A 144,179-nucleotide genomic window follows, 5' to 3' on the forward strand; every position below is an offset into this window, starting at 1 on the left:
TTGAGGATTGACCACAAGTTCTCAATGGGATTAAGGTCTGGGGAGTTTCCTGGCCATGGACCCAAAATATCGATGTTTTCTTCCCTGAGCCACTTAGTTATCACTTTTGCCTTATGGCAAGGTGCTCCATCATGCTGGAAAAGGCATTGTTCGTCACCAAACTGTTCCTGGATGGTTGGGAGAAGTTGCTCTCGGAGGATGTGTTGGTACCATTCTTTATTCATGGCTGTGTTCTTAGGCAAAATTGTGAGTGAGCCCACTCCCTTGGCTGAGAAGCAACCCCACAGATGAACGGTCTCAGGATGCTTTACTGTTGGCATGACACAGGACTGATGGTAGCGTTCACCTTGTCTTCTCTAGACCATCTTTTTTCCAGATGCCCCAAACAATCGGAAAGGGGATTCATCAGAGAAAATGACTTTACCCCAATCCTCAGCAGTCCAATCCCTGTACCTTTTGCAGAATATCAGTCTGTCACTGATGTTTTTCCTGGAGAGAAGTGGTTTCTCAGCTGCCCTTCTTGACACCAGGCCATACTCCAAAAGTCTTTGCCTCACTGAGGTACTTTGCAATTCAGTGCAATTCATCTGATCACTCTTCATAACATTCTGGAGTATATGCATATTGCCATCATACAAACTGAGGCAGCAGACTTTGTGAAAATTAATATTTGTGTCATTCTCAAATCCTTTGGCCACGACTGTACAGTTGAAGTCGGAAGTTTACATACACTTAGGTTGGAGTCATTAAAACTCGTTTTTCACTCCACAAATGTCTTGTTAACAAACTATAGTTTTTTCAAGGTGGTTAGGACATCTACTTTGTGCATGACACAAGTAATTATTCCAACTGACAGATTATTTCACATATAATTCACTGTATCACAATTCCAGTGGGTAAGAAGTTTACATACACTAATTTGACTGTGCCTTTAAACAGCTTGAATAATTCCAGAAAATGATGTCATGGCTTTAGAAGCTTCTGATAGGCCAATTGACATCATTTGAGACAATTGGAGGTGCACCTGTGGATGTATTTCAAGGCCTACCTTCAAACTCAGTGCCTCTTTGCTTGGGGAAATCAAAAGAAATCAGCCAAGACCTCAGAAAAAAATGTGTAGATCTCCACAAGTCTGGTTCATCCTTGGGAGAAATGTCCAAATGCCTGAAGGTACCACGTTGACCTGTACAAATAATAGTACTCAAGTATAAACACCATGGGACCACGCAGCCGTCATACTACTCAGGAAAGAGATGCGTTCTGTCTCCTAGAGATGAACATACTTTGGTGCGAAAAGTGCAAATCAAACCCAGAACAACAGCAAAGGACCCTGTGAAGATGCTGGAGTCCTGCATCGACATAACCTGAAAGGCCGCTCAGCAAGGAAGAAGCCACTGCTCCAAAACAGCCATAAAAAAGCCAGACTACGGTTTGCAACTGCACATGGGGACAAAGATCGTACTTTTTGGAGAAATGTCCTCTGGTCTGATGAAACAAAAATAGAACTGTTTGGCCATAATGGCCATTGTTATGTTTGGGGGGAAAATGGGGTCGCTTGCAAGCCGAAGAACACCATCCCAACTGTGAAGCACGGGGATGGCAGCATCATGTTGTGGGGGTGATTTGCTGCAGGAGGGACTGGTGCACTTCACAAAATAGATGGCGTCATGAGGAAAGAAAATTATGTGGATATATTGAAGCAACATCTAAAGACATCAGTCAGGAAGTTAAAGCTTGGTTGCAAATGGGTCTTCCAAATGGACAATGACCCCAAGCATACTTCCAAAGTTGTGACAAAATGGCTTAAGGACAACATAGTCAAGGTATTGGAGTGGCCATCAGAAAGCTCTGACCTCACCCCTATAGAAATGTGTGGGCAGAACTGAAAAAGCATGTGCAAGCAAGGAGGCCTACAAACCTAGCTCAGTTACACCACCTCTGTCAGGAGGAATGGGCCAAAATTCACCCAACTTATTGTGGGAAGCTTGTGGAAAACTACCATAATTGTTTGACCCAAGTTAAACAATTTAAAGACAATGCTACCAAATACTAATTGAGTGTATGTAAACTTCTGACCCACTGGGAATGTGATGAAAGAAATAAAAGCTGAAATAAATCATTCTCTCTACTATTATTCTGACATTTCACATTTTTTTAATAAAGTGGTGATCCTAACTGACCTAAGACAGGGAATATTTACTAGGATTAAATGTCAAGAATTGTGAAAAACTGAGTTTAAATGTATTTGGCTAAGGTGTATGTAAACTTCCGACTTCAACTGTATTAATATACAGTATAATGAAAAATATAAACACACACGCAACAATTTATTGAGTTACAATTCATATAAGGAAATCAGTCAATTGAAATAAATTCATTAGGCCCTAATCTATGGATTTCAGATGACTGGAAATACAGATACACATCCGGTCACAGATACCTTAACAAAAAGGTAACGCCATGAATCAGAAAACCAGTCAGTATCTGGTGTGACCACCAATTGCCTCATGCAGCGCGACACATCTCTTCTCATTGAGTTGATCAGGCTGTGGATTGTGGCCTGTGGAATGTTGTCCCACTTCTCTTCAATGGCTGTTCGAAGTTGCTGGATATTGGTGGGAACTGGAACACGCTGTTGTACACGTTGATCCAGAGCTCAGTGGGTGACATGTCTGGTGAGTATGCAGGCCACAAAGAACTGGGACTATTTCAGCTTCCAGGAATTGTGTACAGGTCCTTGCGACATGGGGCCATGCATTATCATCCTGAAATATGAGGTTATGGCGGCGGATGAATGGCACGACAATGGGACTCAGGATTTCGTCACTGTATCTCTATGCATTCAAATTGCCATCGATAAAATGCAATTGTGTTCGTTGTCCGTAGCTTATGCCTCCCCACACCATAACCCCACTGTCAACGTTTGACACTCTGTTCACAGCGTTGACATCAGAAAACTGCTCGCCCACACAACGCCCTACACGTGGTCTGAGGATGTGAGGCCAGTTGGACGTGCTGACAAATTCTCCTCGACGATGTTGGAGACGGCTTATGGTAGAGAAATTAAAATTCAATTATCTGGCAACAGCTCTGGTGGACATTCCTGCCGTCAGCATGCCAATTGTACACAGCCTCAAAATTTGAGACATCTGTGGCATAGTGTTGTGTGACACAACTTCACATTTTAGAGTGGCCTTGTATTGTCCCCAGCACAAGGTGCACCTGTGTAATGATTATGCTTTTTAATCAGCTTCTTGATATGCCACACCTGTCAGGTGGATGAATTATCTTGGCAATGGAGAAGTGCTCACTACCAGGGATGTAAACAAATTTGTTCTGTATTTTATCATGTTTAATGTTTTGTGTGGACCCCAGGAAGAGTAGCTTCCTGGGGTCCACTTTGTTACGTTACAGCCTTATTCTAAAGTGGATTCAATCCCAGAGAATCTTGTTTCTCATGGTCTGAGAGTCTTTAGGTGACTTTTGGCAAACTCCATGCGGGCTGTCTTGTGCCTTTTACTGAGGAGTGGCTTCCGTCTGGCCACTCTACCATAAAGGCCTGATTGGTGGAATGTTGCAAAGATGGTTGTCCTTCTGGAAGGTTCTCCCATCTCCACAGAGGAACACCGGAGCTCTGTCAGAGTGACCATCAGGTTCTTGGTCACCTCCCTGACCAGGCCCTTCTCCCCCGATTGCTCAGTTTGTGTCACAAGAATTTTCAATCCCAATGATAATATCTAACAATCAATAAGCTTTGACTAATCTCCAAGGTTTGTAAGACACTGGGTTAATAATTAGTCAAAGACTCAGTTTATGCAAAAGGTCTGTACAGTTTATTCAGAGAACGTTCTGAAGTCCATTATACAAAGACATTCATTTTATAACTCGCTTCTTCCTTACGCACATACATCCACACAAACAGGAGGTGGGTTGTATTCCTCCCCAGAGTTCTTACCACTGTTAATCACTACCCAGCGCTGTCCGTTCCATTCCCCAGAGATTAGAGGAACCTTGAGAAGTACTCCCTGTCCTATCATAAGTTTCTCAGTTCTAGCCAGGTCGAGCCAAACACAGACTTCATTGTTCTCAGTATTCTCTTAGGCACACACATATACACACACATCTCTCTCCCTTACAGGTCTTTTTCTGAGCCTAGTTGGACTTACGTTTAATACTTTAATTATTCCTTATACATGCTACATAAACTGTAATGGTTAAATTTCAGGGTAGAATTATTGAATCATTATCCTGGCGGCCAAACTGATAAAGGAAGAGGAAGAGTCTCGGTGTTTCCAAACTTCTTTCATTTAAGAATGATGGAGGCCACTGTGTTCTTGGGGACCTTCAATGTTGCAGAAATGTTTTGGTACCCTTCCCCAGATCTGTGCCTTGACACAATCCTGTCTCGGAGCTGTACGGACAATTCCTTCGACCTCATGGCTTTGTTTTTGCTCTGACATGCACTGTCAACTGTGGGACCTTATATAGACAGGTGTATGCCTTTCCAAATAATGTCAAATCAATTGACTTTACCACAGGTGTGCTCCAATCAATTTGTAGAAACATCTCAAGGATGATCAATGGAAACAGGATGCACCTGAGCTCAATTTCGAGTCTCAGAGCAAAGAGTCTGAATACTTTTTTTTTTAATGGCAACATTAAGGGGTATTTAATCAATTTTAGAATAAGGCTGTAGCATAACAAAATGTGGAAAAAGTCAAGGGTTCTGAATACTTTCTGAATGCACTGTATACATGGACTGTGACCAACATTACTGGAAGTTGTTCATGAGGAAAACAGCACCTCTTCAACCTCAGGAGGCTGAAGAAATGTGGCTTGTCACCTAAAATCCTCTCAAACCTTTACAGATGCACAATTGAGAGCATCCTCTCGGGCTGTATCACCGCCTGGTACGGCAACTGCACCGCCCACAAGCGCAAGGCTCTCCAGAGGGTGGTACGGTCTGCACAATGCATCACCGGTGGCAAACTACCTGTCCTCCAGGACACCGAGAGCACCCGATGTCACAGGAAGGCCAAAAAGATCATCAAGGACAACAACCACCCGAGCCACAGCCTGTTCACCCCGCTACCATCCAGATGGCGAGTTCAGTACAGGTGCATCAAAGCTGGGACCGAGAGACTGAAAAACAGCTTCAATCTCAAGGCCATCAGACTGTCAAACAGCCATCACTAACACAGAGAGGCTGCTGCCTACATACAGACTTGAAATCATTGGCCAGTTTAATAAATGGATCACTAGTCACTTTAATAATACCACTTAAATAAGGTTTACATATCTTGTGTTACTCATCTCATATGTATATACTGTATTTTATACCATCTATTGCATCTTGCCTATGCCACTCTGTCATTGCTCATCCATATCTTTATGTGTATATATTCTTATTCCATTCCTTTACTTAGATTTGTGTGTATTAGGAAGTTGTGGAATTGTTAGATGACATGTTAGACATTGCTGCACTGTCAGAACTAGAAGCACAAGCATTTCGCTACACTCGCAATAACATCTGCTAACCATGTGTATTTGACCAATAAAATTTCATTTGATTTGATGAAAAGTCCCCATTCGCCATGCTACTGGGTTCTTAACTTGTCCTTCTTTCATTCCTGAAATGTCGACGAGTCTCTTCATGTTTGTTAATCATTTCTGAAGGAGCTCAATGATAACAACACATTGCTATGATATTTGGAAGCTGCACTTTTTCTCAACGGAATATTCTAAATCTTTTTCATAAGGTAAGGTTAACTTCAGTGGGAATCTTTACACCAACAGCATGTGTTTGTCAATGTCCTGTAAAATGCAACCATTTTCTGGTGTGTTCCTTTTAACTCTTATCTTTCTCATAAGGTATTAGCCACACAGACATTAGAACCATTGCTATTGCCACTCTTAAGCTACAAACAACTTGTTTAATGGAATAGCTTTTTAGTTAGTATAACATTTTCTTAAACTCATTGTTTGGTTCTAGGTTATGAATTTAGTAGGTGAGGTTAAATTGATGTACAGTGCCTTCAGAAAGTATTCACACCCCTTGACTTTTCCCAAATGTTGTTGTGTTACAAGGTGGGATTCAAATGGATTTAATTGTAATTTTGAGGGGGAAATGATCTTCACAAAATACTCTGTAATGTCAAAGTGGAAGAAAAATTCAAACATAAGTCCCAAAAAATATATACAACTAAAACACTAATATATATTGATTAGAGAAGTACTCAGCCCCTTGGTACTCAGTTAATTTCTTTGCCATATTTTTTGCAGTATTTCTTTAGTGCCTTATTGCAAACAGGATGCATGTTTTGGAGTCATTTTATTCTCTACAGACATCCTTCTTTTCACTCTGAGGATGGATCAACAACAACAATGTTGTTGATCCATCTTCAGTTTTCTCCTATCACAGCCATTAAACTCTATAACTGTTTTAAAGTCACCATGGGCCTCATGGTGAAATCCCTGAGCAGTTTTCTTCCTCTCCGGCAACTGAGTTAGGAAGGACACCTGTATATTTCTAGTGACTGGGTGTATTGATGCACCATCCAAAGTGTAATTAATAACTTCACCATGCTCAAAGGGATATTCAATGTCAATTTTTTATTTTTTTTACCCATCTACCATTAGGTGACCTTTATTGCGAGTCAGTGGAAAACCTGCCTGGTCTTTAATGGTTGAATATGTGTTTGAAATTCACTGCTCAACTGAGGGACCTTACAGATAATTGTATGTGTGGGGTCCAGCACAGTGGTGGCACCTTCATTGGGGAGGACGGGCTCGTGATAATGGCTGGAGCGGAATAAGTGGAATGGTATCAAATACATCAAACACATAGTTTCCATGTGTTTGATGCCATTCCATTTGCGCCGTTCCAGCCATTATTATGAGCCGTCCTCCCCTCAGCAGCCTCCACTGGGGTACAGATATGAGGTAGTCCTATATTTGTTTTAATGTTAAACACTATTATTGCACACAGGGTGAGTCCATGCAACTTATGTGACTTGTTAAGCACATTTTTACTCCTGAACTTATTTAGGCTTGCCATAACAAAGTGGTTGAATACTTATTGACTCAAGATATTTCAGCTTTTCATTTGCAATTAATCTGTAAAAATTTCCATAAACATAATTCCACTTTGACATAATGGGGTATTGTCTGTAGGTGACACAAAATCTACATTTATTCAATTTTAAATTCAGGCTGTAACACAACAAAATGTGCCCGACCACCTCGATTCAGTCTTATGTTGCAAAATTTGGAATGGTGTTTTTTACATTGGATAAAAGTATAAACTCAGAGCTGCAAAACAATGGGAATGTAATTCTGCTTTGAAAGCTGATAAACTGGTAAACCTACGTTGAGAAAGTGGCCCTTTAATTTTTTGGCACACCTACTGGAGAGCTCTTTGTTGTCTACACCTATTTAGCATCGTTCACAACCTCTTAAGCTTGTGCCCCACCGATCTCTTTAAGGATTCACATGAGGCCATGTGCTAAACAGAGTGAGTAAGGTAGTGTATTTTAAACAACCAAAGAATACTAAAAGGGGTGAAAGTATTAATCTACAATAGGAAAAATTCCAGGTAAAAATACACTTTATCTAGTCCTTGGTCTATATCCTGATCTGACTTTAGTGCAGGTCATGTTTTTCTTCACATTACCGTCTCTGGTAAACACACACTATATCAAATCAAAATTTATTTGTCACATGCACAGGATACAGAAGGTGTAAACGGTACAGTGAAATGGTTACTTGCATATTTGCATAGTAGCAATATCAAAAACAGAAAGTGTCCAAATAAAAATATTTTATAAATATTATATGATTATTAGATTATGCTTACCCAGACACACTTGCCTAAATTGATGGGTCATGTGAAAGAAATGCCATAACTATCCCCCAGCCACATCTGGGGGATAGCGGATGGGTCACTATTGTCTTGACATGTACACATGCTCATGAAATACAATAGATGGCCATAATCACCCCCAGACACACCTGGCTAACTTGAGGGGTCATGTAATCATCTGTAAAAGAGGACTGTTGTTTAAACATGTAGCTAGCTAGCTAAACAATTAGCCATAATCCCAACCCATACTACTAGCAATACAAACAGACTGTCATAGCTAGCCACCATCCCTGAAATGCTGTAGTATGCATCTGCAGATAGCTAAAGCTAACCAACTAGGTTCAATGTTAGCTAGCTAGCTAACGTTAGGCTATAACTAGCAATACAAATGGTTTTCTGAGATATGAATAATATTACTACACATATCATACACGTAAGGTTATCTAGCGAGTCAGCAAGCTAATGTTCGCTAGCTAGCTAACAGTACACTTTAATTTGCAATGAAAAAACTTTCTGACTAAATTAAAAATGTATACTATCTGAAAATGTACCTAGACTCTTACCTGTATACATGGATGAATACTTCACGGCAGACTGTAACTCCTTTAACTCCTTTTTGTTTGTACAACTTGTTTGGCCCGCGTTGTGTCAAGTAATTCTTCACACTGATCTTTGTCCATAGCATTGCTGCCCTGCTAAATTCAGGGCAGCAATGTTGTTGAGAGTAGTAGCAACACTTTTGCAGTTCTCCATGGCAAATATCTTTCTAAAACGCCGTGGTAGCAAGGATTATCTACACATACTGAGCAGCTCATGTTATGAACAGAAACGTGCTACATGGCAGACCAATCCAAACTAATCTCTTGGCGTGTCCAGCCCATCCATTATCTCAGCCAATCATGGCTAGCAGGAAGGTTCCTGTCTTTTCCATGGCTAAACCATTTAGGCTTGTCATTTAACAATAGTATTTGTATTTACAGATGGCATACACATTTATTATTAAGGCACATGAAATTTCACATGTTCCAGAAGGCATTTCAGCCAAAAAAAACTTATTTTGAAAATATTCATGTTTTTACGTTCAAATGCCTCTCCTGTGAAGTAGTGACATCCAACATATGCCTAGCGCATACACCTAGCTTCCTGAAACGGGTCGCAAATGTGGAAAAAGTCAAGGGGTGTGAATACTTTTTGAAGGCACTGTATGTGTTGCCGCATTGAATACATCCAGTCTTAAGAAAAGGTTGTAGTGGTCAAGTACAACTTGAACAAGTTGTAGTATGGGCCTACCTACAGTGCAAGATGCATGTTTTTATTTGATTAAAAATGATTTACTGGATAACTGGAAGGACATAGCATGTCATGTTCTTTTAGTTAGCATGCAGATGCAGTCATTACAGACAGGACCTGTTCTGACTGAATCATTGCATTCCTTTTTTTAGGGTAAAAACAGAAATCATGGCTGACTCACTCAACACATCAGGCTATGATGACTATGATGATTCAGTGGCAATACCTTCCCAGTCCCCAGTCATCTTTGAGATGTATCAGATGAAGGCTGGCTTTAGATACATGTATGTGTCAGTGTACTCAGCCAACATTCTGCTGGGTCTACTGCTCAACTCTGCTGTCATCTTCATGACTGTAAAATGCAGGTCCAAGAAGAAACTGAGTCAACAGATGTTAATCCTTGGCTTGGCTGTCACCCACCTCGTCTTCTGCCTCTTCGCCCCACTTTACCTGATCACTGCCTGGAACTACTTCTCCTGGACATTTGGGAAGGTTGTCTGCAAGCTGGGGTCCTACGTGATGTTTATGAACATGTTTTCTGTCTCACTGATGATCACCTTCTGGAATTTGTGCTGGAGTGTCCCTGGATGCTTTGAACACCGCATGTCCACCAACATGGTCCTGCTGTCCTGGTTCACTGGGGCCATACTAAGTACCCCATCTCTACTGTCCAGGGAGGTTCAGTACACTGTCGATGGACACGTCTGCCTTGACAACTATGGCTATACTGGAAGCTCCCAGATGTCTAAAGAAGGAAGGGAGAGATTGATGGCAGTGTTGATCAGTCGCTTCATTTTCGGGCTGCTGCTCCCTTTGGGTGTGAGATGTGTCAGCTGTTGCTGCATGAACAGCATGGGAAACAACCAACTAAGGTCATGGGTTATTCGACCTGTGACTATTGCCCATTTCCTATGCTGGACTCCTGTCATTAGTCTCTCTGTGCTGCAAGTCACAATGGGGACAGGCAGCAGGTTGTTCACATACGCATTGCCCCCGGCCACTGCCCTGTCAGTCTTAAACAGCTGCATCTCTCCTATCATCTGCATATGGCAGGAGAAGAAGGAACAGAGCCTGAGAGGACCATCTCAGATGGAGGACAACAGAGAGGAGGATGAGGAGATGACATCCCTGACACGCTAACCATAAGGAGGATAATATCCTTGAGCAGTAATGGGAAAACAACATACTGTAAACACAATTTGCAATTTATGAACAGCTTGAAATGTAGTTATAAATAGTGATATTATGCAAAATCTAAAATATTTTTTATTAATTGTAATAAATACTTTATAAAATTGTCTTGTTAACAACTCACTGTATGTATAATTAATTACACATTGTATATAAAGACCTCTTGAGGTCTTACATTACTTCTTGTTTTTAACCTGTGTTTATTTTCAATTCAAATGCTTGTCGAATAAAGATTTGACGAAACACATAACCATTAACATTTCTGAAAATATCTCTTTTCAATAAAATTTGACAATTTTCCATAGTAAAAATGTGACACCAACAGTGTGGCATAGTGTGACACAATACTTAGAACAAGGGGCTACCAAGCCAAATAGAGTACTGAAAGTAGTGGAGTGGAATGGACATGCTTGGGAAACTGCACAGTCAGCCAGTGCTGTTGTATTGGTCAAAAACGGAGAGGAGTGGTAGGATTTCACAAGTGACAGTCAATTGACAAGCACCACTGGACATTGACATGTCAGCACCATCAATTGGTCTGTAAGGTAGGCTATTGTCTTTTCCTTCATTTCGGGACCATTGTTTCAAGATCATCTAATGTTATGTTTGTGCTATAGATTACATATTAAGTTAATTGATTGGATAATTGTCAAGTACTGATTTAATGAATATAGGCAATAGCTAATACATCTATAATTGAGGATGTTTTCAACACTTGCAAAACAAGTATCTTACATTTTCACATAGGCCTATAGACATCAGTATTTTATTGAAGAGAGGGAGAAATTGATGAAGGCCATTGACGAAAGCCAAAATGTGAAGCTTTTAACTTTGCTAAAAATACATTAAAACTTCTTCAGGATCGGTGTCCCGTCCGTGGAACGGTTGAGCTAATGTAGGCTAATATGATTAGCATGAGGTTGTAAGAAACAAAAACATACTGTATCTGATATGGGCAGAAAGCTTAAATTCTTGTTAATCTAACTGCACTGTCCAATTTACAGTAGCTATTAGAGTGAAAGAATACCATGCTATTGTTTGAGGAGAGTGCACAATTATGAACTTGAAAATGTATGAATAAACCAATTAGGCACATTTGGGCAGTCTTGATACAACATTTTGAATAGACATGCAAGATTTCACTGGATCACTCTACAACTTTGCACATACAGTGCTGCTATCTAGTGGCCAAAGTCTTAATTGCGCTTGGGCAAGAATAATTAATTGTGCCCTTTCTCTTGCACTTCAAAAATGATGGTACAAAAAAAACTCTTTGTATTATCTCTTACCAGATCTAATATATTATATTCTCCTGCATTCCTTTCACATTTACACAAACTTCAAAGTATTTCCTTTCAAATGGTATCAAGAATATGCATATCCCTGCTTCAGGGACTGAGCTACAGGCAGTTAAAATTTGGGTATGTTGTTTTAGGCAAACATTTTAAAAAAGCGGCAGATCCTTAAGAGACGTTTTTAATGGTGAGCGTTGAGCCTTTTCCTTTTCAATTTTCATTGAAGAGAGGGAGGACACGGTAGTAGGAGAACAGTGAGGAGAGAGTTTGTGACAAAGTAGCGATGGGCCTGGAACTCCAACCCACGTGATCACGAGCACATACAGTCAGGTCCAAAATTATTGGCACCCTTGATAAAGATAAAGATAGGCAAAATTATGCAAAAACTGAGCTATTTTGTATGCTACATTTTTTGTAGAAATTACATTATTTTACACTTATACATTTGCTCATTTTACATTTAGATTTGACATTTTAGTCATTTAGTAGACACTCGTAACCAGAGTGACTTATACAATTAATGTATTAATCTTAAGATAGCTAGGTGAGACAACAAAATACCACAATCATAGCAAGCACATTTGCCCTCAAAGTATTTATCAAAAAGTCAGTGGTAGTAGGAAAAGACAAGTAAAAAAATACCAAATAATAAAAAGAGGAACAGTGAAAACTAAATTACCCCATAACATCAAAGATCCACCACCATATTTGGTCAGATGCCATGAAGATAGAGCTCTTTGGCGTCAAAAAATGGAAGTGTACCAGGACATTTTAGCCAAAAAATTGGTTGCCTCTACCAGGCCACAAGAAATCGTTAATTAACCACAAAATCAACATTTTGCAATGGCCATCTCAATCTCCGGACTTGAACCCCTTTGAAAACCTTTGTCTGCACTTATGGACTGCCCTCTTCAATTTAAACCAAAGGATATCAAGGATCTAAAAATATTCTGTATGGAGGAATGGTCTAAGATCCCTCCCAATGTGTTCTCCAATCTCATAAAAGACTTTAGAAAATGGCTCAGTGTCATTATCCTTGCAAGGGAAGGGTGCTGGAGTAATGAAAACAAGGGGGCCAATAATTTTGTCCCCTACCATATTTAAATTATTTTTTTTACTTCTAAACAAAATCCTCCTTCTCTGAGAAATTGTATTGAGCATGCAATATAGCTCAGTATTTGTATTATTTATTTTATACAGTCTTTTTTTCTCATCTTTATCCAGGGTGCCAATCATTTTGGACCTAACAGTTGGTATAAGGCGGTGCTCTTTACCAAATAGACCACCTCAGATTTGTTTGAAGTGGACATGTTCAGAAACAGACATGTAAATTACCCATGGCTAGAAGACTCTGAAGTAAAGGGTTGAGAACAACAGTTTCCTAACGACAATATCTTATCTTCCCAGGGATTGCAAGCCACATAACTGCAACACAATGGAGGATTATACAGATTATAATGATTTTAGCAATTACACCTATGACAATGTTACTCCTTCCGAGGATGTAGATTTCAAAACCCACAAGACATGCTTCACAGAAGTTTCATGCGCCTCCCTCCTGGTGGTCAATGTAATTATCTTCCTGCTGGGGGTTTGTGGGAATGGGGTGGTCATCTGGATCGCTGGTCTCAAGATGAAGAAGACAGTCAACACCACCTGGTACCTCAGCCTGGCCGTCTCCGACTTCATATTCTGTGCCTGTCTCCCCTTCAACATCATCAACACGGTGACAAAGGACTGGATCTTTGGGCTCTTCATGTGCAAGTTCACCTCTTTCGTGATGTTCCTCAACATGTTCTGCAGCATCTTCCTCCTGGTCGTCATCAGTGTTGACCGCTGTGTGTCAGTGATGTTTCCAGTGTGGGCTCAGAACCACCGCACCATGGGCAAGGCCTCTGTAGTGGTGGTTCTGGCCTGGGTTGCCTCTGTCGCCCTCAGCATCCCCTCCATGGTGTTCAGAGACGTCAAAACCCATTTAGGGATGAGAAAGTGTTTCAATAACTACAGAGACCAACACAGCCACAAGATGATCGCAGTGAGTCGGTTCATTGGTGGGTTTGTGCTGCCATTCTTAATCATCATCTTTTGTTACTCTGTCATCATCCTGCGACTGAGAACCAACCGAATGATGAGCAAGTCCTCCAAGCCCTTCAAAGTTATGACTGCCCTGATAGCCACATTCTTCATCTGCTGGCTGCCCTACCATGTCTTTGTACTGCTTGAGCTGAACCACCAAATCTACGACCTGGAGGTTATAAGAGCTGGGCTTATGGTGGGCACTACTGTAGCCATAGCTAACAGCTTCCTCAACCCAGTGCTGTATGTTTTCATGGGCAATGACTTCCTGCAGAAATTCAAGAGCTCCATACTGTCTAAGATGGCGAATGCCATCGGAGAGGAGGGCCGCACCACCAGCCGCTACCTCTCCAGGTCCAGCTCCATGGAGGGCAGCCGCAGAACCTCCACACACATCTAAATCTCTATGATGATGGTAAGGCCTCAGTGGCTGCAGAGACTAAGAACACAATTTTGTTCAGCAACGCTTTGTCTTGTAGAAATGTCATGTAAGGTGTATTTTCACTTTATGGTCTAATGGACTAGTTATATTTGTCATATATTTGTATAATCACATGTAGTGCTCTTTGTCTCATGTTAAAACGTCTATCTGTTTGATTTGTTTCTCCCATGAGCTCCAATATATTTTCCTACCGTAACTTTTTCCAACCAATTTGAATGTCATTATCTCACATACAGGATGCGATGGAGGCCTTGCTGTGGAGTGATCTTTGTAGTGACGTGACCTAACATAGGCTTATAACCTATTTACTAGACATATTGAAATAACAACCTAATAACTTAATAATAATAACCTCTGTATAATGTGTGTCATTGTAGATCGTAAAATTGTAATCTTATAAGCAGAAGTCCATTTGTTTCAGTGAGTGACCAAGCTCATAGTTCAACCACAGTGAAAACAGGAAATCCTCCTTTTTGACAGCCATGTCTCTTGAGGGGAAATGTTTTTTGAGGGGAAATCATTGTGACCTCTTTGTGGTAATTTGTGTAAATTAAGCTGAAACATATCTCTACCGCTGATAAAAAAGCTACCTTCTAAAAGGAAATGAACATCACACTGCTTACAGTACGAAGAGCAGAAAGACTATTCACACACTTTGAAGTGTACACTGGGTGTACATAACAATAAGAACACCTTCCTAATATTTGCCCTCAGAACATCCTCCATTCATCTGGGCATGGACTCCAGAAGGTGTCGAAAGCATTCCACGTGGATGCTGGCCTATGTTGACTCCAATGCTTCCCACAGTTGTGTCAAGTTGGCTGGATGTCCTTTGGGTTGTGGACCATTCTTGATACACATGGGAAACTGTTGAGCGTGAAAAACCCAGCAGCATTGCAGTTCTTGACACAAACCAGTGCACCTGGCTCCTACTACCATACCCTGTTCAAAGGCACTTAAATATTTTGTCTTGCCCATTCACTCTTGACTGGCACGCACACACAATCCATGTCTTAATTGTCTCAAGGCTTAAAAATACTTCTTTAACCTTTTATTTACACTGATTGAAGTGGATTTAACAAGTGACATCAATAAGGGATCATAGCTTTCAACTGGATTCACCTGGTCAGTCTATGTCATGGAAAGAGCAGGTGTTCATAATGTTTTGTGCACTCAGTGTATATGCAGTGCATTCAGAAAGGTATTCAGACCCCTTGACTTTTTCCACATGTTGTTACGTTACAGGCTTATTCTAAAATGTATTGCATACATTTTGGGGAACATTGGAGCATCGCTGCACAACTATTTTCAGGTCTCTCCAGAGATGTTTGATCGGGTTCATGTCCGGGCTCTGGCTGTGCTACTCAAGGACATTCAGAGACTTGTTCCGAAGTCACTACTGCGTTGTCTTGGCTGTGTGCCTAGGGTTGTTGTCCTGTTGGAAGGTTAACCTTCACACCAGTCTGAGGTCCCGAGTGCTCTGGAGCAGGTCTTCATAAAGGATCTATCTGTGCTTTGCTCCGTTCATCTTTCTCTCGATCCTGACTTGTCTCCCAGTCCCTGCCGCTGAAAAACATCCCCACAGCATGATGCTGCCACCACCATGCTTCACCATAGGGATGGTGCCAGGTTTCCTACAGCCGTGACGCTTGGCATTCAGGCCAAGGAGTTCAATCTTGATTTCATCAGACCAGAGAATCTTGTTTCTCATGGTCTGAGAGTCTTTTAGGTCCCTTTTGGCAAACTCCAAGCGAGCTGTCATGTGCCTTTTAGTGAGGAGTAGCTTCCGTCTGGCCACTCTACCATAAAGACCTGATTGGTGGAGTACTGCAGAAATGATTGTCCTTCTGGAAGGTTCTCCCATCTCCACAGAGGAACTTTGTGACCATCGGGTTCTTGGGCACCTCCCTGACCAAGACCCTTCTTCCCCAATTGCTCATTTGGCCGGGCGACCAGCTCTAGGAAGAGTCTTGGTGGTTCCAAACTTCCTCCATTTAAGAATGATGGTGGCCACTGTGTTCTTGGGGACCTTCAATGCAGCAGAAATGTTTTGCTACCCTTCCCCAGATCTGTGCCTTGACACAATCCTGTCTCGGAGCTCTACGGACAATTCCTTCGACCTCACGGCTTGGTTTTTGCTCTGACATGCACTGTCAACTGTGGGACCTTATATAGACAAGTGTGTGCCTTTCCAAATCATGTCCAATCCATTGAATTGACCATAGGTGGACTCCAATCATGTTGTAGAAACATCTCAAGGATGATCAATGGAAACAGGATGCGCCTGAGCTCAATTTCGTGTCTCATAGCAAAGGGTCTGAATACTTATGTAAATAAGTTTAACTTAAAAAAATGTTAGTGTAATGCTGTAACGTAACAAAATGTGGAAAAAGTCAAGGGGTCTGAATACTTTCAGTCAAGGGGTCTGAATACTTTCCGAATGCACTGTATACATCTGCCTCAGCTATTGCAAACATCCATACACAACATATCGTCCAGCCCTATCCAAAACAAATCATTTGTGGTCGTCTGGATCGCTGCATATTGCGTTTTGGAACAAAACTCTTCATTTATATTTCCTGCCATACATCACCCATCTTGTTGTGGACAGGTTTCTATGTAATCAGATTTGTACCATGCCATGTAATTCAGCCCACCTCACCAACTGTCAGATCACTGGAAGTTGGAATTGTTAATGCATTTGTAAAAAAACAACCATTGTTCTGTTCAATCTACCTCTTTAATTTGTTTATCTGATGAATAAGATGAATAGGCTAGAATCTTGTATTGCAGAGGAAGGCAACCCTGGTCCTGGAGTGCTGCAGGCACTTCATGTGTTTGATTTAACCGACCTGGAAGACCAGTGTGTTGAATTTATGCAATCACTGAACTTATCAATTAGCTCGGTTGATCAGGTGTGGCGCCTAGTTGTAACAAAATCCTGTTATATGTGTGGCACTCCAGGAACAGGGATGCCTACCCCTGTTGTTTGTATATTGGACCATGTTTGTAATTATTTATGGTAAACCACAGAAAGAGAAGCTGCTTATTAAAATGAACTTAACTGGGAAGCAGAAAGAGCATTGTCACATTCTAACTGAATTGCATTTGTAATTCTGCAGCAGACTATTTCTGCCTTTTTCTGATTAAATCCAATATTTTGAGAAATAGAAAGTTAATTGATGTACACTTATTAGGCTTTAGGTTAGCTTACAGTCACAATACTGTTTTTGTTTAATGCACATTGTTTTAATGTATTTAATAATTAAAAGTCATGTGACAGAAACAAACTGCTGTGTCCAACCATCTTTATGTGTATGCCATGAACAGTTTATTGAAAAAGGCATGTCATTACATTAGTTACCCAGCAGTTGCAAAACAGCATGCATCATATATGAGCCTGCTGCCTCTGTAATGTCCAAAGGGCCAAAGTTAATGTTTTGTATTGGATGCTGTACCTGACCAGGTTTAGGTGTAGGTTTATTTTCCCTTCATTATACATTTTAAATTGAATGTCAATGTCAGTTCATGAATTTACTCCTCCCAAGTACATAGGTTTCAAAACCCACAAGACATGCTTCACAGAGGTTTCATGCGCCTCCCTCCTGGTAGTTATCTTCCTGCTGGGGGTTTGTGGGAATTGGGTGGTATTCTCGATTGCTGGTCTCAAGATGAAGAAGACCGTCAACACCAACTGTTACCTCAGCCTGCCCATCTCCGACTTCATATTCTGTGCCTGTCTCCCCTTCAACATCATCTACATGGTAGCAAAAGACTGTATCTTTGGGCTGTTCATGTGCATGTTCACCTCTTTCACGATGTTCCTTAACATGTTCAGCAGCATCTTCCTCCTGGTCATCATGAGTGTTGACCGTTATGTACTGGTCGTATATCCAGTTTGGGCCCAAAACCAGTGTACCGTGAGGATGGCCTCTGCAGTTTTGGTCCTTGCCTGGGTCATCTCTGTTGCACTCAGCATTGCCTCCATAATGTTTTGTCAGGTCACCACAGACTACACAACAACATACTTTAACAACTACCCATCCCAAAATAGCCACCTAATCAGCAGCTTTGTGCTCCCGCTTCTCCTAATCATCTTCTGCTTCTCTGTCATCCCCCTGCAACTGAGGACCAACAGGACGACCATGTCCTCCAAGTCCTTTAGAGTCATGACTGCCCTGATAGCCATGTTCCTCATCGGCTGGCTGCCCTACCATGTCTTCATTATACTGCAATCCGGAGCCAGGGATCAAGCTTATCTAACTGTTATTCATGAAGGTCTGAAGATATGATGGACTAAATACATACTAACCAACGTCTGGTGTACTTTTACTACCATACAACATTTATTTCAGATTGCATGTTTATTTGGAATCGCAGTCCTTTACTTCCATTCTATTACCTTATTTATTGGGTATAATCACATTACATTCATTCCATACAAAATACATTCAAATGTGACACCCCTTTTGAGATAGTGCTAGCCTGTCAATGAAAGCAAAAAACACTCAAAGTTAAAGTCCTATGTCAAAAATAGAAGAAATAGCTCCCATTTACTTGTTGCATTATAAATATATTCATTTTGTTGCACATACTATAAAAATATATGTGTATATTTTGGAAGGAATTTTTTCTTTCATTGCACTCTTTCTACATGTGACCAATAGAGACACGCGCACATTATACATCAGTCAACATAAAGTGCTGGGTGTACAAAATCAAATGCTTCACTTGCAGATTATTTTGATGTATTTTAGCTTTCTATTCTCTGTTGCGCAGTACCTATGGCTGGGACTATTATATAGCTCGTTTTGCGATACCAAAGCAATCTAGAAAATGGGGTGTGTCACTTTCAGCATTACTCACCTTCAACAAAAATGATCAGGGATTGTATGTCAAGAAAAAAAAGCATTGAGGGGAAAACTCTAATTTCAAATCATCTATAACTTGAATAAATGCCTTTTGGGCCTTTAGGGTAGTAAGCGTTCAGCTACAGTACATGGTACAGCTGTATTAACCTTACAGTGAAACACTTTTTGGATCATATTCAAGTTAAATAAGTGAAGACAAATATTTAAATAATGAACCTTCATTATCTCTTAGTTATGAAGTCCCTCAGCGACACAATATTCATTTTGATTGATTTTGGTGCGTTTGAGTAATTATTGGCAGGCAAATTTGACTGCCCCCCCATAAAAAGGTATACTTTGAAGTGTTAAACTCTCTGGGTATGCTTGATAACTCCACAGTCTTGATCTAATGTGCCTCAACCACACAGTGAGGTGGCATACTATTATTGATTGTTAACCCTGCCTCTTCCCAGCCTGTATTGAAATCTATGAGCCAAATGGAAATCTGTGTGTCCTCAAACGTTCGATCAGTGCATTGCACTGACACAATATTTGTAATAATTGCATAACAACATCCTTGGTATTTTGTTCCATAAGCTAGAACACTCTTGACACTAGTGTGTCTGATGATGCATTAAGCGGACTGTTTAATATCAAATATCATCAATAATATATTCACATTACCAATAATATTTGATATTAGTAATCATTTTATTTTCCCTACATTTCAACTTAAAGCCAACAGTCAGCTGACAGAAAAGGCACCACATTATAATTTTGCTTCAAACCACCATTATAAGGAAAGCAGCAAGTTCTGCAGAGTCATTTAGCAGAAGTGGTAGTTTCAAAATAGCACTGTTTGCAGAAAACTACGTTCAATAAATCCACAATAAATGTATCATGCGCAATGTGTCTGGCTGACCACATCTGAGGAGACCAAGGATGAGCAAGCTGTCGATGAGTCGAGGCTAGTTATTGAAAGGGCTGTCTTGACAAGAGTCCGGAGTGTTCCATAGAGCCTGATGGTCAAAATAAACTATGGAGGGTTAATTATTTAGTGTTCCAGAGCTGTTGCCAGTAACCAAAAGGACAGCTGTAATGCACAGTAGGACTGATACAGCACAGTTTTAAGTGAGGCCACTGCTTCAGAGAAGCAGAGCAGCTGTTTGATAGTGCTGTATTACCTCTTCTCGTTAGAATACTGCTGAAGTATGAGAAGAGTGAAGATCTAGCCTCATGGTGGGTTCACAGGGGTAGATGGAGAGATGAGTGTTCAGTCCCATTCATTACCTCTTTTAGATGGACACGGGGGTTTTCGCCAACCAAATCCAAGTCCAATAGTACGGTTTTGACCACCTCCTAATTTTAAATCTAGTTGCTCTCAAACATACTGTATTCAGCAAGTGGAGGTATAGATTTTTCATCTCTAACAAAACAAAACATTTAGTTGAAAATGACAGATCATTAAAAGGTTTTGTGACATTTCAAACCATTTCATGAAAGAGTATTTGTTCTCCTAATCTGTGATAGCAGCAGATCCTATTCGTAATGCACATTATGCATATAAATAGACTTCTTACAGTGCTTTTTCATCACTTTCCGATGAACAGGAATTTTATTTTGTGGTCAGTAATCCAGCCAGTATTTGCTTGGATGTGCTTCCAACACAGCTACTGTACCGTCATGTTAAGTCATAACGCACACACGTGCATAGAGGGAGAAGTGCTTTTCATTGGTCTGTATTTGAGTTTCCTAATGTCAAAGGTCAAATCAAAATCAATGTGCAGAGTGCTGTGCTGAATGTATGTTCATCAGCCAAGTAGCTAAATGTCCTTTTTAAAGCAGTATACAGTATGATGCTGTTGTCCTAATCAATACGGTTGTGTGCCTGTCAGTCAAACAAATAAAGGAAAGGGATGTGAGAAAGAAGGAGACAGAGAAGTGGAGGGGAACAGAGAAGTATATTAAATAAAAACGTATTTCCTACACACAGATTTTCAGTTCATGTGACTTTTATATTTGATGCCATTTGGACAGGGATGCCATTAATTAATCCTAGAATGAAGGGATGGGATAGAAGAACAGAGTGAGAAATGGCGAGAGAGAGAGAGGGAAAGGAGAGGAGATATTATCTCGGAGTTGGTCGGTACTCCTTCGGAACCCCGGCCATGTTCCTCTTCTTTAGGGAAGCGTCTACAGTCATGACCAGTTCGTCAATGCTAGTGCGCATCTCAGGTGTGTACGGGTCATAATCCAGTTTACGCAGGCCGGAGCGCTTGAATTTACCGTCCTTCTGTCCCTCTACACAGAGCAGGCGGTTCTCGGCCACCTCCAGGCCCAGAAACAGGACCATGTCCTTGAGCTTGGAGAACAGGTCCCTCTTCAGCTCCTCAAAGTGGACCACATGGACGTTCCTCCCATAACGCAGCCAATCCAGTGTGTGGGACGCCCACCAAGGAGCATAGTTCTTCACAAACTCAGGCCACTCTGCAAAACAACACAGAACACCAGAAGCAGATGAAAAATGATCGAGTTGTGTGAGAAGGCCTAAAATCTTACTTAAGGGTACACAATTGATCTCTAGCATATATCAGTTATATCCAATGTAAATTATTCTAATCCAAAATTTGAAGAAAACACCTATAAATGGGGCACTATTGGCTGTATGAGCAGCTCAGCGAACAGCAGGAAAATTTTTGATTTTGAATATCATTTTAGAATACAATCTCTGCAGCTCTCTACATCCCCAGGGAACCCTAGGTAGTGGATCCATTCTCCCTGTAGAAGAATCATCAAACACTGATATTATTTTATTTAAGAGGTCTGGTGTAATTCCCAAAGTGTAATCACAGCACATGCCTTCTCTGAGACCCGGGCTTCCTTGGGGGGATTAAATTAATCAAGTTTTTGTCCTTTTAACAGACAGACCTGCTGCAGTCTGGGAGGCTCAGGATTTGCCACCAGGGTCAATGGAGAGCTGCAGGGGCGGGACATACTGTAGAGCAGGTGACAGCTAGGATAGGGATCTACTGTTGTGGCACCAGTAGGTCTACCAGCACCCTACAGTATACACTGTCCTTCAGTTGACTGCTAAGACAGTTCAGTGCACCGTACCCTTTTGGTATACTTTACTGCAGAAACCTTTACATTTTTTACAAGCCACAGTCCATAAAGGAGTTGGCAGGCAAAACTAGGGCTGCATTAGCATGTATCTTTACTAGGAGGAGAGGGATGGTTGTTAAAGTGTAAGTCTGCTGAGTTAGCAGTGCAGGCTTGGGGATTCAGATGATATGAGAGTGGAAGTTATACTGCCATAGTGAACTGCAGAAGAACATTGCATGTTAAAGTGCAGCAGTGAAGCAGAGAAACAGTCTGCCACAGTTCTCTTATCAGATAGCGAAACCAAAACTGGAGAGCCAAAACACTACAGCTGTTGAATCCCTCTTGACAAACCTCATGCATTGTATGCCAGGAAGCATAGGTAAATACAGTAGGCAGTCCTAATCCGAGTAGGATAGTACAATTCAACTATTTTAATGTAGTATGTGAATGGATAGAGGTTTGTTTGTTTGTCAGTCAGTTGGAGTTCAGTTTCAGTGGCCATGGACCAAGGTTGTTGACATCAGGATGTACAGAATGTTAGCCTGTAAGGGGGGCAAAAAGCTAATACAGTACACTGAAAGGAGCTGTGTGAATAACTTAATTATGTAGCAAAGGGACAATTGTTGGTTTAGGGATTGTAAGATAATCTTTTTGACAAATTCAATCATTTGACGTAATCATCCAGAGACCACTTCCGAATATGACACATAGCCTACCGATACTTATGCATGTGTAACATTCAAACACTATCGCCAAAATAATTTGTTTTGCATTCAAGGTAATTGTGAGGCTGCAGTGCATTAAAAGGCGTCAGTAACTCTAACAGTAACTCTAACGTCATCATAACACCCTACAGTACAGCCCCCCTCTAAGGCCTGGGTCCGGTGATCACACAGCTAGGGCCGGCTCTTACACAATGTCCTGCTGAGTCAGAGGTTCCATCTCGAATGGCACCATATTCCCTATTTTGTGCAATATACAGTATAGGGAATATGGCAGGGTTCCCCAATAGACAGCTAATGGGCCAAATTTGTCCCGTGGGTAATTTTATTTGGGCCCCCAAGTTGTTGGACATAAAAGACTGTAAAATCACCAGGAAATCAGCTCAAAGTAATTTTTATTTAGAAAATATGTTCTCAAACTTACAAGGGATTTCAGATAGGAGCTGGTTGCCATGGCTACTGACACACGCTGAAATGTGCGAAGGGAAACATTTATAATATGACAACATACCAAAAACAATTCTGTTGGAGGAGCTGAAATTGAGAAAATCTTACAACATGAGGCCAAAACCCCATTATATCATTCAGATATTGAAAGCCTCTGTGGTTAACCACATTGTTTTTACACACATTTAACCCCTTATTTTGGTTGGCACACAACTACTTCCATTCATTTGTATGGGTCATGTGACACATGTGTCTCCTTTTTATAGAATGGTCTTATTAGTTTGTAGGCCAAACCGTTTGGATGCTACAGACGTTTTTTTGAGAAGATTTTCGGGATGTCTCCTGGTCTGACAAACAGTGCAGTAGCTTTGCCACTTTCCACCGCAGATGCGACATAGGTTGTTGTGTTGAATTGAGACGCAGCCCATGCAGAAAAAAACAGATATCTCTAGTTTGATCTGCTGGGTTTTGATGGGGAATTTTTTATTATGTTACTTAGATTAAAGCACTGGTGCATCAGTAAACTCTAGGGGGTTTTAATAAAGAGAGAGCCACTGAAAATGGGCATGCAGTAGCATGATGGGGAAAAGGCATATCCACAGTATGCCAAGCCTGTTCATATCTGTTGATTTCACCTAGTCATGACTCATCAATAATTTACATCACATACCCTTATTACTGTGTAATTATACTAATGTAATTACTGTTACAAGTATTGTAATTACTAATGATTGTACTTGCACTGTACTTACAGCAGTAACCCTAGTAATCTTAGCTCTAACCCAAACTCTAGCTTCATGTCCACACCTCGGCTGAACCCCAACACTAACCCTAAGTACAGTATAAGTACAGTGTATTAAAGAGCACTGTAATATAAAGTGTAACTGACAGTTGATTAGATGAATCATTTTCATTGCAAGACAGTGGAAGGACACAATGCACAAATACAGTAGATCGAAAAAAGTAAAAAAATAAGCATTGGCATTCGCTGAGGACGAGAGACTGAATTGTGGACACAGTGACAACATGTTGTCTAAAGTCTCACCTTTCCCTCTCCAGTGGGCCTGCGAGGCGAATCCAATATGGCCGCCGTACTTGCGGTTGAACTCAGCCATGAGGGCTTTGTAAGGGTTGCGGATCATGACGATGCTGGCGTCAAAGGCTTCAATCTCCTTCTTGCCACTCTCATGTGTTTTAATGCAGATGGTCCTACCACTCCGCCAATGGTCTCGTTCACCTTTGAAGCCTTAGAAAAAAGTATATATATACAGTACCAGTCAAAAGTTTGGACACACCTACTCATTCAAGGGTTTTTCTTTATTTTTACTATTTTCTACATTGTAGAATAATAGTGAAGACATCAACACTATGAAATAACACATATGGAATCATGTAGTAACAAAAAAAGTGTTTAACAAATCAAAATATATTTTATATTTGAGATTCTTCAAAGTAGCCACCCTTTGCCTTAATGACAGCTTTGCACACTCTTGGCATTCTCTCAACCAGCTTCATTAGGTAGTCACCTGGAATTCATTTCAATTAACAGCTGTGCCTTGTTAAAAGTTCAAATAATTTATTTCTTTCTTAATGCGTTTGCGCCAATCAGTTGTGTTGTGACAAGGTAGTGGTGGTATACAGAAGATAGCCCTATTTGGTAAAAGTCCAAGTCCATATTATGGCAAGAAAAGCTCAAATAAGCAAAGTGAAACGACAGTCCATCGTTACTATAGGACATGAAGGTCAGTCAATGCAGAACATTTCAAGAACTTTGAAAGTTTCTTCATGTTCAGTCGCAAAAACCATCAAGCGCTCTGATGAAACTGGCTCTCATGAGGACCGCCACAGGAAAGGAAGACCTAGAGTTACCTCTGTTGCAGAGGATAAGTTCATTAGAGTTACCAGCCTCAGAAATTGCAACCCAAATAAATGCTTCACAGAGTTCAAGTAACAGACACATCTCAACTGTTCAGAGAAGACTTGAATCAGGCCTTCATGGTTGAATTGCTGCAAAGAAACCACTACTAAAGGACAACAATAATAAGAAGAGACTTGCTTGGGCCAAGGAATGAGCAATGGACATTAGACCTGTGGAAATCTGTCCTTTGGTCTGATGAGTCCATATCGGTTTCAACCGGCGTGTCTTTGTGAGACGCAGAGTAGGTGAACAGATGATCTCCGCATATGTGGTTCCCTCCGTGAAGCATGGAGGAGGAGGAGGTGTGATGGTACTTTGCTGGTGACACTGTCTGTGATTTATTTAGAATTCAAGGCACACTTACCCAGCATGGCTACCACAGCATTCTGTAGCGATACGCCATCTCATCTGGTTTGCCCTTCGTGGGACTATCATTTGTTTTTCAACTTGACAATGACCCAACACAATTCCAGGCTGTGTATGGGCTATTTGACCAAGAAGGAGAGTGATGGAGTGCTGCATCAGATGACCTGGCCTCCACAATCACCCAACCTCAACCTAATTTAACACTTTTTGGGTTTTTACATGATTCCATATGTGTTATTCCATAGTTTTGATGTCTTCAATGTAGAAAATAATACAAATAAAGAAAAACCCTTGAATGAGTAGGAGTTCTAAAACTTTGGACCGGTAGTGTATATATATATGGAAATGCTTAAAGTTTATTTTTTACTGTGTAAGTGACTGCATGACTTCCCAATGTATGACTACCCAGTACCCATGTCATCTTTTACGTCTAGGTGAGGCCTACAGTACCTTTGTTGTAGAGGGAGCCATCAAAGTAGTAGCTGCCTGTGTAGAAGCCGGTGGCCAGCTCTATGAGGTGGCGGGCCCAGGTGTTGCCAGCCCCGGGGAAGCTGGCCAGGGCAATCAGCTGCTTGGAACGTGTGGGCAGGAAGCGCCGGTCCATGCAGCGGTTATCTGAGGGATCACAGGATAGAACACAGGTCACACACGTGATACACAATAATGAATGAGAAAATTAAATACACAGACTTATGTGTTCCTTACTAAAAATAGTCTTATTAACCTGCCACAGAATTGAAATAGCTGGACAGTGAGTGAGAATGTCAAAGGGTCTCTGTACAGTAGGAATCTCCAATGGCTTCTGTAAGCCCCTGAAGGACTGGTGAACATAGACAGCTCTTTCAGGGTCATACATCCTAGACCTAGAGCAGACATGTGTTTCTACTATAGAGGAAAAAATATAGCAAAGGTCATGTATAATGCCTTTGAAATCCAGTCATTGCTTCAAATGTCCTGCACTGTACAGCACAAATCAATAACTTGCTTGTAACAGATGACATTTACATTCTGACTATCTCTGAAACTCACTTGGATAATACCTTTGATGATTCAGTGGTAGCAATACATGGTTATAACATCTACCGTAAAGACAGAAATGCCAATGGGGGCGGTGTTGCGGTCTATATTCAAAACAGTTCCTATATAGCTTAGAGAGGATATCATGTTAAATACTGTTAAAGTAATATGGCTACAGGTTCATCTGACTCACCTAAAGATCATTCTTGTGGGAAGCTGCTATAAACCACCAAGTGCTAATAGTCAGTATCTGGATAATATGTGTGAAGTGCTTGATAATGTACGTGATTTCAACAGAGAGGTATATTTTCTGGGTGATTTAAATATTGACTGGCTTTCATCAAGAAAAAACGTCAAACTGTAACCAGTGCCTGCAACCTGGTTCAGGTTACAGTCAACCTACCAGGGCAGTTGCAAACAGCACAGGAATGAAATCCTCAACATGTATTGATCACATCTTTACCAATGCTGCAGAAATGTGCTTTAAAGCAGTATACAAATCCATAGGATGTATTGATAACAATATAGTAGCCATATCTAGGAAAACCAAAGTTCCAAAGGCTGGGCGTAATATAGTGTATAAGAGGTCATACAATAAGTATTGAAATGATTCTCATGTTGATGATGTAATTAATATTTTCTGGTCTGTGGTGTGTAATGACGTAACGCGGGTCGTATAGAGGGGACCAAGGCGCAGCGTGTATAGTGCTCATATTTACTTTTTAATGATTACACTTCAACAAAACAACAAAACAACCGACAACAGTTCCGTCAGGACACTTGACAAAACTACCCACAAAAACTCAGGAAAAAAACCCCTACTTAAATATGATCTCCAATCAGAGGCAACGAGGACCAGCTGCCTCCAATTGGAGATCAACCCCCCAAAAAACAACAACATAAAAATAGAAAAAAATAGAACTAAAACATAGAAATAGAAAACATAGAAAAACACAAAACACCCCCTGTCACGCCCTGACCTACTCTACTATAGAAAATGACATCTTACTAGGGTCAGGACATGACAATAAGTATTCAGACCATTTACTCAGTACTTTGTTGAAGCACCTTTGGCAGCGATTACTGCCTTGATTCTTCTTGCTTATGACGTTACAAGCTTGGCACACCTGTATTTGGGGAGTTTCTCCCATTCTTCTCTGCAGATCCTCTCAAGCTCTGTCAGGTTGGATGGGGAGCGTCGCTGCCTAGCTACTTTCAGGTCTCTCCAGAGATATTCGATCCAGGCTCTGGCTGGGCCACTCAAGGACATTCAGAGACTTGTTGGAAGGTGAACCTACACCCGAGTATGAGGTCCTGAGCGGTCTGGAGCAGGTTTCATCAAGGATCTCTCTCTGTACTTTGCTCCATTCATCTTTCACTCGAGCCTGACTAGTCTCCCAGTCCCTGCCGCTGAAAAAATGCACCACAGCATGATGCCATGCTTCACTGCAGGGATGGTGCAACGTTTCCTCCAGATGTGACACTTGGCATTCAGGCCAAATAGTTCAATCTTGGTTTCATAAAACCAGAGAATCTTGTTTCTCATGGTCTGAAAGTCCTTTAGGTGCTGTTTGGCAAACTCCAAGCGTGCTGTCATGTGTCTTTTACTGAGGAGTGGCTTCCGTCTGGCCACTCTACTATAAAGGCCTGATTGGTGGAGTGCTGCAGAGATGGTTGTCCTTCTGGAAGGTTCTCCCATCCCCACAGAAGAACTCTGGAGCTCTGTCAGAGTGACCATCGGGTCCTTGCTCACCTCCCTGACCAAGGCCCTTCTCCCCCGATTGCTCAGTTTGGCCAGCCGGCCAGCTCTAGGAAGAGTCTTGGTGGTTCCAAACTTCTTCCATTTAAGAATGATGGAGGCCAATGTGTTTTTGGGGACATTCAATGCTGCAGACATGTTTTGGTGCCCTTCCCCAGAGCTGTGCCTCGACACAATCCTGTCTCAAAGCTCTTCGTACAATTCCTTCGACCTCTGGGCTTGGTTTTTGCTCTAACATGCACTGTCAACTGAAGGACCTGAAGGTGTCTGTGCCCTTCCAAATCATGTCCAATCAATTTAGTTTACCACAGGTGGACTCCAATCAAGTTGTAGAAACATCTCAAGGACGATCAATGGAAACAGGATTCACCTGTTTAAAAAAATATATATTTTATCCACTTCAGAATAAGGGTTGTAACGTAACAATATGTAGAAAAGGTCAAGGGGTCTGAATACTTTCCGAATGTAGTGGTGTAATAATGTTATATGATGTAATGTTTTATATTTAGTTTTATATGTAATGTAAGTGCCTTAATGTATTTGGACCTCAGGAAGAGTCACTGCTGCCTTGGCTAATGGGGATCCCTAACAAATACAAATACAATGACACTCTTGAACTAGAGATTGCCTCATATGTCTGTATATGTGCAGGAACTTGTATCACCCTTGATACAAGTTCCTGCTTAGCAACAGTGTAATGTGATGTACTACAAGGCAAAGGCCTGTGAGTAACATCACTGCGATGGTGTAAAGTACTTAAGTAAAAATATATTAAAGTAATACTTAAGTAGTTTGTTGGACTTTACTTTACTATTCATATTTTTTGACAACTTTTACTTTTACTTCACTACATTACTAAAGAAAATAATGTATTTTTTACTCCATACATTTTCCCTAACACCCAAAAATACTCGTTACATTTTCAATGCTTAGCAGGACAGGATTTTTTTTTCAAATTCACACACTTATGTGCTGTCTGGTTTGCTTAATATAAGGAATTTTACATTATTTATACTTTTACTTTTACTGTTGATACTTAAGTATATTTTAGCAATTACATTTACTTGTAATACTTAAGTATGTTTAAAACCAAGTAGTATTTTACTGGATGACTCACTTTTACTTGAGTCTTTACTTTTACTCGAGTATGACAATTGAGTACTTTTTCCACCACTGTGTGACTGCAGGACTTGGTTGGTGTGAGAGCAGCCCTGTGGTGGTTATGATGTTGCAACTCTGGAGACTGTTTAAGGAAGCAAGAGATGTTACAATACGTCAGTTTGTGTTCTGGGACAGCTGTTGATGCACAGGCTTTCGTCATACTGGAGCAGAAAATAAAGGTCACATGAATCATGGCCAGTGATTAAGAAACAAAGAATTGTGTAATTTACATAGCCAATGTGTATACTATAGAATGTTTAGTTTTTAAAATATATTTGACTGTTTTTTTATTGTATCCTTATATAATATGACTGGTCCAGAACAGTATGTTGTACATTGTTTATTAGAGCCTCTATTTCCAGTTCTGAATGTAAGAAGAGCTGCTGCAGCAATAGGGCAGCATTGCTCACAGCCTCTCTGGGCATCCATCCACTGAGGTGAGAGAAAACAGCAGCAGCAGCATCCATGGTGATGGTAAAGTGTAGTGTAAAGTGTGGTGTCTCGCAGGGCAGCTCTCTATGCCCTCTACTCTTTTTTATTTTTACCAATGACCTGCCATGTGTGTCCATGTATGCTGATGATTTAACCATATGCGCATCAGCAACCACAGCTAATGAAGTCACTGAAACCCTTAACAAAGAGTTGCAGTCTGTTTTGGAATGGGTGGCCAGTAATAAACTAACCCTGAAAATCTCTAAAACTAAGAGCATTGTATTAGGTACAAATCATTCCTTAAGTTCAAAACCTCAGCTGAATCTGGTAATGAATGGTGTGACTGTTGAACAAGTTGAAGAGACTAAATTACTTGGCGTTACCTTAGATTGTAAACAGTCATGGTCAAAACATATAGATTCAATGGTTGTAAAGATGGGAGAGGTCTGTCCCTAATAAAGAGTTGCTCTGCTTTTTTGACACCACACTCCACAAAGCAAGTCCTGCAGGCTCTAGTTTTATCTTATCTTGATTATTGTCCAGTCATATGGTCAAGAGCTGCAAAGAAAGACCTGGCTAAGCTGCAGCTGGCACAGAACAGAGCGGCACGTCTTGCTCTTCATTGTAATCCGAGGGCTAATATTAATACTATGCATTCCAGTCACTCTTGGCTAAGAGTTGAGGAAATTCCAAACTGTTTGCATAATTAATTTACACACAGCACTGACACACACACTTACCGCACCAGACATGCCACCAGGAGTCTTTTCACAGTACCCAGGTCCAGAACAAATTCAAGGAAACGTACAGTATTATACAGAGCCATGAGTGCATGGACCTCTCTTCTATGTTATATAGCGCAAGTGAACAGCAAACCTGGTTTCAAAAAACAAATAAAGCAACAACTCACGGCACAACACCTCTCCCCAATGTGACCTACTTGTTGTGTGTATGTACTTATAGATGCACACACACACTACATGTTCATGTTTTTAAATGTAAATTGTAATGTCTTTTATCTGCAATGTATTTTTTGTTATTTATCGGACCCCAGTAAGACTAGCTGTTGCCATTGGTGTCGGCTAATGGGAATCATAATAAATCAAATCAACTGGTGATGGTGTGAAAGCAGTGGGCTAGCTGTTTCACAAGAACACTCTCACCCATGCTCAGAAACACTGTACACAAATGGTTTCCTGTACCACTTCCAGCACTCTGCCATTCTCATCAAAAGCATCAAAACAAATATATGGAAATCCATCCTTTAATATGAATAATATTGGTAATGGTAATTGATGTAGTTAGATCCAGTCACTACAACTAGAGAGGGCTTAGAAGGATGAGGTCAGTGGCAGATAGTGGCTTGTTTACCTTGGACCTGTGTCTGGTACACCACAAAGTACTCGTCATTCCCACAGCTCTCAAACTCCTCGCCATGGCAGCGGTGCAGGCACATGTCCTCATCCTCCATCTCATGGAGGGAGAAGTGGGGGGTGGGGAACCCACAGAGACACCTGTCTCCAGCCAGGACCGCTAGGGATAGCTCCTGGAGGACAGGAAGGAGGGAGCACAGGGACATCAGAGAGAGAAAGATGATGTATACGCATATGATACACACACTCCCACACTGTAAAAAATAATCTAGTTGTTTCAACAAGTTATTATTAAGTAACTAGTTCCACAGCCTTTTTTTGTTTACTCAACTTTTCGGTCCATGTGCTACCTGAACTTAAAATGTTTAGCTCTAACTTGAGAAAACTTAGGCAAAAACTCAGTAAATGTAAAATGGTGTGTTTGCTCAACTTGTCTCACATGTTCATTCAACTATAAGGCTGTGGAACTGGTTACACACACACACACACACACACACACACACACACACACACACACACACACACACACACACACAGTGCTTTTAACATACAATGTTTTCAACTTAAATATTTGACACACATTGACATCACATTGGCGTCTTACATCAGCACTTACTTAATAATAAATAGTTGAAACAACTCAATTTATTTTACAGTGGAAGCATGTGCAGGCACACATACACATGACATGTACGCACACATGCACATAACACAAATACACCTGCTCTCACTCAAACAGTACCAAGCAAACAGACATCACAATCTCACACATCACAATATGTACATTTCCCTCACCTTCTCCGTGCACATGTCCACACACTTCTCCACTGACATGTTCTGGATGACAGCGCTGATGGGCAGGGCCAGGGTGATGTTGTCAGGCCTGTGGAAGCACCCCTTAAAGATGGCACTCCCATCTGAACCAAGGACAAACACAACATACTAGATTAGTATCAATCACTAACACATTTTCATGTGTGTTCTGACTGAACAAAGCTTTCAGTTTGACCCCTATAGTACATTTTACATTTACATTTTAGTAATTTAGCAGACGCTCATATCCAGAGCGACTTACAGTAGTGAATGCATACATTTCATACATTTTCTTCTCCGTACTGGTCCCCCGTATCCACTGACCCCTCCCTTGGCCTCACTAGGAACCTAACAGCAAATAACAGGCCCAGCCATACTGTAGAACAGCAAATAACAGGCCCAACCGTACTGTAGAACAGCAAATAACAGGCCCAGCCATACTGTAGAACAGCAAATAACAGGCCCAGCAAATAACAGGCACATTGACACTCTCGCTCGCTTTCTCTGTCTCTCAGTTCAGCTATTCTCTGTCAATAAGACCATCTTCCTCTATCTTCTCCGCCTGTCGTCTCACAAAAGACACCCTTTCCTTTTTTGATAATGAAATGTTTCATTGGAGCTTCCTCGGCTAGCGTGTCACTTAACTATTGTCACGATTCCCACCGACGGTGACGCCCCGTCCTGCTCGGGTGGCGCTCGGCGGTCGTCGTCACCGGCCTATTAGCTACCACTGATTCCCTTTTTTGGTTTTCCCTTTTTTTGGTTTTGTGCACCTGTGTTTAGTTTGGGTAATTAGCGGGGCTATTTAATTTAGCTGGTCCGCTTCTGTGTTGTGCGGGATTATTTCGTTACTGACGGCTCATGTTCGTGTCGGCGCTGTTTTACGCCGTGTGTGTTTTCTCCCGTGTGTTTGGGAATATTTGTTTTGTGTGTGAGTGTACACTAAATACGCCACTACCCTGTGCTCGCTGCTTCCTGTGCCTCATTCCTTCACCACGACTACCAAGCCCTTACAACTATATAAATTATCAGCTCAGGGCCCAAGAACTAGAGCACCTTTCTAACTGTATTAGGTCTGTGTGTCTGAATCATCATGGTAACATATCATAGATGCAAATATTAAGCTGCATGAAGTGCATGTATGTTAGCCTAGGTCTAATGTGTGGGGAGACTACACATGATCTTTCTGATTTAGTATTACAAATAGGTATATAAAGATAGGGGAAAGGGACATGATAACGGGAAAGGAAAGGGTGAAAGAGAGGTAGGAGTTTTTACTCAGAAAACTGGGTCTTATGTCTCTACAAACGTTCTGCTGCTGATCAGAGGGGAAAATGGGAGGCTGCACTGTTTCCCAGGCAACCTGATGATAACAGTCTGCAGTGCAGAGGACAACAGAGGGCGAAACATTCTCCAGTTCATTTCCTCTTTTGAAGCATGCAGCAGGGTTTTTGTCACATGATTACTGCGATCAGGGTCAGAGGTGTCAGAGCATGCTCAAACACATTTGAAAAAGAGCAATGCTCAGCCATCTGGAATATGCATGCTTCCGCAAACAGGAAAAAAGGAGAAATAACAACAATTACAGGACAGTGTTGTTATTTTAACCCTGAATATAAACAAACTTGGAGCCTTTGCCAATAGATATATTACCATAGACTGTGGATTGGTGTCTATGTGCTTATCGTTTAAGAGACCTAGGAGATAGTAGAAGTGTGGGAGGAGGAACATTTTGAGAGGGAGTAACAGGAGAGGGAGGAGGTGCACCCTACCCTGTTGCCTCTGAACATCCTATCACACTTAACTACCTGTCCCACCCATAGACATTAAAATCATAGTGATAACGCGGACATCATCCATGTATTCCTGTGGAAAACTCCTGATGGTGTATGAAGCCGGAAGTATTTGAATTTGAAGTGTGCTATATTGCTGAATGGGCCTGAATGGCACCAAAAAATCGCTAAGGATCATGTGGTCGTTTTCATCCTGCCTGAGAGAGTCAACCAGAAGCCTCCTCGTAGCCTGCCGGCCCGTGATTGGTCTATGTCAGCACGTGGTCCTGTGTGACGATAAATGTAGTAGTATTTAATGAAATATCTAGATTTGTATTGAACTTTAAAATAATTCACTGTGGGGATCAAACTTGATAATTTTAGAGTCCAACACGACTGTCTCGATTTTTTTGATTTAGCCCTTTGGCGATCGTAGGCTTTCTAGGGCAGACCAGGGTTTTTGTTCTCACAAAACGAGAGCCATGTTAAAGTGAAAAACACGGCTCGCTGGGGTAGGTAGCACAGCTCGTTGGGGGGAAAGTAAACAACTAAACCGGGTTGCACCCGACCCTGGCAAAAGTATTCACCGTCAAAACCACCAAAAACTAAATATTTTATTAGCATCATTTATTAGCATTGATTGCAAAACAGTGCCAGGGACTGCGTAGAATCCTTTCAAGTATCTACTTTGCAGTTAGTTAACCTATAATGTTTTTTTTGCATTTTAGCCTATAATATGAGGTAGAAGTCAGTCATGTTGAAAGAGAACAGCACTGTGGTATGATTGCCTGGCTGCTCCTATCAGTACCCCTCTGTGTGTCATTGTGTGGGGTGCACCATGCCCCCTTAGTGGAGTACCCATGCCCAGGTGGAGTGTGGTGATAGGTGGTTAAAGCTCACAGTGGCGCGCTGACTCCTGGCTCAGCTCCAGTCTGTAGATGGACAGGCGATTGGCCCCTCCACACAGGTTGCCCTTGTCGCCCTTACACTGCATGATGCATTCACTCTCAGAGGTGTTGGGGGCCTGAATCTTGTGGCCACAGTAGCACTCCGCCCCAAACTCTAGGCCTGAATACAGGTATCCCCTGGTGAAAGGAAAACAGAGGGGGTTAACATGTTAATATCATCAATAATGGGGGGATCACGTGACCCTTGAACAAGGTGGCCGCATGAACTGACAGCTCCGCACAAGTAATTTCCAATTCTTATTCTTACCTTCACTTCAAGTTAAACCCCATTAGCTTTAGTCAAAAAAGACATGGTGGTTACAAAAGTCGACATTACATGTGACATTTTTGCGCTGACTCGAGCTGACTCCGATGATACCCCCTGTCCGGGGGTATCATCGGATGGGGCCACAGTGTCTCCTGACCCCTCCTGTCTCAGCCTCCAGTATTTATGCTGCAGTAGTTTATGTGTCGGGGGGCTAGGGTCAGTCTGTTATATCTGGAGTATTTCTCCTGTCTTATCCGGTGTCCTGTGTGAACTTAAGTATGCTCTCTCTAATTCTCTCTTTCTCTCTTTCTTTCTTTCACTCTCTCGGAGGACCTGAGCCCTAGGACCATGCCTCAGGACTACCTGGCATGATGACTCCTTGCTGTCCCCAGTCCACCTGGCCGTGCTGTTGCTCCAGTTTCAACTGTTCTGCCTGCGGCTATGGAACCCTGACCTGTTCACCGGACGTGCTACCTGTCCCAGACCTGCTGTTTTCAACTCTCTAGAGGCAGCAGGAGCAGTAGAGATACTCTCAATGATCGGCTACGAAAAGCCAACTGACATTTACTCCTGAGGTGCTGACTTGTTGCACCCTCGACAACTACTGTGATTATTATTATTTGACCATGCTGGCCATTTATGAACATCTGAACATCTTGGCCATGTTCTGTTATAATCTCCACCCGGCACAGCCAGAACAGGACTGGCCACCCCTCATAGCCTGGTTCCTCTCTAGGTTTCTTCCTAGGTTTTGGCCTTTCTAGGGAGTTTTTCCTAGCCACCGTGCTTCTACACCTGCATTGCTTGCTGTTTGGGGTTTTAGGTTGGGTTTCTGTACAGCACTTTGATATATCAGCTGATGTAAGAAGGGCTATATAAATACATTTTATTTGATTTGAGGAAGACCAAGAACAAGGAGAGTAATCTCTGATGAAATTCGGGCGACTGTGATGGACCATATGGTTAACCATGGTTTGACCTTGAGAGATGCTGTGTAGAGAGTGCAGCCCAATCTGAGCCGCTTCACCTTAGCATCCATCATCCAGACGTTCCAAAATGAGAATAGGTATGCACTGCAAACATTGAACCTATCTACTACATTTACTACTTGTCAGTAGTACAACATAAAGCACAGCATGGGGAAACAGAGTAAATGTTTCATGTATTACTGTATGTATAAAATTGGGAGCTATACTACTTTGTAACATGTTTATCTTGTATACTGAACTACTGCAGTGTTTACTGTACTGTATGCTATTTTGTTTTTGTCCAACTGAAAGATGGTAACCACATGGTGGTAGAACGCGTCTATTTACAGACAAACAGGAGGCTGCCATTGTGCAAATGGTAGTTGAAAATAATGTTAACAACAGATTATTGAAAACCCTACCATCTTCCATGATTTTGATTGCTGTGTTTCATTTTGCAAGAATTCTGTGGGGTTTGGGGGAATTGGCTAACGGTTTAGTGTTTTGTGTTTAGAGTTCAGAGTACCTGAAACGTTTCAGCAAATGTGTGTTAACAATTGGGAAAAACCGTAACTTATTTCCGGATATCTTCGGACCTAACCACAATTAACTTTTCTCAACATCATATGGAGGATCTACTCTGTGCTACTGAGTTCGTATGACAGCTCGGTAGCTAGCTCAAGCTGAAACACGTTAGCCACACCTCATGCTCTTCACAGACTTTGTGGTTGTGTGATCTAGTGGGAACCCGTTAGCACTGCAGACTCTGGTGCCTTCTTGCCGTGGGCTCAGAAGAAAAGAGAAAATTGTGTCGTTTTTGTTTTGTCAACTGCTCAGTATGTTCTTTCTGAAGTAGGCTATGGGAATTTTGTAACTTTTTCCACCTTGGCTTAGTGCTAGTGCGCTAGCTGACTGACATCTGGAATCTATCTATTTTGGATAAGAGCAAATGTTATTTGGATAAATAGCTTATGTTAGCTGGCTGGCTAGCTTGCTAAGTTAAATGCATTTAGCTAACATTATTTTATGTTTGGTTAGATGGTGTTATGTACCCTACCAGTCAGTTTGGGGTTTTAGGCTGGGTTTCTGTACAGCACTTTGAGATATCAGCTGATGTAAGAAGGGCTATATAAATACATTTGATTTGATTTGAATAGCAGCAGAAAAAGACTCAGAGAAACAACTAGCTTCAGAAAAAGCTAGCGCCATTAGCCAGGAGCATGAGGACTGTCCCTTCCCGAGGCCCAACAACTGCCAACCTCATCCTCTGTTGAAGACATCCTTTCTGAACTGAGATCCAAACATACAGAACTCAACATCAAACTCAGCTCAGTGTGATAGGGGACAAAGTGACAACCCTGGGAAATGCCTTGCCTGACATCAACAACAAGATAGCCATCAACGTGGGGCGCCTGGATGAGCCAGAGTGGGGAATACAGTCATTGGAAAACTCAATGGCAGATGCAGTGAAAACAATATCATATGCTGAAAAGGAAACAGAGCATCTGGAAGAGAAAACAGAGGACCTGGAAAATAGGGGGTGAAGGAATAACTGTGTTCTATTAACCCTGTCCGAAAAAAAGAGGGAAACATGTCACTGATCCGCTACCTACAACATAAGCCCCCAGAGTGGCTTCACCTGTCCACCAACAGGCCCATAGAACTCGAGAGAGCTCACCGAGCACTGAGGCCCCCACCAGCAGCCAGACAACCACCGCGCCCAATCGCCATACGTTTCCTGAGATTTCACTGACAAGGAATGAGTGCTACAGGTGATGAAAATCAACGCCATTACAGTGTAAAACGCTAAACTCACCTTGCACCAAGACCTGTCTGTCAGCTGGAATACGTCGAAAGCGCTGAGAGTTTGACGAGGTGAAGAAACACTTCAATAACCGAGGCCTCTTCAGGGGATTCAAATACCCAAACGAGTTCAGGATTCTTCACCAATGAGCCCTGTCACACTTCAAAACTCCCGAAGAGGCAAATAGGTTTTTGAAGGACAATCCTGGCCACCGAGAAACGGACCAATGACTAAAAGTGATTACTGTTATTACTATTGGAGGTGAGACAACATATCTGCCATCCAATAACCCAGCCACCCCACGAAATGTAATTATAGCCGTCTATTTATTATTTTTTGGGGCTGCGTGAGGGATAGGCCCTATAGCCTAACCTAGGCCCGCTAAAGATTTTGCCTACTTTTATTTCCACATTTTTAGCCCCTTTTTCGATCTTGTCTCATCACTGCAACTCCCCAAAGAGCTCGGGAGGCGAAGGTGGAGTCATGTGTCTTCCGAAACATGACCCGCCAAGCCACGCTTCTTAACACCCACCCGCTTAACCCGGAAGCCAGCCGCACCAATGTGTCGGAGGAAACACCGTTTAACTGATGACCGTAGTCAGCCTGCTGGCACCCGGCCCGCCACAAGGAGTCGCTAGAGCGCGATGAGCCAAGTAAAGCCCTCCCGGCCATACCATCCCTTAACCCACGCGAAGCTGTGCCAATTGTACGCCACCCTATGGGACTCCCGATCAAGGCCGGTTGTGATACAGCTGCTTGGGAGGCGACTTACTTCCCCTTATATGTCAAGTGAGAAAATTCACCATTTACAGCCTGTTATCTTGTTTGTAGAACATATAGGCTATTTGGCAGACAAAGTGATCAGACACTGTGTGAATTCAATATTTGGCCTATAGCTTACTTTTTAATTTAAAGTCGACGGGACTGTAGTGGAGAAGGTTGAAAGTTTTAAGTTCCTCGGTGTACACATCACGGACAAACTGAATTGGTCCACCCACACAGACAGCGTGGTGAAGAAGGCGCAACATCGCCTCTTCAACCTCAGGAGGCTGAAGAAATTTGGCTTGTCACCAAAAACACTCACACACTTTTACAGATGCACAATCGAGAGCATCCTGTCGGGCTGTATCACCGGCTGGTACGGCAACTGCTCCGCCCACAACCGTAAGGCTCTCCGGAGGGTAGTGAGGTCTGCACAACGCATCACCGGGGGCAAACTACCTGCCCTCCAGGACACCTACACCACCTGATGTCACAGGAAGGCCAAAAAGATCATCAAGGACAACAACCACCCGAGCCACTGCCTGTTCACCCCGCTATCATCCAGAAGGCGAGGTCAGTACAGGTGCATCAAAGCTGGGACCGAGAGACTGAAAAACAGCTTCTAACTCAAGGCCATCAGACTGTTAAACAGCCATCACTAACATTGAGTGGCTTCTGCCAACATACAGACTCAATCTCTAGCCACTTTAATAATTAATCATTGGATGTAATAAATGTAACACTAGTCACTTAAACAATGCCACTTTATATAATGTTTACATACCATACATTACTCATCTCATATGTATACACTGTACTCTATACCATCTACTGCATCTATGCTGTTCGGCCATCGCTCATCCATATATTTATATGTGCATATTCTTAATCATTCCTTTACACTTGTGTGTATAAGGTATTTGTTGTGAAATTGTTAGATTACTTGTTAGATATTACTGTACGGTCGGAACTAGAAGCACAAGCATTTCGCTACACTCGCATTAACATCTGCTAACCATGTGAATGCAACCAATAAAATGTAATTTCATTTCATTTGAACAATCGGACCCATAGCACTTTCGAATGGCTAGATGTTCTTTACCATTCGGCCATCAGATTTGCCACCAATGCTCCTTATAGGACACATCACTGCACTCTATACTCCTCTGTAAACTGGTCATCTCTGTATACCCATCGCAATACCTACTGGTTGATGCTTGTTTTTAAAACCCTCTTAGGCCTCACTCCCCCTATCTGAGATACCTACTGCAGCCCTCATCCTCCACATACAATACCTGTTCTGCCAGTCACATTCTGTTAAAGGTCCCCAAAGCACTCACATCCCTGGGTCACTCCTCTTTTCAGTTCGCTGCAGCTAGCGACTGGAACGAGCTGCAAAAAACACTCAAACAGGACCGTTTTATCCACATCTCTTCATTCAAAGACTCAATCATGGACACTCTTACTGACTGTTGTGGCTGCTTTGCGTGATGTATTGTTATCTCTACCCTCTTGCCCTTTGTGCTGTTGTCTGTGCCCAATAATGTTTGTACCATGTTTTGTGCTGCTACCATGTTGTGCCGCTGCCATGTTGTGTTGCTACCATGTTGTTGTCATGTTGTGTTGCTACCATGCTGTGTTTTCATCTGTTGCTGCCATGCTATGTTGTTGTTTGAGGTCTCTCTTTATGTAGTGATGTGTGTTTTATCCTATATTTTGTCCTATATTTTTTTTTAAATTGTAATTCTCCGTCCCCGCAGGAGGCCTTTTGCCTTCTGGAAGGCCATCATTGTAAATAAAGTTACGTTTTTCTTAGCTGACTTGCCTAGGTATAATAAAAATAAAAATAACATTTAACTTTCAGATCACGCCTTTGTCCGCCTTCGCTTTGACCTCTGTAAAAACATCCCGAGGTCAAAGACCTGGAAATTCAACACCTCCATGTTATGAAACAAAGCATTCCATTCATTGGTCACTAAATGGATAGACAACTACTGTACTCACAAGACAAGAAAGACTCTCCTGTTTCTCCGGCCACAATGTGGGACGCTGCCAAAGCCACACTAAGAGGTCAGTGCCACCTGGAGTCAACCTAAAGCAGCCAAAGTCAACCTAACAGTGTTGCTCGTCCTTCCGGCCCATAAGCTTGCTGGATTTTGACTACAGCATAATTACCAAATTGCTCGCCAAAGACTAAACACTCCTCTTTCCAAAATAACAAAAAAGTACCAAACTAGATTTACTAGAGACAGATACTTTTCTGATTACTTCGCCATCTTTTTGATATTATAGATCAAGTAAACGCACAGAAGACCCCTGTCCTGCTGGCTTCACTGGATGCTGAGAAAGCGTTCAACAGGATGGAGTGGAGCTTTCTGTTCTCAGTCTTAGAAAAGTTCAATATGGACCCAAACTTTATTAAAGGATGCTCGCTGTCCCCTCTGCTCTACGTATTGGGGGTGGAGCCTTTGGTGGAGTTGATAAGGAGCAATCCAAGTATTATGGGTGTTTATGCAGGCGGCCTTCAGCACAAGATTTCACTCCACGCGGAGGATGTCTTGCTCTACATATCCCACATCCTGAGAAATCAAGAGGACAAGTACATTAGAGTGTCTAGTTTGAGAATCACACGCCTCACAAGTCCTCAACTGGCAGCTTCATTAAATAGTACCTGCAAAACACCAGTCTCAACGTCAACAGTGAAGAGGCAACTCCGGGATGCTGGCCTTCTAGGCATCTTAATCTTTTTTTTTATTGGCAAGTCTGAGATATGGCTTTTTCTTTAAATATACTATTTAATAAAGCTGACAGTTGAGGACTTGTGAGACGTCTGTTTCTCAAACTAGACACTCTAATGTACTTGTCCTCTTGCTCAGTTGGGCACCAGTGCCTCCCACTCCTCTTTCTATTCTGGTTAGAGCCAGTTTGCACTTTTCTGTGAAGGGAGTAGTACACAGCGTTGTACAAGATCTTCAGTTTCCTGGCAATTTCTCGCATGGAATAGCCTTCATTTCTCAGAACAAGAATAGACTGATGAGTTTCAGAAGAGAATATGTTTCTTGCCATTTTGAGCCTGTAACCGAACCCACAAATGCTGACGCTCCAGATACTCAACAGGTCTAAAGAAGGCCAATTTTATTGATTCTTTAATCAGCACAACAGTTTTCAGCTGTGCTAACATAATTGCAAAAGGGTTTTCTAATGATCAATTAGCCTTTTAAAATGATAAACTTGGATTAGCTAACACAATGTGCCATTGGAATACAGGTGTGATGGTTGCTGATAATGGGCCTCTGTACGCCTATGTAGATATTCCATAAAAAAATCTGCCGTTTCCAGCTACAACAGTCATTTACATTTACATTAACAATGTCTACACTGTATTTCTGATCAACTTGATGTTATTTTAATGGACAAAAATCGTACTTTTCTTTTAAAAAAACAAGGACATTTCGAAGTGACGACAAACCCTTGAACGGTAGTGTAATGTATATGCATGTGTTTTGGAGTTGTAGAGAAATTACCAGATTTTTGCAATCTATACATACTGTACTGTACTTCTGCACACAAAATATTAGATGTACAGTTTGATATGACCCTGTGTCTCTATCTTCAGAATGCTCAGCAGGAATTTGTTCTGGATCCAGACATAGAAAATGTGTTTATGACTATCACATACTTTGATAAAACATTTATTATCTACTGTGATCTTCTAATTCCTCTCCTACATTTAAAATGTGGATTGACCAGATTGTTAATTTTCTTCCTCTTTAAAAGTTCACTTATGACCTCTGCAAGAGACAGCCCAGGTCTAATGGACTCTGGTCTCCACTATTCAACTATATTTCAAACTGGACAGAGTGAATGGGGTGATTAAGGAAATGTGTGTATATACAGTACATGTTGTGTAAGGTGCTGTAAAACTAATTATCTGTTTGTTGTCTCAGCTAAAGCTGGAAATAGCTAACATGATCACATATAGTGTTGCTGCAAATGTGATGTTTAATTTTATTTTATTTTTTTATATTTGTCTGCCACATATGTGGAATGTGTTTTGTTTGTTGATTGAAAAATAAGAGAACTTAATAAAACTATATCATCAATAATAACAGAGAGGCTCTGTGTCACACAATAATATTATGCATTGCTTGCAACATGATAAGAAATAAAAATGTTCCTACAGCAGCAATACTCTCAGGGCTTCTAGTACTGCCTGACAATCTGTAACCATCTTGTCTCACCAACTGCAGTCTGCAATATCTGATCAAAGGTAAGTGGTCTTGTATTTCAGAACTCGATTATGCATGCAGTAGCAAGACACACGTCAGCCTCTCTCTCAGCAGCTCTCTCTGCAGTCAGTCCAGTAATAGGGTGATTGACTCATAGACAGTCAGCTGGGTAACTAGCAGTTTCCTCACTCGCCCTCTTCAAGATGAAGTGAGCCCTCTGGGTGGACAAGGGTGGGACCAGAGAGAGATTGCATGCATTAATACTACACCAAGACACCAGAGCTTTTTAAAGAAATACATTTTCCAGGGTGATGCTGATTACGAAGTCCATGCAGAGTACAATATTCTGGAAGGCTCTATCCATCAAACACACATGGCCTGTATACTCCTTGGGGTACAGTAACCTGGCAGTGGCACATGAGAGATGCATACTTGAGTCCTCTGAGTTCTTTAGAATGCCAATAGATGACCAACACTACACAGCCTTTACACAAAAAATGCCTAAATGCCTAAACCTTCTTCCGTGGTGCCCCAACTTCCTAGTTAATTACATTTACATGATTAGTTTAATCAGGTAATATTAATTACAGATAATTGATTTGATAAAATAGAATGTCATATATCACTTAATCCATAGCAAAGACATGACACTGTTAGTGAGCTTTTCTCCTTTGTCAAGATAATCCATCCACCTGACAGGTGTGGCATATCAAGGAGCTGATTAAACAGCATGATCATTACACATGTGCACCTTATGCTGGGGACAATAAAAGGCCACTCTAAAATGTGCAGTTTTGTCACACAAAACAATTTGGAATTTGGCAGTACGTCCAACTGGCCTCCCAAACGCAGACCACGTGTAACCATGCACGTGCAACCATGCCAGCCCAGGACCTCCACATCTGGCATCTTCACCTGTGGGATCGTCTGAGACCAGCGCAACCAAAGAATTTCTGCACAAACTGTCAGAAACCATCTTAGGGAAGCTCATCTGCGTGCTCGTCATTCTCACCAGGGTCTTGCCCTGACTGTAGTTGGGCGTCGTAACCAACATCAGTGGGCAAATGCTCACCTTCAATGGCCATTGGCACGCTGGAGAAGTGTGGTCTTCACAGATGAATCCCAGTTTCAACTGTACCAGGCAGATCGCAGTCAGCGTGTATGGTGTCGTGTGGGCAAGCAGTTTGCTGATGTCAACATTGTGAACAGAGTGCCCCATGGTGAAGGTGGGGTTATGGTATGGGCAGGCATAAGCTACGGACAATGAACGTAATTACATTTTATTGATGGCAATTTGAATGCACAGAGATACCAAGGTGAGATCCTGAGGCCCATTGTTGTGCCATTCATCCACCGCCATCACCTTATGTTTCAGCATAATAATGCACGGCCCAATACCGCAAGGATCTGTACACAATTCCTGGAACTGAAAATGTCCCAGTTCTTCCATGGCCTGCATACTCACCAGACATGTCACCAATTGAGCATGTTTGGGATGCTCTGGATTGTATAACAGCATGTTCCAGTTCCCACCAAAACCAGCAACTTCGCACAGCCATTGAAGAGGAGTGGGACAGCATTCCGCAGGCCACAATCAACAGCCTGATCAACTGTATGCGAAGGAGATGTGTCGCACGGCAGGAATGGTGGTCACACCAGATACCGACTGGTTTTATGACCCACGGCCCTACCTTTCTTTTTAAGGTATCTGTGACCAAAAGATCCATATCTGTATTCATATGAAATCCATATGTAGTCATATGAAATCCATAGGTTAGGGCCGAATTTATTTATTTTAATTGACTGATTTCTTCATATGAACTGTAACTCAGTAAAATCTTTGAAATTGTTACATGTTGTGTTTATATATATTTTTCAGTATAAATAATATATATTTTTTAATTCTTTTTTAATTCTTAATTCTTTTAATTAGCACCTCTACGTCCCACAGCTATGGATTTGTCTGCATATGAGCAGCCTGCTCTGGGAGGGGTTGGAGGACAGAGAAAGAGAGAGGAGCAGAAGAGGAAGATGAAAACATGCTCTCTACTTCTCCTCTCTCTTCTCTCGTTGTCCTCCTCTCATTGTCCTCCTCTCTTTCTCTAGTAATGGAATGCATTAGGCTGAGACATTGGGAGAAAGAGAGGGACAGTAGAAGGCAAGGTGGACTGGGAGAAATAGATGATTTGAATAAGAGATGATAGGAGGAGGACAGAGGTAGGCAAAGAGAGAGAAAGAGAGAAAGAGAGAGAAAGAGAAAGAGAAAGAGAAAGAGAGGGAGAGGAGGGAGAAATAATGTGAAAAAAGTATAGAGACTACAGGTATAGAGAGCTAATGTGAAGGAGAGGAAGAGAGAGAGGGAGAGGGTGAGAGAGTATGATAGCTGGCACAAGGCCCTATATCCATTAGACAGGACTAATTTCATTCTGCCAGACATGTTAATCTACTACACACTGATCAGGTACACAACCTTTACACCTCACTCCCACCCTGTGACTGTGTGTGTGTGTGTGTGTGTGTGTGTGTGTGTGTGTGTGTGTGTGTGTGTGTGTGTGTGTGTGTGTGTGTGTGTGTGTGTGTGTGTGTGTGTGTGTGTGTGTGTGTGTGTGTGTGTGTGTGTGTGTGTTTGTATATGCGTGCCTGCGTGAGTGTGTGTGTTTGTAACATAAGCATTTTATATCCTGTCATTCCTCAGCCAAACAGTTACAGTAGTAATCACCAATGAATTTAGAAGTAACAAGGACAGTAAGCACACCAGAAGACATTTGATTGCTTGTTATGTCTTTGTACTGAATCGTAGTGTTTGTGAGTTTTTATATTCCCAGGCCTACCTTTCAGCACAGTTGTCCTGGCAACGGAAGACCGTCATTTTCTTGTAATCAAAAAAGGACACTCCCCTAAGTGCTCTTTTCGCTGTGTCGTCGATATAGCAGCCGATGTACTTCGCTGTAAGAGAGAAGAAGATAACATTTCTGATAATAAATCAAATATGCACAATTCAAGCAGACCAATGAATATTATAGGAGACAAGGGAGAGAGGCAATAATACTGTTTTGGATAGTACATGTTTTGTTTAGCATGTAATTCCATAGTTGATGTGAGTAAAACATGCACATTTAGTACATTTCCAAAGGTAATTGCTTATTATTACAGCCATGGTCAATTCTGTAGAGACATTCTGTAAAATCAGTAAAACAACTTTAAAGTAAAATCCCAAATCATCAATCTGATCCATACAGTGTAGACATATTGAAGGGCAATGTTGCTGCTCAAGGAACCAACACCATACTAGCATGTTGATTTATTTATAAAGACACACAACTCCTTCTAGTGGCCTGCTACGGCAATGGCACTCAGTACACTTCCTCCCTGACTTATTTGAAGTGAGTAAGGAGGGAGGGAGGGAAGGCTGGTTATGTTCTTCTGCAGTGGGACTGGTTGATCCTTCCACACTACCTTCCTGCTCTGTCTGTGAAGTAGCATGTTGGATAGACCAATCCAAAACCCACACCATCTGTCCCCTGGGGGGGGGTGAACAATGCACATCCTAACCCACCACATTACTGTAATTGTAATGGTCTAAAAGGCAGTAGAGCGGCAGCATGTGGTGCTCTGTAGGACCTTGCAGTAATCTTCCTCCCAGACATAGCAGCAGAGTGGACTGATCACTAATCTGCTTTATGACAAAGGGAAGCAGTGATTTAGCTCAACTGAACTGCACTTCAATGGGCCTGTCCTTCCACCTTCCGTTTTTGTGCTGAGTTTATTAAATGAAATAATCAGATCAGCAGCCATACAAGGAAGCAGAGATACTATATCTATCTGCAAGTTGTGATGTAAGCACAGTCATGTGGCAAGACACAAATGTGAATTCTATACTGTACGAACAAATACTGTGTGTACACAGATGTATGGCAGGAGTGTAGGGTGTGTAGGGACACCACTCAGCCACCTGTATAGAGTTTTATTCAGGGCTGTGATGATAGTTACAATAGGCATCTCTCTAATTCAGAAGATCTGATGCTGACAGGTGATGGATAGTGGTTCCATTTCAAACAGCTTTGTTTTTTCCTCTCGATTTCCCAAACAAATAACAGACATGTCAGAAACAATCTGCCTCTCTGAGTTTGTCGTCATAGTATGAGCTTATTGTCTCCCCTCTCGTATCATGTTATTATCTTATCATATAATCTTATTAAATACTATACAGTAATGTTCTCGCCTCATGAGGGATGTCAACAGATAAAATGAAACTGTACTGGATAACAATGATACCCTTGCTGGATTACTCCTTGAAACAGGGTAGATGAGGTGGTTGGATACAGGGGAAGACAGTATTTGGTTAATGTTTCTTTCAGACAGCGTGTGTGTGTGTGCGTGTGTTTGCATGTGCATACGTGTGCGTACCCTTGTGTGAATGGTGGGGAGCGGGTTGGGTGTGGCTGCTCTTGACGAGAACATGACAGGGGCCTGGAGTGTGATGAGGTGGCAGTGGGGGTGGTGGAGTACTGTGGCACATAGGAGCCGTGGATGAAGTGGAGCAGCGTCGCTTTGAAAGCACTAATTACTCTTTCAGCTAGCACTCTGCTGTGGTCCTGTGGGGGTTACCACTTCACAGAGAAAGAACAGAGGGAGAGGAAGACAGGAAGAGAGAGAGAGAGAGAGAGAGAGAGAGAGAGAGAGAGAGAGAGAGAGAGAGAGAGAGAGAGAGAGATAGAGAGAGAGAGCAAGGACCTCCTAGACAGAGAGGACATACTACATGGAGACAAACTGAGGTCCTCTCGTATGATCTGATAATCCGTAGCAATAATACATGTACTATATAAAGCCTGTTTGTGTTTCTCTCAATCAGAAAGATGGAAAACAATCATGTACCATATGAATACCACATGAATGTAACAAAAACAATCCCTATGCAAATCAATTCCACTCAGGAACTGCTTGTGCTTGTAATACCTATTTCTCTAATTCAAAGGCTTACTATATGTAGGTATCCTTGTACTACGAAGGTAATAACCATAGAGATTCTATCTCTATTATTATACTGCTGTCATCTGGTACAAATCCTACTATATACTTTAAAGTCCAGTATGGAGAGTGTAAAGATCATTGAAAAGGATAACATGATTAGGGCGGTGCACTATGCTGTGCACTTCTGGCACTCCCAGTCTGCTACCAGCTGCTCACAGCAGCCAGCTTTGTGGAGTCCCATTCTAAATGAATCTACATCACTTCACAGGAGCTCAATCTAGCTCTTTTTGGGAAAGGTTAATTGCCATGGACATGCTACATATGGCCCATGAAAATGAGCAGTGCAGGATTTTACCCAAGATTGGAGATCTATGCTTATGACTGTGAGACTTTCAGAGACAGAGACAAAACTTAAATTAGCGAATTATTTCAAGATATTTTGTGGTTTGGTTCCAAGTCATTTGTCTGTGGCATCTCGGTACCTAGGTAATATTTACAATGTCACACCAGATGTTGCTAAGGATAGCTCCATTATGTAGGTGAATATACATAATAAAATATAGGGAAAACCTGCTATCACTGTAAAGCAGTACGTTCTGAATGTCCCCCTCAATGAGTGTGACTGACTGTGGGCAAGGAGGACCAGGGTGGGTGGCATCACTGAGCTAACTGAGCCCCTGGTTCTAGATCTCCCTGGGAGAGAGGTCTTCATCTCCCTGAAGCTACAAGCTCTCACAGTCTTAATCGACACATTTTTAAGTTGTTCCAAACATCACATTTTTAAGTGTTTAAGGTTAAGTTTAGGAATTAACTCCACATTTGTAAGGTTAGGGTTAAGTTTAGACATTAACTCTGAATGGTTAATGTAAGGGTTAAGGTTTGGGATAGGTTTAAAATAAAAAATATCAAAAACAACTTTCTTTCGCTGGATTCAAACATGCATCCTTTGGAATCAGAGGTAGAAGCTTAAGCCCATCCACCATCCCCATCCACAATGTCCTTGCAAAACCAAAATCTACTTGAAGGTAACAGTGCTCACTGTTGCCCCTAATAGACAGTTTCCACATCATCTCCCAATGTCCTCAGACATGGATGAATGTCAAATACTGGCTTGTATTACTGGTGACCTGCCTGTCCTGGAGGGGCATCACCTGAAGGGCTAATTAAATATCCAGTCACTTAAATGCTGCAGCAAATTTAAGTGACTGCCGTTTTGCCAAGGCCTCCAGTACAATAATACCAACATTAACCTTGAGCAACACTCTGAGGGTGAATGTGTATTTGCCTATCCACAAATGCCTGTGTGTCTGTACATGTGGAATACTGTGCATTTCATAATGAACAGTGAATACTCAAGGGGCCATTTAACTTTGATAGTCACTTAAACGGATAGTATATTTCTTCAGGCTGTTGCAGTGAAATAATAAATTACTGTACTGTCTATAAACCTGTCATTTTTTATATAACATAAACAACTGGACCTACAGATGTAGGATTGTAATTTGAGCCAGCAACAGGACATGTGAATGATGTGGATTAAAATTAATGGACATTTTTGTAGGGGTTGAAACATTATTTGTAAGGGAAATTCAAGTCTGAAATTTCAAAGTGGAAATTACAAACTTCAGAAGCCTTTTAAACCTCAAATACACTACAAGTTTTACATTTACTGCATTGCAGGAAAGGTCTCCTGCAACAGGGTGATCAAATTAGGATCATAAATCTGTAAGTCAGAGGTGACTTTATGAGACAATGATTCTTATCTATAAAACCAAGCTGAGGGTGTCTAGTTAAATACACTACAGAACTAAAAGTATGTGGACACCTGCTCGTCGAACATCTAATTCCAAAATTATGGGCATTAATATGGACTTGGTCCCCCCCCTTTCTGCTGTAACAGCCTCCACTCTTCTGGGAAGACTTTCCACTAGATGTTGGAACATTGCTGCGAGGACTTGCTTCCATTCAGCCACAAGAGTATTAGTGATGTTGGGCGATTAGGCTTGGCTCGCAATCAGCATTCCAATTCAACCCAAAGGTCTCGATGGGGTTGAGGTCAGGGTTCTGTGCAGGCCAGTCAAGTTCTTCCACACCGATCTCGACAAACCATTTCTGTGTGGACCTCGCTTTGTGCACCAGGGCGTTGTCATGTTGCCACAAAGTTGGAAGCACAGAATTGTCTAGAATGTCATTACAGTGGGGGAAAAAAGTATTTGATCCCCTGCTGATTTTGTATGTTTGCCCACTGACAAAGAAAGGATCAGTCTATAATTTAGGTTTATTTGAACAGTGAGAGACAGAATAACAACAAAAATATCCAGAAAAACGCATGTCAGAAATGTTATCAATTGATTTGCATTTTAATGAGGGAAATAAGTATTTGACCCCCTCTCAATCAGAAAGATTTCTGGCTCCCAGGTGTCTTTTATACAGGTAACGAGCTGAGATTAGGAGCACACTCTTAAAAGGAGTGCTCTTAACCGCAGCTTGTTACCTGTAAAAAAGACACCTGTCCACAGAAGCAATCAATCAATCAATCAGATTCCAAAATCTCCACCATGGCCAAGACCAAAGAGCTCTCCAAGGATGTCAGGGATAAGATTGTAGACCTACACAAGGCTGGAATGGGCTACAAGACCATCGCCAAGCAGCTTGGTGAGAAGGTGGCAACATTTGGTGCGATTATTCGCAAATGGAAGAAACACAAAAGAACTGTCAATATCCCTCGGCCTGGGGCTCCATGCAAGATCTCACCTTGTGGAGTTGCAATGATCATGAGAACGGTGAGGAATCAGCCCAGAACTACACGGGAGGATCTTGTCAATGATCTCAAGGCAGCTGGGACCATAGTCACCAAGAAAACAATTGGTAACACAATATGCCGTGAAGGACTGAAATCCTGCAGCGCCCGCAAGGTCCCCCTGCTCAAGAAAGCACATATACATGCCCGTCTGAAGTTTGCCAATGACCATCTGAATGATTCAGAGGACAACTGGTGAAAGTGTTGTGGTCAGATGAGACCAAAATGGATCTCTTTGACAACAACTCAACTCGCCGTGTTTGGAGGAGGAGGAATGCTGCCTATGACCCCAAGAACACCATCTCCACCGTCAAACATGGAGGTGGAAACATTATGCTTTGGGGGTGTTCTTCTTCTAAGGGGACAGGACAACTTCAACGCATCAAAGGGACAATGGACGGGGCCATGTACTGTCAAATCTTGGGTGAGAACCTCCTTCCCTCAGCCAGGGCATTGAAAATGGGTCGTGGATGGGTATTCCAGCATGACAATGACCCAAAACACACGGCCAAGGCAACAAAGGAGTTGCTCAAGAAGAAGCACATTAAGGTCCTGGAGTGGCCTAGCCAGTCTCCAGACCTTAATCCCATAGAAAATCTGTGGAGGGTGCTGAAGGTCTGAGTTGCCAAACGTCAGCCAATGACTTGGAGAAGATCTGCAAAGAGGAGTGGGACAAAATCCCTCCCAACTACAAGAAACGTCTGACCTCTGTGATTGCCAACAGGGGTTTTGCCACCAAGTACTAAGTCATGTTTTGCAGAGGGGTCAAATACTTATTTCCCTCATTAAAATGCAAATCATTTTATAACATTTTTGACATGCGTTTTTCTAGATTCTTTTGTTGTTATTCTGTCTCTCACTGTTCAAATAAACCTACTATTAAAATTATAGACTGATCATTTCTTTGTAAGTGGGCAAACGTACAAAATCAGCAGGGGATCAAATACTTTTTCCCCCACTGTATATGCTGCAGTGTTAAGATTTCCCTTCACTGGCACTAAGGGGCCTAGCCCGAACCATGAAAAACAGCCCCAGACCATAATTCTTCCTCCACCAAACTTTACAGTTGGCACTATGCATTCGGGCAGCTAATGTTTTCCTGGCATCCGCCAAACTCAGATTAGTCCACCGGACTGCCAAATGGTGAAGCATGATTCATCACTCTAGAGAATCACTCCAGAGAACAGTTTCCACTGTTCCAGAGTCCAATGGCGGCGAGCTTTACACTACTCCAGCCGATGCTTGGCATTGCGCATGGTGATCTTGGGCTTGTATGTGGCTGTTCGGACATGGAAACCCATTTCATGAAGCTCCAGACGAACAGTTATTGTGCTGACGTTGCTTCCAGAGGCCGTTTGGAACTCGGTAATGAGTGCTGCAACCCAGGACAGACGATTTTAATGTGCTATGCGCTTCAACACTTGGCGGTCCCGTTCTGTTTTCACTTCACAATAACAGCACTTACAGTAGACCGGGGCAGCTGTAGTAGGGCAGAAACTTTAAGAAATGACTTGTTGGAAAGGTGGCATCCTATGATGGTGCCATATTGAAGGTAACTGAGCTCTTCAGTAAGGCCATTCTACTGCCAATGTTTGTCTATGGAGATTGCATGGCGGTGTACTCAAGTTTATACACCTGTCAACAATGGGTGTGTCTGAAATAGCCAAATCCACATACTTATGTGTATAGTGTATACCAACCATGTACTGTAGGTACTGTACAACTAGCAATGTCTCGACAAAAACTTTTGACTCACCCCGTCCGTCGTCCAGATCTTTGGCGTTGCGTCCCTTGAGGGCGCGGTTCCAGCTGCTGGTGTAGTCTACTCCCCTACCCTCCCAGTCTTTCCCACCAGCCCCTTTCATCCAGGGAGGGCCGTACCTCCGCGGGGTGGGTCTGCGTGTATCTTTCACCACCCTCCCCATCATTCCTACCCCCCGGCCTTCTGAGGAGGCCACCCTGTTCCCTATCCCAGATGCCACCAGGGGGTCCCGGCCCCCATTTTCCCCCGTGGAGCTGTCCCCTACGAAGCCAGAGTGCAGGAACACCAGGCTCCCAGCTGTCAGGTAGAGGAGGATGAAGGAGAAGAAGCGCACAGGTTTCCTGCGAAAGTAGCGTTGGATTTTCAGCAGAGGCCTGGCCATGCTGGCTCCCCCTGCTCAGTCACAACGTCCCAGGGACACACAACCATAAAGCAGCAGAGCAGGACAACACCTCCCTAAAGCTACTAAGAGGTTCAATCAAACAGGACACAGAGTCCAAATCCAATTCTGGTTGGGGAAAAAGAATTGCCTACCAGGTAAAAACACACACAACAAAGGTATCTTGTGCTAAGGAGTGTGTGTGTATGGGATCTCTGCATGAGGTCTGTCCCCATGAAGGGGTGTGTGTGTAGTGCTGGAGAGTGTGTCTCCAGTGTGTGCCTCTCTACATTCCCTCTGAGAAAGCATCAGGAGGGCAGACAGCTGATGGTGGAGCCATGGCAGGAAAGGTGATTTGCTGAGACTGAAAGACGATCACTGCAGCAGCACTGCTTTCTTTCCTGCTATCGACCTCCGGCTGACGCCTCCACAGCTCCACAGAGGCCCTTTCCACCGCCACGCAGATGGAAGACGCTTTTATTCACTCCAGCCATTTACCGTGACGGTCTGATGTGTCTCGCCATCTGAAAGTAAAATAAGCCGCATTACATCAAATCAAAATCGAAATGTATTTGTAACATGCTTCATAAACAACATTTGTAGTCTAACAGTGAAATGCTTCCTTATGGGCCCTGCCCAACAATGCAGAGAAAAAAATTTAAATAGAAGAAAAAAAAAGAAAAATAATAACACAAAGAATAAATTGAAAAAACTATAACACACGTTAACTTGGCTATGTACACGGGGTACCAATATCGAGTCAAGGGGTACAAGGTAGTTGAGGTAGATGCTGTATGTACATTTAGGTAGGGATAAAGTGACTAGGCAACGGAATAGATAATAAATAGTAACAGCAGAGTATTTGATAAGTCAAAAGAGATTAGTGCAAAAAGGATCAATGCAGATAATCCAGGTAGCCATTGGTTAACTATTTAACTAACTATTTTACCAGAATTATAGCTTGGGGGTAGTGCCCACCACACACACCGTCTCCCCACCTCCTCAGCAACACTCAACCATCATGCACCAGGTTGCACAGAAATAAACGAACACAAATAAATAAACAACCTAACCCAATAAAAGCCGAAGCAGTGGCAAGCAGCACATTAGGGTCAGAGATGGCCAAAAGACACATCAAAATGTATCTCATAAATAAATACAAGACACTATTATTAAGACAAATGCATCAAACTAAAATACTTTTGCAAAGTATAGTATTTACATAAATACACTTGCAAGTGTGTCTTCCCTACAACAGCATTCTCAGTAACTCTAACAAAAAGTGTTTTACTTGCTAAGGCTGTGAAATGTGGTTGTTTATCTACCTCATTTGAATGCACTGACTGTAAATCGCTCTGGATAAGAGTGTCTACTAAATTACCAAAATAATAAACAATTAGAAAGCACACTGGGTATTATTATTGACCTTGTTTCAGGGCGGAGCTCATTAACTCAATACCCAGCATGCTTTAATGTTCATTTTTACATTTTCATTTACATATTGGTAATTAAGAAGACACTCTTATCACACCATAATGCCATCAGACTTCTGATACCAGTGCAAGGTGAAACTGTGAACCGCTTAAATAAAGGTATAAAAAAGTATTTTGTATTTTGAAAATACTAATTACAGGTCTCAAAAGAATCTTGTTACAAAATACATTGGATTGTAGTTAAGGCCGGTGAAATACAAATTACAAAATGCTCAAAAGTAATTGAAATACATATTTCTAATACAACTCTGATTAGAGTGGATGAAAAGCTTTGGGCTGTGGTGGTTGTTGCCTTCAGTTCATACTAAACCCAACTGTAGGTGGTCCTCTCTGTTCCAACCAGCTCTGAGCTCTACAGGCTTCATTATATCTTCTAAATGAGATTGGAATGGAAACACTGGATGAGGAGGGGAAACATAGGAGTTCCACCCCGCAGCAGTCAAGTTAACCTTTTACTGCAGTTGGCTAAATCAGGGTCACACAGAGTGTTTCTTGGTAGTCTTAAACAAATCTACCTTGAAACAAATGTATACACCTCACACACATGGTTATGAGCTTAAAAAAGAAGACACCTATATACCATGTCAGATATAGAGTTGAAATGTATTCAGTTTAGCGTTTGCATCCCAATATACACTTTATATACATCATAGAAGACATAGAAACACCGGATTTTTGGCAGGTTTTTTAAAATAATGTTTATTTATAATGAAATGAAAAATATGAATAACATTCCACCAATGAGGCCACTATGTCATTTGACTGCAGAAAAGGGCTACCATCCTCTCTATCACAGATGGTATGAGTTGCTGAATTGAAAAATAAATACAAAATCAGTGGTCCCAGATCAGGATCTGGTAACATTCTTTATATTAAGAGCACTACAGATGTAGGATCTTAATTTGAGCCAGTTTGCTACAGCAGGAAAATAATCCTGCAGCAACGGGAAATGTGAAATATCATGCGGATTATAATTAATGGACATTTGTCTGGATGTCTCAAGTGAGGTGTAAGACGGACATTCTTAATTCGTTAAAAAATACGTTAAAAAAATATATATGTGCCTAATAGCAAACTCGCTGGTGATCTGTAAACATTTTAAATTACGAACCTAGTTTATTTCTTACGGAGAAAAAATGGATTCTTCCTGGCTAGGGTTGATTGGCTGAGATAATGGAGGGACTGGTCATGCTGAGAGATGATTCCTGATTGGTCTGCCATGCCACAGGCTACTGTCTATAACATAATGGGGGTTTCCTGATCAATAGTCTACCGCAGATTTTTTTGAAAAGATAATAGCAATGGACAACTGCAAACGTGTTGCTACAGCTCTCAACAACATCACTGCCCTGAATTGAACTGGCACTATTGACAAAGCTCAGAAGGAGAATGTTGTGATGGACTACTTTCTGGAGGACGACAGGCTGACTCGCTCTTTACTCTCAAAGTGAATCAGACGACGAGAAATCCTTGACTTGGGTAAAAACAACATTGTCATTTCTGATGATTTCTGATGACAGTGATGAGGAAGAAACAGAGATCAACAGTGTTGCTGTCGCGGAATAAGTGGACCAAGTTTTGAACTCAGTGGAATGCCCAGTAGAAGCAGAGCATGAGGAGATGAACAAAACTCTGAAGTTCGATTGCAAATAAGGAGGGAGTCGAAAAAAGAACTGAGAAGGCTCTTGTATAAAACAACTCTCACTGTGTTAAATCTTTAAGAAAAGGGCAAACACAGTATCCATGATAGGGACAAACAAAGATGATCTTGGAATATTGAACACTGTCAATGTGAACTGGAGCGACATGACACAACATAACAAGAATGCTGAGCATACGAAAAGCAAATGACTTAACCATTAGAAACCCAGACCCAGTTTTCCTTGCATAAAAACATCAGTAGTGATAGGACTGCTCAAGGACATCGCAAATAACATATTTCTGAAGAAAAAAAATACAAAAATGTTGGTTTACAAAAAATGTATGCAAATGTATGGTTTGCATCACTTAATTTATTTTTTACTTTTATTTAACTAGGCAAGTCAGTTAAAAACAAATTCTTATTTTCAATGACAGCCTAGGAACAGCGGGTTAACTGCCTTGTTCAGGGACAGAATGACAGATTTGTACCTTGTCAGCTCGGGGATTCAATCTTGCAACCTTTTGGTTACTAGTCCACTGCTCTAACCACTAGGCTACACTGCCGCCCCAAATGCCCTTTGTTACATATACCGTAATTTTCGGACTATAAGCCGCAACTTTTTTCCCAGGCTTTGAACCTCGCGGCTTAAACAATGACGCGGCTAATATATGGATTTTTCTCATTTTCAAAAATTTTTTTATCCAAAAAAACACATTCTGTGACATGCTCAGTTTTTTGCCGGCATGAAGCTTTCATTAGACCAATGAAATTGCCGAACGGGTTAAGGTCAAACAACTTTTTTGTTTACTGTTTAGATTAAATCAAGCGCTCTCAAACTTCCCATCATTCTGATTACGGCAGTCATTTTGTCACCCTCATCATGGCAAAGACACGGAGAAATGCATATGATGCAGCTTTCAAGTTGAAGGCGATTGATCTGGCTGTTGGAAAAGGAAATAGAGCTGCTGCACGGGAGCTTGGTCTTAATGAGTCGATGATAAGACGTTGGAAACAGCAGCGTGAGGAATTGACTCAGTGCAAAAAGACAACTAAAGCTTTCAGAGGGAAGAAAAGCAGATGGTCCGAACTAGAAAATGAGCTCGAAGACTGGGTCAACACACAGATAGAGCAGACGGCCGAGGTGTTTCAACTGTGCAGATCCAACTGAAAGCCAAAACAATCGCCACCGCAATGAAGTTTGAGGATTTTAGAGGTGGACCATTGTGGTGTCTCAGATTTATGAGACGTAAAGGCCTGTCCATCAGGGTACAGACGAGTCTGTGTCAGCAGCTCCCTCCCGACTACGAGGAAAAAGTTTCAAACTTCCGCAACTTCACTGATGCAAAGATAGCGGAGTATTCCATTGACCCGCACAACATCATAAATATGGATGAGGTTCCTCTGACGTTTGACCTGCCTCACACTATGTCAACAGGAAAGGCGAATCATCCGTCAAGCTGAAAACAACTGGGCATGAAAAAACGCACTTCACCTGTGTTCTGAGCTGCACGGCATCGGGAGAAAAGCTTCCACCGATGGTGATTTTTAAACGTACGACGATGCCAAAAGAAAAATTCCCGAGAGGAATTGTTGTGAAAGTCAACAAGAAAGGATGGATGACGGAAAGCCTAATGCATGAATGGCATACGGAGTGTTACGGCAAGCGACCGGGAGGATTCTTTCACAGGAACAAGGCATTGCTCGTTTTGGACAGCATGAGGGCCCACATAACAGATTCGGTGAAAGAAGCCATCAAGAGGACAAACTCAATTCCAGCTGTGCTTCCTGGGGGCACAACAAAGTATTTGCAGCCACTCGACATCAGTGTAAATCGTGCATTTAAGGTGGCGCTCCGTGTTCAGTGGGAGGCTTGGATGACAAGTGGGGAGAAATCCTTCACTAAAACGGGCCGCATGCGAAGAGCAACTTATGGTCAAGTCTGCCAGTGGGTCCTGACAGCGTGGAGCATTGTCAAAAAATCCACTATCATCAACGGGTTTCGAAAGGCTGGACTGCTGCCTGTTGAAGAGGGCTCAGCGGGGGATTTGCCTCCGGATGAAAGTGACGAGAGCGACAATGAAAACGATACAATATCGGATGAAGCAATTCTGAGGCTATTCAACTCCAACACCGAAGGAGAGGACTTCAGTGGTTTCAGTGCACAGGAGGAGGAAGATAGTGACCAATGACTTTCTTGGTAGGCTACTGTTTACTGCTAATTTTTAATTTTTTGTTACAAGCCGTGTTTCGTTAAAGCCTATTTATTTTTGTTACAAGCCGTGTTTCGTTAAAGCCTATTTATTTTTGTTACAAGCCGTGTTTCGTTAAAGCCTATTTATTTTTGTTACAAGCCGTGTTTCGTTAAAGCCTGTGTAAAGTTCATTTGTTTCAATGTACCGGTAGGCACCTGCGGCTTATAGACATGTGCGGCTTATTTATGTTCAAAATAATACTTTAAAAAAAATCCTGCGGCTTATATTCAGGTGCGCTTAATAGTCCGGAAATTACGGTAACACAACAAACTTTCAAGTGACTATACTGTGTATACTGATGTATATTTTTAGTTGAAAATATACTCAGGTATCTCTGGACATCACATGAACTATGCTGAATGAGCATACAAAGAAATACCTCTTGAGCAAGTGTGTAAAACCTTCTAGAACTTGTCTATAAGTTGGAATAACAAGTTATCACATTTCAAATAAGCATTACTTTCCCATCTTTCCCCCAACTGCAATGTATCATATACCATTTTGAAGCTCTGAGTATGTACTTTTATAAAACAAAAAAGCCAATATCAATTTGATGGAATAGGAAAAAACTCTGTCACTCTTGCAGAGTACCACTTTAGTGGGTGGTGAAAAAAGAGTGTCCCTATCTGTTCTCTGAGTCACACTATGGCCATTATAAAGCTTGTGTTTACACCCGATGCCTTGTGCGGTTAAGGTGTTGAGGTCAGAGCATTCGGGGGGGGGGGGGGGGTAACCTTGACTTAGAGACAGACCATCATAAAAGGTACTACAGTACATATAAAGGTACTCAAAGTACTTCCCCTGATGCGCTCTTCCTCCTTATTTTCACTTTCTAACCATGGCATGCAGACACAGACAATTATATCTTCCTAGCATTTTTCTACATACTGGGATTGACATGTAGGCCAGGGGCAAAAAACTCCTGGGCAGATTTTGGGGATGGTAAAGGGCACGCAACTGGTGGCAGATGGCAGAATGTTACAGTATACACATGCATACACACACATGCACACACACGCTTGCAATCACCCTATTAATTCTTTATAAGCACACAATGGAAAAAATGAAATTGAACTACAAACTCCACCTGAGAAGAGCATTTCTCATTTGCAGGCTCAAATGACCGTAATAAGAGTGGATGCAGAGGTCACTGCCTTCAAACAAGACATTGAAACACAGACAGGTTTTGTGTGTAGGGGGGCAGAGAGTGACAGGTGTCCTTACATTCTCTAATTGCCAATTGGGGTTCTATGACTTGCCGTAAGTTTACAATGTTTATATGAGCAATAAGAGGCCCTTGAAGTGAGAACCTCCTTGAGTATTGTGGTTGGATTGTGTTCATATCTGGCTGACCACTTCAGAAGGTGGTCAGGGAAAAATGTATCCTCAGTCTGGATGCAATCAGGCTACCAAAAGCACATTTTTGGGATGACGTCATCAGCACTCTGCCCACAAGTCTCCAGAAAACTTGTGTTTTGGAAGTGAGGCACCTTTTTTCATTAAACGTTAGAGGAAATATGTTCCTAGTGTGTGAGGAACGTGTTTACTGGCATCAGAAATGCTAGCCAGCTAGCTTATTTACAAAAAATAATTTTTGTTTGGCTAGAGTTATGCTAACCTGTCTGCAATCCCTTTAGCTTTGCTAGCTAACTTGCTGGCTAGCTACAGAGTTTCACTGGCTAGATAGCTACAGTAAATGGCTCCTGCCATCAAGTTGTTGTTGTGTTCTTATCAGATTTAGCCTGTTCCACCATTTGCAGAATGCATACTGGCATTTTAATACATTAAAAAAAGGGAATCCAGACACAACATGGACATGGAAGACACATTTAAATGTAGGTGTAGATGCATGACGTGTTCGAAATTCCATGATCTCCATGATCAGAACTCCATGATCAGAATACAAAAGCTACATGAACTGTCAAGTCTAGACACGGCGTGATTGACCATTAATTCACATTCATATTAAATGAGCCAGCAAATATTTAATCCGAGTGGATTCTGGCGGGAGAAATGTTACAGTTAATCGTTGCCGGGCAGTCGGGCAGCTCAGTGCGTGCTGTGGGCCATTGTTCTGCAGGACACTCCATAAATATACTTCATATCTGCCCTGGGACTTATTGAGCACTAGGCACAGGGCTCTCCTGCAGAGTGGATGCTGTCACCTCACTCATACCCTTTACAGAAAGCCTTTACTGTAAAAGAAAATCAGGCAATGTTTTTTAGAGCCCAATTCATAGAGTCCCATTTTAACCACATTCTTGCCAGGATAAGCCATTTATAACTCCCGTGCACATGCTGGCAAGTGTGGGAGTAGATGTGGATCGATGTGTGTGGACGTCTATTTGAATACATCTATTGAATATACACCATCATAAAGGAATACATTATTTTTTGTTTAGGCAGGTCCTAAGAAACATTTGAAGACGAATAAAATGTATTTTTTTTACGAATAGAATGATATATTTTTTGTTTAATTATGTTACTGGTCTGTGCAGCCAAATGTCTGCAGCATGTGCATGAAATCACAACCTGGTCTCAGAGCATTTCATATTATTCTGTATGTAAATACAAGACACTCCATTTAGTATGATACGTTACATTTTAAATGGTATTAATTCATTTGTGGATGTCCATCACCCATTTCGTATGATTATAAGTACAAATTTGTAAAACGTATGATATGTTACGAAAACTAGCTAGGTGGCTAATATTAGCTAGCTGACTAATGTTAGATATTATTGTCATGAAAGGGACAATCTCAAATTGTTTCCATAAATGTCTAACATTTTTATGTTCTAATGCCAAGAAAATAAATTGGGTAGAAATGTCATGGTAATGACATTCTGTTGAGAGAGCAAACAGGAGAACTATGTTGTGCATAACATCAATAAATGAAAACAAATCAGTCCCAGAAAATAATATTTTCCAATGGTCAAATAACGAAGACATAAAACATACGGTTTGTGGTTTGGCTCTTACATACTGTATGTATCCAATTTCTGTTATTTTGTATTTTATTTGCCAAATGAACCCTATTCCACTCCTGAATTATTGGGAAACAGGGTGATGAAGAGCTCTGAAACAGAGTTAACCACAGCTGGTTTAAATTTTATTTTAATCAATCCTCTCCTCTGGTTTGTGTTGGGCTTGGCTGTGACTGGCTTCCTCTCTGATGAGATTGCATTCTACAACAGTGATAACAGCATCACAACATGGCTGAACAGGGGCCAGTGTGGGGCTCGAGAGAGAGGAGTGTGTGGGACTGATGAGAGGCCAGTGTGGGCCAAAGAGAGGAGTGTGTGGGGCTGATAAGGGGCCAGTGTGGGGCCGGAGAGAGGAGTGTGTGGGACTGATGAGGGGCCAGTGTGGGGCCGGAGAGAGGAGTGTGTGGGGCTGATAAGGGGCCAGTGTGGGGCCGGAGAGAGGAGTGTGTGGGGCTGATAAGGGGCCAGTGTGGGGCCGGAGAGAGGAGTGTGTGGGGCTGATGAGGGGCCAATGTGGGGCCGGAGAGAGGAGTGTGTGGGACTAATGAGGGGCCAGTGTGGGGCCGGAGAGAGGAGTGTGTGGGGCTGATGAGGGGCCACTGTGGGGCCGGAGAGAGGAGTGTGTGGTTTTCCTCAAATCCTGGTTGAAGGATTCCAGATTTCCTGCATATTCCCTCCTGGTTCCGGGAAGCTTCCAACTGGGATTTCGGGAAAACAAGGGAATTTATTGAAAGTCTCAGGAATTTTGCAACCCTAATCCCAAGGCTTTAACTGAGGTCTGAGAATTGAAGCTAAGATCCGCGTAAGATGAAACAGCGCAACTGTTGGCCCTGAGACGCATTTGTAATTGTTTTTGTTTTGTTTATGAAAGAAGGAGAGGAGCATCCAACATCTTGGTCAAATAAATAGTAGTACATGCTCTGCAGTTCTATGCACATGTAATGATGTCTGAGGGAAAAAAACTGTGTTCGTTGTTTGAAGTAAAGTCTTTGTTGTTGTAATATCGCAAACCGATGTGGCAGTTTCACCGCTACGGATTCCAGCTTTAAGACCTATTCCAGACATAGCTCCTAAGTGACACAGCTCTTTATAAGATTAGCACAGATGGTGCCTGTGAGTGTTGCTGGAGCCTTGAAAACGCTTGTGCTCAAGAGATCCTGGCAATAAGTATTGAGGGGCAGTGGGGACAGAGCACGGGAGCAGCTCTGTTTGCTCTGTGTCTAGCAGTGTACAGTAGTAGCCAGCCAAACAGTGCAGGGGTTTCACATCTTCATGCCAACCATTTTGATTAGACCCATGTTTGATCCTAGAGTGTGCCGGCTGGTATCAGTGATTGGCTCAATTCCCAATTCAATGAATTATTGGTAGCCACTCAGAGGCTGTGGAAGCTCGTCAGTGGGGCTGTGTGGGAAACTTCCCAGATATATCCTGTCTTTCGTTCGGTCGCCCTCTGAAGCTAACACAGCACTTTGAAAACAGCTGGCATAGCCCTTCACTGGGTGCCCAAAATAGACTGTTAGGGAAGTACATGTAGTTTAACTTGTAATTTAACTCAATTTTGCAGTAGCTTGGTAGTAGTTGAACTAAATTCTAATCTTGGTAGTGTTTTCAGTAGTTAATTACTTTTCTGCCATGTAGCGGTGAAGCTAAATACTAGAACTACACAATAAAATATGGGAGAAGTCGGTAAGAATTTCCTTTATTTTTCTGCATCAGACCTACCTGATTCTCAATTGAAATTCATTTTTTGTGTTTATTAATAGACTAACTTACACATTCTGTAATTCTGTCAATCTGACTCCAAAGTGATAAATTCTTGCAATTTCTTATCTATGACATTTCAGATTTAGTAGTTTGGAAGTAGTTTGGATGTAATTAACTACTTTTTAAGGGTAGCTTTCATATAGCTTAACTTCTTTCAGTGTAATTGGTAGCTTGGTAAACTATATTTTCAGAGTTGCTTCCCCAACACTGCTGGTTAGACACTGTTTATTACAGTCAGTGACATGATTCTTTGGCACAGAAGTTGTACAGATGTGTCTGACAATAGCTGTAGTTAGCTTTAGTGCCTCACACTAGCTGTAGTTAGCTATAGTGCCTCACATTAGCTGTAGTTAGCTATAGTGCCTCACACTAGCTGTAGTTAGCTATAGTGCCTCACACTAGCTGTAGTTAGCTATAGTGCCTCACACTAGCTGTAGTTAGCTATAGTGCCTCACACTAGCTGTAGTTAGCTATAGTGCCTCACACTAGCTGTAGTTAGCTATAGTGCCTCACATTAGCTGTAGTTAGCTATAGTGCCTCACACTAGCCATAGTTAGCTATAGTGCCTCACACTAGCTGTAGTTAGCTATAGACCCTCACACTAGCTGTAGTTAGCTATAGTGCCTCACACTAGCCGTAGCTAGCTATAGTGCTTCACACTAGCTGTAGTTGGGTACAGTATCTAACACTAGCCGTAGTTGGGTACAGTATCTAACACCAGCTGTAGTTGGGTACAGTATCTAACACTAGCCGTAGTTGGGTACAGTATCTAACACCAGCCGTAGTTGGGTGCAGTATCTAACACCAGCTGTAGTTGTGTACAGTATCTAACTCTAGCCGTAGTTGGGTACAGTATCTAACACCAGCTGTAGTTGGGTACAGTATCTAACACTAGCTGTAGTTGGGTACAGTATCTAACACCAGCTGTAGTTGGGTACAGTATCTAACACCAGCCGTAGTTGGGTACAGTATCTAACACAAGCTGTAGTTGGGTACAGTATCTAACACCAGCCGTAGTTGGGTACAGTATCTAACACCAGCTGTAGTTGGGTACAGTATCTAACACCAGCTGTAGTTGGGTACAGTATCTAACACCAGCCGTAGTTGAGTACAGAATCTAACACCAGCTGTAGTTGGGTACAGTATCTAACTCTAGCCGTAGTTGGGTACAGTATCTAACACCAGCTGTAGTTGGGTACAGTATCTAACACCAGCCGTAGTTGGGTACAGTATCTAACACAAGCTGTAGTTGGGTACAGTATCTAACACCAGCCGTAGTTGGGTACAGTGTCTAACACTAGCTGTAGTTGGGTACAGTATCTAACACCAGCTGTAGTTGGGTAGAGTATCTAACACCAGCTGTAGTTGGGTACAGTATCTAACACCAGCTGTAGTTGGGTACAGTTTCTAACACCAGCTGTAGTTGGGTACAGTATCTAACACCAGCTGTAGTTGGGTACAGTATCTAACACTAGCCGTAGTTGGGTACAGTATCTAACACCAGCCGTAGTTGGGTACAGTATCTAACACCAGCTGTAGTTGGGTACAGTATCTAACACTAGCTGTAGTTGGATACAGTATCTAACACCAGCTGTAGTTGGGTACAGTATCTAACACCAGCTGTAGTTGGGTACAGTATCTAACACCAGCTGTAGTTGAGTACAGTATCTAACACCAGCTGTAGTTGGGTACAGTATCTAACACCAGCTGTAGCTGCGTACAGTATCTAACACCAGCTGTAGTTGGGTACAGTATCTAACACCAGCTGGAGTTGGGTACAGTATCTAACACCAGCTGGAGTTGGGTACAGTATCTAACACCAGCTGTAGTTGGGTACAGTATCTAACACCACCTGTAGTTGGGTACAGTATCTAACACCAGCTGTAGTTGGGTACAGTATCTAACTCCAGCTGTAGTTGGGTACAGTATCTAACACCAGCTGGAGTTGGGTACAGTATCTAACACCAGCCGTAGTTGAGTACAGAATCTAACACCAGCTGTAGTTGGGTACAGTATCTAACTCTAGCCGTAGTTGGGTACAGTATCTAACACCAGCTGTAGTTGGGTACAGTATCTAACACCAGCCGTAGTTGGGTACAGTGTCTAACTCTAGCCGTAGTTGGGTACAGTATCTAACACCAGCTGTAGTTGGGTACAGTATCTAACTCTAGCCATAGTTGGGTACAGTATCTAACACCAGCCGTAGTTGGGTACAGTATCTAACACCAGCTGTAGTTGGGTACAGTATCTAACACTAGCTGTAGTTGGATACAGTATCTAACACCAGCTGTAGTTGGGTACAGTATCTAACACCAGCTGTAGTTGGGTACAGTATCTAACACTAGCTGTAGTTGGATACAGTATCTAACACCAGCTGTAGTTGGGTACAGTATCTAACACCAGCTGTAGTTGGGTACAGTATCTAACACCAGCTGTAGTTGGATACAGTATCTAACACCAGCTGTAGTTGGGTACAGTATCTAACACCAGCTGTAGTTGGGTACAGTATCTAACACCAGCTGTAGTTGGATACAGTATCTAACACCAGCTGTAGTTGGGTACAGTATCTAACACCAGCTGTAGTTGGGTACAGTATCTAACACCAGCTGTAGTTGGGTAGAGTATCTAACACCAGCTGTAGTTGGGTACAGTATCTAACACCAGCTGTAGTTGGGTACAGTATCTAACACCAGCTGTAGTTGGGTACAGTATCTAACACCAGCTGTAGTTGGGTGCAGTATCTAACACCAGCTGTAGTTGGGTACAGTATCTAACACCAGCTGTAGTTGGGTGCAGTATCTAACACTAGCTGTAGTTGGGTGCAGTATCTAACACTAGCTGTAGTTGGGTACAGTATCTAACACCAGCTGTAGTTGGGTACAGTATCTAACACCAGCTGGAGTTGGGTGCAGTATCTAACACCAGCTGTAGTTGGGTACAGTGTCTAACACTAGCTGTAGTTGGGTACAGTATCTAACACCAGCTGTAGTTGAGTACAGTGTCTAACACCAGCTGTAGTTGGGTACAGTATCTAACACCAGCTGTAGTTGGGTACAGTATCTAACACTAGCTGTAGTTGGGTACAGTGTCTAACACCAGCTGTAGTTGGGTACAGTATCTAACACCAGCTGTAGTTGAGTACAGTATCTAACACTAGCTGTAGTTGGGTACAGTATCTAACACCAGCTGTAGTTGGGTACAGTATCTAACACCAGCTGTAGTTGAGTACAGTATCTAACACCAGCTGTAGTTGGGTACAGTATCTAACACCAGCTGTAGTTGCGTACAGTATCTAACACCAGCTGTAGTTGGGTACAGTATCTAACACCAGCTGGAGTAGGGTACAGTATCTAACACCAGCTGTAGTTGGGTACAGTATCTAACACCAGCTGGAGTTGGGTACAGTATCTAACACCAGCTGTAGTTGGGTACAGTATCTAACACCAGCTGGAGTTGGGTACAGTGTCTAACACTAGCTGTAGTTGGGTACAGTATCTAACACCAGCTGTAGTTGAGTACAGTATCTAACACTAGCTGTAGTTGGGTACAGTGTCTAACACCAGCTGGAGTAGGGTACAGTATCTAACACCAGCTGTAGTTGCGTACAGTATCTAACACCAGCCGTAGTTGGGTACAGTATCTAACACCAGCTGTAGTTGGGTACAGTATCTAACACCAGCTGGAGTTGGGTACAGTATCTAACACCAGCTGTAGTTGCGTACAGTATCTAACACTAGCCGTAGTTGGGTACAGTATCAAACACTAGTTGTAGTTGCATCTCACATGCTATCCAGAGGCAGCTCTGCAATTACCACAAGATAGTGAACATCAGCCAGACAGTAGATATCTTGAACACCAGTAATAGTTTGAATACCTACAATCCATAATTGTCAACATCTGTCTTTTGGAGAGAGATATAGTCTGTAGCCTATAGAGATAGGGTGGAAGATACAGTGCTGTTCTAATTGGGATAGGGTGGAAGATACAGTGCTGTTCTAATTTAACACCTCGCCTGGTGAGGTTAGCACAGAAACTATATTTAATGCTACCAAGGGAAAGAGTAATGCCAAAGTAGAAACATAAGAAACTGAAGGATGTGAGGAAATGGTAGTACAGTGTTGAGAAAAACATAAAGAGGGACTTTATGCAACAGCACATTTCTAATGTTTGTAAACAAGTGAATTCGTACACAGTGGCACGCAATGAAGTGGCAGATGCCAATAATGCCCATGCATTTGGCACAAAAAGGATCCAACAGACCAATCACAGGATGGGGTTTTAGGTGAGCCATATAAAGCTGAGAAATTAAGCCCATGGGTGGCAGGGAAAAGGCTCATTGTAATCCTTATAATACTCAATGGACCATTAAGCTCACTGGTGTCCTTTTTACAGTGAAAGAGGTAAATAAAAGGCTCTAAAAATAACATTATCCTATATAGTAGCAACTGGCCCTGTACAGTAGTAGCCTTAGCTGAGTGTGGTGTAATGGAGTAACTACATCGGTGTTGAGAAACATTTTCTGAGCATAATCAAAGGAAAGGCTATGGTTTCCACCCATTTGTTTTTACTCTGTTGTTACCATGGCACCATATCGGTGCCTATTGGTGCCATGGAAACTGAATAGTAAAAATAAACGGGTGGTAGTGATAATAGCTTCCTTGGATTATAGAACATGCCCAAAAGCACTGAAGTGTCATTAAGCAAATCAAAACTGGACTGTGCAGATTCCACCTACAATTTCCACAAAAACTGAGTCAGCTTTCTTTTGTTCCACAGGACACAAGGCTGTGTGAAAACACAATATATTCATGAAGCTTTTCAATTTAGGGAGGGAGGGGGAGGGAGGAAGGAAAGAGATAGAGAAAGAGAGGGAGTGAGTGTAGTTGAGAGAGAATGAATAAAACAGTGCAGCAACCTTTACAGCATTACAGATTCAGATTAACCAACCCAGAGAAGGAGCCATTAAATCCCAAAAGGAGCCATTGATGGGCACCACCGAGGAGGTTCTTTCATCCTGTCCTCCTTACCCGGGTGTCACCCTACAGTCTGAAATCTGAGAAAATACCTCAGATTCCTCCACTCGTCTGAGCCTCTGCCCCCCCACGCTGTCTCTCCACCTAGCCAGCCCAGCACCCTGCCCGGGGGCCCTAGACGGACATTTGAAAATCACTTGAGTGAATTGGCCCTCTGAGGGCTCCCTTAAAGAAGTCATTATTTGCAGTGATGCTGAATGGGGAAGCTCTGTCAATGGGAGATCAAATGATGTCTTCCACTCACCAGCCTGAACAAAGCGTTTATTCAGGGCCCACAGAATATCTGTATTTTTCCCCTGGAGTGAAGCGTTTCCCCTTGCTTCCAGCTTTCCCACTCGCAGGATTGATTGGCTTTAATTAAGAAATAAATCTCATAGCTACGTTATTCTCTGGAATTCAGTCCACTGTGGTTGAAGGAGAGAATTTTTTTTAGACACCCTTTCGTATTTTAAACACCCTTTAAAAACAGTCTGAACATCTAATTACATATCTGAATACAAGACGAGTTCAGGGTTCCCAACAAATTACTAACTTTACAGTAGTTACTTAATTTACAAGGGGTGGACAGAAACCTAGCTTAAATCAACACAAATCACATGCCGATAAACACACACACACACACACACACACACACACACACACACACACACACACACACACACACACACACACACACACACACACACACAAACACACACACACACACACACACACACCACAGTTACTTGGAGTCATTCATTAACTGAAAGGAAGGCTCTTAGTTTTTCCATGTTGACCGAACAGGAAGCCACTTAACTGAGCTTGCTAGAGAGGAGCAGGCAGCTCCCACTCTTTCCCAGCTTCTACGTTACACCTTATCGTTACATCAGCCTTCCTGCCCTTTGCCTTAGCAATAGACCAGCTCAGAATCTTTTCCAGGGATTTTCTTCGCATCTAAGCCACGCGTGTATGTCCTAATCCAATATCCTGGTTACTCATTACTCCACATCACTGCTCAGTGGCCTGTGTTCTTAAACACAGTCTGGATTTAATGATCCAACAAACCTGGGCAAAGTTATACGGATGTTGCTGGCATACGCCTTGGCCTAGAGAGTAGACACTGAGCGAGAGAAAGAGAGAGCGAAAGAGATGGTGCATTCACAAGCAAACCAATTTTAGTAGTTTGAAAGAGTAAAAGAGCTTGTGTTGTACTTATATGGTGTTTTCTTATTCTTAATTTGGCTATATTGTCTCTTCTGACATATTCTTTGAATGTAGATTTCAGATTTCAGACAATGACAGAATGCACTTATAAATTAAATTTGAATGTGGAAACTTGAATGTCAAACTAAAACTTGACTTCAACAGCAGCCAATGATCCCCTAAAGCCCAAACTCAGCTAAAGAGCCAAGCAGCCATCTTACCTCACCTGGGCTCACCTGACCTGTCTGCTTATTTGTGAACAGAATTAATCACCAAATCCCCTATCCTGTTCTGTCCCTAGACACACACAAACGCACACACACATGCACGAACACACGCACACGCAGGCAGAAGCACGCACACACTCACACACACACAATCAGACTCACACTCACACTCACACACACAGTGTAGATAATGTCAAGACGTAGCAGGAGCAGGCATGAGCAGTTGAATCTGGATTGTGTAAAGCGTTAACCAGCCTTCCACCCCCAACCCGTCCGTCAACCCCGTCCCCTATCCCCCTTTGGCAAAGCCATCTCCTCCTTTTAGCATCAACACCTCAGCTACTGGGAGCATAATGACATTTCACACTAACAAAACAGCCATTCTGAGCTGCCGCACCAGCATTATTGCGATTATTTTTGGTACCCTTCCCCAAATAATGTCCAATCAATTGAATTTACCACAGGTGGACTCCAATAAAGTTGATCAATGGAAACAGGATTTACCTCAGCTCAATTTCGAGTCTCATATCAAAGGGTCTGAATACTTATGTAAATATGGTATTTCTGTTTTTTATTTTTAATACATTTGGAAAAAATGCCTAAAATCCTGTTTCGCTTTGTCATTTGGGGTATTGTGTGTAGATTGATGAGAGAAAATTGTATTTAACCATTTTTAGAATAAGGCTGTAAGGTAACACAATTTGGAAAAAAGTGAAGGGGTCTGAATACTTTCCGAACGCACTCTATACTTTCATTTATTTTTTTACGTGGTAACAGGATTTTTTTATTATGCTAAGTAGATTTCCGTGGGCGCTGACATCGACTCTAGGCGGTTTAAATTACGAGGGTCACAAGGAACAACCTATTTTAGCATCCTGGGAGTCTAATGAAACCAAAAGGCACATCCAAAGATCGCACATATAAAGTTTAAAGTTGCAGCAGAAAATGGCCGCTTGGACAAAAAATGACTTGGCACAATGTGAGCTAAATACAGTAATACTTGAGTATTTCATACAGTACTGTCCATAAATCAGCTGCAAGAGCAGATATTTACTGAGCTACATTAAAGCTTTCAAAATCGTCCCTTCATTGTGGACTGCTTGAAAGGCACAATGTATAGAAAGCACACATCCTCACAATGTCCATGGACTCTATACTCTGTCTAAAGATCTCCTCAAGGATAACCTGACCAGCCTGATGACTATTTTGAGCAATAGAAATTGAGCAGACTGCAGAGGCCATGGCCTAAACCTTAGCACACAAAAATAGTAAATGATGAGAATGAGAAGCTTGCAAACCTGCCTCTCACCCTGATGAACACTGCTTTATCTCTGCAGTGGATCACCTCCAAAGGCTCAGGCTATTTTGGCTTTTAATATAAGCTCTGCAACAGTGAGCAGTCATGTCAGGCAGTGGCCAGGACCCACTGGGCTGGATGCACTTGTTTGGGGGGAGAGAGGGGTATGGGGGGTAGGGTTGGGGTTGAAGTTTCTGTGAACATGCCTCCTCTTGCGGAACAGTCACTGAACCATGGGCCTCCTCATCAAGCCAATCTGCCTGAAAAGGCAGAGTAGTGCCGGCAGCCGGATATCATCACAGCCACATTAATTAAAGAGGGGCCGTCATTAGAGTGAGTCCCTGTTGCTCACTGCTGTTTCTATTTCTGGACAGACTGTTGTTGTTATTGTTATTGTTGTTGCTCTTTTTGCCTCTTCACTCAGACAGGAAGGAAGACGCTGACAGGTTGCTTAATAATGAAGAGGAGCATAGTGACATCTACTGTAACCTCAATCTCCACTCCAATACGGGTAGTTAAGAATTAGTGTCCAAAAAGTGCATTCCTGTTACACACCACTAATTTAGTGTAGGTGCTGCCCTTTAGATATTACATTCCCAGATTCTTAGTAAACTGATTAAAAATAAAGAAAAGGCACAACTCTATACTAATCATTTAAGAATCATTATCATTGCTTTTCAGGTCTCAAAATGCACCACCCATTTCTGTCCATGCAACAAAATATCACATGACATGGGATTGAGAAAAAGGAAGTCAAGAAACTGCAGTTTTTGCAATTTACTTATGATACAGCGGGTATCATAAGTATCCAGCCCCTTAGATTTCTTCACATTTTATTGTGTTACAAAGTGGGATTAAAATGGATTTGACATTTTTTTGTAAACAATCTATACAAAATGTCCCAAAAAGGTCTTAAAACTGTATGAAAAATGTAACACTAACATACTTTGATTGGATAAGTATTCACCCCCTGAGTCAATACATGTTAGAAACAGCTTTGGCAGCGACTACAGCTGTGAGTCTTCTTGGGTAAGTCTCTAAGAGCTTTTCACACCTGGATTGTACAATATTTGTCCATTATTTCTTCAAGCTCTTTTAATTGTAAGGTGTGGGGATCATGGCTAGACAGCAATTTTCAAGTCTTTCCATAGATTTTCAAGCAGATTAAAAGGTAAGAAGCATGGGTTTTTTCTCACCAAAGTAACAACACAGTGTGGTCAAAGATTTAGTAACTTAGTTGTAGTCACAATCTGGTTACCTATAACTACAAACATAGTTATGTTTTTTTTTTTTTTACATATTTACTACTGGCACATGTTTTGCTTTACACTCAGATTGCAATTCTATAACAAACATTTGGCAAACACAACACACAATTCTCTACTTTTGGCACAACCTTCACAACTAAAATGTCTTATGTGCAAATGAAAAGCAGCACTGTTCAACAAGCTAAGCTCAATTACCAATTGATCACTTTCACTCTTCACATGTGCAAACACCAATTGCGTAAATGTTCACTTTGCAATCAGATCTTTGGTATGGATAAAAAGGCCACAGGTGAGTACTCCAGTGTTTGGAGAACAATGGAAGCAAACTTGGTAGAGGTGGAGGTGGGGGTAGAGGTGGGGGTAGAGGTAGAGGCAGAGGTGGAGGTGCTTGTTCTAGGTCCCAAGAAACAAAGAGATCTTCTGTTGAATCTGACAATTAATCTTGATGGGTGTACAGTCGTCTCAAATAAAACTGTGAAGGACCTCGGCGTTACTCTGGACCCTGATCTCTCTTTTGACGAACATATCAAGACTCTTTCAAGGACAGCATTTTTCCATCTAGGTAACATTGCAAAAATCAGAAACTTTCTGTCCAAAAATGATGCAGAAAAATGTATCCATGCTTTTGTTACTTCTAGGTTAGATTACTGCAATGCTCTACTTTCCGGCTACCCGGATAAAGCACTAAATAAACTTCAGTTAGTTTAAAATACGGCTGCTAGAATCCTGACTAGAACAAAGTGGGTGGGGTTATATCCTGCCTGTTTGGCCCTGTCCGGGGGTATCATCAGATAGGGCCACAGTGTCTCCTGACCCCTCCTGTCTCAGCCTCCAGTATTTAGGCTGCAGTAGTTTATGTGTCGGGGGGCTAGGGTCAGTCTGTTATATCTGGAGTATTTCTCCAGGCTTATCCGGTGTCCTGTGTGAATTTAAGTATGCTCTCTCTAATTCTCTCTCTCTTTCTCTCTTTCTTTCTTTCACTCTCTCGGAGGACCTGAGCCCTAGGACCATGCCTCAGGACTACCTGGCATGATGACTCCTTGCTGTCCCCAGTCCACCTGGCCGTGCTGCTACTCCAGTTTCAACTGTTCTGCCTGTGGCTATGGAACCCTGACCTGTTCACCGGACGTGCTACCTGTCCCAGACCTGCTGTTTTCAACTCTCTAGAGACAGCAGGAGCGGTAGAGATACTCTCAATGATCGGCTATGAAAAGCCAACTGACATTTACTCCTGAGGTGCTGACTTGTTGCACCCTCGACAACTACTGTGATTATTATTATTTGACCATGCTGGTCATTTATGAACATTTAAACATCTTGGCCATGTTCTGTTATAATCTCCACCCGGCACAGCCAGAAGAGGACTGGCCACTCCTCATAGCCTGGTTCCTCTCTAGGTTTCTTCCTAGGTTTTGGCCTTTCTAGGGAGTTTTTCCTAGCCACCGTGCTTCTACACCTGCATTGCTTGCTGTTTGGGGTTTTAGGCTGGGTTTCTGTACAGCACTTTGATATATCAGCTGATGTAAGAAGGGCTATATAAATACATTTGATTTGATTTGATTTGAGGAAGACCAAGAACAAGGAGAGTAATCTCTGATGAAATACGGTAACCACATGGTGGTAGAACGCATCTATTTACAGACAAACAGGAGGCTGCCATTGTGCAAATGGTAGTTGAAAATAATGTCAACAACAGATTATTGAAAACCCTACCATCTACCATGATTTTGATTGCTGTGTTTCATTTTGCAAGATATCTGTGGGGTTTGGAGGAATTGGCTAACGGTTTAGTGTTTTGTGTTTAGAGTTTAGAGTACCTGAAACGTTTCAGCAAACGTGTGTTAACAATTGGGAAAAACTGTAACTTATTTCCGGATATCTTCGGACCTACCCACAATTAACTTTTTCTCAACATCATATGGAGGATCTACTCTGTGCTACTGAGTTCGTATGCCAGCTCGGTAGCTAGCTCAAGCTGGCTAACGTTAGCCACACCTCATGCTCTTCACAGACTTTGTGGTTGTGTGATCTAGTGGGAACCCGTTAGCACTGCAGACTCTGGTGCCTTCTTGTCGTGGGCTCAAAAGAAAAGAGAAAATTGTGTCCTTTTTGTTTTGTCAACTGCTCAGTATGTTCTTTCTGAAGTAGGCTATGGGAATTTTGTAACTTTTTCCACCTTGGCTTAGTGCTAGCGCGCTAGCTGACTGATATCTGGAATCTATCTGTTTTGGATAAGAGCAAATGTTATTTGGATAAATAGCTTACGTTAGCTGGCTGGCTAGCTTGCTTAGTTAAATGCATGTAGCTAACATTATTTTATGTTTGGTTAGATGGTGTTATGTACACTACCAGTCAAAAGTATTAGAACACCTTCTCATTCAATGTTTTTCTTTATTTTTACTATTTTCTACATTGTAGAATAATAGTGCCGACATCAAAACTATGAAATAACAGATATGGAATCAAGTAGTAACCAAAAAAAGTGTTAGTCAAATCAAAATGTATTTTATATTTGTATTTTATATATTTCTTCAAATAGCCACCCTTTGCCTTGATGACAGTTTTGCACACTCTTGGCATTCTCTCAACCAGATTCACCTGGAATGCTTTTCCAACAGTCTTGAAGGAATTCCCACATATGCTGACCACTTGTTACCTGCTTTCCTTCACTCTGCTGTCCAACTCATCCCATCTCATTTGGTTGAGGTCGGGGGATTGTGGAGGCCAGGTCATCTGATGCAGCACTCCATCACTCTCCTTTTTTGGTAAAATAGCCCTTATATAGACAGTAGGTGTGTGTGTTTTGGGTCATTGTCCTGCTGAAAAACAAATGATAGTCCTACTAAACCCAAACCAGATGGGATGGCGTATCACTGCAGAATGCTGTGGAAGCCATGCTGGTTAAGTGTGCCTTGAATTCTAAATAAATTACAGACAGTGTCACCAGTAAAGCACCCCAACACCATAACACCTCCTCCTCCATTCTTTACGGTGGGAAGTACACATGCGGAGATCATCTGTTCACCTACACCACGTCTCTGTCACGACTTCCGCCGAAGTCGGTCCTTGTTCGGGCGGCGTTCGGCGGTCGACGTCATTTTTCATTTGTTTTGTCTTTGTTTTACACACCTGGTTTCACTTCCCCAATTACTTGTTCATTATTTAACCCTCTGTTCCCCTATGGTTTTTTGTAAGTGATTGTTTGTATGTTATACGGTCCGTTATGTGGGCTTGCTTTATTGTATTGTATTTGCCTATTTTGAGTAAATTATGTTTATTTACTCATATCTGCTGTCTCACGCCTGACTCCTCTACACAAGCTACACACAGACCACATTACAGAATCACTCACCCGAACGAATGGAGTCAGCAGGAGCAGACGCCTTCCCTGTGGCGGTAGAAGACCGCGTCCAGCAGCACGCGACCATGTTGCAACGTCTGGGCACCGCCATGGATCGTGTGCTGCAGACGATGGATCGTTGGGAGAAAGGAGGAGGATTTCCAGCGCCTCCACCAGCCCCACTATTGTCGACCCCACTGTCCGCCCCTCCTTCACCCAGTCCCAGCGGGATTTGGCTCGCGATCCCGAGGGAGTATGATGGGACGGCTGCCAGATGCCAAGGATTCCTACTACAGCTGGAGCTCTACCTGGTGACCGTCCACCCGGCTCCTTCGGGGCGAGTGGCGGGTGAACAACTGTTCCACCTGAAGCAGGAGATGAGGAGCGCGTAGGATTTTGCATTGGACTTCCAGACCCTGGCCGCCAGCGCGGGATGGAACGACAGGGCCCTGATCGATCACTACCGGTACAGTCTGCACGAGAACATCCGTCGGGAGTTGGCCTGCCGAGACACCGCCCTCACGTTGGACCAGCTGGTGGACCTGTCCATCCGGCTGGACAACCTGCTGACTGCCCGCGGACGTCCGGATCAGGGCCTGTCAGTTCCATCCCCCAGCACCTCTGCTCTGACGCCCATGGAGCTGGGAGGTGCTGCACTTAGGGCGACCGGAGGAGGGGCCATTCCCTGCACCATCTGTGGCCGCAGAGGGCACACTGCTGGTCGGTGCTGGGGGGGTTCCTCAGGGAGTCGAGGCAGCAGTCTCTTCCTTATTGATTCTCCTGCGTTTCCCGTGGTTCTGGGCCTACCCTGGTTGGCCTGTCATGACCCCACTATTTCGTGGCAACAGAGGGCTCTCAAGGGGTGGTCACGAGAGTGTTCAGGGAGGTGTGTAGGGGTTTTCATCGGTGCGACTACGGTGGAAAGACCCGAACAGGTCTCCACCGTGCGCATCCCATCAGAATATGCCGATTTGGCTCTCGCCTTCTGTAAGAAGAAGGCGACTCAATTACCACCCCATCGACGGGGGGATTGTGCGAAAAATCTCCTGGTAGACGCAACACTTCCCAGGAGTCACGTGTATCCTCTGTCACAGGAGGAGACAGCGGCTATGGAAACATATGTCTCCGAATCCCTGGGGCAGGGATACATTCGGCCCTCCACTTCACCTGCCTCCTCGAGTTTCTTTTTTGTGAAGAAGAAGGATGGAGGTCGGCGCCCGTGTATTGACTAGTGAGGTATCAATCAGATCACTGAGGTACAGCTACCCGCTGCCTCTTATCGCCAGTGCGATCGAGTCAATGCACGGGGCACGCTTCTTCGCAAAATTGGATCTTAGGAGCGCTTACAACCTGGTGCGTATCCGGGAGGGGAATGAGTGGAAGGTGGCATTTAGTACCACCTCAGGGCACTATGAGTACCTCGTCATGCCGTACGGGTTGATGAATGCTCCATCAGTCTTCCAGGCCTTTGTTGAGGAGATTTTCTGAGACCTGCACGGGCAGGGTGTAGTGGTGTATATCGAGGACATTCTGATATTCTCCGCTACACGCGCCGAACATGTGTCCCTGGTGCGCAGGGTGCTTGGTAGACTGTTGGAGCATGACCTGTACGTCAAGGCTGAGAAATGTCTGTTCTTCCAACAGTCCATCTCCTTCCTAGGGTACCGCATTTCCACTTCAGGGGTTGAGATGGAGAGTGACCGCATTTCAGCCATGCGTAATTGGCCGACTCCCACCACGGTAAAGGAAGTGTAGCGGTTTCTAGGGTTTGCCAACTACTACCGGAGGTTTATCTGGGGTTTTGGTCAGGTAGTGGCTCCCATTACCTCACTGCTGAAGGGGGGACCGGTGCGACTGCAGTGGTCGGCTGAGGCAGACAGGGCTTTTGGTCACCTGAAGGCTCTGTTTACCTCAGCTCCCGTGCTGGCTCATCCGGATCCCTCTTCGGCGTTCATAGTGGAGGTGTGCTCTCTCAGCGCCTGTGCTCTCTCAGCGCCTGAGCACGCCACCGAAGCTCCGCCCCTGTGCCTTCTTTTCGAAGAAGCTCAGCCCGGCGGAGCGAAACTATGATGTGGGGGACCGGGAGCTGTTGGCTGTTGTCAAGGCTCTGAAGGCGTGGAGACATTGGCTTGAGGGGGCTAAACACCCTTTTCTCATCTGGACTGACCACCGCACTCTGGAGTACATCCGGGTGGCGAGGAGACTGAGCCCTCGCCAGGCAAGGTGGGCCATGTTCTTTACCCGTTTTGTTTTCACTATGTCCTACCGACCAGGTTCCCAGAACGCTAAGGCAGACGCACTGTCCCGGATGTATGACACAGAGGAGCGGTCTATGGATCATATTCCCATGCTTCTGGCCTCTTGCCTGGTGGCACCGGTGGTGTGGGAGTTGGACGCGGACATCGAGCGGGCATTACACACAGAGCCCACTCCTCCCCAGTGTCCAGCTGGGCGTCTGTACGTTCCGTCTGCTGTCCGCGACCGTTTGATCTATTGGGCCCACACGTCACCCTCCTCTGGTCATCCTGGCATCGGTCGCACGGTGCGTTGCCTTAGTGGGAAGTACTGGTGGTCCACCTTGGCCAAGGACGTGAGGGTTTATGTTTCCTCCTGCTCGGTGTGTGCCCAGTGCAAGGCTCCCAGACACCTGCCCAGAGGAAAGTTACAACCCCTCCCCGTTCCACAACGGCCGTGGTCGCACCTGTCGGTGGACTTCCTGACGGATCTTCCTCCCTCACAGGGCAACACACGATCCTGGTCGTTGTGGATCAGTTTTCTAAGTCCTGCCGTCTCCTCCCTTTTCCCGGTCTCCCTACGGTCCTATAGACTGCGGAGGCCCTGTTCACTCACGTCTTCCGGCACTACGGGGTGCCTGAGGACACAGTCTCTGATCGGGGTCCCCAGTTCACGTCCAGAGTATGGAGGGCGTTCATGGAACGTCTGGGGGTCTCGGTCAGCCTCACCTCAGGTTTTCACCCCGAGATTAACGGGCAGTTGGAGAGAGTAAACCAGGATGTGGGTAGGTTTCTACGGTTATATTGCCAGGACCGGCCGGGAGAGTAGGCGGCGTTCATCCCCTGAGCAGAGATGGCCCAAAACTCACTCCGCCACTCCTCCACTAACCTCTCCCCTTTCCAGTGCGTACTGGGGTATCAGCCGGTTCTGGCACCTTGGCATCAGAGCCAGATCAAAGCTCCTGTGGTGGACGAATGGTTTAAGCGCTCGGAGGAGAACTGGGACGCTGCTCATGTGCATCTGCAATGAGCCGTGAGGCGACAGAAGGCGAGCGCTGTCCGCCACCGCAGTGAGGCCCTGGTGTCCGCACCGGGGGACCGGGTCTGGCTCTCGACCCGAAACCTGCCCCTCCGCCTGCCCTGCCGGAAGCTGGGTCCCAGAACAACAGCAAAGCACCTTGTGAAGATGCTGGAGGAAACAGGTACAAATGTATCTATATCCACAGTAAAACAAGTTCTATATCGACATAACCTGAAAGGCAGCTCAGCAAGGAAGAACCCACTGCTCCAAAACCGCCATAAAAAAGCCAGACTACGGTTTGCAACTGCACATGGGGACAAAGATCGTACTTTTTGGAGAAATGTCCTCTGGTCTGATGAAACAAAAATGGAACTGTTTGGCCATAATGACCATCGTTACATTTGGAGGAAAAGGGGGAGGCTTGTAAGCCGAAGAATTACCATCCCAACCGTGAAGAAGGGGGGTGGCAGCATCATGTTGTGGGGGTGCTTTGGTGCAGGAGGGACTGGTGCACTTCACAAAATAGATGGCATCATGAGGAAAGAAAATATATTGAAGCAACATCTCAAGACATCAGTCAGGAAGTTAAAGCTTGGTCACAAATGGGTCTTCCAAATGAACAATGGCCCCAAGCATACTTCCAAAGTTGTGGCAAAATGGCTTAAGGACATCAAAGTCAAGGTATTGGAGTGGCCATCACAAAGCCCTGACCTGAATCCTATAGAAAATGTGTGGGCAGAACTGAAAAAGCATGTGCGAGCAAGGAAGCCTACAAACCTAACTCAGTTACACCAGCTCTGTCAGGAGGAATGGGCCAAAATTCACCCAACTTATGGTCGGAAGCTTGTGGAAGGCTCCCCGAAACATTTGACCCAAGTTAAACAATTTTTAGGCAATGCTACCAAATACTAATTGAGTGTATGTAAACTTCTGACCCACTGGGAATGTGGTGAAATAAATAAAAGCTTAAATAAATCATTCCCTCTACTATTATTCTGACATATCACATTCTTTAAATAAAGTGGTGATGCTAACTGACCTAAGACAGGGAATTTTTACTAGGATTAAATGTCAGGAATTGTGAAAAACTGAGTTTAAATGTATTTGGCTAAGGTGTATGTAAACTTCCGACTTCAACTGTATATACTACGCGGTGTCAGAGGAAGGCCCAAATAATTGTCAAAGACTCTGCTACCGCACGGCAAGCTGTACCGGACTGACAAGTCTAGGTCCAAAAGGCTCCTTAACAGCTCCTACCCCCAAGCCGTAAGACTGCTGAACAATTAATCAAATGGCTACCCATACTATTTGCATTGACACCCCCCGCCCTTTGTTTTTACACTGCTGCTACTCACTGTTTATTGTCTATGAATAGTCACTTTACCCCTACCTACATGTACAAATTACCTCAACTAACCTGTACCCCCGCACATTGACTTTAGTTAGAACTGCATTGTTGGTTAAGGGCTTGTAAGTAAGCATTTCACGGTAAGGTCTACACCTGTTGTATTCAGCACGTGACAAATCAAATTTGATTTGATTTGATTTGCCATAGATTTTCTGTTCATTACCAACATTACTGAAGATTCCGGTAGCTTTGCAACCCTAATAGCAATATCACACTCCCAGCCCTGGCCTCAGTCTAACCTTGCAGCGAGGTCCGTGTGGATGGGTGAATGTTTCCGGCAGGGAATAAGTGAGGCCCTGAATAAGCTGAGTCATCCTCAGAGCACATCTATAAGAGACCTGTTAAAGACACATGCACAGTCACCACATAGTAGAGTAGACACAGGAACTGATGGGAGCCATCCTGGTCTGGGCCCTGGCTGCCACGTGGCCGACCAGGCACTGTGTAATAATGTGACACTCACACACATCGCACCAGACTTGTGTGACTTCACTGACAGATGGATAATGAATATAGGCCTTGTGAATGGAACCTGCATGAGCGTGCTTACTGATCCCCACCAGACCGGAAACTAGGCTAATACTTAAGACATGCTTAGAGCCTTATCCTATTTGATGCTTCTAGTGCAGGAGCCAACTCTTCGTATTAGAACAATGTGGAACGGTAGCAATGGCAGGTCTTATTGTAAATAGATAGAGCTTGGCTACTGCATGACATTACATTACAAAATCTTAGTCCTGAACAGCATAAAACATATTGTAAGAACATTTAAGGTTCACCACACCCTTCATGTACATGTTCCCAACTGTGCATACACATTTAACTACTAATCCCATGATAATTACACAGCGGTAACAGGCCTGCTGTATGTAGAGAATCTTAGCAGGAACAGTGGGATGTACCCCGGGATTTTGCCAGGAGTTTCACTTCACAGCATTCCGACAAAGCTGCATGGAAGCTGTGACAGCCCAATTAGGGCCCAGTGAGCAGAGAGGAGAGGAGATCTGAGGCTGCTGCCTCTCCCTGTACAAGCTGAAAGACAGATCAACAGGGGATCTCTTCTCTTCTCCTGTGTGACTCAGTTGGTGGAGCATGGCGCTTGCAATGCCAGGGTTGTGGGTTTGATTCCCACGGGGGACCAGTACGAGAAAAAAAGTATGAAAATGTATGCACTCGCTACTGTAAGTTGCTCTGGATAAGAGCGTCTGCTAAATGACTAAAATGTATATCCTTTATCAGACCAACCACTGGTGCTGCATTGGAGGGAGGAGGGGAGTATTATTTAGCTCTGCTGTGCCAGTCCGTTTCCTACTGTCCAGATATCTATGAGTGGAATTGCAGATTCACCATGATTCTCTACATAATTAGGCCTTAAATTGGTAAAATAGATTATTGGGCATGAATATTATTGTGAAGATGAGGTATGTGAAATTTACTACATACCATACTATAGTTGCATTCTTTTAACAGCAAGGGGCAACAGCAACAACATAGCTCAGGCAGAAGGAAGCTGTCTCCTCCATTTATATGCAAATGATACAGTCTTATGCTCAGCTGGCCCCTCCCTGGATTTTTTATGAATTGCTCTATAACAAAGCTTTCTTAGCGTCCAACAAGCTTTCTCAACCCTTAACATTGTTCTAAACACCTCCAAAAGGTCATGTGGTTCGGTAAGAAGAATGCCCCTCTCCGCACAGGTGTGATTACTACCTCTGAGGGTTTAGAGCTTGAGGTAGTCACCTCATACAAGTACTTGGGAGTATGGCTAAACAATACACTGTCCTTCTCTCAGTTAAATCTAGACTTGGTTTCCTCTATCGTAATCGCTCCTCTTTCACCCCAGCTGCCAAACTAACCCTGATTCAGATGGCCATCCTACCCATGCTAGATTACGGAGAAATAATTTATAGATTGGCATGTAAGGGTGCTCAAGCGGCTAGATGTCCTTTACCATTCAGCCATCAGATTTGCCACCAATCCTCCTTATAGGACACATCACTGCACTCTATACTCATCTGTAAGCTGTCGCAAGATCCACTGGTTGATGCTTATTTATAAAACCCTCTTAGGCCTCACTCCCCCTATCTGAGATATCTCCTGCAGCCCTCATCCTCCACATACAACACCCATTCCGCCAGACACATTCTGTTAAAGGTCCCCAAAGCACACACATCCCTGAGCCGCTCCTCTTTTCAGTTCGCTGCAGCTAGCGACTGGAACGAGCTGCAACAAACACTCAAACTGGACAGTTTTCTCTCAATCTCTTCATTCAAAGACTCAATCATGGACACTCTTACTGACAGTTGTGGCTGCTTTGCGTGATGTATTGTTATCTCTACCTTCTTGCCCTTTGTGCTGTTGTCTGTGCCCAATAATGTTTGTACCATGTTTTGTGCTGCTACCATGTTGTGTTGCTACCATGTTGTTGTCATGTTGTGTTGCTACCATGCTTTGTTGTCATGTGTTGCTGCCTTGCTATGTTGTTGTCTTAGGTCTCTCTTTATGTAGTGTTGTGTTGTCTATCTTGTCATGATGTGTGTTTGTCCTATATTTATATTTTATTCATTATAAAAAAATTAAAAATCCCAGCAGGATTTTTTTGTCCCCGCAGGAGGCCCTTTGCCTTTTGGTATGCCGTCATTGTAAATAAGAATTTGTTCTTAACTGACTTGCCTAGTTAAATAAAGGTTAAATAAATAAATTAAATTAAAATATCTGGGTAATATCTGCAACTTGTTACCAAACAGAGCCTGAATTCATTAGGCAGAAACTGTAGCTCAAAACAAAAAGATAAATGATTTAATAAATGCAGTGTTTATCTTTCCTCCCACATGATCCAGCCTAAGGAGGCATTCATTACTTTAATATGGGAATTAATTTGCAGAATGTAATATAAAAGTGCGGAAATTGCCAGGCTTTGGTAGTTGTGTGTTAAATATCAATGGGGCTTTGGCTCAGCATTAGCCCAAGATAAATGGCTCACTGAGTTAAACACTGGCGCCAGTAACTACGATACATTTCCCTTCTCCAAGATGCAATGAAAGTGGAACCAAAGAACTAAAAGTCTGTGTTTTAGGAGGATGGGTGTTGGCAGGTGGCGCCCTCTTGGTAAACCAGGTAGAAAAAACAGGTTCCAGTACTTTCACGCAGACTAAGGCTTGTTTGTGTGTCAGCAAGTTCAAGAATGAACAAGAGGGTCTGTTATTGTAGGTCAGCAATTACAATTGGCTGATGTTGTAATCTCAATGACTGGCCACATCTCAAGGTCAGCCATTCATTGACTACATAATGGACTATTCTTTCTCTCTTTTCCCTCACTCTATTTCTCTAGTCTCCCCACTATTTCTTCTTCTCGGTCTCTCTCTCTGTCACACACACGCACACATACACTCCTTAATGTCGACCCCTCTAACTCCCCTTGGCAGTTAGTGTTGGTCATTGACAATGATATGAGAGTCAGCCTGAATGACACTGTATAGGACAGACAGGCAGTTGGAGGATGGAGCAGAGAGTTGGCGAGACTAAAAGGAGCCAGTGCAAACGCCGCGTCTGGGACCTGATTCCTAATCAACCCTGAAAACTCGGTAACACTTTACTTGACACCTAGTGTCATAACAAGTTATAACATAGACATAACCATGTCATAATATGTCATAACAGTTGACATAACTTGTCATAACCTGTCATAATATGGTCATAATACTATCATGACATATATTTAGACCTCTTGTAACATATATTGCATTATTTTACGGCTGGTTATGACACCTACAGAAGAGTGTCAAAACCCACAAAAACGACCATACAAGGCCAAATATTCAATTACACCATAGTCTACAGTATGTTTGTTACATAACATTTTATGAAATTGACCACGTTAAATTATCATTGTAATTGCGCACAAATTGATGTCAGACACGCACCTACCCCAATACTCTGTTGCTGATGAATGGGATGAATGCAAGAGCAGATTTCAGGAGCAGGAAAAGACCCCCTCTTTTTGACTGATGACTGACATAAGGGCATGTACGTGATAGGCATATCTGGCTTATATGATTATGGTGGTCATAATGTTTCTTGACAGTGTCATAAAGTGTATTTTCTTAGTCCAAGTAAAGTGACACAGGAGGGCCATAATGCTTTTTGACAGTGTCATAAAGTGGATTTTCTTAGTCCAAGTAAAGTGACACAGGAGGGTCATAATGCTTTTTGACAGTGTCATAAAGTGGATTTTCTTAGTCCAAGTAAAGTAACACGTGATGGTATTTTCTGCAATTTATTTAAAATGAAAAAATGACTGTAAACAGAATTCATTACAACAACAACAAAGGACTTAAGAAAAAACTTTCAAATGAAAGGAAACTTCTTGGCAGGGAAAAAATACATTTGAATAAATGTGAGTTTTGACACTCTTATGTAACCAGCCATAACATAATGCAATATATGTCACAACAGGTGTAAATATAGACCTGGCATTAACCTCACATAACCAGTTGATTGATGGATATAGATGACTGACAAAGCCATATGAACAAATTTAAATAATCAAAACACAATACCAATTCAAGTTCAATGATCCAATAAGGAACGGAGAGTATGAGCCTGCTGAACCACATTATAGTATATACTGTAAACAAGCTATAGTATATACTGTAAACAAGCCTGTAAACACAACCGTGCTTATAGAGTGGATTCATTGTATCTCAACACACCGACTAGCAGTGTTAGAGTAACGACCTTGGTTAATGACGGTAATGATGACAAATCATCTCCTTGTTTCTGTGACAGTGCATGTTTCCCTGCCCTTTCTACGGTGTTCCGCAGTCATCCATCACCATGGGATGCCTCTAACGCTGCTGATCCATCGTCCTTCCTCCTCGGCCAGGTAGACACAGTTGGAGATGTTAACAAAGTAGAGTGACAGAGTCCCCATCGCGCAGGGAAAAACACTTGTGATTCACTGACGTCTATATCCCAGCATACTGGACCCCCAACCACACACCAGCCCCACCCACCACCACAACCCCCTTCCTAAAACCAAACAATAGTCACGGGCGGGTGGGCTAAACAACATCCTCTCCCTCACTGCCCTGCTGTATCTGCGTCTGCTGGAGGATGCCCAGCGGAGAAACAAGTGTTACTTTGATTGGACAGGTCTGGGTTCACATCCTTCAAAGAGGGGCGAGAGGAACATCCATCCACACACTGGCTCTTGAAACTCCTCATAGAGCATCAACATTAGCATAACCAAAAAATGTAAGCGTTTGATGAGGATGAAATTAGTGAAATGTATAAAGGAGAAACATGTAAGTATGCACACACGCACAATGTCATACTCCATTACGACATCATCTTGTTACCTAAATCTTGTATTTGGGTTTTATCCCCACCCCACAGAATAGCCTTTCCCCACACAAGGTTACCCTATCACCTTTCCAGGCAGCTATTACTTGAGTATTATTTACTGAAAAAGCCCACTGTTGCGGATTATCCCTGTCAAGACAAAAAATCTGCCTAGATATGTATGCAGCAAGGCTAGCCCTCCTCAGGCCTTCCCTGTAACTGATCAAAGAGTCTTGCGGATAAATCCCCACTCCAAAATAATCTTGACATTTGAGGAAACATTAGCAGGGAAATGTATAATTTTCAGATGTGCCATAAAGGAGAAGAAGAAACATATAGACCTTTTCAACGGCTTTTTGAGGAGACGTGGAAGGGAACCCTGGAACCCCAAAGAACTTCCGGTGTGTTTGTAAATATCTATCTGTCACGGCTGTAAACAGCTTAGTCTAGTTGTTTTCTCAAGTTGACCATAGTATTCACGGGTGGGATGGTCATTATGACCGGCGAATAATTTATTTTAGAAATGTAACTTTATATATTTCCCAAAGAAGCATCGCAGTGGACTGCATTGCCGGCATGGATTGAAATGTTAGCAGCAGGAGGTGCTGGCGCCAGGATGATGCGTAGCATAAGGGTCAAGTTACCATCTATTCTAGGTAATGTCAGCTAGCTGGCTAGCTACACATAAATAGTGTCACAGTCACAGTGTCTCCTGACCCCTCCTGTCTCAACCTCCAGTATTTATGCTGCAGTAGTTTATGTGTCGGAGGGCTAGGGTCAGTCTGTCACATCTGGAGTATTTCTCCTGTCTTTTCCAGTGTCCTGTGTGAATTTAAATATGCTCTCTCTAATTCTCTCTTTCTCTTTTTCTTTCTTTCTCTCTCTCGGAGGACCTGAGCCCTAGGACCATGCCTCAGGACTACCTGGCTTGATGACTCCTTGCTGTCCCCAGTTCACCTGGCCATGCTGCTGCTCCAGTTCCAACTGTTCTGCCTGCGGCTATGGAACCCTGACCTGTTCACCGGACGTGCTACCTGTCCCAGACCTGCTGTTTTCAACTCTCTAGAGACAGCAGGAGCGGTAGAGATACTCTCAAAGATCGGCTATGAAAAAGCCAACTGACACTTACTCTTGTGTTACTGACTTGTTGCACCCTCGACAACTACTATGATTATTATTATTTGACCATGCTGGTCATTTATGAACATTTGAACATCTTGGCCATGTGCTGTTATAATCTCCAACCGGCACAGCCAGAAGAGGACTGGCCACCCCTCATAGCCTGGTTCCTCTCTAGGTTTCTTCCTAGGTTTTGGCCTTTCTAGGGAGTTTTTCCTAGCCACCGTGCTTCTACACCTGCATTGCTTGCTGTTTGGGGTTTTAGGCTGGGTTTCTGTACAGCACTTTGATATATCAGCTGATGTAAGAAGGGCTATATAAATAAATTTGATTTGATTTGAAATAGGATAGACAGCAATCCAATATTCGTTTTTTTATGACATAAACATAATCTTGATCTGCTAAAAACAACAATGTTAGCTACCAAGGTAGTAGCTAAGCTAGCTAGCTAATGAATAGATTTCCAGTTCCAGAAATAGAGCTATGACAATACAAAAACAGAATTGCAACGAAATATCAAATGTTTTATCACTTGAGAATAAATACCCAAGTCCTGGTGTCACGTCCTGACCATAGTAAGATGTGATTTTCTATGGTAGAGTAGATCAAGGCGTGACAGGGGGTGTTTTGTGTTTTTCTATGTTTTCTATTTCTATGTTTAAGTTCTAGTTGTTCTATTTCTATGTTGTTGTTTTTTGGGTTGATCTCCAATTGGAGGCAGCTGGTCCTCATTGCCTCTAATTGGAGTTCATATTTAAGTAGGGGTTTTTCTTCCTGGGTTTGTGGGTGATTATATTTTGAGTAGCGTTTGTTTCTTCTCTGCGTCACGGTTTGTTGTTTTGTCATTTCAGTTATTTATGTATTGCAAAAGTTTCACGGATTAAATAAAATGTGGAACTACAACCACGCTGCACTTTGGTCCGCTCCTTTCGACATCCGTGACAGAATCACCCACCATCAAAGGACCAAGCAGTGTGCCCAGGAGCAACAGAAATGGACCTGGGAGGAGATTCTGGACGGAAAAGGACCCTGGAGGCAGGCTGGGGAGTATCGCCGTCCGAGGGAGGAGATTGAGGCAGCTAAAGCAGAGCGGCGTCATTATGAGGCGCTGTACCAACAACGAGGCAAGGGCGAGAGACAGCCCCAAAACATTTTTTGGGGGGGGCACACGGGGAGATTGGCAGAGTCAGGTTGGAGACCTGAGCCAACTCCCCGTGCTTACTGTGGGGGGCGAGTGATCGAGCAAGCACCATGTTATGCTGAGATATGCACTGTGTCGCCAGTGCGCAGCTACAGCCCGGTGCGCTCGGTGCAAGCTCCTCACAGGTGCCGTGCTAGAGTTGGCATTGAGCCAGGAGGGAGTATGCCTGCTCAGCGTTCCTGGTCTCCGGTGCGTCTTCTCGGCCCAGGTAATCCTGCGCCAGCTCTATGCACGGTAACCCCAGTTCGCCAACACAAACCTGTGCGACCTGTCATAACGCCTTGCGCTTGTCGGGCTACGGAGGTTATCCAGCCAGGACGGGTTGTTCCAGCCATAAGCTTCAGACCTGTGCCTGCTCCTCGCACCCTCCCTCCAGTGCGCCTCCATAGCCCAGTACGTCCTGTGCCTACTACTCGCACTCTCCCTCCAGTGCGCCTCCATAGCCCAGTACGTCCTGTGCCTGCTCCTCGCACTCTCCCTCCAGTGCACGTCCATAGCCCAGTACAGCCGGTGCCTGCTCTGAGCACCCGGTCCTCAGTGCGTCTCTTCAGTCTCCGGCAGCGCTCCCCTGGCCGGGGCCTGCAGCGACGCTCCCCACGGATTAAATAAAATGTGGAACTACAACCATGCTGCACTTTGGTCAGCTCCTTTCGACAGCCATGACACCTGGACTAATTTCTCTGTTTCCTAACCTAAGATACAGAAACCTGTGAAAGCTGCTAAACCCTGTCCGCGGATGAAGGTCCCAAAAAAGTCCCAAGTCCTGGAGAGACTGAAGGGGATAGCCATATCCATATGTATGCTATTGGTTTACTGTTAGAATTGGTTGTAGGACAACAAAAGTACTGCTAAAAGTAACAGTGCATAGAACGTACATGACCAACTAGCTACTGTTGGCTGCTCTCATGACATGATCTTGTAGAGTTACTCCACCTCAAGAATTGCATTTGGCGATAGGCTCGGCACACGCATACTCAGGCTGACTGGCTATCATTCAGGCAAATGAGAAATAAGCGCACTCAGGCTATCCGGAAGGTCAAAGTTAGTTACTTTAAGGAGCAGTTCTCTCTCTCTGGGTCTAAGCCCAAGAAGTTCTGGAAAACAGTTAAAGACCGGGAGAATAAATCCTCCTCCTCACAGCTGCCCATGTCCCTTAATGTTGATGATGTGGTTGTTACTGACAAGAAGAACATGGCTAAGCTCTTTAATTACCACTTCATTAAGTCAGGATTCCTATTTGACTCAGCCATGCCTCCTTGCCCGTCCAACATTTCCTCATCTCCCACCCCTTCTAATGCAACTATCCCCGATGCTTCTCCCTCTTTTTCCCCTGCCCGCTACAAAGTTTCTCCCAGTAGGCAGTCACTGAGTCTGAGGTGCTAAAGGAGCTCCTTAAACTTGACCCCCAAAAAACATCTAGGTCAGATGGTTTAGACCCTTTCTTCATTAAGGTTGCTGCGCCTATCATCGCCAAGCCTATCTCCAACCTTTTTAACCTGTCTCTCCTTTCTGGGGAGGTTCCCATTGCTTGGAAGGCAGCGACGGTTCGTCCTTTATTTAAAGGGGGAGATCAAGCTGATCCTAACTATTATGGGCCTATTTCTATTTTGCCCTGTTTATCAAAAGTGTTGGAAAAACCTGTCAAAAATCAACTGACTGGCTTTCTTGATGTCTATAGTATTCTCTCGGTTATGCAATCTGGTTTCCGCTCAGGTTATGGATGTGTCACTGCAACCTGAAAGGTTCTCAATGATGTCACCATTGCTCTTGATTCTAAGCAATATTGTGTGGCTATTTTTATGAGCTTGTCCAAATCTTTTGATACGGTAGACCATTCCATTCTTGCGGGCCGGCTAAGGAGTATTGGTGTCTCTGAGGGGTCTTTGGCCTGGTTTGCTAACTACCTCTCTCAAAGAGTGCAGTGTATAAAGTCATAAAATCTGCTGTCTCAGCCACTGCCTGTCACCAAGGGAGTACCCCAAGGCTCTTTTCAATTTACATCAATAAGATAACTCAGGCAGTAGGAAGCTCTCTCAGCCATTTATATGCAGATGATACAGTCTTATACTCAGCTGGCCCCTCCCCGGATTCTGTGTTAAATGCTCTACAACAAAGCTTTCTTAGAGTCCAACAAGCTCTTAACCTTGTTGTGAACACCTCCAAAACAAATGCCATGTGGTTTGGTAAGAAGAATGCCGCTCTTCCCACAGGTGTTATTACAACCTCTGAAGGTTTAGAGTTTGAGGTAGTCACCTCATACAAATACTTGGGAGTATGGATAGACGGTACACTGTCCTTCTCTCAGCACATATCAAAGCTGCAGGCTAAAGTGAAATCTAAGTTCCCTCTATCGTAATCGCTCCTCTTTCACCCCACCTGCCAAACTATCCCTGATTCAGATGACCATCCTACCCATGCTAGATTATGGAGAAATCATTTATAGATCGGCAGGTAAGGGTGCTCTCGAGCGGCTAGATGTTCTTTACCATTCGGCCATCAGATTTGCCATCAATGCTCCTTATAGAACACATCACTATAGAACACAACCTATACTCCTCCGTAAACTGGTAATCTCTGTATACCCGTCGCAAGACCCACTGGTTGATGCTTATTTATAAAACCCTCAAAGGCCTCACTCCCCCCTATCTGAGATATCTACTGCAGCCCTCATCCTCCACATACAACCCCCATTCTGCCAGTCACATTCTGTTAAAGGTCCCCAAAGCACACACTGGACAGTTTTATCTCAATCTCTTCATTCAAAGACTCAATCATGGACATTCTTACTGACAGTTGTGGCTGCTTTATGTGATGTATTATTGTCTCTATCTTCTTGCCCTTTGTGCTGTTGTCTGTGCCCAATAATGTTTGCATCATGTTTTGTGCTGCCAACATGTTGTGTTGCTACCATGTTGTTGTCATGTTGTGTTGCTGCCTTGCTATGTTGTTCTCTTACATCTCTCTTCATGTAGTGTTTTGTCTCTCTTGTTGTGATGTTTGTTTTGTCCTATATTTATATTGTATTTATAAAAACATTTTTATCCCAGGCCCCTTTCTCCGCAGAAGGCCTTTTGCTTTTTGGTAGGCCGTCATTGTAAATAAGAATTTGTTCTTAATTAACTGACTTGCCGAGTTAAATAAAGGTTGAATAAAAATATATATATATAAATAGATACTGGGTGTGCAAGTTTCTGTTCAAGCCCGGCCCTGACATTATTTGTATTAGACATATTTCATTTAACTATTCAATCATCTCTTGTTTTGGAGAAAGATGGATCTTTAAATCTACTAACCATTTATATAGGCATTCTTTGTATGATATGAAATAAAGCATTGATTCTTTGAATTAAGTATAGTGTATTTTCTGGGTCATTGAACATTCCCTGTTTGTCTCTTTTATTTGGGTGTCACTCACTCTCATTTTGTCTGATGATATTGCACAGATTTGCAGCTGAAGTTAATGTCCTTGATCGTTGGTGTGGGTGTAAGAATCCCTTTATGGCTGACCTAGGAGGCAACCCCTGTCCACAACAAGAGTTCATACCCACAAAGCAGAGTACATTATCCTTCTAAAACCATGATCTTGGTTGGGCTAGGATACCAGTACTTTAGGTCCCACCTCACGATGGCCACTAAGGCTTTGTCTCACTTTGTTTTTCCTTGATTACTCGCATCCTATCTCCTCACCTGTATTGTATCGCAACTGTATTGGAGGAGAAGGTACAAGGTCCCTCCGTCTGACCTTCTTCTCCAATGGGTTTTGAGAAGGATGTGTTGAGAGGAATCGAGGAAGGATGAATTGAGAAAGTGCCTAGCTCGCATGTGCTACACACAAACCCCTCTGCTACACTCACTGACCTCAGAGCAGACTGTGTGAACTGAGTCAATCTAGCACCCACAGAATACATTTTGTGGGTATTTAATTCTGCTACATTGACTCAGATTACACAGGCTGTAACGAATATCTTCGTCTTCAGACGATATAACGAAATCATCGTCGGAAAAGGTAGACCAAAACGCAGCTGGGAGCGAACACATGTTTATTCAACACCATGGAATTAACATGTACACAAAATTCAAGAAAAACCGTCGATACGTTACTTGCTCAAACAAAAGAGACAACAACCCACAAACATCGTGGGGGAAAAGGAACTTAAATGTGATTCCCAATCAGACTTCACAAGCGACAGCTGTCTGATTGGGAAATCACCCCCGAGCCCAACATAGAAATAAAACACAAAGAAAGGCTATAACCAAAACATAGAAAATAAAGCATAGAAATGCCACACCCTGACCAAAATAGCAGAGTTCACCTGGTCAGGGCGTGACAGTACCCCCCCTCCAACGGTGCGTACTCCCGGCGCACCAAACTAAAGTCTATTAGGGGGGGGACCCGGGTGGGCGCCTCACCCTCGGTGGAGGCTCTGGCCCCGGGCGTGTTTCTCCCCCTGCCTCCACCCTAGCCCTACCCCTCTGGCCCGGACTGGACCACTGTGGAGCGGCATGCTCAGGCTCCGGAGCGGAGCCGTCGACCGGAACATGATTGGGCACCGGTGGACCAGACACGGGCCGTGCCGGACTGTGGACACGCACCGTGGGCTTGGTGCGGGGAACAGGAACGGGCCGGACAGGACTGTGGACATGCACCGTGGGCTTGGTGCGGGGAACAGGGACGGGCCGGACAGGACTGTGGACACGCACCGTGGGCTTGGTGCGGGGAACAGGGACGGGCCGGACAGGACTGTGGACACGCACCGTGGGCTTGGTGCGGGGAACAGGGATGGGCCGGACCGGACTGGGGACACGCACCACTAACCTGGTGCGGGGAGCAGGGACGGGCCGCACAGGACTGGGGACACGCACCACTAACCTGGTGCGGGGAGCAGGGACGGGCCGGACAGGCCTGGGGACACGCACCACTGACTTGGTGCGGGGAGCAGGGACGGGCCAGACAGGACTGGGGACACGCACCACTAACCTGGTGCGGGGAGCAGGGACGGGCCGGACAGGACTGGGGACACGCACCACTAACCTGGTGCGGGGAGCAGGGACGGGCCGGACAGGACTGGGGACACGCACCCCTGACTTGGTGCGGGGAGCAGGGACGGGCCGGACAGGACTGTGGACACGCACCGTGGGCTTGGTGCGGGGAACAGGGACGGGCCGGACAGGACTGTGGACACGCACCGTGGGCTTGGTGCGGGGAACAGGGATGGGCCAGACAGGACTGTGAACACGCACTGGTGACCTGAAGCGTGGAGCCGGTTTAGCCACTCGTCCTGGCTGGATGCCCATCCTAGCACGGCATGTGCTGGGCATGTCCACCGGACGCACCGGGCTGTGCGGGCGCACTGGCGACACAGCGCGCAACTCAGCATACCATGGCTCCTCCTCCAGATCTTCCCTCTGCAGGTCCTCAATCAAACGCCTCATCTCCTTCTCTTCCTCCGCCGTCATCCCCCACGAGAGCAGTGGTCTGGGCTCTTCCTCTGCCCTTCCGGACCACCCCATTAGCCCCCCCAAAAAATTTTCTTGGGGCTGTTTTCCGGGCCTCCTCGACCGCCGCCTGCGACTCCGTCTACCGGCTGGCTTTTCCTCCTCGACCTGGGAGTCCGTCCGCCAGGGTCCTTTCCCCGACATGATCTCCTCCCAGGTCCAGAACTCCTTTCCCTCGCGAGCCCATCTCTCGCGCTCCTTTTCCTCCCGCTGCTTGGTCCTGGTTCGGTGGGTTGTTCTGTAACGAATATCTTCGTCTTCAGACGATATAACGAAATCATCGTCGGAAAAGGTAGACCAAAACGCAGCTGGGAGCGAACACATGTTTATTCAACACCATGGAATTAACATGTACACAAAATTCAAGAAAAAACCGTCGATACGTTACTTGCTCAAACAAAAGAGACAACAACCCACAAACATCGTGGGGGAAAAGGAACTTAAATGTGATTCCCAATCAGACTTCACAAGCGACAGCTGTCTGATTGGGAAATCACCCCCGAGCCCAACATAGAAATAAAACACAAAGAAAGGCTATAACCAAAACATAGAAAATAAAGCATAGAAATGCCACACCCTGACCAAAATAGCAGAGTTCACCTGGTCAGGGCGTGACACAGGCAGTTGATGAGTTATACTGTCGGTTGCGTAGGAGACGGTGAAAGGGGCGTGACTGTAGCAGAGGTGAGTTCTAAACTGAACAAAAATGTTAACACAACATGTAAAGTGTTGCTCCATGTTTCATGACCTGAAATTAAATGCAAGGATGAGGGTGACAAAATGACTACTGTAATCAGAATGATGGGAAGTTTGAGAGCGCTCGATTTAATCTAAACAGTAAACAAAAAAGTTGTTTGACCTTAACCCGTTCGGCAATTTCATTGGTCTAATGAAAGCTACATGCCGCCAAAAAACTGAGCACGTCACAGAATGTGTTTTTTTTATTTTTTTATTTGAAAGCGAGAAAAATCCATATATTAGCCGCGTCATTGTTTAAGCCGCGAGGTTCAAAGCGTGGGAAAAAAGTTGCGGCTTATAGTCCAAAAATTACGGTAAATCTCTCTAGGACAAGGTGACCATTATCGATATATTCGCCTGTATTTACCCCCCAAAAATGTAATGCTAATTAGTCTCTAATGTGGCTATCATAAAGAACTACAAATGCCATGATGATCTGGACGAGACTGCCATATTGAGGAAAAGGTAAGAATCTCTGGATTAACTATCTAATGTTAGCTAAATGTAGTAATGAATAAATAGGCTGAAAAATGAATGGTGGAAAAATGTAATGTCCACCAGAGCTGTTGCCAGATAACTGAATGTTCATTTCGCTACCATAAGCCACCTCCAACATCAGTAATTTACAGATATACAGAATTTGGCAGTACATCCAACCAGCCTCACAACTGCAGACCATGTGTAACCACACAAGCCCAGGACCTCCACATCCGGCTTCTTCACCAGCGGGGATCGTCTGAGACCAGCCACCCAGACAGCTGATGAAACTCTGGGTTGCATAGCTGAATAATCATCTGTGTGCTCGTCATCCTCACCAGGGTCTTGACCTGACTGCAGTTTGGCATCGTACCTAACTTCAGTGAGCAAATGCTCACATTCGATGGCCACTGGCACGCTGGAGAAATGTTCTCTTCACAAATGAATCTCAATTTCAGCTGTGGGTTATGGTATGGGCAGGCATAAGATATGGGGGGGTTAGTTGTGTTTCTTCTGGGACTGGAATAAAAATGCCTGGAACGTAAAGTTATTAACCGGTTCCCATGCTTTTAAAATGACGGTAGCCTACACACACACACACACACACACACATCCACTGGCAAAGATTTACGGCTTGCAGGCAGACACTGAAACACGTTTCTGAGTGACAGAGTGAAGGCTTTGCATAGGCGCTTAGTTGTGTTTCTTCTGGGACCCCAAAAAATGCCTTGAATTTAAAACAATGTTATTAACCGGTTCCCATGCTTTTAAAATTATGGTTCTGTTCTGGAACAGTTTAGATCACTTTAGTTTCCGGTTTTGATTCTGTTCCTCAAATTTTGTTGCCATTTTCTGTTTTTCGTTTCTGTTCCCTGTTCCAGGGCCTTTTGCAATAATAACAAATTATAACACATTTCATGCAATTGTATTTATTTTGCCATGGGGCAGAGAGAAAACAATTGCAGTTTTACAGCTAATTTCCTGCAATTCTATCCATTTTGTCAAAACTTATATCATGTTAATGATATCTGAGTGAGAGTACCTAACAAAATCAATGGGGCCCCCTTGGAGTTCAGGGCTCCTGGGCACCTGCCCAGCGTGCACGGTCGCTATTCAGACATGATTAATACAAGTTTAGATACAGTAGCTGGCTAGACTAACTTTATATTTGTATTTGTATTTATTTTTGTACTTTTACTCCTTTTTCTCCCCAATTTCGTGATATCCAATTGGTAGTTACAGTCTTGTCCCATCACTGCAACTCCCTTTCGGACTCAGGAGAGGCGAGGCTAGACTAACTTAACAATGTAAAAGTTGTTAGCTGACATGGTCATTTTGTGACTGTCAGTGACTGACATAACAAGAGAAAAACTGCTGATGCACAACCAAATTTCGAAATTGCACATTGCGTATTCTACTATTCTAACTCGCAACAGTAAGACTGACTTCCCAAATAAATAAATAAATAAATAATATATTGTTTTTGGTGGGGGCCCCTTAGCGGCTGGTGGCCCTAAGTGAAAACTTATATCGCTTATGCATGGAGCCAGCACTGGTTATATTAGAACCAATCACAGAGATGTCATTGTACATGCTGTAGATGTTTCTGTCATTTCCCTCAGACATGACATGACTAAGCCACCACTATATGAGTCCTACATCTCTACTTACAGAGATCATAGATGAGACAATGCCTAATTTACCTGTCAGAATTTGGAGGCATTAAACTGTTTTCATTGAGATGATGGACGTGTCTTATTCACTGTTCTTTCCTTCAACCACTGATTAACCTCTTTATAACTGACAGGCCATAGATCTGCTGTTCTGTCTATCTATGATTATTATTCTCAGTGGTGTAAAGTGCTTAAGTAAAAATACTTGAAAGTATTACTTAAGTAGTTTACTTTACTTTACTATTCATATTTTTGACAACTTTTACTTTAACTTCACTACATTCCTAAAGAAAATGATGTACTTTTTATTCTATACATTTTCCCTGGCACCCACAAGTTCTCGTTACATTTTGAATACAGTACATAGCAGGACAGGAAAATTGTCTAATTCACACACCTATCAAGAGAACATCCCTGGACATCCCTACTGCCTCTGATCTGGCGGATTCACTAAACACATGCTTCCTTTGCAAATTATGTCTGAGTGTGTTGGAGCGTACCACTGGCTATCCGTAAATGTAAAAAACAAGAAAATGGTGCCGTCTGGTTTGCTTAATAGAAGGAATTTGAAATGATTTATACTTTTACTTTTACTTTTGATACTTAAGTATATTTTAGCAATTACATTTACTTTTGATACTTAAGTATATGTAAAATGAAATACTTTTACACTTTTACTCAAGTAGTACTTTACTGGATGACTCACTTTTACTTGTATCCTTTCTATTAAGGTATCTGTAATTTTACTCAAGTATGACAATTGGGTACTTTTTCCAACACTGCTTATGCTGCACCAAAACAGTATTTGACAACGAGTACAGAGAAAACCATCAACTCCCTCTGTCTAATGTGCCACTTCCCTGAGACACTGCACTGACGAAGCCCAGAGAACACTCAACACTGAAGCTCCGTTTTTATAGCCAGGCTATTTCTGTATACACTCTAATGAGAATGTTGGCATCCGTTCATGATAATGAAGTATCAATAGAGAGAGAGCACATCATCAAACATACATACAGTACAGGACAGTACAGTGCCTTCCCATAACACAGCAGGGTTCAGAGGGTTTCATTGCTATGACCAGCTCAGCCATGGATGTTCTCTTTATGTCAGCTCCTCTGGTTATATTCACAGACCAGAGCTACTTGTTCTGATCTATGAGGAGTCACTGAGAGTTCACCAAGAGGATAAAGAAGGAAGCCTTTAAAGTGCTCGATTGGGCTGGGTACTAAGCCTGCTAGAATCTGAAATTCTAAATGAAAGGCTACCTACATACTAGATTTTTTTTTTACTTAACAAAAAAAGAGTACTCACAACTGTTTGAATGTGTCAGCTGGCCTTGTGAGTAATTGGAATGAATGAATATATATAATGGGTAATACTAGAAAATACTGTACCATGCATCTGTTATTACCGTGGTTAGTTACCATGTAGGGCGACCCAGCCCCCGAAGTGACTATTTACACTGAATGCAAGGATTCCTCTGTTTTGTCTTAGGAATTCAACATTCTCTGTGTTTATCTCACCAACCCCCATTGTCACACCTCAGAGGCAGAGGTTCTGTTGTCTTTACAGGTCTGTAGGTCTTATGTCTGATTGGAGGTTAACTAGTAATGCTGTTGGTCAACAACTCAGATTTTGAATCCAAACAACTGAGGCTTAAAGAAGGTCTTAGATTCATTGTCTCACTCTCTTTTTTGTTCCTGATCCGCGCTGGTGAGATACAGTCTCTCCTCTTTCATTCTCTCCCTCTCCCATGAGCTATGGGCTCCCTCTCTGATCATGCTTAGAATAATGCCTTGTAATGCTTGTTAATGCTTTGTAACTTAAGCTTTATGTATTGTATGGCATAAGGCTCCCGAGTGGCGCAGTGGTCTAAGGCACTGCATCTCAATGCTAGAGGCATCACTACAGAACCTGGTTTGATCCCGGGCTTATCAAAACTGGCCGTGATCGGGAGTCCCATAGAGCGGCGCACAATTGGCCCAGCATCATCCGGGTTAGTCCAGCTAGGCCGTCATTGTAAAATAAGAATTTGTTCTTAGCTGACTTGCCTAGTTAAATAAAGGTACATTTTTTTGTTCAGTATGTTATTTCATTCATTTTACAAAGTAATTAAATACACTTGTATTTAGAATTCCATTTTCAGACATTTATTGATTGCCTATTACTGTAACTCCACTTTAGTCTCTTGCATACTGCTAAATCATCTTTATGGAGTCAGATAATTCATTTAATGGGCCAATTGCTTAGTCTTATTATGAGTCGCATGTGAGGTATATATAATATGCACATATCAAATATTACTTCACTACAACCATTCCAATAACAGTCATTGAGAGCACCTGAATGTCTCTTTTTCCTATCTAATTGCAAAGGGGTGAGAGGAACATTATTCAGATATACTGTTGCTGTTTGGCACAGCATCACTCAGAATCCAAACCCCCTTGAGCATTCTTATCTCTAGCCTGTCCCCCCCACTTTCTCAGCCTCAGGCTAGTAGATGGCTGCAGGGTGGGACGGCTACTGCCAGCTACACTTAAGCTAGATAATGATTTCATTTGTCAAAATGAGTGACTTGTAATTCATCAATTTCTTGTAAAAGTACAAGGTGTTGACACATATAATATATACACAACTTGTCATTAATAGTGGGTGCCCGGTTTTATACTTACTTTCTCCAGAGGGTAATTACTATAGCCTACTGTACTGTACTATGGCAGCAGTCTGAACAATTCCCAGCATTAATAACTGGGTAGTTCATCAGTCTTGTGGACTTAACATATTGCTGTTATATTATTCTGACCCAAGAATGTTAGGGTTAGGGTTAAATGTGGGAATGTTTGCTCACTTCCAGTACTGAATAACTGTGCCTCTGGAGAGCACCTGCTGACAGATGATGCTTCATTATGAATACCACTAAATGTCAATTCAGTTAATTTCCCCATTACTGAGCTACCACAAAGGAGAATAGGTCTAACACATCTCTAACCATGCCATTAGCCTCAGTAACAGAATAACAGAGGGTTAAGGAAGGAAAGGCAGGAAGTCAGGAAGACAGAAAGGCAGGCAGGTTTCCTCTGCTATCTGAGGTGGATCTGCAAGTCATTCTGCTAGTTAAACATTAGCAGGAGGGCTCTAATGAAAGTCCAGCTGCCTCACACTTTGGGTAAAGTGAGAGTTGCGATGTGTTGATTCTCACAACCAAACAATATTTACATAGAGCAAGCCCTCCAGAACAGGCAGGGAAATAATGACATGCAGCCTAGCAGAGCCACTGACTGGGCATGATTACACACACTGAGATGAGTTGGCTACTGGTGCAGAGGGCACTCTCACATTTCCATTAGCACACCTAACTAATCCAAATAAACCCTGCATGTATCAGGTGTTGTGAGATTCAGGGGAGCTGATCGTTTTACACACACACACACACACACACACACGCACACGCACACACACACACACACACACACACACACACACACACACAAAATCCAACAACCTCTTCCTGACTTGACTTTGTCTAATTGATTATAGACTATAGACAGACTATTGTAATTTTTGGCAACGATTTACACAAAATACTCTGTAATGTCAAGGTGGAAGAAAAATGTTAACATTTGTGAAGAAATTATTAAAAATAAAACTAAGATATCTTGATTTCATAAGTATTCAACCCTCTGAGTCAATACATGTTAGAATCACCTTTGGCAGCGATTAGAGCCCTCCTGCTGTGAGTCTTTCTGGGTAAGTCTCTAAGAGATTTGCACACCTGGACTGTACAATATTTGCACATTATTATTTTTTGAATTCTTCAAGTCCTGTCAACTTGGTTGTTGATCATTGCTAGACAGCCATTATTAAGTCTTGCCATAGATTTTCAAGCCAATTTAAGTCAAAACTGTAACGAGGCCACTCGGGAACATTAAATGTCGTCTTGGTAAGCAACTTCGGTATATATTTGGCCTTGTGTTCTAGGTTATTGCCTTGTTGAAAGGTGAATTTGTCTCCCAGTGTCTGTTGGAAAGCAGACTGAACCAGGTTTTCCTCTAGGATATTGCGTGTGCTTAGCTCTATTTCATTTCTTTTAATCCTAAAAAACTCCATAACTCTTGCTAATAACAAGCATACCCATAACATGATGCAGGCACCACTATGCTTGAAAATATGAAGGGTGGTACTCGGTGATCTGTTGTGATGGATTTGGCCCAAACATAACACTTTGTTTTCAGGATATAAAGTTCTTTCTTTGGCACATTTTTTGTAGTTTTACTTTATTGCCTTGTTGCAAACAAGATGCATGTTTTGGAATATTTTTTATTCTATACAGGCTTCCTTCTTTCCACTCTGTCATTTAGGTTAGTATGTGGTGAGTAACTACAATGTTGTTGATCCATCCTCAGTTTTCTCCTATCACAGCCATTAAACTCTGTAACTGTTTTAAAGTCACCATTGGCCTCATGGTGAAATCCCTGAGCGGTTTCCTTCCTCTCCGGCAACTGAGTTAGGAAGGATGTCTGTATCTTTGTAGTGACTGCGTGTATTGATACACCATCCAAAGTGTAATTAATAACTTCACTATCCTCAAAGGGATATTCAATGTCTGTTTTTTTTACCCATCACCCTTCTTTGTGAGGCATTGGGAAACCTTCCTGGTCTATGTGGTTGAATCTGGGTTTGAAATTCGCTGCTCAACTGAGGGACCTTACAGATAATTGTATGTGTGGGGTACAGAGATGAGGTAGTCATTCAAAAATCATGTTAAACACTATTAGTCCAAGCAACTTATTTGACTTGTCAAGCACATTTTTACTCCTGAACTTATTTAGACTTGCCATAACAAATGGCCTCTATTCTTACAGATTCAAGACATTTCAGCTTTTCATTTTTAATGAATTTGTAAAAAATTCTAACAACATAATTCCACTTTAAAATTATGGGCTATTGTGTGTAGGCCAGTGACACAGAATCTACATGTATTCCATTGTAGATTCAGGCTGTAACACAACAAAATGTGGAAAAAGTCGAGGGGTGTGAATCAATTCTGAAGGAACTGTATATGAGTGTCTGTTGGAATAAATAGAACAGGCATACTGGTCTGGTGGTAATGGTAGGCCCATTAATAGGCCCTCAGGGAAATCTTGAAATGTATGTTGAAATTGTCAGCTCAATGGCAATGACTCTCTCCACCATTATTACATTTTAGTCATTTAGCAGACACTCTTATCCAGAGTGACTTACAGTAGTGAATGCATACATTTCATACATTTTTTTTTTTTTTCTGTGCTGGCCCCCGTTCGAACCGAACCCACAACCCTGGTGTTGCAAACACCATGCTCTACCAACTGAGCTACAGGGAAGGCTATTATCAGTGGTCTCTCACCACCACCACCACCTTCAGTAGGCTTGGAAAATAATAGACTATAGGCTACTGTAGGCTACATTCATATATTTGTATGGCTTAAATTCATGTCAGTGGCCCAGTGGCCCAGCATACATAAAGATCCGAGGATGGGGGCACTTATCAATGTCTCAGATGCTATACAGTAGAAACCACCTGATAGAAACAGACGTTATCCAGTACAAATCTGCTGGTAGATGTTAAATCCTACAATATAAATATGCCTATAGAAAATGCCTATAACAGCCTAGTAAAATTCTATATCTGGTTAAAAATAAATGTAATCAATGTTTGACAACTTTCATTGAACTGAATAAAATATGATAAGGTCTGTAACCTACCTCAAATAGGAGTCATGAGAGAGACATCCAAAGGTGAGTACACTCCATTACCGCATAGTCGGAAATCTTTGGTTGAACCTAATGCGCGGGCGACAGAAAGATCCAACTCTGAAATAAGAATGGGTCTGATAACTGCTCTCATGCACAATCTTGGTCCTCGCTCGGAGAAAATTCCTCACAATATCAAGACAATAGATCCAGTGGTAGTCTAAATATTGAGATGGGGTAACTAATTTATGAATTCGCCATAACGTCCATGCGTGGGTCCTCTGTCACTGAGTTTCTCAATCCCGTCACAAACCAATCTTGGTCCAGTTCAATAAAGCATTCATTGGATGCTGCCACACGTTTATTTACAATGAGAGAAGAACGCGGAATATGGTCCTTGAAGTAAACCAAATTATATTGAACACGTTAGACGGGAGACTATCCTTTCTGTATATACCGCTGTCACCTATTTGGGTCAATGTCGGTATGATGCAGCCAGCGTGTCGCGGTGAGAAGACCTGTCTATTCTCTTCGTGTCCAGGCCGCCTGTCAAACAGCCCTGTGGATCGCGCACACCACAGCGGTAACCGCGCTCTGCGCTCCACACAGGCGGATAGCACTGCCTATTGTATTTAAAGAGACACAGCAGAAAATACACGCAACTAAGGGCGCGGTGACTGTGCATTTCACTGTGCGTTTTGTAATAATTACTTTTTCTATTGCATATATTATAAACCATACACGCCACCCTACAACAAATAATTTATCCTTGAGTATTCATGTATGATTCATGTCTTGAATTAATTATATGGGGCAGGTAATGGTCATCTTGACATGATTTATGTAGTTTTATTTAACTAGGCAAGTCAGTTAAGAACAAATTCTTATTTACAATGACAGTCTACCAGGGCAAACCCTAACCCGGACGACACTGGGCCAATTGTGCGCTGCCCTGTAGGATTCCCAATCACAGCCAGTTGTGATACAGCCTGGAATCGAACCAGGGTCTGTAGTGATGCTTCTAGCACTGAGATGCAGTGCCTTAGACCGCTGTGCCACTCAAGAGCCCCCCGAGTGAAAGATTTGTTTCTACTGTGTAATGTCACAACAGCGCAGTACACCAAAACATCATACATCTAATTATGTTTTCGTGAAAACATATAACTGTGATAACTTTGTTCAACATGGAATCTATACAGTTTACAGCAGTTGGCTTGAGAGTCATACTAGCCTAATGAAAGTCAATGGTAGAGTAGCCATCTAACCTAATCCATACTGCTTTCATCACTGTATAAATCTAAGAGCTGTGACTGAGAAACTTTTCTGGCACTGCAGTAGGCAAGGGAAGAGACATGGCTGTGACCCTTTATTCTCCCCAAAAATGTATATTCTTTTTCTTTTCAATTTAAGGCCTTTATTGGCATGGGAAACATATGTTTACATTTCCAAAGCAAGTGAAATAGATAATAAACAAAAGTGAAATAAACTATAAAAGAATTAACAGTAAACATCAAAGAGAATAAAGACATTTAAAATGTCATATGTCTATATACAGTATTGTAATGATGTGCAAATAGTTAAAGTACAAAAGGGAAAATGAATAAACATAAATATAGGTTGTATAGGTCACAAATATTGCTGCTGTGATTGCACACTGTGGTATTTCACCCAATAGATATGGGAGTTTATCAAAATTTGATTTGTCTTCAAATTATTTGTGAGTTTGTGTAATCTGAGGGAAATATGTGTCTATAATATGGTCATACATTTGGCAGGAGATTAAGAAGTGCAGCTCAGTTTCCATCTCATTTTGTGGGCAGTGTGCACATAGCCTGTCTTCTCTTGAAAGCTCTTTCTCAATAGCAAGGCTATGCTCACTGACTCTGTACATAGTATCACATTTTAGTGAAGACCCAGATGCAGACAGTGTCGAGGTAACAACATCTTATTACTAGAACAGTGACAGGCAACACGCCAGGTCAAGGGCAGGCAGAGGTCAGTAATCCAGATCAGAGTCAAGACGTACAGAACAGCAGGCAGTCTCAGGGTCAGGGCAGGCAGAATGGTCAAAACCAGGAAAACTAGATGACAGGAGCAAGGGGAAAACCGCTGGTAGGCTTGACTGACAAAGCGTACTAGCAACAGACAAAGAGAGAAGACAGGTATAAATACACTGGGGATAATAGGGAAGATGGGTGACACCTGGAGGAGGGTGGAGACAAGCACAAAGACAGGTGAAACAGATCAGGGTGTGACACAGTCAAAGATTTCCTTCATTTTGAGTCAGTCACGTGGTCAGGTATTCTGCCGCTGTGTACTCTCTGTTTAGAGCCAAATAGCATTCGAGTTTGCTCAGTTTTTTTGTAAATTCTTTCCAATGTGTCAAGTAAATATGTTTATAGCGGTGCTTTTCTGGATTTTGATAATTAGCGGGTATCGGCCTAATTCTGCTCCGCATGCATTATATGGTGTTTTATGTTGTACATGGAGGATATTATTGCAGAATTCTGCATGCAGAGTCTCAATTTGGTTTATGTCCCATTTTGTGAATTCTTGGTTGGTGAGCGGACCCCAGACCTCACAACCATAAATGGCAATGGGTTCTATAACTGATTCAAGTATTTTAATTGGTATGTCGAATTTTATGTTCCTTTTGATGGTATAGAAGGACCTTCTTGCCTTGTCTCTCAGATCGTTCACAGCTTTGTGGAAGTTACCTGTGGCACTGATGTATAGTTTTTTGTGTGCTCTAGGGCAATGGTGTCTAGATGGAATTTGTATTCGTGGTCCTGGGAACTTGACTTTTTTTTGTCTTACTGAGATTTACTATCAGGGCCCAGGTCTGACAGAATCTGTGCAGAAGATCTAGGTGCTGCTGTAAACATTTGACTTCAGATTCTAGTAGGGTGAGGCCGGGTGCTGCAGACTGTTCTAGTGCCCTCGCCAATTCGTTGATATACAGTGCCTTGCAAAAATATTCATCCCCCATGGCGTTTTTCCTATTTTGTTGCATTACAACATGTAATTTAAATTGATTTTTATTTGTATTTCATGTAATGGACATACACAAAATAGTTCAAAATTCAAAAAAATTCAAAACGGAAAAGTGGTGCATGCATATGTATTCACCCCCTTTGCTATGAAGCCCCTAAATAAGATCTGGTGCAACCAAATACCTTCAGAAGTCACATAATTAGTTAAATAAAGTCCACCTGTGTGCAATCTAAGTTCCACATGATCTGTCACATGATCTCAATATATATACACCTGTTCTGAAAGGCCCCAGAGTCTGCAACACCGCTAAGCAAGGGGCACCACTAAGCAAGCAGCACCATGAAGACCAAGGAGCTCTCCAAACAGGTCAGGGACAAAGTTGTGGAGAAGTACAGATCAGGCTTGGGTTATAAAAAAATATCAGAAACTTTGAACATCCCACAGAGCACCATTCCATTCCATTATTAAAAAATTGAAAGAATATGGCACCACAACAAACCTGCCAAGAGAGGGCTGCCCACCAAAAGTCACGGACCAGGTCAGGAGGGCATTAACCAGAGTGTAACAACCGTCGTCAAGAATGGACCAAGGCGCAGCAGGTATGTGGATACTCATGTTTTTTAATTTAAAAAAAGGAGTAAAGTATCCACTGGACAAAAACAATAAAGACGACAGCAACAGTCTTGCAGGCACATACAATGCAGTGCAAGGACAACTACCCACATTCCCAAAGAAAAACACACCCTTCTATATAGGACTCCCAATCAAAGGCAACTCAACACACCTGCCTTCAATTGGGAGTCCAATCCCCAACACAAACCCTTAACATACAAAAAACCTGCCACATCCTGACCAAAACTGATACAATACCTCCCTCTGCTGGTCAGGACGTGACACAGAGAGGCAACAAAGAGACTAAAGATAACCCTGAAGAAGCTGCAAAGCTACACAGCGGAGATTGGAGTATCTGTCCATAGGACCACTTTAAGCCGTACACTCCACAGAGCTGGGCTTTAAGGAAGAGTGACCAGAAAAAATGCCTTGCTTAAAGAAAAAAATATAGTATAATATAGTAAAAATATAGTCTCCCACATGCCAAAAGGCATGTGGGAGACTCCCCAAACATATGGAAGAAGGTACTCTGGTCAGATGAGAGTAAAATTGAGCTTTTTGGCCATCAAGGAAAACGCTACGTCTGGCGCAAACCCAACACCTCCCATCACTCCGAGAACACCATCCTGTGGGGATGTTTTTCATCGCAGGGACTGGGAAACTGGTCAGAATTGAAGGAATGATGGATGGCACTAAATACAGGGAAACTCTTGAGGGAAACCTGTTTCAGTCTTTCAGAGATTTGAGACTGGGATGGAGGTTCATCTTCCAGCAGGACAATGACCCTGAGCATACTGCTAAAGCAACACTTGAGTGGTTTAAGGGGAAACATTTAAATGTCTTGGAATGGCCTAGTCAAAGCCCAGACCTCAATCCAATTGAGAATCTGTGGTATGACTTACAGATTTCTGTACACCAGTGGAACCCATCCAACTTGAAAGAGCTGGAGCAGTTTTGCCTTGAGGAATGGGCAAAAATGCCAGGGGCTAAATGTGCCAGGCTTATAGAGATACCCAAGAGACTTGCAGCAGTAATTGCTGCAAAAGGTGGCACTACAAAGTATTTACTTCGGGGGGGTGAACAGTTATGTACGCTCAAGTTTTCTATTTTTTTGTCTTATTTCTTGTTTGTTTCACGATAAAAAATATTTAGCATCTTCAAAGTGGTAGGCATGTTGTGGAAATCAAATGATACAACCCCCCCAAAATCCATTTTAATTCCAGGTTGTAAGGCAACAAAATAGGAAAAATGCCAAGGGGGGTGAATACTTTCGCAAGCCACTGTATATGTTGAAGAGGGTAAAAAGCAAAATTGACATTTGCTCATTACATTGTTTTCACTGAGGAAATGTACGAGTCTGCTGTTAATGATAATGTAGTGGATTTTCCCAAGGTTGCTGTTGACGCATATCCCACAGTAGCTTTTGGGGTCAAATTCTTCAACACTTTTGTGGATTAGGGTGATCAGTCCTTTGTTCCAAATATTGGGGAATATGCCAGAGCTGAAGATGATGTTAAAGAATTTAAGTATAGCCAATTGGAATTTGTGGTCTGTATATTTTATCATTTAATTCAGTATACCATAAACCTCGTAGGCCTTGGAGGGTTTGTATTTTGTCCTGTAGTCTATTCAATGTAATTAGAGAATCCAGCGGGTTCTGGTAGTCTTTAATAGTTGATTCTAAGATTTGTATTTGATCATGTATATGTTTTTGCTGTTTGTTCTGTCGTGTCTTTGGGAATCATTAACTTGAAGACATGTTTATCAAATAACTCTCTGTAATTATTATTACGCAATTAAATTGATTAATCATGTAACTGTAATTAACTAGAAGGTCGGGGCACCAAGGGAAATATTCAGATTACAAAGTTATAATTTCCCTAATATAACTTCCAGATATTATACTATCTGATCGATTTGTCTCCTCATTAATGATGTGTTAGTTTACCTCGCGTCAGTCTCATTCCAAACATCGTAAATTGTTGTTATCTGCACGAACCCAGTCTTCACTAAGTCATCCATACATCAATTGTCTTAAAATCATTTATTTACTAAACTAAGTAATTCACAGAAAGCATACAAACAGTAGGTATCGTTACAAAGCAATGGTAGAGGAATGTGCCCTAGTGGGCTAAACCGGCATGGCGGCTTGTTAAACAAAGGGTGATAAGGGTCAGCTGAGAAGGCACAACAGAGTTGATAAATATTAACAATTGATATGCTAATCCTTTGCACATGAACGCTCACTCATTCGGAAACAATTGCAATCAATATATATATTTACGCTCAGTGTGTTGTCGTGATCTTTGTTGGAGAGTTTCGTCCTCTCTCTCTCTCTCTCTCTTTGGTTAGAATGGATCTTTCAAAGCGACATTCATTAATGTCGTTATAGAATGGATGTTTCGTCGGTCTTCGCGTTCAATGATACCGAATTTCTAGCTGCAGACTAGTAATTAATATCAAAGACTTGTTATTATTCTGTCGGTATCGATAGTCTAAAAGTTTAACCACGTGGTATGGTTAAAGTTCAGTAGAGGGATGCACGGTCAAACCTACTGGCCAACTCGTAATGGAGTGGAGGCCTGGTCTAAAGAAAGAAACCCTGGGTGGGGGTTCATATACTGAACGTAGGAAAGGCTGTCCATGACGCCTTGTCCTGTCTGTGTCCCTGGGGGGCGTGCCGGTGACTTGGTAAAACTTTAAGTAGAAAATACAATTCTCTCACATTAACATCTTACAAGCATCCCAACATATTCCAAATAGGTGTATCCTTATTCATTAATTGTATACAACCATTTAGATGTAAGTCTCATAGCTGAGGCTATTATATAAACATTATTATGGTAATATGGCAATATTGTCTCTCATGAGTTTCATAAAATTGTACCAAATGGATCAGTTCATAGCTGGAATCTTCACCGATCTGTTATACCTTCTCCAGAACATAAATGTCGTTCGGTTCTCCAATTCTGTGAGGTGGAAGAATCCTTTGTTCTCTCCATGAAAACACTCTGTCTCTTTATACTGTGGCCATGAGGCAGGACATTCTCCTTTGGAATTTTACGACCCCTCTCACAGGGCCTGGGTAGGGGGAGGTAGGTAGGGGGATGGTGCATAGAAAACCCAGAGGGCAACGTCATGACAGTTATAGAGCCAAAAAGATTGGAGAAGTGGTTCATCCATACATCTCCATTTTGGCTAGATAACTCTTCGTGTTGTTGTTTGTTTATAATAAATATCAGAGACTCGAACCATCTGCCTCCCGTGTCTGCATCTGGGTCTCATCTTGTACCATTATAGTACGAACTGGCCATGACAGACCCAGCAGACTTGGACCAGCTCTGCCACGCTGTCTCCCTGCAGGGAGCCACCATTGGGAGGCATGAGGAGCTACTAAAGGACCTTTTGGAAGGTCTTTGTTCCCTGACGGAACGCCACGACCAAGGGTTTAAGGCAATCATAGAGCAAATCAGGGAGTTAGCTCATTGGCAGCCTGCCACCTCTGAGATCCCCCAACCAACCAGTAACCTTTTATCTACTAGTGGTGAGTTTGTACAGCCTACCCCGGCTCCCCGAGAACCCAGTTTACCTCCTCCGGAGTGATATTCTGGGGATCCTGGAACCTGCCGGGGTTTTCTTTCGCAATGCTCCCCTATTTTTGAGCTACAGCCATCTTCGTTCCCTTCAGAGCGATCGAAGATAGAGTATATTATTACACTAATGTCGGGAAGGGCACTCTCCTGGTCTACGGCAGTTTGGGAGCAACAATCCGCCATTTGTCGTCATCTGTAGGATTTCTTGGCAGAGGTGAAGAAGGTGTTCGATTCTCCGGTATCCGGGAGAGAGGCTGCCCGAAAACTACTTGAAGACTCCCGTAGTGTGGCAGACTACTCTGTAGACTTTTGCACGTTGGCCGCCGAGAGTGCCTGGATCCCGGAGTTCCCTTTCGATACCTTCCCCCACGGATTATCAGAGGTAATAAAAGATGAGCTAGCTGCTCGGGAATTACCGGTTGACCTCGATTCCCTCATCGCTCTCGCCATTAGGATTGATGGACGTCTACGGGAACGCAGGAGTGAGAGGAGGTCTGGCCTGGGTCACACTCGTTTATCCGATGTAGCTTGCTCACCTCCGAAGGAATCCGGAAGTCCCCGAAGACTGTTTTTCTGAGAAGACCCAAAGCCACCCGAGCTCCCTCGAGAATCATCGGCTACGGGTGAGTCAGATAAACCGGAACCAATGCAACTGGGCAGAGCTAGATTATCGCCTAGGGAGTGTTCACATAGGCTAAGGTCCAACAGTTGTCTGTATTGTGGTGCTGCGGGGCATTTCAAAGCTACCTGCCCATTGAAGAGACCTGGGAACTTCTAATTCCTATTACCCGTACTCCTTTTGTTGTTATCCTGCTGTGGGGAGACCAGTCTGTCTCTTCGGGTGCTCATTGACTCTGGGGCTGATGAGAGTTTCATGGACGCTACCCTGGTATCAGAACTAGGTATTCCCACTCAACTCCTCTCTGTTCCCATGGATGCCAGAGCACTGGACGTCCGCTCCATTGGTAGAGTCATGCATAGCACAGTTCCCATTAATCTGTGGATATCTGGTAATCACAGCTTCTTCTCATTGTCCCCTCACATCCCTGTTGTTTTGGTATTTTTTTGGCTCCAGAAGCACAACCCCGATATTGACTGGACCTGGGTTGGAGCCCGTTCTGCCATTCACACTGCCTAAAGGCGGCACAGCCTTCCCCGGGACGTCTGCCTCCAGGGTTAAGTACAGCCTCGGATCGCTCTGCTGTTCCCACAGAGTATCATGTCCTCCTGGAGGTTTCCAGCAAGGCTCGTGCTACCTCCCTTCCTCCAAATTGTCCTTACGATTGTGCTATTGACCTCCTCCCGGGCAGCACACCGCCTCGAGGCCAGCTATATTCCCTGTCTGGCCCTGAGACCAAGGCCATGGAGGAGTACATTGAGGATTCTCTGGCTGCTAGCAGCATTCGCCCTTCTGCCTCTCATGCCGGCGCAGGGTTCTTCTTTGTGGGAAAGAAGGACAAGACAATGCGTCCATATATTGATTACCGGGGCCTCAATGACATTACGATCAAGAATCGCTACCTGCTACCACTCCTCTCCTCAACTTTCAAACCTCTCCAGGGGGCTACCATTTTAACTAAACTGGACCTCCGGAATGCATACCACCTTGTTCGGATACACAAAGGAGACGAGTGGAAGACGGCTTTCAACAAGGCCAGTGGACACTATGAATACCTGGTCATGCCGTTTGGACTCACCACGCTGTCTTCCAGGCCCTGGTCAACGATCTGCTCCGGGACGTGTTGAATCGTTTTGTTTTTGTCTACCTCGAGGACATCCTTGTTTTCTCCTATTCTGCCCAAGAACACATTCTCCATGTTAGACAAGTCCTGCAGCGCCTCCTGGACAATCAGTTATTTGTAAAAGCGAGAAGTGCAAGTTCCACCCCTCCACTATCTGTTTTCTGGGATACGTCATCACGGAAGGGAATGTTCAGATGGATCTGGAAAAAGTGAGCGCCAGGGTGGATTGGCCCCAACCCACGTCCAGGGTGCAGCTAAAACGGTTTCTGGGGTTTTCACATTTTTACCGCCGTTTCATTCGGGGCTACAGCAACCTGGCGGCTCCCCTCTCTGCGCACACCTCTCCCAAGGTACCGTTCACATGGTCCCCAGCAGCGGACAAGGCTTTTGTAGATCTGAAGCAACGATTCACCACTGCCCCCCTCTTCATCCATCCGGATCCGACCCGTCAGTTTGTGGTGGAGGTTGATGCTTCTGATGTGGGAGTAGGGGTCGTCCTTTCCCAGCGATCCGTCCAGGAGCAAAAGCTTCATCCCTGTGCCTTCATGTCTCATCGTCTCAACTCTGTGGAGAGGAACTATGACGTTGGCAACCGGGAACTCCTAGCGGTTAAGATGGCTCTGGAGGAGTGGAGGCATTGGCTGGAAGGTGTGGAACATCCATTTTTGGTTTGGACTGACCATAAGAATATAGAATACCTCCGCACTGCCAACCGCCTTAACTCAAGGCAAGCCTGTTGGGCCCTGTTATTTACCAGGTTTAATTTTACCATCTCCTACCGCCCAGGGTCCAAAACTGTGAAGCTGGACACCCTTTCCTGCCTGTACAGTTACGCTGCCACACCCTCGGAATCAGAGACCATCCTCCCTAACTCAAATTTGGCGGCTTCGGTTGTCTGGGGGGTATTGAGGCTCTGGTCCATAAAGCATACCGTTCCCAGCTGGACCCTGGGGGGGGGCCCGGATAACCGGATGTTCGTTCCTGATTCGGGCCAGCCTCAGGTCCTGGAATGGGCTCACTCAGGCTTACCTGTCATCCTGGTGCTCGTTGTACCCTGGCTTTCTTCCGACAATGCTTCTGGTGGACCACCATGGCTCCTGATGTCTCAGCCTTTGTCGCCGCATGCATGGTGTGTGCTCCACTGCAAGCTCCGTCTGGCCTCCTTCAACCACTTCCTGTTCCTCATCGCCACTGGTCCCATATTTCCCTAGATTTTGTCACTGGGCTTCCTCCGTCAGATGGCAACTCCACCATCCTGACGGTGGTTGACAGGTTCTACAAGACTGCCCATTTCATCTCTCTTCCTAAGTTACCTTAGCCAAGGAGATAGCCCAGCTCATGGTGCAGCACGTCTTCCGAATCCATGAACTCCCGGTTGACATTGTTTCGGATCGGGGTCCTCAGTTTTTGTCCCGATTCTGGAAGGCGTGCTGCACCCTTATCGGGTCGTCGGCCAGCCTGTCCAGGTTTCATCCCCAATCCAACAGCCAGTCGGAGCAAGCCAATCAAGACATGGAGACGGCACTCCGGTGTCTCATTGCCAGTAACCCCACCCCCTGGAGTCAGCATCTGGTCTGGGTGGAATATGTCAGGAACACTCTCCCCTGCTCAGCCACTGGACTCTCCCCCTTTGAATGTTCTATGGGGTATCAGCCTCTGCTCTTCCCAAAACAGGAAGTTGAGGTCAACATACCTTCAGCCCAGATGTTCATCCGCCGCTGTCAGCGTACCTGGAAAAGAGCTTGGGCGGCTCTTCTCAAGACCATTTCCAGGTATCGTCGACAAGCGGATTACCATCGGACTCAGGCTCCCCGCTATTGTATTGGGCAGAGGGTATGGTTGTCCACTCGGGACCTAACCCTCCGGGTAGAATCCCGCAAACTTTCCCCCCATTTCATTGGTCCTTTCCCCATTTCTATAGTCCTTAGTCCCACTGCTGTCCGCCTGCTGTTGCCCGTACCCTCCGTGTTCACCCTACTTTTCATGTATCCAGGAATAAGCCCTTGTCTCACAGTCCTCTGTCTTCTGTTTCTAGGCCCATCCCTCCCCCCCGTGTCATCAATGGCCAGCCAGTGTATACGGTGAGACGCCTTCTGAGGGTTCAACCACGGGGCAGTGGTTTCCAGTACGTGGTTGACTGGGAGGGTTATGGCCCAGAGGAGAGGTTCTGGGTTCCTGCTTAAGACATCCTGGACCTGGCCCTCATCGTCAATTTTCACCGCAGACTCCCCGGTCAGCCAGGTATGCGCCCAGGTAGGACGGCAGGTGGCGTTCCTAGAGGGGGGGTACTGTCACACCCTGATCTGTTTCACCTGTGCTTGTGATTGTCTCCACCCCCTCCGGCTGTTACTTATTTTCCCCGGTGTATTTATCACTGTGTTTCCTGTCTCTCTGTGCCAGTTTGTCTTGTTTGTCAAGTCAATCAGTGTGTTTTTCCATGCTCCTGCTTTTTCCTTTTCTCTGTTTTTGCTAGTCCTCCCGGTTTTGACCCTTGCCTGCCTAGACTTTGAACCCGCCTGCCTGACCATACAGCCTGGCCTGACCTCGAGCCTGCCTGCCACTCAGTACCTTCTGGACTCTGACCTTGTTATGATCTTTTGCCTGTCCATGACCATTCTCTTGCCTACCCCTTGGATTATAATAAATATCAGAGACTCTAACCATCTGCCTCCCATGTCTGCATCCGGGTCTCGCCTTGTACCCTTACATTTTAGTCATTTAGCAGACGCTCTTATCCAGAGCGACTTACAGTAGTGAATGCATACATTTCATTTCATGCATCTTTTTGTACTGGCCCCCCGTGGGAATCAAACCCACAACCCTGGCGTTGCACACACCATGCTGGCGTTGCAAACACCATGCTCTACCAACTGAGCCAGAGGGAAGGCCCCCTTATATATTGAGATGTTGTGGGAGCATCTTGACTATATGGTACGTAAGAAGTGCCCATCAAGCCAATCCAACTTGTGGGAGTTGCTTCAAGAAGCATTCAATGAAATATCTTCAGATTACCTCAACAAATTTACAAAAAGAATGCCCAAGGTCTGCAAAGCTGTAATTGCTGCAAATGGAGGACACAATTATTATTTCAATTAAAAATCATAATTTATTACCTTGTCAATGTCTTGACTGTATTTCCTATTAATTTTTCAACTCATTTAATGTATGTTTTCATTGAAAACAAGGACATGTCTAAGTGACTCCAAACTTTTGAACAGTTGTGTACCTCGTAGGTCACAGGATGGGGCTTGGGCAGGTGTAATAGTGAGAGTTGGGCCTGTTGCTCTGTTCACGGCTTGGGCATATGTCCTGCTGTCATGTTGAGGTCCTTGCCGCAGGGGCATGGGGTGGGTAGAAGGGGCATAGGTCTGATATAGGGGGGCCTATATCGAGTGTGGCCAGGATTTGCTTGGGGTGGTCTTAGCTGGTTGGGGTGTGGCTGGTGATGCTGTGGATTGGGTGTAGGTCCTATTGGCATGACTTCTCTCGGTGCAGGTCTGGGAGTGTGTTCGCTGGTCTGGGCGGGGTGTCCGTTGCTCTGTTGCTCCTGTGTGAGGTGCTGGGGCTACGGTTGAGGGGGACGTCCTTCAGGGTCCTGGCAAAAGTTGGGATTGCTACCTTTTAGAGGTGGACCTAGTCATAAAGGCTGTTCAAGTCCAGGTTGGAGTGGTGGGCCAGGTAGACATTAGGTTTTGAGGCACAGTCTTGCGAAATGCTTGCATTCACCCACTGTATGGTGGCTTTTCAAGGTAGCAGGGTGGAGATAGCCACTTGTGGAAAGTGGAAGAAGCTTTTTCAATCACTCCCTTGAGTACTGTGGCCACCCTTTCCTGCTGGGCACTCAGGTCATTTGTGCCCGTGTAAATGTGGCTGGGGGACCCTAGTCTGTCCTCTTACAACAGCTCCAGGGCATGTCCAGTGTTTGGGCACAAGAGCTTAGCCACTTTGTGTTTAGGAAAAAGTTTATCTTCTTGAATGTATTAGCCATTTGAGTCAATGCACAGTCTTTGGCTTTTGTGTGTCCTCAGTGGATGTGTGGGAGTTGTCAAGACAGCTATCAGAGGCACTGACAGGGGTGCTGTTAGGGGGTGGGGTCTGTTGGCTTGGTGGGTCCTGTGTTGTCTGTCCCATTGTGGTGTTGTAGTCTGGGTCTGAGGTGGGCTGTTCTGCTGGCTTCTCTGGGGGAGTGTCCTTCTCTCTGTCACACCACAGCCTTCTCACTTCTTAATTTAGTGCCATGTGTGCCTCTTTAAGTTCTCTCACCTCAGTCCAAAGAGCAGCCAACTGTCTCAGACAGCTGTCCATCTCCACCTTCTGCCCTCTGGGTCTTGTTCGGGGTGTTGTTGTGCTGGTCTGTTTTGTGGGTTTGTTCTGTCTGTATTGTGTGGACTAGCTCTCTATGCTCCACCATGTCTCTCTCCAGCTCTGTGAATGTATCCCTCTCAGTGATGGAGGAGTAGTGCAGTTGTTGGACCTGGGTGTGTTCAGTGCTGGGGGGGTGACTATCCTCGTCTGCAGGACAGTTTGAAGAGGTGTGATCAGACCCTACTCAGGATGGGGGAGTCGTCACAGAGAGAGAACTTTTCCTGCTGTGCTCTCGCTTTGATCCCGTTAAAGTCCTGCTAGAACTGCACGAGGATGCCCTGCACCATTACTGTCCCAGACTTGTAGACGTTGACAGAGGTTGTTTAAATGACCCAATACCCTATCTCTTGACACAGGGGTAGTGTGCTCTTATAGCACTGTGCCATGTCATGCCTGTGTGGAAAATGAAGTTGCTTATGTTCCCGTCTTTGTAGCAGTCAGCAAATAGTGTCTCGGAGTTGTCCTTGAGGAGCTTTTTTTGTACTTATTCCGTGTAGTGTTATTTTTAACCTCTGGACAGGGATAAGCCATGGGGGCTTCAAAGGCCTCTACATTTGGGTGGAGGGGGGTCTGTGGAACTCTCCTGCCATTGTTAGGGCTCAAGAGTTTTCACACCTCTCACTTCACACTTCAGTGCTAATTGATCAGGTCAGTTTCTTTCCTATCTGCTTGGTAGCTTAGTAGCCTTATTTATTAAGCTTTATATGTATAACAAAATTACCTAGAGATTATTGTATTTTACTTTTTGCCTTCAGAAGTAGGTTCGGACTAAACATTACTCACTTACTGTAGTTTTGTGTTGGATGGTATTTCCAGGTTCCGCTGTGTTTCTTCTGAAGGCTTTGGTTTGTTAGAACTTTTTGTTGTTGATAGTCCTTGGAACAGTAGTAATGGTCCATTCCGGTAATTTTGTCCAAAATCAAGGCTTTATGAATTGGTCTCTCTCTCTCTCTCTCTCTCTCTCTCTCTCTCTCTCTCTCTCTCTCTCTCTCTCTCTCTCTCTCTCTCTCTCTCTCTCTCTCTCTCTCTCTCTCTCTCTCTCTCAGCCTCAGAAATTGCAGCCTCAGAAATTGCAGCCTCAGAAATTGCAGCCCAACTAAATGCTTCACAGAGTTCAAGTAACAGACACATCTCAACATCAACTGCTCATAGGAGACTGTGTGAGTCAGGCCTTCATGGTCAAATTGCTGCAAAGAAACAACTACCAAAGGACACCAATAAGAAGAAGAGACTTGCTTGGGCGAAGAAACACGAGCAATTTTGGTTCCAACCACTGTGTCTCTGTAAGACGCAGAGTAGGTGACTGGATGATCTCCACATGTGTGGTTCCCACCATGGAGGAGGAGGTGTGGGGTGCCTTATTTAGAATTCAAGGCACACTTAACCAGTATGGCTACCACAGCATTCTGCAGCAATATGCCATTCCCATCTGGTTTGCGCTTAGTGGGATTATCATTTGTTTTCAAGACTGTTGTGAAAGCATTCCAGGTGAATCTGGTTGAGAGAATGCCAAGAGTGTGCAAAGCTGTCATCAAGGCAAATGGTGGCTACTTTAAAGAATCTCAAATATATAACACTTATTTGGTTACTACATGATTCCATATGTGTTATTTCATAGTTTTGATGTCTTCACTATTATTCTACAATGTAGAAAATAGTCAAAAATAAAGAAAAACCCTTGAATGAGTAGGCGTGTCCAAACTTTTGACTGGCACTGTGAGGCGTGTTGCTGACATTATATTGGATAGAGAAGAGCGCTACTGCTGCTCATATCATTTGCAGAAGCCTAGACAGAACAGCACACAATCCTTGTCTCAGCCTTCTCAAATTCAAGTCCTGCTGTTCAGCTGCTGCATCCTTAACTGGCACTTAACTTAGGGGCTAGAGCCATCCTAGCTCTGCTTACAAACAAATCTTTCTTGCGTGTAAAACACTCTCTCTGATCAAACTTTGATCACTCTCCCCCTGCAAATGATGACATTGCAATCAATAGCACAGCAACAGCATTAAGCAGACCTTTAAAGGCCAGCATGCACCCACTTTCTCTCAAAGCACCCACTCTCTCTCAAATACAATATGTACTCCATACACACATTCACACACATACACACTAGTCTATTGAAGTACCCCCTGAGCCAATAAGCAGCACTCCATGCAAATGAGTAATCTACAACACATGGATATGAAAAAATATTTTGTGTAAGCCAACCTGTTTGTTAATCAGAGCTGAGCTGAGCTGCGAAGTATGAAAGTATGAAGTATGAAAATTCTTTGCTCCAAAAAATATCTCTAAACATTTTCACTTGGATTAGACATTGAAATCACACTTCTCTAATAGAAATATGATCAGTTGTTCATGTAATAGACACATGGACATTATGCATTAAAAGTTTATCTGTAGTTGAATAGTTCACCCATTGTTGAAATTGAACTTAAGGAGCAAACCACTTCTCAACAGTCAACACATTGCATTACTATTCATCCATCTACAAGGAGCAGCCAGTCTGCTGACACTACATTGCACATTTTAGTCATTTAGCAGACGCTCTTATCCAGAGCGACTTACAGTAGTGAATGCATACATTTCATACATTTTTTTTTTCATACTGGTCCCCCGTGGGAATCAAACCCACAACCTTGACGTTGCAAACACCATGCTCTACCAACTGAGCCACACGGGAGATAACAGATATGACAGTGCACATTCCAAGCAGCAGCATAATCATCTCAGGGTGTGTAGGGGAGTGATGGTTTCTCCCTGCACAGTGGCCCATGGCACTGTTACCTCCCATTAATAACTTTACTTAGCTCCGTGGTGACCAGGAGGACTGGTGTCAACCTACAAACAGATGCTTGACCTGGCCACTGAGTTCCGGCTAGACTACTCATGCTGAAGCAGGCAAGGTCATGCCTCTGTCTCATCTACTGTATGGCAAACGCCTCTGGGACTCGGGAGTAAAAAGAGCATCTTGCGTTTATGTTAATGCTTGCATATTTTATACAAACCTTTCTGTAAACGTTTTAGCCATCAACAATACAGTAAACCTGGGTTGATCTGCAAAAAGTTGTGAAATGTCATTCTGTCAGTTTAAGACACACATCACATCCATGACCTCCTGTACCTTTCAGGAGATGACCCAGGGTGTATCCCAAATTGCACCATAGTCCATATAGAGCCCTTACCTATGGGCCCTGGCCAAAGTAGTGCACTTTATAGGGAACAATGCCATTTGGGATGTAGGCCCACAATGAAATAAGGTGTCTGTGTCTGTTGTCCTCTCCCAGAACCCCTCTTCTTTATGGATGAGGTCATATAGAGCCATTGGGAGTGGGCTGTCTGGACAGATATAAGGAACCAGGTCAGTTGTCAGAGATCCTTTTCATTATTCAAAAGGATTTGAATCAAGATCCACACATGTGGAATAATACATTTGTATTATACACGACAGGGCACGTACTAGGAACACAATGATATAATCTGTGATTTACAAGAAAACTCATTGAAGAGTTCATGGCATTTTCATTGGATCACATGATTTATTTAACCTTTAGTTAACTAGGCAAGTCAGTTAAGAATAAATGCTTATTCACAATGATGGCCTACTCGGGCCAAACCTGGATGACGCTGGGCCAATTGTGGGCCGCCCTACAGGACTCCCAATCACGTCCGGTTTTGATACAGCCTGGAATTAAACCAGGGTCTGTAACGAGGCCTCTTGCACTGAGACGCAGTGCCTTAGACTGCGGCGCCACTCGGGACCACCACATGAATTTCTAAAGATTGAGTCAAACATACTGTTTTTTCTTGGCAATGTTCTGGCAATGTTCTGCTGTTAGTGATGATGTGAAACTAAAGAGAATATACAACTTCATAACTCATTATTTGAAGTATAAAGGATATAATGAATTCAGGATCATTATTTTACTTAGAAGACACATTCATACTCTATTTGTATGGCATAATGTTTTCCACATTTTCCGCTGCTCAAACACAATACTAATGACAGGCCTTGAAGGCCAATACAACCAATGTCAAACTCTGCCATGGGAAAATGTGTGATTTTATATCCCATTAGTATTCATTGAGGGTTTCCCATCAAGAACCTAACTCTGCTTTTATCCTGTAAACACAGGTCTCAGGGGAAATCTAAGGCTACAGCCATGGTGTAACTCTACATACAGCATGACTCTCTGCTTCGCAATGGGGACGAGAAAGGGCACTTCATCTGTCATCATATAACTTTAGAACAATAAACACATCTCTTTGGGCACACCACGTCATTTCAACATGGATAATTGGGTCATATTTGGTTGAGGCGTTGATAAATTAGAGTACAACCTATATTCACCCATTCAAAACTCCAGTTGAATTTCCAATGTGTTGTCACTATGCTTTCAACCATATAAAACCACAACCAAATTTCAAGTGGGGATACAATGTCAGATATTTATTCAATTATACAACAGATGAATGTGTTATCCCTGTGCTTACTCTAATAGCAGAACCAAATGGCCTGGATTTCAGTTGAGATTACAAGTACATGGTGCAAGTGATCAATGCCGTTCAAGATTCTGCACAGAAATTGTGAAGATCTCCACAGACTTGCGACGACCTATGCATGCTATCTTGAACATGAACACTTTATATGATAACATAAGAAGACATTTACTTATTTTAAGTTTGAATGTTACATTTGTTTGTAAAGTAGCGTTAACTTTAGGCTATTTACCGTATTACAAAATTAATATTGAATTGTGTTTGGTTGACAACGCAACCAAATATAAACATCTGAAGAAGATGTAGGCCTATCTACTGCTTGGATAGTTCCATCTGAGCTACAGGCTTAATCCCATTCTTTAACTTTTATTTTATATGTTAACTTGTAGACAAATGGGCAAAAACTGGGCAAAAACTGGTTCAATCAACATTGTTTCAACGTAAGTTGTCAACATATTGTGATGTGGAATCTACGTGGAAATTACACTGGATTTGAAAGAAGACATGAACGTAAATTGTTGTTTTAATGGTGAAGTATCAACCACAGAAATATGTCATCATGGTGAACAACATATTTTATACAAACCTTGTATAAAATGTTGATTTTGTACCTTTAAAACAATGTCAGTATTTCAACGTTATATCCACTATCAGAAGAACAAAAATATATACTGTGCAGCACCTCCTACTGGAGAATTGATCTATCTACAGCTACCTCTTGGTCTCCCATCCAATAGCTGTTGATGACTTTGCAAATGTTATATACTGTAGGCCTAAATAGCATCATTGATGAAAGGAGCAATAAAGTATGGTCACATTTATTTTGCTCTGTCAAATCTATCCTTTGGAATGACTTCGATAGCAACAATGAATCTATTTCGTTTTTAAATGGAGATCTCTCAACAATCATTCTTGCGACAGCACATTGGTAATAATCACTGAAAATAGGAATAGGAAACCAAAAGGTGCGGAAGCAGTAGATAGATCAACTTCCAGTAGGTGCTGCCCAGCCTATTTTCTTTATTGTTCTAAAGGTACAAACTCAACAGATTTTATACAAGGTTTGTCTGTGTTGAAATATGGATACCATGATGATATACAGTGCCTTCAGAAAGTATTCAGACCCCTTGACTTTTTTCACATTTTGTTATATTACAGCCTTATTCTAAAATGGATTATCTAAAAACATTTCCTCAGCAATCTACACACAATACCTCATAATAAAAAAGGAATACCACAAAATGTTTTGTTATTCTGTCTCTCACTGTTCAAATAAACCTACCATTAAAATTATAGACTGATCATTTCTTTGTCAGTGGGCAAACGTACAAAATCAGCAGGGGATCAAATACTTTTTTTCCTTACTGTATTTAAGGTCCCACAGTTGACAGTGCATGTCAGAGCAAAAACCATGAGGTCAAAGGAATTGCCCATAGAGCTGCGAGACAGGATTGCGTCGAGGCACAGATCTAGGGTACCAAAAAATGTCTGCAGCATTGAAGGTCCCCAAGAATACAGTGGCCTCCATCATTCTTAAATAAAAGAAGTTTGGAACCACCAAAACTCATCCTAGAGCTGGCTGCCCGGCCCAAAACTGAGCAATCGGTGGAGAAGGTCCTTGGTCAGGGAGGTGCCCAAGAACCCGATGGTCACTCTGACAGAGCTCTAGAGTTCCTCTGTGGAGATGGGAGAACCTTCCAGAAGGACAACCATCTCTGCAGCCCTCCACCAATCAGGCTTATATGGTAGAGTGGCTTGACGGAAGCCACTCCTCAGTAAAAGGAACATGACAGTCTGCTTGGAGTTTACCAAGAGGCACCTAAAGACTCTCAGACCATGAGAAACTAGATTCTCTGGTCTGATGAAGCCAAGATTGAACTATTTGGCCTGAATGTCAAGTGTCACGTCTGGAGGAAACCTGGCACCATCCATACAGTGAAGCATGGTGGTGGTAGCATCATGCTGTGGGGATGTTTTTCAGCGGCAGAGAGTTTTGAGGCAAAGATGAACGGAGCAAAGTACAGAGAGATCCTTGATTAAAACCTGCTCCAGAGCGCTCAGGACCTCAGACTGGGGTGAAAGTTCACCTTCCAACAGGACAACGACCCTAAGCGCACAGCCAAGACAACGCAGTAGTGGCTTTGGGACAAGTCTCTGAATGTCCTTGAGTGGCCCAGCCAGAGCCTGGATCAAACATCTCTGAAGAGACCTGAAAATAGCTGTGCAGCAACGCTACCCATCCAACTTCACAGAGTTTGAGAGGATCTGCAAAGAAGAATGGGAGAAATCCCCCAAATACAGGTGTGCCAAGCTTGTAGGGTCATACTCAAAGAAGACTCGAGGCTGTAATCGCTGCCAAAGTTGCTTCAACAAAGTACTGAGTAAAGGGTCTCAATACTATTGTATTTGTAAAAAAATGTATGTATTAACTTGTTCTTGCTTTGTCATTATGGATTATTGTGGTAGATTGATGAGGGGAAAAAAGATTTAATACATTTTAGAACAAGGCTGTAAAATAACAAAATGTGGAAAAAGTAAAGGGGTCTAAATACCCTCCGAATGCACTGTAATCTTGTTGTTGAAATTTCACCCTCAAAACAACAGTTTACTTTTTCAAATCCAATGTTTTTTCCATGTAGATTCCATATCACAATACGTTGATATATTACAATGAAACAACGTGTATTCAACCAGTTTGTGCCCAGTATGACATTTCACACGACCATATTACACCAGAACACTGGGCTGCTGTTGGTCATTTCTCATCATGAGAAATAGTCCTTTGGCTTAGATGTCAACATTGCATGCAAGGTGCGAGAGACTTGATATTGATGTGAACAGCCATCCTCTTAATAGTAGCTCTCCTCTAAATGGTAGATCTAAGAGAATGAAAATCAAAACCAACTCATTTACCCTTTTCTCATTGTTATCAGTGAAATAGTGCAAGAATTTGTCTCCATTTGTAATTTTACCATTCAGAAGCACCATTGTCAAGGAGCCATTGTGTCTGTTCTTGATGCATGTTTATGAAGAGTTACACCTGTATGAATCGTCACGTGAGATCCTGTTACGGTAAATGTACTATGGTTCTGGATGGGAACTCCACTGTAGCCTCCAGCGATGTAGTAACAATGGCATCTAAATAACTCTGCCTCCTCTTATGAAACGTGTATATGATTTGCATAAAAACTTCAAAGCTACATCTCTCCTTGGACAAGTTAATTACAACATCACATAAATATTACTCCCAGGAGTCTCTACTTAACAAACAGGGTACTGTTAATTAAACAAGTTTGGCCTTCCACACACAAGAACATTTTTACTGACAGTGGTTGGAACAGAGACAGCAACGTGTCCTTGTAATGCTTTCCCAAAACAACACCTTATCATTGTCATCCGGACACCATATCCTCTGCCCTTCAACATCACTAAGTTCTGTTCTGGAATCCATTCCTAGCATCATATTCTATAAAACACTTATTTATATATTACGTTCACCTCTTACTCCATTGTCCATTCCTATAACCATTACAGTAGTTATGGTATTCTGTTTGAGAGGGGGAGAGGAGAATAACAGTCAGTATTGATGCCTCTTTTCACATAAGGCACACTACTCCCCTATATTAAAGCATAGCAGAGAGAGAGAGAGAGAGAGAGAGAGACGAGTGGAATGTGATGGCAGTGAAAATGCTGGAAGGTCTACAGAGATGATTTAATTGAAAATGTGCTGTTTGGGTGTGAGTCTCCCAGCTATCCGTGTCGTCAAACTGACAGGAATGATTTAAAATAGGGATCCAAGAGCTGCAATATTCTAATAGATTCCTGGAGCCCATGGCTGTAAGACTGTAATTTCCTATCCATAACCCCCCTTCTCTTCCCACGTACACTCATCCAGCACAAATAAACAGATGCAGACATCAGCAAAATTAAGTTACTTGTCACAATACATTTCATACAATACAATAAACTGGCCTGAATGCCAAGCGTCACATCTGGAAGAAACCTGGCACCATCCCTATGGTGAAGCATGGTGGTGGCAGCATCATGCTGTGGGGAGGACTTTTAGTGGCAGGGATTGGGAGACTAGTCAGGATCGAGGGAATGATGAACGGAGCAAAGTACAGACATCCTTGATGAAAACCTGCTCCAGAGCTCTCCGGACCTCAAACTGGGGGTGAAGGTTCACCTTCCAATAGGACAATGTTGGACAGGACCCTAAGGACCCTAAGCCCACAGCCAAGACAACGCAGGAGTGGCTTCGGGACAAGTCTCTGAATGTCCTTGACTGGCCCAGCCAGAGCCTGGACTTAAACCCGATTGAACATCTCTGGAGAGACCTGAAAATAGCTGTGCAGCGACGCTCCCCATCCAAGCTGACAGAGCTTGCAAGGATCTGCAGAGAAGAAGGGGAGAAACTCCCCAAATACAGGTGTGCCAAGCTTGTAGTGTCATACCCAAGAAGACTCGAGGCTGTAATTGCTGTCAAAGGTGCTTCAACAAAGTACTGAGTAAAGGGTCTGAATACTAAAGTAAATGTGACATTTCAGTTTTTTGGTTTTTATAAATTTGCAACAATTTCTAAAAACCTGTTTTTGCTTTGTCATTATAGGTTATTGTGTGTAGATTGATGAGGGAAAAACATATTTAATCAATTTTAGAATAAGGCTGTAACGTAACAAAATGTGGAAAAGTCAAGGGGTCTGAATATGTTCCAAATGCACTGTACATAAACTGATGTCCTGAATTAATTAGCCTTTCTTTTTTCATTCTCAATGATGATGTTGTTGAAACTGATCATTGGTCTTGTCAGTTCCAGCTGATAATCAATCAAATTCAATCAATAAGAATAGATTTTGTTTACATCAGCAGTTGTCACAAAGTGATTTATTTAATCATGTGTCATGATTATTGATTATCTGTATCGCCATGTGTCTGTTGGCCTGTTTCCCTCGGGGTCAATCAGTGTCCCTCACTGGGACTTGCTGTGTACTAGCTAACGTCCAGTAAGGTCTAACAGGATGTGGATGGATAGTGATGTTTATGGTTTTGTCCCAAATGGCATCCTATTTCCTATATATGGAACAAGGTGCCATTTGGCACGGACACTATGAGTTTTAATGAATCAGAGGAAAGAAGGGAAAAGTCTCTAGAGGGTTGGCCATGTTCTGTTTCACCATGTTTTTCCTTCAGCATTGCCTAGAGAGGATGTGGTAATCTTATATAGAATACTGAGATGGGTTGCATTCGTTCAGCGGATATCTTATTTCCCCTAGTACCTTCCTATCCCAGAATAGGGTGTGCTACCTGTCCCAGACCTGCTGTATTCAACTCTCTAGAGACAGCAGGAGCGGTAGAGATACTCTCAATAATCGGCTATGAAAAGCCAACTGACATTTACTCCTGAGGTGCTGACCTGTTGCACCCTCGACAACTACTGTGATTATTATTATTTGACCATGCTGGTCATTTATGAACATTTGAACATCTTGGCCATGTGCTGTTATAATCTCCACCCGGCACAGCCAGAAGAGGACTGGCCACCCCTCATAGCCTGGTTCCTCTCTAGGTTTCTTCCTAGGTTTTGGCCTTTCTAGGGAGTTTTTCCTAGCCACCGTGCTTCTACACCTGCATTGCTGTTTGGGGTTTTAGGCTGGGTTTCTGCACAGCACTTTGAGATATCAGCTGATGTAAGAAGGGCTATATAAATACATTTGATTTGATTTGAATCGCATGCATTGATTCAGATTAGCAGTTGTGGAAAAAACATCCACCTTTGGGGAATGGCATTGCACTGACAACACCGTTGTGCAACCGTCAGGACCATAATAGTTTACCTCTACGAAATTCTTTAGATCCTCTGCAATTATTTTGGTGGGACAATTACTAGAGAGCTGTGCTCAGGGCATTCTACTCTGCAGCCTCCGTTATTGGAATGCTATAAAAATGGATTATATCTGGGATGATCCGTCACTGTTACGCAATGCATATCACTCAGTCGGCTTGTTCATGCAAAGAAGTAGAGATTATTATCAACCTACAGGTATGAAGAAAGAGAACAACACAAATGGAAAGTGAAAACCCCTAAATGTGTCTTACAAGCATGGCTGACTGGGATGGCATACATCAGGAAACAGTTGTAGACCGCTCAGCTATGTGTTGTGTTCATAAATGCCTGAAGAGACTTTGTAAATCAACTACCCCTTGACTCTATGCTTTGATGCACTATAAAGACAATTTCATCATGACACGCAGTATTTGTCATTGTCCTCATTAAAAACAGCTCCTCTCCAGGTTACTTCAATTCACTTTAAACCTCTTAGCTCATGTCACAAGACTAGCAGCAGCAGCAGTGTGCCTCTCTTCCTCCCCATAGTTCTTCTTCTTTGTTTACATCAGCCATTACTGGTGTGTAGAGTGGGATAGTTCTGTTTGACAGTTATCTGAGGACTGACTCAGTGCTCCTCAGACAACATTGTGACGGTGATACATGTCTATGTTGGTTCATTGTGTTCTCTCAGTCCGCCCCTCTCTGTACCCCTGCAGGGGGCAGTGTCAAGGTGAAAGTGATGAGAAGCTTTAATATGCAGCCACCAGGGGTAAATTGGCTTTTATATTTTGCACCTTGCCTTGTTAGTATTCAGATGCCTGGTCGACTAAATGATGCTTAATATTCAACAGTGTGTGGATTCCAAATGGCACCCTACTCCCTATTGGGGCAGCAGGTAGCCCAGTGGTTAGAGCGTTGGGCCAGTAACCCAAAGGTTGCTAGGTTGAATCCCTGAACTGACAAGGTAAAAATCTGTCATTCTGCCCCTGAACAAGGCAGTTAACCCACTGTTCCTAGGCTGTCATTGTAAATAAGAATTTGTTCTTAACTGACTTGCTTGGTTAAATAAAAAATCCCATTATAGTTCACTACTTTTGAAGGAGCCTGTTGTTATGCATGGACTACTGACCTCTCATACCCAAGAGCTGGAGGATGGAAGAAAGGGTTTAAACTGGGAATATGGTGGTGGGATTATGTCACCAAAATTATTCACATGACCACTCTGTGCACACTCATGAAGCTGTTTTTCTTAGGAAAATATTTACTTTTTACATTTTGAAGTCATTAATATAGGCTGGTAGTAATTGTGCCACCAAAATAATTGCAGAGGATCTACTCTCAAGTTTCATGTTTCAAAGTTAATTTGCTACGTGCACAGGATACAACAGGTGTAAAAACAGTACAGTGAAATTCTTGTCTTGAGAGCTCTTTCCTAACAACGCAGTGATAGTAATAATTATATAGATAATAATACAAAATATAATACAAAAAAATAATTATAAACACAATAAGCACGAAATAGGTTGATGAAATGAGAATACATGTATTTACACTACCGTTCAAAAGTTTGGGGTCACTTAGAAATGTCCTTGTTTCTGAAAGAAAAGCACATTTTTTGTCCATTAAAATAACATCAAATAGATAAAAAAATACAGTGTAGACATTGTTAATGTTGTAAATTACTATTGTAGCTGGAAACGGCAGATTTTTTATGGAATATCTACATAGGCGTACAGAGGCTCATTATCAGCAACCATCACTCCTGTGTTCCAATGGCACGTTGTGTTAGCTAATCCAAGTTTATCATTTTAAAAGGCTAATTGATCATTAGAAAACCCTTTTGCAATTACTGGCAGCTTCATTAAATAGTACCGCAAAACACCAGTCTCAACGTCAACAGTGAAGAGGCGACTCCGGGATGCTGGCCTTCTAGGAAGAGTTGCAAAGAAAAAGCCATATCTCAGACTCACCAATAAAAATAAAAGATGAAGATGGGCAAAAAAACACAGACACTAGACAAAGGAACTCTGCCTAGAAGGCCAGCATCCCGGAGTCGCCTCTTCACTGTTGACGTTGAGACTGGTGTTTTGCGGGTACTATTTAATGAAGCTGCCAGTTGAGAACTTGTGAGGCGTCTGTTTCTCAAACTAGACACTCCAATGTACTTGTCCTCTTGCTCAGTTGTGCACCAGGGCCTCTCACTCCTCTTTATATTCTGGTTAGAGCCAGTTTGCGTTTTTCCGTGAAGAAAGTAGTACACAGCGTTGTACAAGATCTTCAGTTTCTTGGCAATTTCTCGCTTGGAATAGCCTTCATTTCTCAGAACAAGAATAGACTGATGAGTTCCAGAAGAAAGTTATTTGTTTCTTACCATTTTTAGCCTGTAATCGAACCCACAAATGCTGATGCTCCAGACACTCAACTAGTCTAAAGAAGGCCAGTTTTATTGCTTCTTTAATCAGAACAACAGTTTTCAACTGTGCTAACATAATTGCAAAAGGGTTTTCTAATGATCAATTAGCCTTTTAAAATGATAAACTTGGATTAGCTAACACAACGTGCCATTGGAACACAGGAGTGATGGTTGCTGATAATGGGCCTCCGTGCGCCTATGTAAATATTCCATTAAAAATCAGCCGTTTCCAGCTACAATAGTAATTTACAACATTAACAATGTCTACACTGTATTCATGATCAATTAGATATTTTAAGGGACAAAAATGTCATTTTCTTTCAGAAACAAGGACATTTCTAAGTGACCCCAAACTTTTGAACGGTAGGGTACACGTCAGTGCCAGTATCTTTTTCAATGTGCAGGGGTACTGGAGTGCTTGAGCTTTATACATAAAAAGTGACTGGTAGTAGGATATACATGTAAACAGGGACTGCAGGGATGTAGTATATACAGTGGGCTCCAATATTCCTGGCACCCCTGACTGACAATGCCCAACAACACTTAAAAAATATAAACATTATAATTATAGAGAAACTCAAAATACCAACATGTGAGAAATACTGTACTTTATCAATGTTTCAATGGAACCAACCAAAATCATACAATTATTTAATACAAAATACATTTCACCAAAATCAAGGTTGCGTAAGTATTGGCACTCCTCATTTAGTACTTAGTGCAGCCAACTATGGCAAGGATGGAGTCTTTTCCTGTAGCGTTTGACAAGGTTAAAGAACACATTTGGAGGGATTTTGGACCATTCCTCTATGCAGATCCTTTCAAAATCCTTCACATTCTTGGGTTTGTGCTTATCAACTGCTCTTTTCAACTCAGCCCACAGGTTTTCGATTGGATTGAGGTCTGGCGACTGAGATGGCCATGGCAGAACATTGATTTTGTTGTCACAGAACCATTTCTGTATGGATCTTGAGGTATGTTTTAGGTCATTGTCTTGTTGGAAAGTCCACCAACGGCCTTCTGGCAGAGGCAACCAGATTGTCAGCCAAAATTGCCTGATACTTGGTGGAGTTCATTATGCCATCAATCTTAACCAGTGCCCCTGGACCTCTGGAATTAAAACAGCCCCAAAACATCACTGACCCACCACCATATTTCACCGTGGGTATGAGATGGCTCTCCTTGAATGCATCTCTGTTTTGCCGCCAAACATGCCGATGCTGTATCTGACAAAAACTTTCAATTTTGGTCTCATCTGACCAGAGCACCTTCTTCCAGTCATAATTTAAATGACGTTTTGCAAACTCGATGTGCTTGCGTCTGTGTCTTGGGGTCAGAAAGGGCTTTCTTCTGGCAACTCTTCCAAAGAGTCTGTGGTTGTGGAGGTGGAATCTGATGTTGCTTTTTGAAACCTGGTGACCCCAAGATGTCCCCAAGGCCTGCAATTATTTCACAGTGATTCTTGGAGATTTTGTTGCTTCTCTCACCATCCTCCTCCCTATCCTGGGGCAAAATGCATTTGCGTCCTCTACCCAGGAGGTTTTCAACCTTTCCATAGCTTTTGAATTTTTTTTACAATTGCCCTGACAGAGCTCAGTGGTATATTCAATCGTTTGTGGATCTTCTTGTAGCCATTACCAGATGTATGAAGGTCTACGACCATCTGTCTCTTTTGAACTGCCAGTTCCTTTGGTGTTGGATGACAAAGGGATATTGCATGCGTGTTACCTCATTTTTATATCCTAGTGAAAACGAAAGTGATGTAATGGCTCAATATAGTACCTTAAGACTAAGATAAACTTAAATAAATGGAATTTAATTCCTGGTTTAATTTTGGTAGATGTTATTTACAATAATCATTAAGGGTTCCATTAATTGTGAGACCTTGATTTAGAGGACATTGATTTTTAATTAAATCAACAAATGATTTTGGTGGGTTCCATTGAAACATTAATAAAGTACTGTATTTCTCACATGTTGGTATTTTGAGTTCATCTCTTGATAAGGGAATTAATTATATGCTTAAAGGTAATGATTAAAATATTCCACCCTGAAAAGTAACTATTAGTGAATATTAGTTTATGTAGCATGCATAATGAATGATTAAAGTACTAAACGTATGTCCAATAAGGTTTGGTAGAGACATGTGAGAGAGAGAAATGTGTGTGTCTAAGAAAATACCGAAAATACTTATTTCCCTCATTAAAATGGCAATCAATTTATAACATTTTTGACATGCGTTTTTTTCTGGATTTTTTGTTGTTATTTTGTCTCTCACTGTTCAAATAAACCTACCATTACAATTATAGACTGATCATTTCTTTGTCAGTGGGCAAACGTACAAAATCAGCAGGGGATCAAATAATTTTTTCCCTCACTGTACATATTCTTATTCATTCCTTTACACTTGTGTGTATAAGGTAGTTGTTGTGAAATTGTTAGGTTAGATTACTTGTTAGATATTACTGCATGGTCAGAACTAGAAGCACAAGCATTTCGCTACACTCGCATTAACATCTGCTAACCATGTGTATGTGACAAATAAATTTGATTTGATTGGAAGCTAGGCAGTTGACAGTGAGTATGTCATGACTGGCGCAGGAGAAGGCCTGGGCGAAACTGAAATAGCAATCTACATTTATTAGACCTGGTGAAGGCTGTTAACATCAATAATTCACAAGGCTCTCTCTGGGAACCATGAAAAATAGACCCTGAATTATTAAAGGGACATGCAGATTTAATTAGCAGGGTTATGAATGAATAATGAGATTATCCTAAGTGCTCAACTATAATCGGTAGCTATAACACTCGGGAAATCAACAGACCAAAGATCAGGCATTGATTTTACTTGGTGAAAAAGGTTGATGCAGTATGAAGAGTATAGTAGAGCTGTTTGTGAATCCAAGCGTATAATTCTCATTCAGGGATTGTCTCTCCAGAATGCACCCTGAGCTAACAATACTGTACATCTTTTTTGACAAGGCCGTGTGAAGATCACTGTGAAATTATAATTATTTTAGTTAAATTAATATTTGCTTTTTCATCTCCTTGTCTTTGGTATCTCGTCCACATTGTCTGACATTGAGTGTGATGTTACGGTCAGTAGCCCCATTTCCTAGGCAATGTAGACATTGTCCTGTAGCCCTCGCTGCTAAATGTACACTCATTGGGTTCACTCTCATGGGGGGGGGGGGGGGGGGGCATGAACCTGAGAAGGGCAGGCTGTCTACAGAAGTCCAGATGGGTCTTGCTGTTCAGGGTGCTCAGGATGGGAGTGCAGAGAGATTCTTCAGGGGCTGTGTCCCAAATGCACCCTATTCCCTTCACAGTGCACATAGTGCTTATGGGCCCTGGTCAGAAATAGTGCACTTCAGTATTGGGAATAGAGTGCCATTTGGGACTCAATCCAGGACTCAGAGGTTCAGCTCACATGGTGAATGTTAATGTCCCACAGTAAGATAACAACACTTGAGCAGAGAGCACCCTGGGAAGACTTTATCAGCCATAAGCATCAGCCTTGGAGGGAGCCATAATTTCTCAGATCTGTTTCTATCTACAGTACTAAGGTTTCAACATTTTCCTACAGGGATGTGTTCTTTAAAGACCAAGCCCATTAAGAAGATGGAGGAATTTAAGGAGAAGGACATAACTGCATTTAGATCTCCCTGTTTCAACCCTTCTCATCTGCCCTCCCCTCATAACCCTGACTCTAAATACTGATCTGCCAATGCCACTGTAATAACCTTTAGGTTAGCCTATCACAACATAGGATGAAAAAATGTAAGGAGAAAAGACTGAGGGAGAACTGGTATTCAGACAAACAGCATTTAATACTCTATGCTCCCCGCAGGTTGTGTCAAGATTTTGAATGAAATAAACATTTGAAATTGGCAGAAAGCTTAAATTCTTGTTAATCTAACTGCAATGTCCAATTTACAGTAGCTATTACAGTCAAAGAATACTATGCTATTGTTTGAGGAGAGTGCACAGTTTTGAACATGAAAAGTTATTAATAAACAAATTAGCACATTTGGGCAGTCTTGATACAATATTTTGAACAGAAATGCAATGGTTCATTGGATCAGGCTAAAACTTTGCACATACACTGCTAGTGGCCAAAATCTAAATTGCACCTGGGCTGGAATAATATATTATGGCCTTTCTCTTGCATTTCAAAAATGATGGTACAAAACAACGTTTTTTTTTCTTTGTATTATCTTTTACCCGATCTAATGTGTTATATTCTCCTACATTCTTTTCGCATTTCCACAAACTTCAAAGTGTTTCCTTTCAAATGATACCTGAGCTAGGGTCTGAGCTACAGGCAGTTAGATTTGGGTATGTCATTTTAGGTGAAAAAAAAGGGGCCAATCCTTAAGAGGATTTATACGTCACCGACTGCCACTGGTGGCAACATAATCTGAAGGTAATATCTTAACTGCATTTGGTCATCTTCCTTACCTCCTCAACACATCGCAACAACGTAATTTCCAAAAGAAGCAAGCTAACTGTCCCATGTCATTCATTTATCCGGTTTTAAAGATTTGTATTATATTGAAAAATATTTCCATCTTTGAAATCTTCAGATAACATGTTGAACATAACAGTGATGAGTTTTTCCTCATCAATCAACACACAATACCCAATAATGACAAATCAAAAGCAGGTTTTTAGATCTTTTGGGGCAAATGTATGAAAAAACAGAAATACCTTATTTTTACATAAGTATCAAGGCACAAGACGAGACCCAGATGCAGAAACAGGAGGCAGATGGTTGGAGTCTTACAATATTTATTAATCCAATAGGGTAAGGCAAGAGAATGGTCGTGGACAGGCAAAAGTGTCAAAACCAGTTCAGAGTCCAAAAGGTACCGAAGGGCAGGCAGAATCAAGGTCAGGGCAGGCAGGATGATCAGGCAGGCGGGATAGTAGGCCAGAGTCAGGCAGGGGTCAAAACCAGGAAGACTATCAAAAAGAGAATAGCAAAAGGAGAACGGGAAAAACACTCTGGTTGACTTGATTAACATACAAGACGAACTGGCACAAAGAGACAGGAAACACAGGGATAAATACACTGTGAAAATAAGCGACACCTGGAGGGGGTAGAACAGGTGAAACAGATCATGGCTTGACACATAAGTATTCAGATCCTTTGCTATGAGACCCGTAATTGAGCTCAGGTGCATACTGTTTCCATTGATCATCCTTGGGATGTTTCTTGATTGGGGTCAACCTGTGGTAAATTCAATTGAATGAACATGATTTGGAAAGGCACACACCTGTCTATATAAGGTCCCAGTTGAAAGTGCACGTCAGAGCCAAAAACAAGCCATGAGGTCGAAGGAATTGTTCGTAGAGCTCCGAGACAGGACTGTGTCTATGCACAGATCTGAGGAATGGTACCAAAACATTTCTGCAGCATTGAATGTCCCCAAGAATGCAATGGCCTACATCATTCTTAAATGGGGCGGCAGGTGAGGTGCAGGTAGCCTAGTGGTTAGAGCGGTGGACTAGTAACCAAAAGGTTGCAAGATTAAATCCCCGAGCTGACAAGGTAAAACTCTGTTGTCCTGCCCCTAAACAAGGCAGTTAACCCACTGTTCCTAGGCCATCATTGTAAATAAGAATTTGTTCTTAATTAACTGACTTGCCTAGTTAAATAAAGGTAAAAAAATATTGATGTTTTTGTTTTTAAAGGAAGAGGTTTGGAAGCACCAATACTATTCCTAGAGCTGGCCACCTGGCCAAACTGAGCAATCAGGGGAGAAGGGCCTTGGTCAGGGAGGTGACCAAGAACCCGATGGTCACTCTGACAGAGCTCCAGAGTTCCTTCTCTGGAGATGGGAAAACCTTCCAGAAAGACCACCATCTCTGCAGCACTCCACCAATCAGGTCTTTATGGTAGAGTGGCCTGACGGAAGTCACTCCTCAGTAAAAGGCACATGACAGACCGCTTTGAGTTTGCCAAAAGGCACATAAAGGACTCTCAGTCCATGAGAAACAAGATTCTCTGGTCTGATGAAACCAAGATTGAACTATTTGGCCTGAATGTCAAGCGTCATGTCTGGGGGAAAACTGTCACCATCCCGACGGTGAAGCATGGGACTGGGAGACAAGTCAGGATTGAGGGGAGATGAACGGAGCAAAGTACAGAGAGATCATTGATGGAAACCTGGTCTAGTGCGCTCAGGACCTTAGACTGGGGCTAAGGTTCACCTTCCAACAGGACAACGACCCTAAGCACACAGCCAAGACAACGCAGGAGTGGCTTTGGGACAAGCCTCTGAATGTCCTTGAGTGGCCCAGACAGAGTCTAAAGGGTTTTGGAAATAACGTCTCAGACAAAGATTTGCGCATATCCACTTTTGGTATAGGTACGGGACCTGACTTACCTGTAACCAATAAAACTATAAACGCTTATGGGATTTCCTCCACCCCTGTAATACATTTTCAAATAAAACCCATACCCTGTTGAAAGCAAACAATGAATGTTGAACATGATTTTCTGTATTCACCTACTCAACTGTTTAACTTGCTAGGTATAGACTTATTATGGACAGAGCACGCCATCTACAGGACTGATAGACAGTGCCAGACCTGTTATAGTTAAAGTTGATCCCAGAAAGAGACTCTAGTCTCGAGAGCTACCTTAAAAAAGGAAGCTCCCTCCAAAGTGTATCTCTTCCATTTGAATTGGCTGATGTATTTTATAAATTCATCACATTACATGTCTTCAAATCTTAAAATAATAGACATTTAATAAGTGTGAAGCAGAAAGTGAATATCACACAGAAATTGCTAAAAAAATATATAGAGTAACATTGTTAGGGTAGGCTAAAATTAAAACAATGCCTTCCAATAAGGAGAAAGTTATAATGCTTGTTTTGTTTTTAAACCTTACAATAGGGGTAAAAGCAGAACATTTGAGAGTGATCCGTTTGTATTAGGAGTAGGGTCTTGAGAGTCCTAGTTGAAGGAAACAGATATGGAGACTAGTGAAAGTCGCACAATGAATGGTAATATCAGTAGCATTCAGATAGCACTCTAATAATGCAATGCCTTAGTAACTTGAAGATGTAAATGTTTCAATACAAGGTTACATAACGAACAGAGGGATTGAGCTTTGGGACTGATATTAAATTAGAGGCATCTGTTATTTGGGTTAGAGATAAGCTCCCTTTACTCGCTGAACTCAAACAGGCTGTAAGGGATACATTGGGGGAAAAAACAATGAATAATATATGTTTTTGACCATTTCCAATTATTATTTCTCAATTCGATAGTTTGAATATACCACCGATTTAAGTAAGTAAAAGGTAATTTAATCTAAAACAATCATCTATTTCCATTACGTGGAACTGTGTCCAGAATTGAAGTAGATCCAAGTAAATGTTTGTAGTACCAAATATTGAGCTGATAAGCCAGCACCAACTTTTTGAAGGACCTAGCAGATTTGTTAAAAACAGGTTTCATATTTTGACTAGTTGATGTCACAGGGACATATGTCAATGCAACAGGTCAAAATGATAAGATTACAAGAAAGGGGCTCTGGAATTGTTTACTTTAGAAGGTGCCTATTCCGCTTCACGGTACACTATCATCTGATGTGTCTAAAGTCTAATTTTGTATACGCATGGTTTTATCAAAACTTCCTGCCCAAGATGCAGTAAACTCAAATCAAATACAATTTTATTAGTCACATGCGCCGAATACAACAGGTGTAGACCTTACAGTAAAATGCTTACTTACGAGCACCTGACCAACAATGCAGTTTAAAAAAGTATGGTAAGAATAAGAAATAAAAGTAACAAGTAATTAAAGAGCAGCAGTAAAATAACAATAGCGAGACTATATACAGGAGGGTACCGCTACAGAGTCAATGTGCGGGGGCACCGGTTAGTTGAGGTAATATGTACATGTAGGTAGAGTTTAATATGCATAGATGGTAACAACAGAGAGTAGTAGCGGTATAAAAGAGGGGTGTAATGCAAATAGTCTGGGTAGCCATTTGATTAGATGTTCAGGAGTATTAAGGCATGGGGGTAGAAGGTGTTTAGAAGTCTCTTGGAACTAGACTTGGAGCTCCGGTACTGCTTGTCGTACGGTAGCAGAGAGCACAGTCTATGACTTGGGTGGCTGGAGTCTTTGACAATTATTGGGGCCTTCCTCTGACACCGCCTGGTATAGAGGTCCTGGATGGCAGGAAGCTTGGTCCCAGTAATGTAATGGGCCATTCGCACTACCCTCTGTAGTGCCTTGTGGTCGAAGGCCGAGCAGTTGCCATACCAGGCAGTGATGCAACCAGTCAGGATGCTCTCGATGGTGCAGCTGTAGAACCTTTTGAGGATCTGAGGACCCATGCCAAATATTATCAGTCACCTGAGGGGGAATAGGTTTTGTCATGCCCTCTTCACGACTGTCTTGGTGTGCTTGGACCATGTTAGTAAGTTGGTAATGTGGACACCAAGGAACTTGAAGCTCTCAACCTGCTCCACTGCAGCCTGGTAGATGAGAATAGGGACATACTCGGTCCTCTTTTTCCTGTTGTCCACAATCATCTCCTTTGTCTTGATCACGTTGAGGGAGAGGTTGTTGTCCTGGCACCACAGGCCTCTGACCTCCTCCCTATAGGCTGCCTCGTCGTTGTCGGTGATCAGACCTACTACTGTTGTGTAACCGGCAAACTTAATGATGGCGTTGGAGTCGTGCCTGGCCTTGCAGTCATGAATGAACAGGGAGTACAGGAGGGGACTGAGCACGCACCCCTAAGGGGCTCCTGTGTTGAGGATCAGCATGGTGGATGTGTTGTTACCTACCCATACCACCATGGGGCGGCCCGTCAGGAAGTCCATTATCCAGTTGCAGCGGGAAATGTTTAGTCCCAGGGTCTTTAGCTTATTGATGAGCTTTGAGGGCACTATGGTGTTGAACGCTGAGCTGTAGTCAATGAATAGCATTCTCATATAGATATTGAGGGAAAGGGCAGTGTGGTCAGCGCATGCTCACAGTACACGTCCTGGTAATCCGTCTGTCCCTGCGGCCTTGTGAATGTTGACCCGTTTTAAGGTATTCCGGAACAGCTGGTGATCTCATGCATGTTTCAGTGTTATTTGCCTCGCAGCGAACATAGAAGTAGTTTAGCTCATCTGGTAGGCTCGTGTCACTGGGCAGCTGTCGGCTGTGTTTCCCTTTGTAGTCTGTAATGGTTTGCAATTCCTGCCACATCTGACGAGCGTCAGAGCCAGTGTAGTACAATTCGATCTTAGTCCTGTATTGATGCTCTGCCTGTTTGATGGTTCGTTGGAGGGCATAGCGGGATTTCTTATAAGCGTCCGGGTTAGTGCACCACTCCTTGAAAGCAGCAGCTCTAGCCTTTAGCTCAGTGCGGATGTTGCCTGTAATCCATGGCTTCTGGTTGGGGTATGTACGTATGGTCACTGTGGGGACGACATCATCGATGCACTTATTGATGAAGCAAATGACTGATGTGGTGTACTCCTCAATGCCATCGGAGGAATCCTGGAACATATTCCAGTCTGTGCTAGCAAAACAGTCCTGTAGTTTAGCATCTGCTTCATTTGACCCCTTTTTTATTGATCTAGTCACTAGTGCTTCCTGCTTTAATTTTTGCTTGTAAGCAGGAATCAGGAGAATAGAATTATGGTCAGATTTGCCAAATGAAGGGCAAGGTTCGTATGCGTCTCTGTGTGTGGAGTAAAGTTGGTCCAGGGTTTTTTCCCTCTGGTTGCACATTTATCATGCTGATAGAAATTTGGTAAAATGGATAGAAGTTTCCCTGCATTAAAGTCCCCGGCTACTAGGAGTGCCGCCTCTGGGTGAGCATTTTCCTGTTTGCTTATGGCAGAATACAGCTCATTCAATGCTGTCTTAGTGCCAGCCTCAGTCTGTGGTGGTATGTAAACAGCTACGAAAAATACAGATGAAAACTCTCTAGGTAGATAGTGTGGTCTACAGCTTATCATGAGATACTCTACCTCAGGCGAGCAATAGCTCGAGACTTCCTTAGATATTGTTCACCAGCTGTTATTTACAAAAACACATATTCCGCCGCCCCTTGTCTTACCAGACGCCGCTGTTCTATCCTGCCGGTACAGCGTATAACCAGCCAGCTGTATGTTGATAGTGTCATCGTTCAGCCACGACTTCGTGAAGCGTAAGATTTTATAGTTTTGAAGGTCCTGTTGGTAGTTTGATCTTCTGCGTTGGACATCTATTTTATTCTCCAAAGATTGCATGTTTGCTAGCAGAATGGAAGGAAGTGGAGATGTATTCGATCGCCCCTTTTTCTCCGCCTCCTCTTCACGCAAATCACGGGGATCTGGGTCTGTTCCCGAGAAAGCAGTATATCATTCGCGTCGGGCTCGTCATTAAAGTATAAAAAGGATACTGCCAGTCCGTGGTGAGTAATCACAGTCCAGATGTCCAGAAGTTCTTTTCGGTCATATGAGACGTAGCGGCAACATTATATACAAAATAAGTTAAAAAAAACAAGTTACAAACAATGCAAATAAACAAACCAAAAAACACAATTGGTTTGGGACATGTAAAACGTCAGCCTTCTTCTCCTGCGCAATTGTTACAAACTCGATTAGGATTAAGAATTTTTAGGACTGATTAAAATGTAGCATAGTGAAAACTAAGTATATGTTTATTTTCTTTCTTCCAGGACTGATGGAATGTCCACTACCAATTTTTTTTATCATGTTTACCAATGATTCTGTAGCTCTCCCTTTGAAAGGCTTGTATTTGACCCCCTGCTGATTTTGTATGTTTGCCCACTGACAAAGAAATGATCAGTCTATAATTTTAATGTTAGGTTTATTTGAACAGTGAGAGACAGAATAACAACAAAAATATCGAGAAAAACGCATGTCAAAAATGTTATAAATTGATTTGCATTTTAATGAGGGAAATAAGTATTTGACCCCCTCTCAATCAGAAAGATTTCTGGCTCCCAGGTGTCTTTAATACAGGTAACGAGCTGAGATTAGGAGCACACTCTTTTAAAGGGAGTGCTCCTAATCTCAGCTTGTTACCTGTATAAAAGACACCTGTCCACAGAAGCAATCAATCAATCAGATTCCAAACTCTCCACCATGGCCAAGACCAAAGAGCTCTCCAAGGATGTCAGGGACAAGATTGTATACCTACACAAGGCTGGAATGGGCTACAAGACCATCGCCAAGCAGCTTGGTGAGAAGGTGACAACATTTGGTGTGATTATTCGCAAATGGAAGAAACACAAAAGAACTGTCAATATCCCTCGACCTGGGGCTCCATGCAAGATCTCACCTCGTGGAGTTGCAATGATCATGAGAACAGTGAGGAATCAGCCCAGAACTACACGGGAGGATCTTGTCAATGATCTCAAGGCAGCTAGGACCATAGTCACCAAGAAAACAATTTGTAACACACTACGCCGTGAAGGACTGAAATCCTGCAGCGCCCGCAAGGTCCCCCTGCTCAAGAAAGCACATTTACATGCCCGTCTGAAGTTTGCCAATGAACATCTGAATGATTCAGAGGACAACTGGGTGAAAGTGTTGTGGTCAGATGAGACCAAAATGGAGCTCTTTGGCATCAACTCAACTCGCCGTGTTTGGAGGAGGAGGAATGCTGCCTATGACCCCAGGAACATCATCCCCACCGTCAAACATGGAGGTGGAAACATTATGCTTTGGGGGTGTTTTTCTGCTAAGGGGACAGGACAACTTCACCGCATCATTTGACGGGGCCATGTACTGTCAAACTTGGGTGAGAACCTCCTTCCCTCAGCCAGGGCATTGAAAATGGGTCGTGGATGGGTATTCCAGCATGACAATGACCCAAAACACACGGACAAGGCAACAAAGGAGTGGCTCAAGAAGAAGCACATTAAAGGTCCTGGAGTGGCCTAGCCAGTCTCCAGACCTTAATCCCATAGAAAATCTGTGGAGGGAGCTGAAGGTTCGAGTTGCCAAACGTCAGCCTTGAAACCTTAATGACTTGGAGAAAATCTGCAAAGATGAGTGGGACAAAATCCCTCCCGAGATGTGTGCAAACCTGGTGGCCAACTACAAGAAACGTCTGACCTCTGTGATTGCCAACAAGGGTTTTGCCACCAAGTACTAAGTTATGTTTTGCAGAGGGGTCAAATAATTACTTCCCTCATTAAAATGCAAATCAATTTATAACATTTTTGACATGCGTTTTTCTGGATTTTTTTGTTGTTATTCTGTCTCTCACTGTTCATATAAACCTACCATTAAAATTATACACTGATCATTTCTTTGTAAGTGGGCAAACGTACAAAATCAGCAGGGGATCAAATATTTTTTTCCCCCACTGTATATAAGTGGAGCAATTAATGTGTTATTGGTTACATGGAATGATTTATGTGCAAATGTATTTGTGGCTGGAGACAAAGTACAAAGGGGGCCTGATTCTGAGACAGAATGTTTCTATAAGGGTGAGGTAAGTCACAAGCCAAAGGGACCAACACAGGCCCGGAGTAGTGGCCCAGAAGATGGTAATCGTAGAAAGAGTCATGAGCCAAAGGGACCATTGCAGGCCTGGAGTGGCCCAGAAGTTAGGGTGGTGAACTTTACTATTGCATTGGTAGGAAAATGCCTTTTATTAAGACTATGACCAACAATGTACTATGGATCTTATGGATCAAATGCTTGCACTATTGGGTTTGTGGTGACAGCTATGAGAACCGTTCCAAACAATAAGAAGGATTTGAAGGCTCTGTTTAAAAGACTGGAATGGACTGGACTGGAATGAGGAGATAAGAGGTCTCTGGCTGACATCACTCAAACACAGGCACTTGTCTCCAGGTTCTTTGGTGTGTTTTTCCCTGGGTATGGAGTTGAATGTGTCCTAGACCAAACTCTAGACATGTAGGGAAAATGGCAATGCTACTCAAAATGCCCTGGAATAATTGAATGAAGAACTAAAATAATTGCATAAATTGGTTCTGCAAAACAGACTATCTTTTGACAGATCAAGGGGGCAATCATTGGCGATGAACGTTATACTTTTGTCCCAGATCACTCTTCTAATAAGACTGATCTCGCCAAATACATTGCCACTGTTGCTAAGAATAATTCCCCACAACTAGAGTGGGCACTTGCAACTTGGTTGGAATCCCTGTTTAGAAGTTGGGGATCCCAAATTGCCAAATGGGCTGCAGCGTGTGTTTTTTGCTTAGTTTCTCTAATTGTGTTATTAACATGCTGTGTATGTGTGTGATTTTTTTAAATATAAATTCACTCCCGTTAAGGCTTTATGATGATGATAGTATTACTATACTAATTAGATTGTATAACCCAGATTGAAGGGTTTGAAAGTGTCTATCTCATAAAAAAAATGTAACGATTATTATCATAGAAGTAATAAAAGTAGGGAATGTGGAGGAAAAATGTATAGTCTAGAGACAGCCTTGAATTGTACATCTTATCTCATACAGTCAATGGTTCCTGTAGGTGATGGGTAGAGATATGAGGGGGAGACGGTCATGACCCCATCCTCAGACCTTTTGGCAGAACACCCAGAATTTGTTCTATAAGTTAAGATAGGAGATGGGGCCAGACACATATAGGAACCAACCCTATGAACCAGGCCTATGTAGCTTGTCTGTGTAAGAAGTATATAAGAGAATTAACAGGACTGTCCTGGCAGAGCTCACGTCAGACCGGTGCTTTATGCATCTAAGTTTGACTGTGACCTCTCCAGCTTGCTGTCAATAAAGAGTGATTCATTTAAGATTGACTTCAGGTGTTCCTGGTGGTAATTTCCACAACAGTGCTTTAACAAAGTATTCAGTAAAGGCTCTGAATACTTATGTAAATGTAATTTTTCTATTATTAAAATGTTATAAACCTGTTTTTGCAAGAAAATGTGGGGAAAAAATCAAGGGGTCTGAAAACTTTCTGAATGCATTGTAGCCTCATTATTGTTATATTAGTGTGTTACATTTTTTTACTTTAGTTTCTTTATTTAGTCAATATTTTCTTAATTCTTATTTTCTTTAAACTGCATTGTTGGTTAAGGGATTTTAAGTAAGCATTTCACGGTAAGGTCTACACCTGTTGCATGTGACTAATACAATATACTTATTGACTCAAGACATTTCAATTTTTCATTTTTTTTTTTTTTGTACACATTTTAAAAAAAAACATCATTCCACTTTGACATTATGGGGTATTGTGTGTAGGCCAGTGACAAAAAAAAATCTCAATTTAATAAATTTTATATTCAAGCTGTAACAACAAAAGGTGGATAAAGTCAAGGGGTGTGAATACCTTCTAAAGGCACTGTATATTTCTAAAAGACATATCTGGATTCAGAATTTCTCAGGATATTGTGCATATCTACAAAACTCAAAATATGCATTGGAAATATGCACTCTACTCTCTAGAATATAAAAAAACATGTAATCTAAAGATATCCCCTAATTTGGACCCTGTTTCCCCAGTGGAGGCACAACAAAAAATAAACCAAGCCAAGAATCACACAGTTCTTCTCCCTAAATTCACTTTCCTCTCCATGTTTCACTCATTCAATTGCGTTCCGACCGCTCCCTCTACACACAGGAGCTGAGTGCGCACACACGTTCCCATTAGACTTACAGAAATAAATGCCTATAAAAACGTACAGTAGCTACATTCCTTGCCAAATGACTTTAGTTTTATCACAAATTCAAAATGGACTGGTTGACTGAAGTAGGGAAATATGTGTTCCAACAACGAGCTGCAGTTTTGGAATAATTGCATCCGTCTATTTTCACGCTTAGGCTACTTTACAAACTGCTAGTGCCATTTAGAACTTGTTAGCCTAGGCTATAACCCTCCTAAACATAGACAGGTTCCACACTGAAAATATGCAATAAACGTTTGATAGAGACTAAGCCTACTCACCAAACTGATGTTCACCAAACCAATTCGTTACCATGCAGTGTTCAATGTGGAATTGTTCATCCATTTAGAAAATTACAAAGAACAGGCAGAATAAACTAAATTGAACATCTGTATTCATTTCAATGACAGATAACTGCCTTGCTCAGGGGCAGACTAACTGATTTTTACTTTGTCAGCTCGGGGATTTGATCTTGCAACCTTTCGGTTACTAGTCCAACACTCTAACCACTACGCTACCTGCCGTATATCTTAAAGAAGACCGATTTTGTTCTGTAACCCTTAATTATTTTTCTTTCGACTCACCAAATTGAGCCATGTCTCAAATGATCACTCATTGAGAATATGTATACTGCATATATTGTCTATTTTTTGTTGAAACCCTGGGTTGAATCTAAAACAATAGCTCTAGATGACTTCGCAACTGCTATATAGGTATAAATAGTACTATTGATGATAAAGTATGGTTACATTTCATTTGCTCTGTTAAACCTGCACTTTGGAATGACTTCGATAGCAACAGTGAATCTATATATCAAAGCCAAGTAGTGCTGGGCTTCGTTTAAACCCTGGTTGGGAGACCAAATGGAATGCTGTAGATAGATTAACTCTCCAGTAGGAGTTTTTTTTCTGATTATAGATATAATATTGAAGATCTGACATTGTTTCAAGGTTTGCCTTATGTTGGAAAATGGTTACCATGATGACATAATCCTGTGGTTGAAATTTCACCCTCAAAACAACCCCTTTTTTCAAATCCAAAGTATTTTCCACATAGATTCCACGTCACAATATGTTGACAAATTACGTTGAAACAATGTTGATTCAACCTGTTTGTTCCCAGTGGGAGGCTACACCACTGCTGTAATCCTTACCGCCAAGCGTTCATTCAAATCTTATCATCTTTGGATGCCGACAGCAGTTGCACTATTGGAAGACAAAGACAACTGTAGCTACAACTGTAGCCTACAAAACCCTATTCCTCCTCTTTTCCCGCAATCCATCAAATGCGGTTGGTGCGTCATCATAGTGGTCTCTGACTTGTGGTCAGACTCGCTCAGGCGGAATAAACTTAAACTTGAGACTTTTTTCAATGTTGGTTTGAATGTCACTGAGAAAACAGAAAGGTGTCAAATATTTTTTTCACTAACATTTCTTTCTGAAATTAAAAGTAATCCTACAAGTAATCATCTAGTTTTTCCAGAAGTATCTAATCTGATTACAATATTTTTGCAGATTACAGTAATATTTTTTTGTAATCAGTTACATGTAATGAATTAGGCTACATGTAATCCGTTACTCCCCAACTCTGTATGCTACCTGCCGTTTGGGTGTCAATTGGTTTGTTTCCGTTCCTGCATATACATTTTTATGTCCATGGCTCACTCCGTCAGAAACAGGGAAGGTGCCAAATATGTCTAAATGAGGCAACATTCAGCTTCTGTTCTCTGTCTGTTTTGTTCTTTGAATTTAGAAGCGTCTTACTTTCTCAAAATATTTTGTTCATATTCC

General features: G+C 42.8%; 4 protein-coding genes across 8 annotated transcripts; 3 read left to right on the top strand and 1 right to left on the bottom strand.

Annotated features, from left to right (window-relative positions):
• Positions 1-5,601: 5,601 nt before the first annotated feature.
• Positions 5,602-10,366, top strand: LOC115164432 (chemokine-like receptor 1). The gene is made up of 2 exons (XM_029716892.1): positions 5,602-5,759; positions 9,304-10,366. The coding sequence occupies exon 2, from the start codon at positions 9,320-9,322 to the stop codon at positions 10,289-10,291; it is 972 nt and encodes a 323-aa protein (XP_029572752.1). The 5' UTR covers positions 5,602-5,759; positions 9,304-9,319; the 3' UTR covers positions 10,292-10,366.
• Positions 10,367-10,465: 99 nt separating this feature from the next.
• Positions 10,466-14,749, top strand: LOC115164431 (chemokine-like receptor 1). Of its 3 annotated transcripts, XM_029716891.1 has the most exons (3): positions 10,466-10,887; positions 13,045-14,128; positions 14,392-14,749. In XM_029716891.1, exon 2 carries the CDS (start codon positions 13,073-13,075, stop codon positions 14,111-14,113), a length of 1,041 nt encoding a protein of 346 aa, XP_029572751.1. In that variant the 5' UTR covers positions 10,466-10,887; positions 13,045-13,072; the 3' UTR covers positions 14,114-14,128; positions 14,392-14,749. The 3 variants fall into 3 exon arrangements, with proteins under 3 accessions (XP_029572751.1, XP_029572750.1, XP_029572749.1); XM_029716890.1 differs by having other exon boundaries at positions 12,862-14,749; XM_029716889.1 differs by having other exon boundaries at positions 13,045-14,749.
• A 2,918-nt stretch (positions 14,750-17,667) lies between these two features.
• On the top strand, positions 17,668-18,689 carry LOC115164434 (C3a anaphylatoxin chemotactic receptor-like). The gene has a single exon (XM_029716897.1). It carries the CDS (start codon positions 17,668-17,670, stop codon positions 18,445-18,447), a length of 780 nt encoding a protein of 259 aa, XP_029572757.1. The 3' UTR covers positions 18,448-18,689.
• LOC115164433 (WSC domain-containing protein 2) lies at positions 18,544-102,306 on the bottom strand. 3 transcript variants are annotated; one of them, XM_029716893.1, is made up of 9 exons: positions 101,718-102,306; positions 52,393-53,301; positions 45,697-45,811; positions 34,788-34,972; positions 32,098-32,219; positions 31,301-31,475; positions 26,011-26,175; positions 24,322-24,522; positions 18,544-21,492 (listed from the first exon to the last, which is right to left on the bottom strand). In XM_029716893.1, the coding sequence occupies exons 2-9, from the start codon at positions 52,778-52,780 to the stop codon at positions 21,134-21,136; spliced, it is 1,710 nt and encodes a 569-aa protein (XP_029572753.1). In that variant the 5' UTR covers positions 52,781-53,301; positions 101,718-102,306; the 3' UTR covers positions 18,544-21,133. The 3 variants fall into 3 exon arrangements, with proteins under 3 accessions (XP_029572753.1, XP_029572755.1, XP_029572756.1); XM_029716895.1 differs by lacking the exon at positions 101,718-102,306 and adding an exon at positions 80,165-80,234; XM_029716896.1 differs by lacking the exons at positions 52,393-53,301; positions 101,718-102,306 and adding an exon at positions 47,273-49,662.
• Positions 102,307-144,179: the final 41,873 nt, after the last annotated feature.

The sequence above is a fragment of the Salmo trutta genome, chromosome 27 (assembly GCF_901001165.1).
Source record: "Salmo trutta chromosome 27, fSalTru1.1, whole genome shotgun sequence".
Taxonomy (NCBI): domain Eukaryota; kingdom Metazoa; phylum Chordata; class Actinopteri; order Salmoniformes; family Salmonidae; genus Salmo; species Salmo trutta.

Coding starts and splice junctions, on each gene's coding strand:
- LOC115164433 (XM_029716893.1), bottom strand. CDS start 52,780: ATGGCCAGGCCTCTGCTGAAAATCCAACGCTACTTTCGCAGGAAACCT. Junction 34,973..45,696: donor CAGGACAACTGTGCTGAAAG/GTAGGCCTGGGA, acceptor TCCTTTCACCAG/GGGATACCTGTATTCAGGCC. Junction 31,476..32,097: donor TGGACATGTGCACGGAGAAG/GTGAGGGAAATG, acceptor CCTGTCCTCCAG/GAGCTATCCCTAGCGGTCCT.
- LOC115164431 (XM_029716890.1), top strand. CDS start 13,073: ATGGAGGATTATACAGATTATAATGATTTTAGCAATTACACCTATGAC.
- LOC115164432 (XM_029716892.1), top strand. CDS start 9,320: ATGGCTGACTCACTCAACACATCAGGCTATGATGACTATGATGATTCA.
- LOC115164434 (XM_029716897.1), top strand. CDS start 17,668: ATGTCAATGTCAGTTCATGAATTTACTCCTCCCAAGTACATAGGTTTC.